At 43.8% G+C, this 144,179-nt stretch overlaps 8 protein-coding genes across 8 annotated transcripts; 3 read left to right on the top strand and 5 right to left on the bottom strand.

Annotated features, from left to right (window-relative positions):
* Positions 1–1,229: 1,229 nt before the first annotated feature.
* On the bottom strand, positions 1,230–5,205 carry LOC128709684 (lysozyme-like). Its single transcript, XM_053804694.1, has 4 exons — positions 5,121–5,205; positions 1,591–1,776; positions 1,451–1,524; positions 1,230–1,388 (listed from the first exon to the last, which is right to left on the bottom strand). Exons 1-4 carry the CDS (start codon positions 5,203–5,205, stop codon positions 1,230–1,232), a joined length of 504 nt encoding a protein of 167 aa, XP_053660669.1.
* Positions 5,206–10,981: 5,776 nt separating this feature from the next.
* LOC128709781 (uncharacterized) lies at positions 10,982–26,443 on the bottom strand. Its single transcript, XM_053804799.1, has 14 exons — positions 24,216–26,443; positions 20,291–20,580; positions 17,168–19,006; positions 16,954–17,086; positions 16,352–16,484; positions 16,083–16,224; positions 15,811–16,015; positions 15,606–15,739; positions 15,412–15,542; positions 13,270–14,670; positions 12,401–12,729; positions 11,990–12,331; positions 11,800–11,910; positions 10,982–11,729 (listed from the first exon to the last, which is right to left on the bottom strand). Exons 1-14 carry the CDS (start codon positions 26,441–26,443, stop codon positions 10,982–10,984), a joined length of 8,166 nt encoding a protein of 2,721 aa, XP_053660774.1.
* A 20,373-nt stretch (positions 26,444–46,816) lies between these two features.
* LOC128709782 (uncharacterized) lies at positions 46,817–47,772 on the top strand. The gene is made up of 2 exons (XM_053804800.1): positions 46,817–46,839; positions 46,905–47,772. Exons 1-2 carry the CDS (start codon positions 46,817–46,819, stop codon positions 47,770–47,772), a joined length of 891 nt encoding a protein of 296 aa, XP_053660775.1.
* A 42,739-nt stretch (positions 47,773–90,511) lies between these two features.
* On the bottom strand, positions 90,512–92,811 carry LOC128707442 (vesicular inhibitory amino acid transporter). Its single transcript, XM_053802393.1, has 4 exons — positions 92,586–92,811; positions 92,330–92,504; positions 92,131–92,254; positions 90,512–91,696 (listed from the first exon to the last, which is right to left on the bottom strand). The coding sequence occupies exons 1-4, from the start codon at positions 92,809–92,811 to the stop codon at positions 90,512–90,514; spliced, it is 1,710 nt and encodes a 569-aa protein (XP_053658368.1).
* Positions 92,812–94,667: 1,856 nt separating this feature from the next.
* LOC128718525 (integumentary mucin C.1-like) lies at positions 94,668–95,303 on the top strand. The gene has a single exon (XM_053812148.1). The coding sequence runs from the start codon at positions 94,668–94,670 to the stop codon at positions 95,301–95,303; it is 636 nt and encodes a 211-aa protein (XP_053668123.1).
* Positions 95,304–96,399: 1,096 nt separating this feature from the next.
* Positions 96,400–98,192, bottom strand: LOC128708741 (BSD domain-containing protein 1-A-like). The gene is made up of 5 exons (XM_053803721.1): positions 98,179–98,192; positions 97,949–98,096; positions 97,301–97,779; positions 97,076–97,227; positions 96,400–97,010 (listed from the first exon to the last, which is right to left on the bottom strand). The coding sequence occupies exons 1-5, from the start codon at positions 98,190–98,192 to the stop codon at positions 96,400–96,402; spliced, it is 1,404 nt and encodes a 467-aa protein (XP_053659696.1).
* A 941-nt stretch (positions 98,193–99,133) lies between these two features.
* On the top strand, positions 99,134–100,711 carry LOC128718524 (m7GpppN-mRNA hydrolase). Its single transcript, XM_053812147.1, has 2 exons — positions 99,134–99,400; positions 99,458–100,711. Exons 1-2 carry the CDS (start codon positions 99,134–99,136, stop codon positions 100,709–100,711), a joined length of 1,521 nt encoding a protein of 506 aa, XP_053668122.1.
* An 8,798-nt stretch (positions 100,712–109,509) lies between these two features.
* LOC128708804 (potassium voltage-gated channel subfamily KQT member 4-like) lies at positions 109,510–141,415 on the bottom strand. Its single transcript, XM_053803785.1, has 8 exons — positions 140,289–141,415; positions 133,177–133,394; positions 124,236–124,411; positions 123,840–124,091; positions 123,524–123,772; positions 114,061–114,463; positions 110,262–110,403; positions 109,510–110,104 (listed from the first exon to the last, which is right to left on the bottom strand). Exons 1-8 carry the CDS (start codon positions 141,413–141,415, stop codon positions 109,510–109,512), a joined length of 3,162 nt encoding a protein of 1,053 aa, XP_053659760.1.
* Between the last annotated feature and the right edge of the window lie 2,764 nt (positions 141,416–144,179).

Here is a 144,179-nt window from a genome sequence, read left to right as displayed (position 1 = left end):
CTCGTTCAAAAAGCATGACACGATACGATTTAGTTTACTCTTCCTAACACACACTACTAATCACTCTTCTAACGAGGCGTAACTAACTGTCACAAAACTTCACTCCAAACACACGTAAAGGTTAGAAATAGGCAGATAACAAGTAGCGGTGAGGTTCTCGCCGAACGCGGAGGAAAACACAGGAAAAGCTACCTCCTTACTAAAGAACACAAATCAGAGCATAAATGCAACGGCAGATGGGGACAGAAAGGGCGTAGAAGGTTGAAATGGAATATCCTAAGTAGGTACTAAAAATTTTCATTTAGAAGATCGAAAACTGGGGAAGGATTTGTACTATTAGTTGTTTTTCCACAAGCTTCTTAGCGTGATTAAGAGCAATCCAAATTTACAGTATTATTTGTACTTTAGAGGAACAAAACACATTTCGGTTGCTTCTTCCAAAAGCTTCTTCCAGAAAAACTAGAAAAGAAGAAGGAAAAATGAGCAAAATCCAAGCAGGCGGTCTTATGTCGTTGAAATAAAACCGCCCGAAAGTATGCAATTCGTTCGTTGATATGACTTCTTGCTTTCAAGGTGAAGTGCGTATTGCATACCTTAGGGCGCTCGTTTATCAAAATCTAAGTTAGACCGTATGAAATATTCCTGTTCCGTCTAACAAAACCAAACAATCGATGCATACGCTTATGACGATCTTCACCCAATCCTACGATCGAAAGTTAGTTTTAACTGGTTTGGTATTATTTTGTGCGCATGTACTATGAGTGGGTAAGGACGACGACTGAAGACGATTAGGAGGTTCGTAATTCGTGCAGGCAAGAATCCGCATCAAACGTGCAACAAGAAGCTCGAAAGGAAGGCAAAGGTAGTTTGTTGGTTTTTTAATTCTTGAGGATACGTTATTTTTAAAATAAATTGCGAGTAGTGGTTGCTCCAAAAACGAACAACAAAAAACCTTCCCGTATAACTATTACCGCCAACAGGACAGAACAGAACAAAACTAAAAGGAAAGCCACAATAGCTTTTGACAAATAAAGGTATGTTAAAGTCATAAAAAACAAACTCTCATTCGTTGTTCTTTGCGTTAATTATTGTGTTTTTTTGTTGGGAAAAATCTTCGCTTTTTTTCGATATTATTTATTCAAATCGTCCTGTGCTTGCGATAACAGCGAGGAGCTGCATTGTTTTAAATCTATGTCATAAATAAAAGAAACGGTGAATAGTGGCCATCCCTATTGGCGGGCGGCTCCATACTCGGCGGCCTTACGCTGGATGCATTCGTCGACCTTGGTCTGGTAGACGATCGGCACCTGGTTCTTGCAGTTGTAGCCTCCAAGCTTGTGGATGATCGCGTGATCGAAGCAATCGATCGTACCGTCACCATTACAGTCCTGGTGGGAGTAGCGTCGCACGTTAATGAACACTCTTAGCACTATTGTTTGATCGATCTTACCTGGCCGAACTTTCTCATATATCCCTGGACAGTTCGCGCCGCACAGTACGGTTCGTTGGCACAGTTCGGATAGGCTGCAAAACACACAGTTCAATGAGTATTTGCCCCTAAAAGCCCATCTCTGATCGATTGCTACCTACCATTCTGGGAGTCGGGTGAATCGCCCTGCTGGACGGGCTTGCCGGCATCGGCCCAGTACGCCCAGGTAATGCGGAACATACCGCACACGTCGCCATTGCACCGCAGCGACGCATCGCAACCGGACGATGCCTCACAGATGCAGGACAGGCACACATCCGTCACAGGATTTTCTAGCGCTTCGGGAGCTAACGAGAGGAAATCAAAAAGAGATACAAAGTGAAACGATGAATAAAAAAAAACAACAAAGACATCAACGACCAACCCGGAAATAATAGTTTCCATTCTATTCGTTATTGTCCTCGGACAGAAAATGTGGCCTTCAAGCGGTACGATTTATCGCCGCACAAAGTCACTACGAAAGCTACGTCCCTGTACCGATGATTACATGCATTACCCATCGTCATCAGACCAGGCAAACGGTTGTGCCGATCGCTTATCGCACCCATCGGCAAGTGATTGAGTGTGAGCAGATGGGAAGGTTATGATGCCGATGGTGCCGTAGCTGATTATAAGATGAAACGGTAGGAGTCAATCAATTGAAATCAATCACGGCGTAAGTAGGATTTAGCGGTGCACGGGGTGCAATGAGTTATGTGCCGCTTTCGTGTGATTATTATGTGGTGTTCTACCATCAGCCGGTGCTTAGCTCATTCTCCGATTGGGGAGACCTGGAAGATGCTAACCTGCGCTAAATGGCCACATAATACAGTCGATCAATCTTCTATTGAAGGACTTTTACTATTAATACAATCTTCAAGAGATGTTCTTTTAGCTCTTTACGATAATAATGAACGATATTTTGGTAAAGAAATGGTGAGGAAATATCAGAAATATGTAAAGCCATCCATTTTTTTTGTTGCTTTCGGTTGGATCCAGGACTTCCAGGGTACTAAACACGAATTTCCACGAAGGAATAAACTACTAGGCTACTAAAGATACTACGCCTGCAGGATGTCGCTAAGTTTAAGCACATGTTAACGAGTAATTCTTCTTCATCCAGGAACTAACGATGCCATATTAAGAGATGTTAAACCCTTCTCGAAAGAGCTTGGGTGTCTAAGTATTGAAGAGCATCTGGTGCTAGTGTACTGAATATCTGCTACCTCTATATTTTTTTTTCTGGACATGACTCAAGGGCTTGGTGAGTAGGTCTTACTTTCTTAACCCCTATCGGCAGGGTGCGGAAGTAACTTGGGGTATTTAAATGAATTTCCGAAGAAATTTCTATTCACTCATATTGGAGGACCCTTTATGGCTGATCAGCTCTCACTTAGCTAAGATATATAGAGATCGTATAGAGAGCTTAGAACGTAATTGGGTTTAAACCCTTTGAGACATTTCATGTAAGCTGTTCTACATTCAATTGTTATGATGATTATATGTGAACTATTATGCAATCATCATTGCTTCGGTCCTTCTGGACTGAATGGACTCCACTGCACTCGTACATTCCCTGTTATGATCTCACTCTCACTGGATTGAGACGTTTAGACCATGTACTGAGTGTATTAGCGGCATTTGATACTTCGTCTAAACTATTATATTGAGCTCCTTCGTTTCTGAAGCTCCCCTCGTTTGCCATTGATTGTCCACTTCGGAATAATCTATATCCTACATATATTCCATTTTTTAGACTGCATCTCTAAACGATTTCACAAACTTCCAGCAAGATAACATGACAACGAAGGTTATTCTGTGCGTTTTGGAGGGACCGGATATAAATCAATTATTATGAGTTGATTCCATGCTAGCTAAAACCCGATTCTTGGTGGAATGGGATGAAAATTCATCATTATGAGTTGGTTCCATATTAAAACCATCCAATATATTTCACTGTTAGTATCAACAATTGGTTCATTAACGACGGCTGTAGAGACGAAAGAAACTCTCATGTTTCAAAGTCTCTTTAATATTTTAACAACAACATTAACGACGGCTGATCCTGGTGAAAGTGTGTTGAGCTAACATAATTTCCGGGAAGTATAATGAGAAATTTTAATACAAGCATGATACAATTCAAACGTCCTAGTCCGAAGTGTTTACCTATCGTATCTGCGCATTGCGAAAACCATCAAGACACACGAATCTATAACTAAAATACGAAGCTTGTATACGTATAAATATATTACAAGAATAATGGATTGTTTTGTCCCAACCTAAGATGGTTTCCTTTAATCATGTTCACCTATTCATCACTCACTGGCTATCCGTGGCTTATCAATCAACACAAACCCAAACAGATTCTCTTTACAATAAGATAAATGTTTGATTGATTGGTATCACGATTAAATCACCCAGGTAAGATCCTTCTTCTCGTCTAGGCTTATACTTGTGTCATCCAAATAAAAATCCGAATCAAAAAATAAATTAGCGACCAATGAGTCATCGAAACCAAAAATAGATGACGGTTGCATTGTCTAATAAGAAACCCCGATCTCTTGAAGAATATAATTGGGCGAAGGATAAACACACTCTCCAAAAGCGTTTCAAAAAAACTTAACGACAATACAGTTAACACTTCGTAATAACATACACTTAAAAGTCCGAAAAGCCTCCGGGTCTTTCCTTGACTCCTCGTGTGACCTGTACCCCGTTCGAACCCCCATTTAAAGTCGATAGCCAAACACCGATTAATCATTAACTCGCGTGGCCCCAGGAACCATCAAATCAAACACCGTCCCGTTATGAAACGGACTGCTGTCCATTGCCTCGTGAGAGTTTCAACAGCAAAACAATGAAAAAGTCCTCAAGTCATCTGGGACCGAAATGGACAGAAAGGCAACACCGGAACCGGTTCCAACCGGAGCCCCTGGAGCATTCAGCCACTCAAAAACATCAAGGCCAAGTGTAACCGTCGCGAAACCGTCGCCGTAAACAAATCCGATTAAACCCGTCGTAGGATAGCACACATCAACGAGCTGAAGCTCAACATTGCAGATCGTGTGCGACAATCGCGCAAGAACTGTGCAGAAAAACAAACCGGTTAGCCTGGTCTCAGTCGGATTTCTTTGTTTTCCTTATCGCCCATGATTATGTTATTAAAGTTCTTTTGCCTAGCTGGACGATCGCTCCGCGTGTGCCCTTAATGGGCGATGGGTCAAACGGCGAATCGTTTTGCAATAAATCAAAAGGTTGTTCACAGCGTATGATATCATGTTGAAATTGTTATTACCAGCTTACAACTGCTTGTGAAACAATTATCGCACAGTTATGCAGATTAGTTGTGTGTCCGACCGTGGGCAAGCGTATTACTTTTGCACAACTGCAAAACAAATCATTCTTGATCTCCGTGTGTGACACGGGCGAACATGATTCTCTTCCCATTTAGCACTTGAAACTCGTCAGCGACAACAGCAAATGTTGAGTCACACCTTTGTCGTGTGTGTGTGTTGCGATCGAAAAGATGCAATTGCTGTGCTTCCGCTACGATTTAATCGGAGACTACGATCAGCTTGTCAAGCGCTGTTTGGGAATAAACCTGGCAAAAGGAAGCTTAATATTAACCCATTCCCTAACAATCGCCACTTACCGATGTGAGAAACATCCGCCATTACACTGCCGAAACCGACGGCAATCAAACACAGGCAGACGATCGCGACAGATTTGGGCTCCATTTTCGGTACAGTCAGTCACTAGTCTGCCCACACACAGCACACAGCACGACGCGGATGTGATGCGGCTTAACGCAAAACAAAATGGACCGTCAGAACGCTGGACAACGACCGAAGGATAAGTGGCGTCCGCTTTACACGCGTTGAGCTTACCGACTGAATCGTGTTCGCTGATCGCGAGCGTGTTGTTGATGTTGCGCCTTTAAAGACGGCGCGAGAGCAACCCTATTAAAACCTTGCCCGGCGGTTGATCTTGTGTTTGTGATTTGCATCTCTTCTTGATGTAGCAGTGGGATGTGGGGGGTTCGAAGACGTTGAACACTAATCGTACCTAAGAAGAGCGTTGTTGCTTGAAAGATTAGCGGCTAAGTAGTTTAGAAGTACCCATTGGACTTGATTTATCTAATCCCTAAAGGAAGTAATTGAAAAATAACGAGAGAAATGAGATTAAATCTTTAAAGATTGGATAAAACTGGTCAAACTTTGGTATAATCGTACAAAAGAAAATACATTGAGTATGTCATGGAATTTCAAACGAAGAATTGCAAAGCCAACTTGAAATTCCCCATTACACCGATCAAAATCTACGAAACTTTTCCCAAGGTTTTATTTACAAATTTAACATCATCAAGACCCTAAATTGAGTATTTTTTAAATTAATTATTAATTGAGTATTAAATAAAACGGAACTCTAGAGACTTATCAATGAACACGAAGGCAATGCGAGAAGATTTTAATAATAACGTATATCTTTGGTATCTTTGTTACCGTTCTCTTAATAATTAAAATGATTAGAAGTAAAAATATTACAACTTTCAACTTCCGACAACGAAAAGTATGCTTTCTTGTCTAATTGTTTAAAAACATGAATAAACCTCAAGGATTTGTAGTCTATTATTGAGATCTACTGTAGATCCGGTAGATCTAGTGGAATATTTCTTAACACGCAGTCACTCAGGAAATGCTCTGAAGTTGACCAGAGATGTATCAGAAAGGGAAAAAGTTCTGCAAGGTAGCACAGGTACTCACAGCAACTCAGCTTCGCGTTCTTGCTTTATTGGGAGGAAAATAAAAGTTTTTGATGGACCTTCCCTTAATCCTTATCCTGAAGCTTTTAAGGTTAAGAAATCACCCAAAAAAACTCACTTTTTCTATTATTCTCAATTTTTAATTTCAATTCCTTGATTTGATGCTGTGAAGGTCGCGAAAAACACAGGTCTGACTATAGGCTCCATAACATCATCACCGGTACGGTTAGTGTTGGTAGAATCAAAGCAATCGTTGATGTCGATCGTATCCGTAGAGCATCCCCACAGGCATGACGTCAACCGTATGCGCTGAGGTAAGCCTGCTTCAACCATGCCGTATGTGTTTTGATACGTTGTCCCCGTAGTGGGTTTTTGTGGCGAACACGCATCACGCGATTTTTCTCATTCTCACTGCATTCTTACCGGGGCGGATGGCAGTCGACATTCGATTTATGATCATTTTATTGTAAAAAAAAACAAATGCTTGCTTTGATTGCCTGTGAGTGGGTGGAATGTGTAATTTAAAGCAGAACAGAACCGTTGCCTAAGCAGTGTGTGTCTAACCGTCGAGAAAGCTCATTTGGTATTCGAAATTTCGGAGGGTTTTGAATTTCATTGCGAATGGGTGAAAGCATGAGGATCTGAGAAAAAAATAAACCGTTGTGTCAAGTAGAATGCATCTTTTATGTTTGGAGAAAGAATACATGAATGAAATTTTCATTTCTATTGCAACTATTAATCAATTCCTTGGCACATACAAATATGTTTGAAGATAAAAAATCTCTTGAAGTTCATTAAAATTCCTGTTGGCATAAATCCAACGGGGAATCAATACCGTTCCTGCTCGAACGACTCCGCTAGGTAAATGATCTCTTCCTTCTGTGGGCGTATTAAATTATTGTGTTGCATCCCCGCACGCACTGCAGTTTAATTTCTGAAGCTGTTCATGACCTAGGCCACAGCGCGTGCCATTGACCGAACGTATCGGCTGTTTGTCATTGCCATTAAAGTGCGGGGAAATTCCAAACGACGCTGGAAGACATTAAACTGGTTCGTTGGTAATGAGCAACACGTACAATAGGGGCGATATTCTTGCTCTAAAGTCAGAAGACAGAAATCAATTTCAGAGAGGTATTTTTAACTCAAGTAGACATTTTGGTTGAAATTCGTGTCGAAAAAAAAGTTTAATAGAAAGAAATGTTGTTACAAACTGTGGAAGTAAAAGGTAGACGAAGTAGGTGACCTCAGAATTGTAGGAAGTCCCCGAAGAAAGCAGATGTCAAGAAAGTGTATTGTGATAGGAACGGGGGCTCCGAAAAGCAATACTTTCAAGTTCTCTTTTAACTTTTATCCTAAATGTTAGAGGATACTCTGAGAGTTGATAGTGAAGGTCCAACATAAATGTACCACTGTGTTATCTTCTTGATTGAAAACATTTCGAGCACTTGGTGCTTCTTGGCAAGTATGCAAAATTGGAGAAGATTAGATAAATATTGGAAGTGAGTTCTTCCTCCTTGGATGTATCCTCCCAAATACCCATAATCAACCACATTTAGAAGGCGTTTGACGAAGTGAAGAGCAGGAAATGGACGAGAAATAAAGGTTACAAATCTCCGCTATCTTGGGGCGATGATATCAGTGGCATGATGGCCGGTCTTCACACGATCGGCCTGGACTTAAATCCCATCTGGACTAATCTCTCGTAGCAAGGATTGACTAACCGGTTCCGTGGTAAAATAAGCGTAGTAAGCCAGAAAAAGGCAGACATGCCTAGTAGGTCGTTCCGGCCAAAGAGAGAGAGAGTTATCTCCGCTCATTTTCTAACCGATCATTCGTTATTGCTGAAAAAGTATGTGATCGGAATCAGAATGAGTAAAATTATCCATCATTACACAGACTCTAAAAGTTAAAAAAGAAACCTGTGGGAAATGTCTACTGTATTTGAAACACTCCGCTCCAAAGTTACCGACTCTAAGCTCAATCAAGAACATTCTAACTGGATTATGTTTAAACCAAGTTCCCAGAATGGGCGAACATCATAGCACAAAAACAGTAAATCTAATATAATCTGATTGTTGACATGACGAATGAATGAATGTTTGAATGTTACGTATTTGTAATTTACCATAAATTATGTTAATATTATTGCAAATCAATCATTTTTCTCCATAATTCTTCTAACGATTACAAATAGTTAACAGGAAGTTACGAGAATATTATCGACTTGGTTAAAGCTCCAACCAAAATGATGTCCGGCAAACAGCAAACAGCGTCAGAGGTGTCAAACTACTCGCAGGAAGAAAACTAAATGTTTTTTTTTTAATTTTTGGTAAATGCACTACTTTCGAGCAGTACACAAAAAAATGTAAAAAGAAATGAAAAAAATATGTTTGAAACCAATCAAACAGAAAGCATCCTACAGAACAAGCTTCTTAAGAACTTAATAGGACAAACAAAGGACAGAGCGTCGTCAAATTTTCCCTAATCCGTCATCGTACACTGTACGCAATAAGGTTAGGATTATTATGTAAAATCATAGTTTGAAATAAGTTTTATGCGTGGCTTTATTTTCCGGGATAAGTTCATCAATCGGCGGTCTACAAAAAGGACTGTTAGAGGTTAGAAGACATGCGGTACATGTCAGCTGCACGCATTATCGCTTCCTGTGTTCTTTTTTTCTGTTGCATGGTTTGTTGTTTTACTTAACGTGGTATGACATTTTTTAGTATTTTGATTATTATGATGCATTACTTCGCTTTGGGTTTAGTGAACTTCCTAAAGTTAAACTCAATAGTTGTTATTGTTTTCATCAAGCAGATCGTGAGGGATTTGTATTTTATTTATTAATTTTTCTATTGATGTTGTTTTCTGTTTTGGTAGACAACTGAATGAGTTAATCGCACTAAAAATGGTTTTTGATTTTTTTTTCTGTTGTATTAAACAGCACAACACGCACACACAAATAGTCCGTTTTGTATTTGCATAGCACATTGCCGTGTTTTCTCTTCACTTTTCCTTCCGTTAGCAATTCTATGTACAGTACCAGTTTTCCGCGCGTTTACTGAAGAGACTTTAAGATAGTTTCGAGATCAAGCGATTGCGATGCATTTCCTATGCCCAAGCGTTGTTAAATGCAGTAATTTCCGCAAAGCACACAGCATTGTTCGAGAGAAAATCCAACTCGGTTTTGTTTGGCTTTCGCGGTTAGCCCAATTTACTAGTGGTGACGTTTCTATATAAAAAAAACCCCCACGCTGGAATGTTATAAATGTCCACGATTGATCGTATTGGTTTGTTTAGTAGGCGGAAAAGCTTGATCGATTTTAACAACTTTTTGAGTAGATAGTTGTACAGTTAGTATAAGGGAATACGTGACACAAAACCAAATAACACTCACACATGCACACTGTAATCCGTTAAAGTAAATATACTTTACATTTTGTTTCAGTGTGTTCCGTACCGTTTGTTTAAATATATCCATTAGGCTGAGAATTAATGCACTAATATTGGCTACCAATCGAACTGAAACATAGCAATGGATGTTATTTTATGCGTTGGATTAGTTTTAAGACACAATCAAGCAAACGAAAATTACAAATAATAGCACAATTCTTGCAATATTCTTTCCACTACTTACACTGTTGTAAAGTTTCTCGAAATCTTAGCTAGGATGTAGAGAAAACGTACAATAAATTTGCTCCCCACAGCTAGCAGGGAAAACAAATTTAATCCAAAAAGCAAGGAAAGTGAAAATAATAACAAAAAAAAACCTTCATCATTCTTCATCCAACAAGTGGTAGGAAAAGTTTTGGTACAAAATCGACTACACTGCTATCATTACGCACCTTCACTGTGGCGCATTATTGCTGATTGTTTTATGTATTAGTCTCATCTTGTGTGTTTTTTTCTGGTGGTGGTGGTTGTTAGTTATGAAAACAATTCCTTGCAATATGGTCCATTATAAGAGGGAAAGTTTGTAATTTGTGCGTGAATTGAGGTAAAAAAATCCTGCAAAAGAATCGATTTTATGAACCCTAAATTGTCAAATTTGTTTCAGAAAACATTACAAACACATCAAATACATGAGATGTGCAAGCAAAACAATTCCGTACCGTGATGTTAGAGGCGCATTACGTGACCAAACTCCATCTCTGTGTTCATCACACCATCTCCTTCTTTATTCCAAAAACCTCGATTTTTGTCTTATTATCATGGTCAACTTCACTTTACCGTTCTTCGGAGCACAATAATTACACAAAGTGTTGCCTTTTTTGCCAAAATACAATACAAATAAAATTATGCTTTATATCTAGCATAGCGGTGCACGCGACCGGTGCACAGTCGCGATGCGAGCAGAATCGCCGACGAGTAGCGAAACAATGACTTTGCTACCATTTCAGACCCTTTCTCTATCGCTCTCTATTGCATCGTTTGCCGGGATTAGTTTTACTTTTCGTCTGTTCTGTCCCTCACTTCGCTTAATTTGTAATAGATCCATCCTAGTGTCGTTCCATAAGAGATGCTATCATCTTACATCGCGCAATCCATTCATCCTCAAGTACATTATATGACAGTAATTGCATCCTAACGCTACCTCGCTCATTGTCTTCTAGCCTTGTTCTCCGATTATTTTGCTATTTTTATTTCGAAAACAAGCTCCCGTACCAGATCCTGTGCGTCCAGTCTCGTGAAGGGGCAGGAAAAAAAAACCAGCTGAGTATAAGAACTGTGACTGACAAAACCCGGATCATCTAACCGCCTAGCTTATTCGTGGCCATCACCTTCTGATTGTTGGCGGCAAGCAAGTTTTCCTGCACAATCGTACACGAAACCGGATCGGGCAGTTTGATGTCCGCACCGGTAAGCGAACCAGAACCGTTCGGGCTCTGGGATGACGCATTGGAATACAGCTCACCGCTGCCAGCGGTGTCGGGTACGTCGATCGGCACGGACGCTACTGGTTTTAGCTTAACCGAAGCCATCGCCACAACCGACGGTGGTTTCGCGGCAATGACGGGCTTCTTCAGCTTACCACCCTCGATTGGTTGCTGCTGGCCGCTGATAATGCACTCATTATCGTAGATACCGCTCTGTTGGTACGATGAAATGGCGGCTGCTGACCCGGGATGCATCCCCGGCGCACCCATCAGTGCCGAAGTTTCGTAGGAATGTGTTAGCGACGTCGGTGGAGAACTGTGCGCCAGCATCGGTTGCTTTGGTTGAAGGTTTTGATAGCATTCGCCCATCATCAGCAGTTGGGATTGATCGAACGAATGTTGCTGCTGCTGCTGCTGGGCATACATTTGGGATGTATTGGACGGATGGACGGTGGAGGTGAGTGAGGAGACGGCACCGCCAGCATGTTGCCTTTGCGTCGGGCTTGACGGTGCGCTCGGTTGCTGTGGGAAGAGGTTCGGGTATCGCACGCGAATGGAATCGACGACGTCGAGCAGATTTTTGGCATCCATCGCAAGTACGTGTGCCGCTGACAGCATGCTTCTGTTGGGTGAAAGATAAAACGTGGCGTTTAATATCAAGGTGGTCAACTGAAAATTTGACCCGTACGTACTTCCGATACTCGGCGTCTAGTGTCGTTTCGCTGTACTGCTGCGCTAGCCGCATGGCTGTAACTAGTTCATACATGTCTTTGGATAATACTTTGTGTGCCATCTCTACCTCTCTGCGGACATGACGATATTAAAACATGGATAACGTTAAAATCTGTCCCTCTACGGCACGGGAAAAATAATAATTCTTACTTGTAGCGCTGTGGTGGGAAGCTAGCCGACAGCTGATCGACCGCACCTAGCAGATCGCGCAATTCAAAGCCAACATTTCGCACCAGATTCAAATATTCGGCCGCTTGTGCACGATCCACACCCTGGCTGAGTGCCATGATGGATTTCACCACACTAGTGGTGGCGTTGTACACCATATCGTTCGTACGATCGAGTGGCATCGTTTTGGTCGGTTCCACCTTTTTCACCGCAAACTTCTCATCACTCGACTGTGGCGTCGTGCAGCGTTCCATGGAGGAGCTCTTCGATTTGATCATGCCACCTCCGCCACCACCACCGCTACCGGATCCGGGTGTATGAGGTCTAGATGAAAAAGAACACAAAAAATAAATAAGTATCTCCAAATTCCAATCGTAATACGACATTAATTACCTCGAGTCACTCGTGTTTGGTGTGGTGGGATAATGGTCGCCCAAGCTTTGCGGTCCGGACATTGTGTTTTGGGGTGAAAAGTGTGGACTTTGCTGCGAATGATAGCTTCCCGAGAGCGACGAACCGCCCCCATTGATAGGCGGTGTGTTGCCCTCCACCAGTGGTCCGGCCGTCTGTTGTTCGAGCGACATGCTGGCGGTATTGGCCGTAATCAAACTCAACCGCTTCTTGAGATTGTTCTCCTCCTGCTGTAACCATTTGGAATCGATTTCACTTTCCTGCTGCTGTTTGCGCAGTTTCTCCTCCAGCTGTTGTTGTGTTTCCTGCAACTAGAAACAATGCGTGTTAGACATGATTTGAAGGTGCGTGTCTAGGTACAAAACGCAACTTTATCTACTGTCTAAAAACCAAAACATACTGATACGAAACAAATCTAATAAGTAAAATAAAAACAAATGCTAACCACATGCTAATAAGATTGAAACCGAAAATAAAACACATCATGGATCAAAAAATTGTAAGAATGGGACCAAAGAATGGAGAGAGAGAAAAAAAGAATTACAAAACAATATGATAGCACTAGCTACCATCGAAAACCACACAACACAAAGAAACAGAAAACGCTATGAGTTAATATAAATTAGAACAAACTCAACGAAAAAGACAACATTGGGACATATAACAAAAAAAAAACGCACGGAAATGAGAGGATGATGGAGAAAGCATTACGAGGTTCCAAAGTAAAAATAAAATCCAATGATTAAAAACCACAAAAGAAACGAAACAGAATATGTTTAGCAATATTTGCCACATTTGTCATTCCACAAGTAAGATTGACAAACGGAGAAAAATAATCAATGCCTAGACACCTGGGCTGGTTGCTGTTGCTGCTGCTGCTGGTGTTCGATCATTTGTTGATGTTGCTGCTGCTGTTGTTGTACCGATTGTGCCAATGATGGTGCCAGTTGCTGTACCGTTTGTGCTTGTACCGGTTGCACCTGATGGGCCTGTACCGGTTGGCTGTGGGAGATCTTCATCGGTATCTGAACCTGCTGGGAGGAAGCAATCCCTATGATCGGTCCAATGCCTGCACCGCCCGGTTGGACCTGCGATTGCTGCATGTACATTTGCTGATGCATTCCAACATTGCCACCGGTCGAACCACCCCAGATAGCTCGTTGCGGAGTGCCTTGCAATTGTTGTTGCTGCTGATTTGCTGCTGCCTGTTGCTGCTTGCTGGCCGAACTGTATGGTGGCGGAAGCGCAAAATTAGCACCAGCGGCTGCGGGTACCCCAGGCGAAACGGCCAACGAACTCGGTGGTAGCATCCCCTTTTCGACACTCTTTTTCAGCGCGATTGAGGCGCAAGACTTCACATTCACTCCACCGAAGTCATAGATTTCTTCCTGGAACGGTTCCTGCTCTTTCGGGGCAGCCGCTACCGGGCTGCGATAGTTCTGGAAGGGCATATTGCGCTCCAGACTACCAACTGCCGATCCCGAACGGGTTAGCAGGATGTGCTGGTTGCGCTCCAGACTTCCACCCTTGTAGGCAATCTTACTGTTTAGCATGTCGTTCACTATCGCCGCCGATTGGTTACGCTCCAGGCTGCCACCCTTCATCGTGTTGAGAAAGATCGACTGGGACGGTGACTGTGGATTGCGCTCGAGACTACCCATACGATTCATGAAGCCACCCGCACCATTGCCGCCAGGTCCCGAGGCATTCACCATTTGGGCACCGCGTTCCAAGCTGGATGAGCGTACACCATGGCCAACGCCCGGATAAAGATCCGATTGGTTGCCACCGCTGTACTGTCTCGTGAGTGAGTTGGAACGCATCGCTTTTACGGTGCTACCGTACTCCATGCTCATCTGGCGCGTTCGCTCCAGCGAGTTGATGCGTGCCGCATACGCGGACACTATGTTTTGTCCAACGTTTCGCTCGAGACTGCGCGACTTTGCGCCGCCGGGTTGATCTTCCTGCTGTGGTGATTTGATGAACGATGGCTGCGGGTATCCTTGAGCACCAGTGGGCGGGATAGTCTGCACCGGAGCGGCACTGTACGCGATATAGTTGCCGGCCACTTGCTGTGGCTGAGATTGTTGCATGACGTATTGTTGCTGCTGTTGCTGTTGATGTTGCTGATGTTGATAGTATTCAGCGGCGAGTGCCTGTTGCTGTTGCTGCTGGGCATGATACTGTTGATAGGTCACGATCGAATTACCCTGCGGGTAGTACGGTTGTTGCGTTTGGTGTTGCTGTTGCTGCTGTTGAGCGTTTGAATGCATGAAATTATTGTTCATCAGTTGAGGGTTTAGGTTTGCCTGCAGGGAACCACCACCGGTGGCTTTGTTTTGCTGGATGGCTTTGTAGGTCGGTTCGATCGAGTGGGTTTGCTGGGTGAGTGCGTTGATGATTTCGCACGGTACGGGATACCCAACCCCGGACGCACCCGGATGGGTCTGATGAATGGAACCGGCGGCGGGTGGGTTTGCATGAGTGGACGAGAGACCGGCGGTGGAAAGCATTTGGGAACCGGACTGGGGGATGGGATTGTGGGCGTGGGCGAAGGATGAGCTTTGCGACATGGAATGAATGATGTTGTTATTAGCGGACAGCACAAGAATATCTTGGGGATTTTTATAGCGTTCCAGCGTGTCTGTGTTCTTTGGTTGATGCATCTCGATGGTGCTACCACCACCATCCGCACAGCCGGATGCGTCACCACCACCACCACCACCGCCGTACGGGTTTTGGTTGCATTCTTCAAACGCGCCACCCGGTTGCTGCTGCTGTGGCGGCAACGATTCCGTTGCCCCATCAGTAGCAGCGGCTGCAGCGGTGGCGGTTGCTTCGTCGATGGTGGGATCTAGCTTATGCAATTCGGTCACGGGTAGGGGAACGGTTTTCAACGGTAGGTTAGCGACAGCGCTCTCTTTGGCAATTTGGTTATCAGTATTATTTGGTGGTGCGTTAGGATCTAAGTCTACGGCTAGTGTGTTAAATACCGAGGCCGGTGTCGTGTACGAAGATGGATTGATGCCCCGCTGCTCATTTTCGCGCATCAGTGCTGCCAGCACGGTCGGATCGCGGGCAACGATGTATGTCTGGGGTGCACCCGGCACAAGGGGACCGTCGCCTGCAAATAATGAAAGTATGTTTAATGATTGTTATAACTAAATCCTCTAACGCATCAACACACCTCCCATTGTAGGTCCTCGGGCAGGCTTTGGTGGTGCCATATCGTCTCCAGCACCCCAGGACATCGCTGCTACACGCCGATTCTCCCGACGCATCGTTTCACAATCGCTATGTCGTTCTTCCATCAGAATCTCACTGCAAAAATTGCAATACGAAAAATTTAACGTACACGCAAATTACTCGTTAGTTTATGTCCAGTTACTCACTAGAGTGTTTCCTTGACGCTTTTAAAGTTGGGCCTCTTGAGCGGTTCCAGTGACCAGCACTGTGACATCAGCGAATAGAGCCGCGGAGGACAGTTCGGTGGCAGGGGAAGACGTTCACCGTTCTCCAACTTGCCGATAACATCACAATTCTTAACACCTTGGAATGGTTTAATGCCAAGCATGAGTATTTCCCACGTGCAAACCCCTGTAAGAGATGAAGCTGCATTTTAAAACAGGTTCCGAATAGAATTTACCGACCACACGATACTTACCAAACATCCATACATCGCTAGCGGTTGTAAAACGGCGGAAGTTGATCGATTCCGGTGCCATCCACTTGATCGGAAGCATACCTTTGGTGGAAGTGTAGTACGATTGATCTTCAACCCATCTTGAGAGTCCAAAATCGGCAAGCTGCAAATAATCATAGCAACCATTAACACAATTTCCTTGAATTGTTTCATTTTGGTTTGAGGTTTCAGGCAGATACATCCAAATTTCGTTGTATTCCAAATTTTTAAGTGCAACTAAAGAAACTAACCTTTATACAAGTTGGAGAGCTGACCAGAACGTTGCGAGCGGCGATATCACGGTGTACGAACTTCTTCGACTCCAGATAACTAAGCGCTGTCGACAGTTGGTAGGAGTAGAGCAACAGTGTACCAAGCTTAAGTCTGTAAACGGAACACCCGAACAAATTAGTACATCACAATGGCCCGTCGGTATTATCCTGAAGATAGCTGTTGTTTTTATGTGGAAAAACTGATTGCGGGACAACATTCGATCGGCAATTCTACGTTCAAAACGACAAGAACCTCTAAACCAGAACCACTGGAAGTTTGCGTTTGGGGATATGGAGAACAGTTTGAACACTTGACGGGACTGCGTGGAAACACATTTTTACGCAGTCGAATAAACCATGAACCACTGCCAGTGGCTGGTCAAAAGATGCGATATCGCATACACCAAGCCGGACCGGTTGGGTTTATGAACGCACCGATTCCTACTTCGAAACTTCCAAAGGAACTGCCTTCTAAGGCTTCGAACGCGAGTGAAAAAACATTACCGAAAGAAGGCTCAAAGACAAAGAAAGGCAAAAAGGAGTAGAGAAAGTGCATTAATTTGGACGAACAATCTACTCACTTGGGACCATTCTTCTTCAAATACGCTCGCAGTTCCCCGTGGCGGGCCAATTCCATGACGATCCAAATCGGTGGACCACTGGATATACCGATAAGCTTGATGATGTGTGGATGCTCGAACTTCTTCATAATGTCTAAAATATATTTAAAAAAATAGTAAAATACATCAGCTTGTCAGTAACTATATATTCCTTGGGAATGTTTCTTTGACTTACATGCTTCTTGCAGGAACTTCTCGGACGTAGTCGTGTCTGCGTCCGGTTTGCACGTCTTTACTGCCACCTGGATGATACCAGTCTTCTGGGCGTCCGCATTACCATTATCCATCACCATCTGAGAGTACTCGTCGAACTCGGACGTCAGCGATTGGTTTAGCTTGCTAACTAAAGTGGACTTGTTCGGCAACCGGCAGGTACCGATGTGCACATCACCGAATTGACCCACGCCGATTATCTCGTTGAGCGTTATTTGCGACCGATCGAGCTCGTAATCGCGTGCGGCCGGTGTGGAGTAGTCACCTTCCTCATCACACATGCCCAGCTCCGCATAATCCTCGTTGAGAGTGGGTTTTGGTTGCTGCTGCTGGCCGCCTCCTTGCACACTCGAAGTGCTCATATCCGATTGCTCGTTATTGCCACCATTGAGACGATCGGCACTGGACGATCGCGAACCGTGCCTGTCGCAGGAAGATGACTGCGATTCTGTGAGACTTTTCTTGAGCTGACTCTTTTCCAGCGAATTGGTCGCACTGTTGCTGGTTGGTGGTGTGGCAGAGCCTGCCCCACCTACCTTCGGTACAACGGTACGATCCCACAGACTGTTATCGTTATTGTTAAATAATCTACAGTAACCATCGACTAGATCGGCTATACTTTCGGAAGTCTTAATGCCATCACATGTGATCGCCAGATCCTCGCTGTTGCCGCTGACACGGATTCGTAGCTGAGTTTTGATATCCCCGCATGCGCATTGGCTGCCCGTGGAACTAGAGGAGGAACCTTTCTTGCTGTCCTTCTTGCCTTTGTCACCATCACTGGTAGACGAGTTACTTCCGCAGGAGCTCGTTAGATCCGGCTGATCCTTACCCTTCGCACCCTTAGCACTACCCGAGAGCCCTTGGTGATCACTTTTGGTGAGTGACGTCGGCAGAATGCTGGTAGTGATGCGCTCGATGCTCTCGAAATCGGTCACCTTTGTCGGTGGTGCCTGCGGGTTGACCGAGTACGAGATACCGACGTGTGGTCCGATGATGAGATCGACACGGATGTTCCAGCTGCTGCTCAGCTGCACGTTGAACTGTTCCTGGTCGAAGGTGTACTGTGTGCGTAGGAGATCGAAAAACTTGAGCATGTACTCCATCTCGCTGTAGCTGTACACCTTCTTGTAGCCAGCCTGGATTTGCTTTTTCAGATTCTTCTGTTTAATGGTATCTATCACAGATTTCGGTATGAAGTTGCCGAAGCCCATCTCCTTCTCGATGTAGTCGAGATGCTGCTTCCGGTCGTTCGAGGTATGGTTAGTGTCTTTGTAGTAGTGCCGTATGCCGAGGCAGCACAGCTGTACCGCGATCTCCGGATCAATGTTCGGCACGTTCGACTGGATGTAGTCCTGCTTGACCTGATCGAAATAGAAGTGACACGTGGTGCGATCACGCTCATACAGCTCCTTCAGGTTTTTCGGTATGTAGCGGACGCGCAGTTCCGCCTTCCACACGCTGTTCGCATGACCGACCGCACCACTCGTCTTCTGCTGCATGCGCTTGGCGATCGTGCTTTTGTCCACGTTCGGGCAGTCGGCATTGCTGCACGACGGGTTGAAGATGTGGGCCATCACCTGCGACATCGACGTGTCCGGTGGCATCCATAGGACCTCTTTGGTAAGCATGTGGCGCAGCCGAAGCGCATAGCTTTGCGGGTTTGGTTTTTGGCCGGGCGACAACCATCCGACGATGATGTTGATAATTTGCCGCACATCCGATGCTTCGTCGAAGCGAATCATCCGGAAGCCATGGTTCGGCAGGTAAACGTGCAGCGTTTGCGTGTCCCCAGTTTGTGCTATAAAAAGACCAAGAAAACGAAAGAATTAATAATCGTTCGACGGGCACGACAATCGGCTACGCCGTGACATACAAATAGCGTACACAACAAGCGAAATCGGAATCAGCAGGAAAACAACGTTGTGTTTGCTGTTTTGCTGTCCGCCTTGTTCGATGCAACTTGAGAATGAAAAATGAACTCTGCATCCCTCTGCCACTGGGTGGTGAATGGTTGGCACTGGAAGCTAGTCGTATTGGGCAGACTGCGCAGTGAGGGTAACTTTACTCTCGCATGAAATATGCAATGCGTCTGCATCAGTCCGCTACCTGCAGACTTGCAAAAGATCAGGCCTGCCCGTAAGATTAATTACCTCGACAAGCGCTCGGTCCACGGTGGGCAATGACAACGCTGCATGCAAGATGCAATAGCGAAGCGGCGGGAAACCTAGGGGAGCCACCTGGCTCCCGTCGATCTTGTCGAAGTGACCCCGCACCGGCCATATGATGCATGAGGTGTGTATGCACGAGAGCTGAACCTTGGACAACAGGGCGCATTAACTTTTGCGAACGAAACAAATTAGCCGTCGGTGGGTTTATCTAATGTTTATCGCAGGCTCCGGCACCACCACAAACCAGAGCAATGGAAGAGGATGAAGAAAAAAAAATGGCACGCACTTAATTACGCTTCCTCTCAAGCTCGAAGCTGGTGGAACCTGTACTATACCTACCACAGGCTTCGTAACCGAGCGTGAAAACACTTGTCACAGGTGTTGTTAATGAAAGTTTTCACTGCGATAGATGATAAAGGTGGATAAGCAGGTAACTATTTAATACGTTTCGGTCTTGTTTTAAGTGCTTCCTTCAATATAAATGCCATGGATTATTATAATCATCGAGCAGTGGGGCTCGAAGATATTAATTGTTTGTGCGTAAACGTATTTGAAAGGGTGTGGCAGATGCTTGTTGCCCACCGTTTAACATATTATCGATTAATTGTTTAATTAACCAGTGTCTCATTGGCAAACCTTGAAGCTTTAGACAATCGTATGATTTTGCAACTTTTTGATATGAATTAATTCTTCTTTGCAACAAAGCAATGTTTTGGCTTCTCTATGTTGAAAGTAAAGCCTCTTTAGTCATAACAAATTATGCAATTATGAAGCAGCATTATGCGTTTCCAGGTCTAAGCCTATTATTCTAGGAATTCCTCTTCGATGGGGACATGCACTGCGAACTAATCCACGCCAATTTGCAATCATTTTCGGATCCCATGTGCGACGACTTCCCATTATCCAATACTTACTCGTCTGTCGGGATGGGCTGAAGTGTGGCGAATGGCCACGGGGAACGTTCAGATCGACCATGTTGTGATGATGTTGATGTTGTCCGGTCGCACCGGGTACGGCCGCGTTCGCCGAACTGCGGAGACGTGAGTTGCGTTTGAAGTCGGACGCACCGGCGCTAGACGTGCGCCAATGCTGCAGCGGGCTTTTGGCAGTGTTGTTGTAGGAGTACCGCGATGGCGAGGCGTGTGGACTACCGTGCCCCCGGTGATACGGGGGCTCGCCTAAACCGTTTCCAGAGCCATCGTAGCTGTGTTGAGAGAAAGAAAGAAAAAAAAGCGTGAAAAGAAAGAGAATAGAGATGTTAGGCACTCATTATGTAGATAAATCTGTCAAAATTTCTAATATCCCGTAGAGCGGATAATTATAATCCATCTAATCGGACACGCTGGAAACGATCAGAACATTAAACTTTGCTTGGAGAAGCGAACGAGAAAAAAACTTCCTGCCTCGGACAGCCAATTTATAGTGCAACGGGGGCAATATACGAGTTTTGCACGATAAGAAAAACAGGCACGGGTCGTCGCACACACACACACACCGGAGAGCACAAGGTTAACATAGTGCAATATCACCTCTCCCACGCTTACGCACTCATGTTCCGCGTTGCCGCGCGCTGCAAAGCTTCCAGCGCGGGTTCCAATCTGCCAAAAAGGGAATATTTTACCGCGGCCACCAATAAAAGTCGTACCATTGATTGGACACTAATTGCCGTTTTTTTTTTTTTTGCAGGGTGCGAATCAACGATCGCTATACAAAAGGTTCCATTTTTGGCCGTTACGTGTCGGTCCCGGTGCCGAATGATCGGTATACACAGCCCAAAAGCGTGTGATCAAATTTCACACCACGACGCGCGAGTCACTTAAAGTAGTGCCGTGGAGGTTCATTTCGCGACGTTAAGCTTTCGATTAAGAAAGAAAAAAAAAACGGCTAATCAGCGATACCGGGGAATATCAGTTCCAGGCGTAAATTTACTCACTGTTGGGAAGGGAATGGCAGGCATTGCGAGTCGCCAACAGGACGTTTTGTGTAAGGGGTCCCACACCCCCTTTTCGGAGGCGGATAAACGGTCCCCGTGCCCAGAGAATGTCATAAATATTAATTAATCGAACCACTGCGATCACCGATCAGCACCAATAAATCTATCTCCGTGCGAAACGGTCCAGGTGGTCAGCAATAATGCCAATACGCGGATACCTTTCCACCATGCGGTTTCAAATTTATCAACCGTGCATCGAAATGCAGCATGGACATGGAAATAACTGCTAGTGCATCTTACCGTTGCACCGTCGGTTGCGTGGATTGGGGTCGAAATAACAAACACTTGGCCACCGGGGTGGGGCAAGTACGATCTACATTGTTTGGAGTTCCCGGGGCAGCACTCCCGGCGGAGGATATCAGGAAACATGTCTCACACGGAGGAGGGGGTGTCATATTTCTATTGCGATGTTTATTATTTGCCACGGTGGTAAAGCCAACGTGTTTACTTGGTAAGCATACTCGTTGTGCCACATTCTAAAAATTCCCGAATTTCTCGTTGCATCATGGGGTGGCATTGGAAAAAGATTAATTGCCATTGATAAGCACAGACCGGGGAGACTGCAGTGTGACCACTGGAATGAAATGGCAGTTGGATGCAACGCGGGAACATTCCATTCGACTGTCGATTTGTCAATTCGTGGCCCTGTCAGGTGTAGTGTGTCTTGTGCACCTCGCCGGGAAATTTGACTCTGTTGGTACTTGTGCAGACGAAAAGGTACTCTGACAAGGTACTCATTATCACCAGCACCCCAAACAGGAATTCCATACTATGACGATCGTTTTCAGACGTTGTATTGCCTTCTAAGCACGGTTTGCCACACACAGTGTCATCTTCCCATGAATTCGACACTACGCTTCGGTAACACCGCGATGCGTCAATGTATCTTCCCGACCACACTGCACACACCGTGGACAAGTGACACCTGGCAGGATTTGGCACCCGAACGTCGGTTGACAGCGAAACGGAAATTGGGCGAACCCACGGATCGTACAACATGCATGCAAAGCAAGCAGATCTTGATTAGCTCCATATTTTGCAACACCGGTCCGGCAGGTTCGTGGGCCACCGTGGGCCACCTAAACGGGTCCACCAGCGTATCAACCACATGCACGCGGCAATATGACGACCAAACGGGAGACACGGCTATTGGTCTACGGACTTCTAGAGGGTCGATCTGGCGCTCGGCTGGCCGCTCGGTAGTAGCCACTCTTGCATGTTTGCCCGCACGAGCGAGTCTTCTTTCGCTAGTTTGGCGGTTTTTTATTTCATACTCCGGTGGTTTTGTTGTTGATTCTTACCACCTTGCACACGGACCCGTGGGAAGGGCCTCGAAATGGTGTCACCTTTGGTAGGGTCTCCAAAACCCCGTGGCTGGATCAATTCAATTTGGCGTGTTGGCGGGTTGCAATCTGTTTTTTGCTTGCAAGCTCCTTGACGGTGCTCCACGCTCCGTACCTGTCCTTTTCAATCGTGATCAGACAGCAGACCAACGAGTAGGTGAACCTGTGCCGGATCCAAATCGCATGGAGGGAGTACCGTCGCAGTGTGCAACGAACGATCTACGGTTGATGGCATGTGAAGGCTTTCTGCATGCCAAAAACCGTACGTTCGAAAGCGTTCCACAATTAATAAACAGATTTGGAACTAGCGCCCGCATCGTTCACTGATAGCTGTTGTGTAAAATGGATTGCAAATGTGTTCATGTTTGATGGTGAAAATATACTCCCCATCGATATACTTTATATTGAACACATTAGATCGTAGTAAATTATCGGATAAGACCAGAAACGATGCTCAAACTATGTATTGCATTGTAGTTCCGTCAGCAGCTGATAGCTGACGCCCATGACTCTGCCCACTACGGACTTTCTCGCATGATCCACCCAAGCTCCAAGTACGATCCTATTTTTCTGCCGCCAACGCGCTACTCAATAACCTGTGGGATTATTATTATCATCCTCAACACGATGTCACGATCAAGCGGAGTAAACGATCTCCCACAGTAAAACGCACAAATCGACCATAGTCCCAAATTGCAATAAAGTAATCAACAAACGGAGCGATGCAACATTAAGTGTTGACCCATTTCAAAGGGTTTCCGCGGTAAGAAATGCTATTTAAGACGCATCGCGCCGAGGTTCGTTTCAAAGCGCGTTTTGAGATTACCCAGCTAGAAAGCAGAGGAGAATCAACTCACTCTCGATCAGTTGATCTGGGTTTGAAGTTGAAAATTGATTTCTACCATCTGGCCACACGATACGCCGACGACACGAGCTCACGAATAAAGCTGTCAAAGTGCGACGAGTGAGCCGCAGGGAAGGGCCCCCTTTGTATAGCGTGACTTGTACGCTTGCAACCCCGAGGCATAAGATGATGCTACTGATGCAGTTCTACCATTCGACACAGACAGTGCGTACACGGTTATAGATGTCAACCCGGCTTGGTGTGATGAAAATGATGTCTCCCGTTTCTTTTTTCACGAAAAAGAATGACATCCAAAATAATCCGCCCGGACACTCGGGTGTCTAGTGGACATAAAAAAATGAGGCAATATATTGTTCCGTTGCAAAGTTGGGCAAGTGGACAGACAGAAGTTTGATGATGAAAGCGCAAGCGAACACGGCGCTGTGGTGGTGCCTGAGGGGGAGTTATATAAAGAGCACCAAAGTCCCGAGGGGAATTGAAGAAACATCGAAAGTCCATAAAGTTTGGAGCAGTGAAAACATTCATTTTCTTCCGCAAGAAGAATATTTATGTCAACCTCGTATACTAATTTCATAATGGCCCCATTTTCATTCCCTCACCATTCCATCAGACACTCTCCGCTTCTTCCAACTCTTTACCTTTTGCGATACACCCAGGTATTGACCACGTCCGGGGTGTTTGAGCGCCTGAGCACGCCCCGGAAGGAGGAGGATTTTTTGCGCAGGAAGTTACCGCCATTGGGCGCACCCCCGGACGAAACCGCCAGAGACGACGAGGAATTCGAGGAACCAGAATTTCCATTCGATGGGCAAGATATTGGAGGTTTGCTGGTGTTGTTGCCGTTGCTGTGGTGGTGATGGTGGGTAGACTTGAGCAGGGCAGCCGCTAGGCGACGTTGTAGCATCCGCTGACTGGAGGTGCTACCCATGGAGGAAGCGGTTGTGGAGGAAGAAAGTGACCCCGAACCCGATAGCGGCACCGAGGAGGAACTTGAACTGGACATCACGGCGGCCGACAGCCGGGCAGAAAGGTTGTCGCTGGTACTGTCGAAAATGTTTTCAAAGTTCTTTCCCAGCTCCATCATCCGTCCGAGACTGCCTAGATCGCCGGTGCTCCAGTACAGCGTGCGATGGTGGTGCTGAAGATGCTGCACGAAGCCGTCACTTTTCCAATTCTGTCGTGACACCAAATCAGGTTCACTCGCCGTACGGCGACGCACCGATCCGGTGGCCCGAGCGCAACCGTGCCGTTCGTAGCCAACATTTGTCATTCCAGCCTCACAGTCGTACCGGGCCATACGTTTGAGGTACTCAAATTTCATCTTGTTACCGGTGGACCGAGCATTGCTACTCGTCGCACTACCGAGGATGACATCCGCCCAGTGAGCTCTTCCAAGTGGGACTTCCGTGTTCTTGAAATGAGCACATTCGTGCGTAGGTCGGAATCGTTTGCGGCGCACCGAAAGGTTAAGACTGCGGCGATGCTGAAGAAAGCGTTGGAATAGATTCGCTGTCCGCTGTTGCAGCTGTTTCTTCCCTCGACCTGCGCTGCTGCCACCCGCACTAGCGGGCAGCTGGACCAGGCTCAGCGGCGGACGGTGCTTTGGAATGGTGCCGCCGTTCGGTTCGGAGCATTCCCTCAGGATGAGGGGTGCCGGCAGCTCCACACTCGACGATGTCGCACCGCTTGAAGAGGACGACAGGGAGGAGTTGAATGATGACAACTTTTCGTCGCTTTTCATCGGGAAACCCCCAGCGGTTGGTGACGGTGCGATGTCCGTCCCAGACGGACGCTTGATTGGCGCAACAGTGCCGTGCGATGAGCGCTTGTGCTGGGCCACGGGAGGTGTTTTGGTGTCTATTTTAAGCATCTCTGTCCTATTGCGACGGTACTGCTGCTGCTGTAGCTGCTGCCGGTCGATCTGGTCGGCGTTGATGTCGTACCGCATTAACACCGGATAATATTCAGAGTTATCGACAATGATGATCGATTTGTTACCTCCTCCTTGATGATGCAACACCGGTTGGTCGGCACCTTTGCCCTGCACGTCCGCTGCCTCATCGGCCATCATCAGTCGCGTTTCGTCTGTACTGAGTGGGCGCTTCAACAGTATCGGTTCGAGCGCGTTCGAATCTACGAGCAGCACCGCCCGATGGTTGTCACCATTGAAGGCGGATGTGTCGCTGGAAAATGTCTTCCGGTCGCCACCGGAATGCCTTCGATTGTTGAAGTAAAACTCGTGAAAATCTTTCGCTTCCGCATCGGGTCGCTGCTCCCGGCCACGCTTGTAAATCTCCTCTTCTAGCTTGCGGATCATGTTGAGATCTAACCGTTGGCCATTGGTTGCGGACGGTGTTACCTTCGTATCACCGCCGTCCACTGTAGATTCACCGTACGATATGAGGTTGGACGAAGAATGGGGAACATCGTTCGTAACGGACACATTGCTCCGTGAGCATTTATGAGTGTTTTCGGTGCAATTCGAGGAACTTCCGCCACCTGTTGCACCATTCGACGAACCGAGAGACTGTTTGAAGAAGCTCAAGAAACTTGAGGGCCTTGACCAAATCCGGTTCCGATTGCACTTGATGCGATTCTTATCCAAATCAATCACACGATTACGCATCACTACACCACCGACCGGCCCTACTTCCGCGTCGGAGGGTGTCGATCGCTTGACACCATTTTCACCGATGCTTTGACCCATGATGGATGAATTGTGGGGCAGTATTCTGGGCACTTTTGGTGTCTCTCCCGCACTAATGCTTGACTCCCTCGAGCGAGCGAGATTATGATGCTGAAGATGTTGTTGGTGCAGTGCCATACGATTGCTGAACACTGTCCCGCTGGTATCCCGGGAACTCATGGTGGCATGGACTGTTCACAACGCGACATACATAACATGCAAGACCAGATATCACAGAGCGTTTCTTATTATTTAGCACTTTCACTATTAATCAACGCTTCGCGGCGAGAACACTTCAAACTTAAGTTTGCCTGTTTGCTATCGTTTTGTTGGCGGCGAGCCCTCACTTCACGCGTCGGGTTTTGTGGGCGATGATTTAATCCTCACTGCCAACTGAAATACGTGGAGCCCACACTGTAATGTGTGCACACACTGCTTATGATTAATGGACGGCCGGACGGAAGCACATGAAATGATGAAATGACGTCTTGTTGATCAAGTACCGGTAGACTGGTGAAATCATACGTCGAAAAAGATTTTGTTTTCAAAATGACACACGAGTGTTGAATTCCAAACTGCGTATATTCACTTTCCAGAGGAACTTGAGTCACTATTTTGTGTTTTAGAAAGTATTAGCATAACAGCTATTATTCAGGTGTTCACTAGCTCAGTTCAGTCAGTTTCAACAGGAGATTCTTTTAAATATTCAGGAACTCAGTAGGTTATTCCGGATTGCTGGACATCAATAATTGAGTATAGTCCTCAAACACTGGTTTCACTATAAAAATACGCGCCTCACACACTCTCGATGGATATAAATCTCATTTTCAAAATACTCGTCCTTTAACAGTTTTGTAAATTCCGAAATTACTCCGAAGATACGAGGGAAGATCAACTCCTCTCGCGGAAGGTGACTAGATGGAACTGGCAGTATATCTGTCGCTTTACCGCCAAGGTGTTGAAGACACCCACGCAAAACCATTTTTTGCCATTCAAACATGATCGAACAGGATTCGAGGTACGCCAAACAATTTAACGACCATGCTGCGGTAGCGTAAAATAAACTCCGGCGTACGTCTTGGAACACTCGAAAACAGCTAATTCCACTCTGTCACACAGGCCACCCGACCGATTATGGTAAAACGCCCCTGCCATTGCTGTGGGATGAATACAGCTCGATATGTCGAAACCGAACCAGCATCGAAACACAATAGAATGGAAATATATATTCTAGGTTATGCTTCGGGTCTCGCCATGATTAATGCGCTAAACACAGTGCACAGCAATGGTAGTGGGACTACACCGTTCATTGAGTAGTTTGTTGAATGGAAACAATTCTCCATTACGCTGACGGTACTTGAGTGCTGGTTCCCAGTAACCAGGCTAGTCTTTGCGTCATAAACTGGAGCAGATCTGGCTGTCACCATATTGCAACAAACCCCCTCTTCCAGGTGCTCCGAAGCGTTCCATAACCTGATCTCAAATTAGTTTTTAATTTAATGCATAATTTTGCTACATTAGCTCATTACTTGTGCTGCATGCCGCCAAGAGGCAAGAAGTTGCGTAGAGCTGTGTTGCACCAATAAAAAAGGCACATTAAAGGCCCTGCAGCAAAATGATCTAAACGAACGGTTTGCAGCTGGAGTTCCGAAGCAATAGTCAGGAATGTTACATATTTGCCATTAAGTCATTCTGTCTCTCGCTTGGCCACAGAGCGGTAAGCATCACCTGAACGTAAGGCGGTGAGGATGATACGGGTTGGTAAATATTTGCCTTCATCTTGAGCGGGAGCTTACGCTACTTGAGCCGGTCAATGTGCACCGCCGCGATGCGGTCAAGAAGGAACATGTACGCCGATGAAGCGATATTAAGTTGCTTCTAAAAAAGAATAATAAAACCAAAAATCAATCACATGGCCGATCTCGAGCCATACGTCTATTAATAAAGTAAACTGACGAGAGGGCTACCATAACCTTTTACCATATGCAACCATTCGGGATGGATTCCAGGTTTTTGCGGTGCCATTTCAGTGCGCAATGTTTTATTGTAACATTTCCATTGCCGTCAGATCTTTGTTCGCGTAGACTTCAAAATCTAGCGATTCCTTCAACGAATGAAAAGTTTCTTTGGGCTAAAATCTGTACGATTTTGACTCCCTTTTCAGGTCACTAATTATAAACTAGTCGCTTCAAACTTTGTTGCGGATATTATTTTGCTCCAACCATCCCCTTGAAATGAATAACGAGAAAAGATTACACTGGTGGCAAATTAACAAGTTTTGTAACGTCCGAATGACAAACGGGGAAGGAGTCGAAGAAAACAAATTCAATAATTATGATTGATCTACTTAGGTTTCCTTAACGCGCGCCCGAAGGAACAACCGCCCATTGCCACAACGCGGCTCGCAAAACTTATGTTTGCCAACTACACACACACGGCCCTGGGTGTGGTGAGTCGCTTTCCAAGTTTCGCGTGTCCGAAACATTCGGCACCTCGTACGGCCTCATCCAGGCGACCAGTTGCCTCACAAAAAGAATAAAAATTCCGCCAATCTCAAAAAAAAGCTTACGTCAAAAGTGGGCATCGCAAGAAACTGGTTCTCCGTGTGGTTCCTGCGGAGAGCAGGAAAAAGGCAATCAAAATTACTCATAACCTTCCCGCCGCCCGGTTGCGATGCCATGGTTCGACGGATGACATGAGTTCAACCGTGCTGACCAAGATGACCGTCTCGTCGAAATGACAGGTTTTCACTCCCCTCCCGTGATAAGTCCGGTGCCAACAAGTTCGCCTATCGAACCCCGCACGAACATGTTTCGGGGCCGGATCAGTTGGCAAGCTTTACCCCGTTTGAGTGTGTTGATTTGATACGATGCATAAAATTACTAGTCAAATCAAATCTTTCTAACGTTCCTATCGACAAGAATTGTTATTCGTTCGAGATTACATTAGAATATGCTCAAGTCATCGCTGTTGGTACGCTAGAACTCCACAGTTTCTTTGTGTCATTTAAAATGCCTCGCTCTCGTTGCATTGACCGCGGTCATATTTGTTGTATAGACAATCGTTCTTTATGTATGTGCCGTACACCAACAACGTTTATGTAGCTGCAAACAATACTATTTTGCGTTACCCTTTGACAAAGTCACGTCAAAGACAACATGGGCGATTCGGCATTTAACATGCTGTCGCTTATCAGCTTCAAAGCCAAAGCGACAAGGAATGACAACAACTACAAACCTTCCACAGGTTGAGTGTGGAAACAAACGGCAGACCTCCCGGTTTGGAATCTATTCCCTACTTTGCAGGGTGGCGATAGGTCTTATTGTCCGGGTTCCGTGACCTTTCCTTATCATTCCTGCCCGACCCTAGACGCTGTTTAAAACAAACCCTCCACAGTTGGTTGCAATTAGTCGTAGTAAAAAAAAGGCTATTAAAATGCCAGCAACATGTTCAACATGAAGAATGCTGTCCGCTTGCAGCGGAGTTAAAACTGATAGGGAATCCTCTAACTCAACCGTCAACAAAGAAAGTGATCGAAAATCTTCTATCCTTTCCGGTTTACTTGTATTGCAGATACACCCGATCGATACCATGGCATTGTCGATTGCTGCTCTAGGTCACAATGGTGTAATGCAGTCGGAACAGCAACAGTGGAACAACAAAGTGTAAGACCGACCTTGTGCTCGTTTGTGGTTCCTTCGCTCAGGAACAGGTTGTGCGGAATGTTTTGGTGCGCCGTAGTACCACGCGCACGTCAGGGACCTTGCCACACCAACCGTTCGTCGGCGATATCCTTATTTACGATACATTTTAATAACGGTAAGTGGAAAGTGCAGTTAAGTAGATTCCATTAAGGATTATTCAAATATTGATAAACCCAACGGCCAGACGAGAAACATCGCTCAGCCGGTGCACGGGTGCAATGGGTCCGGGTAGGTAGACATCTACCATGCCAATGCGGTGTGTGTAATAAGGAAGAAATAAAGTTATTACCAGCGTTGAGATTACAAAGATTTGCATGTTCAGTCCATATGGAACGAAAATAGCATGACATTTTTTGTGAATGAAATAATCAAAAGAGGGTTGATACAACCGCTTCATTGCCCATGCTCACGTACGAACATCTTCCAACATTGTGGCCAATCATCTCGCAAGTATTACACACGTCGAGAGTTCAAGGAAAGGTTCAAACTTTCGTGCAAATGTACAAAATCACATCACGGTATTCGATTAGCTTGGAATTAAGCCCGACCACCCGTGGCAAAGCAAGACCGACACATTCCTGTGTCGGCAGGATCTAACGCAGATCCCAGCCCAGCATCGGCTAGTTGCTGATTGTACTGCTCGAAGAGCCGCACATTCGGTACTACACAGACGAATCAACTATCTTCCGCAGCTAGATGAGCTCCGACAAGCAAAATGGCTCACTGAACCTGCCCGTCGCCCGTTTACGGAACGTCGAATTGATAATAGCTCCACAAACGTTTTGGGGTGGCCTTCGGGGTTGAAGTTGTCACATTTGACACATTTGGACAGTTAAAACGGCCCACACAATCGGGCAGCGCGTTCGACACAATCGTGGGCTATACTACGGTTGTCCGATGGGTCTGCCGAATGGGATGGGGAGGATGTGTAGGGGGGCCACACTTTCTCGGAGGCGTCCACCGGAAGGTTACTGCAACAAAATGGGTGTCTTTTGGCAAAAGCCAACAGCAACAGCACCGCGTTCAAGCTGTGCCGGACCGAGAACAAGTCACACACGAGGTGATCCACACAATTTTCGCTTTCCTCCGACGCATCGCAACGAAAGTGGGTACTAAATCTGTTTTTGGGAAGGAATGCACCATTTTCCTGCTGAAAGTTTATCGGGCCGTAAATTTTCATTACCAGCGCACAACTGATTTGGGCGAGCGATCGCGTCTCGCTGTCTCGTGCGGTGAATATCGGTGTGGTGCCCTAGCTGACATGCATGCACGCGCCCCATGTTTGGGATGGGGTGCTCTTATTTCGTGCGCGGCTGTGCTTGCATGGAGTAGCTCGTGCTTGTCGTTATTATAATGGTGTCGGATTACGGTGATCTTGTGTCAGTTCTAGGAGATTACGCTATTCGGAGTGTATTTTTTTCGGGGGGGGGGGATTGATTTGTAAACGATTAAAAATGACACCAACACACCGAAGGACACAATACTGCAGGGGAGGAACTTCAAGGAGTGCAACAACTTGAGCTTTGGCAATGAGGAACTCAATAAGGATATGACATCTTGCCCAATTTTATGGCATTTTTTCCATATTTTTATAGCTCTGTTTACAGAATCTTTTATTTTTAATCACAGAACAATATTTCGAACGGTATGGAAACGAATCGATGAATTGTGAATCCAACTCTTGTATTGGCACGATCGAAAAACAGAAAGTCATTAAAGATCACATGTAGTAACAAAATGTATAAATACCATGAAGACCTTTTTTTATTATCCATCCAAAATTTAGACGATGAAACGTTTAGAGTTTTAACAGGAAACTCTTTAATTCAATCAAGTACGAAGGAAATAAATTACCAATAGCAAAACATGGAATTTTGCTCACAAATACGTACAAATTAAACACAAACAAACTATTATTCTTATTTCAACGCGGGCCATTCAAAATGTGCCGGCGCGAAATGAGAAAAACGCAAATAATTCTGCAATCGCTCATCACCCGGCTTTGGCTCCGTTCTTTCCGGCCTCCCAGGCGGGTTAACATCCCAGCAACGATGCTCATTTAGGACGCACCCCCGGTTGCAAAATAACAATTTGACAGATGGGTTAAGCAGTTTATAAACACGCCACCATTCACTACACTTCGCCTTGTACATCCACGGGCTCGCCTTCACAACGATCGATTCAATATTACTATGTTGCGATTATGTTTGCAATCTCGGCGTGATCGTTTTCGGGTGTGCGTGTGATTTGAAGCGCACCAAATTTAAAACACGATCCACATTGCGCCAGTCCTAATGGGGGAGGGGGAGGGGGGGAGGGGGGTTCTGCGGTTTTATTTTTTGCACAGTCGAGTTTTGCTGCACGACTTCAGGTTTTCGCAAGTAAGGGACGATCTGCTACATCACAGTTCCAGCTTTCAGTTTAAATAAATGCCTCACGATCGTTTTGGAGTTGATGATCCCAACGAAACTTAAGCTGAAGAACCAGAAGAACTTTGGGTCTTACAAATAGGGTTCTTCAACGATGGTCTACTCTTCACAAAACATGGCCAAATTGATTCTGGCTATTTAAATTCAAGCAGCAAGTGGCGTGCTCACGATTTTGCTAAATACTGTGCCGTGCCGTACCAGTTAGACAGACGGGAGTCTTTACCACGCGGCTTACACTCCCAGATTAAGGTGAGCTTACTGCTCACTACTCGCACAGGGCACTACGAGAGCTTACTGACAAAAGCACCAACCAACCAGGGCGCACAATATGCGAATACGTAATAAATCAAAATTAATTGACACCAGCCACACTTTTTTCTGCTTCTTCTGGATATCAACTACGACGACAACCAGACCTGAGAAAACTGAGACTGAGAAGTGGTCCGCAGGGAACGAAGGTGCTACGGATCTGGAGAGTGGCAATAAAGCCACCAGCAGCAGCAGTAGGCCAATGGGTTACCACCAACACGACGCCATAGCAGCAGTTGCGAAATTCTGCAAAAATATCGTGAGAGATCCGTTGATCACTTTCAGATATTTCAGATTCGAAGGACGATAACATTAATCCAATCGACTGCTTACAGATCTGCGGGGCTACTGTGGCACCCGAGCAAGGCATGGCAAATGTGCGCCGTTAGCTGTTGAGCTCAGAATCTGCATCACTTTCATCTGCTAAGGCGGGGCCAGCCCGTGGAACTTCCGCAGTGATCGATCGGCTTTTGGGGTCATTGAGCCAAGCCTCCACACATCTTACAAACAGGGAGCAAGACCAGCAAAACCAGAGCTGGTAGGAAGAAAGCTACCCACCGGCACGATGTGGCGGCAGTGCGATTAATCTTGGCACGCACGCGACAACAAGCGCTCAAGTGGAACATGGGCCTGGTGGTGCGCGGGGCCTGTGTGATCTTTCCTCGACATGTTTTGATGCAAGGCGGCATCCATCTCTTTCCCCGTGTGGATATCGCACAATCGTCGTGATTCTCTACGCAGTTACAGAAGCCAGTCGCCGCAGACTGTTTGCTGTGGGCATCGCGCCACTTGGTGGTGATTTTTCCGATCTTCCCGTCTGATAGTGGTGAGACCAGGCGCCGAAGTGTTTGGGACTTGGGAATCGCAAACCCATCGCTGAGGTGCGTGTGTGTGTTGGTTGGCATATGTGAAGTTGTTGAAGACCACGGGTTACACGAGTTACTCCGCGCACGGGAGTACTATAATTAGATGCACTACTCCACCCAGCGGCGACATCTTCGGACGAGTGTTGCACCATCAGGGAATATCCCGAAGCGTCGTGTCGACGATCGTGACATCTTGCGAACCAACTTTCGTTTTCAAATCATACACCGATAGGTGGTTGGCACATTTCTGCGGATTCTTTCATAAAATGTGTCTTTTCTCGCTGAAGAACTGAGTAGAACTGAGCTAGCAAGGAAACACACCGGGAAGGAGACGTTCAGCAGCATTCTTACACAAAACGTGACACACTCAAACAATTTGTTCACAGCACAAGATTCCGTTTTGTTACTGGTGGCACGGTTGACGTAACTGCACCATTACTGCACGCCCAGTCACAACCTACACAACAGTGACACTAGTCTGCGGCACGCTGGCCGTAACACCCGTGGCGATTGGGTCACACAGGCACAAGGCCTCTACGTAGTTGATAAGATGCAGCAGGCGCCAGTAACGTTGCAGCCAGTACCGAAAAATGGCGATACTGCTTCATCGAAGCAGTGCGTGCCGCTTCGCCCACTGATAACGACACGTTACCCACCAGGTGAACGATAACCGTACGAAGCTTCACGCACTCAAACGCGACACTATCTGCTGCAGCGTGCAATAACAAAGCAAGCGGACTTGCTGTTGTAACGCACTTCCTTCTCCGTATCGCGAGGAAAGTTATCCCGAGCTGCTCGATCGTTGGTATGTGGGCTACGATTTTTTTTGTGTGTGCAGCAGTAAAAGAAACAACACAAACGCGAAACCCAACGCAAACAAAACGAGTCGCGAATAAAGAGCACGCCAGAGCGCCCGGTCGGTCCGATCCGCTGCAGTCCGCGTCTTGGCTCGATCTGTCAACGGTGATCACAACAAAAGTGCACGCACAATTCTCCGGGCTCCGGTGTGCCGTGTGCTGTTCTCTCGCTCTTGGTGAGGGGGGGATCGGGCGTTCGCTCTTTCCTGCAAACTCTCCCGCGAGCGTAGCTCGGTGGAGCACAAATCGCACTGCATCTTCAAGCGATAAAACCACCAACCAAAGGTAGGTGATGTTTGGTTTGTTGCGGCAGTTCGCTCGTAAGAGCTGCTGAGCGAACGAAACTGGCCACTCTCCGAATGAGCTAAACGAACCCGGCTTAGCAGACAGCCTCTCTCTTACTTGGCTGGGGGATGGATTAAAGTGCTTCTTTCTTGAGTAAATAAATGGTTTGTGGGTTGGCTGAAAAGTGTGTGAGCTAAAACTTCAAACACATTCAGATCGTTGCCTGGGAGGGCATTTTTTCCACCTAAGATTACAACAAAATGAGAGAAAAAATAGTTAAAACAAAGCTTAAAAAAATATATAAATTCAAACCCCAAAACACAGCAAATGAGATAATTTACAGTAGCACAGTTCATCACAATAAAATGAGAAAAGACATTTGTTTTCTTGTTGGGCATTTTTTTTTCAAATTTCCCAAAGAAGCAAGGAAAAAAACGAAGCCACCAAAAATTGCACGATTAGCAGATTGAGCTAGTGACATTTTAAAACAAATAACGGGCAAACCATCGGGCAGTTTTGTTTGCGCGGCCGGCACTATATTTATCCCCGCCGACAAATGTGTGCATGGGACGTGGAAAATTGTCACTTACCGCACCATCCTACTGGCAAAAGTCCGAAAACCGAACGATAATGAACACGTCCGTGGCGAAAATAAATAAACGCACCATAAACTGGGCTGGCACAGGAAGTGTCGTGAAGACGCAGATTAAATTGGATCCCCGGATTGTAGCGCAGCATGAATGAATGGCACACCCGAGTAAAAACCGTTGTAAATGGACGTGGACATTTCTTTGCAATAATATTTTGAATACGGAATGGTTGAGTTTACCGTCCCGTGATGGCCAGTTACGGTGGACGGTGGTGAGTGTTTAATTAGTTTCCATTCCATTGTCGGAAACGACAAATATGAAGGTTTGCCCAATGTTTTTAATTAAAATTCAAACTTAACAACTCCCCGAACGGAAATTGGATAATGCGTGTCGTATTAAGGTTTTAAAATTCAGGTTAATTCTTGTCGGATATCAACGAACAACGGAGGAATATTCTATAGCTCATTTGCATTACTGGCCGGATATAGGCGCCCGTTGATTGTGGAAAGAGCCCATGAGCTAAAACGTAACGGATACGCAAATATCTCAAATTTGGAGCACAACTTGATACAACTGAAACCTTCAACAACTTGCTTTCATTCGAAGGAGTAGCGTAAGATCGAGTATTGATACAAATTTCATGTTTGCCAACGCAGGCGAAAGCATATTGCTAACCTATATTTTAAAAAGGCAACATTTTAAAACATGCTACGGTATATGTCTAGACATTGCTGCACAATATTGTAAACATAAAAAAAGGAAAACTTGTAAACATTGGCAACAAAAGCCATGGCATTGATTCGTGCAAACCAGCACCCGCCCGTCTCCCAGACACCGGAAGAGATGCACTTGCGTAGACTGCCGTGGCTCCTGTTCGCTCCACACAAACTGCACTCTTGCCATCGTGAGCGTGAGCGTTGGCGATGTGCATTGACCCCTTATCATAAATTATCATAAACGAGTGAGGAGCGTTGTAAACTTGCCCACTGGCCGTCACCAGTGAGCGGTGTTAATTTGAGTTTATATCCACGTAACGGACCTTTCGACAGACACCCACCGGTTTGTGGGACCGACGCAACATACGGTCTCCGAAGGATGCTCTTGCCAGTTGGAAGTAAGCCGGTAAGAGCCCAACAAGTCCCAACCAATGAAAGCAAAATATACCCCATTACACAAAGCATCACGCACATCATTGAACGCGTAAACTCGATGAAGCGGTCTGGTTCTAGCGCGACGAGAAGGAAAAACTGTTTCCTTTCCGCCAAGGGTACAGTCTCTTTTGGCAGCGTAAAATGTTGCTGCCCACGCGTGGTAAATGGAACGAGACTTTGCGTCCGCCACAAATTATGTTGACCGTCAAGGTAAGCGGCCAGCATCATCCATGCACGGTTCGGTCTTTGGGTGAATATTTTAATGGGGATGCCGGATGCAAGGGTGTCCGCTTGGTTTGGGCATTCGTCGGGTGTTTTAAACACAACCTCATAAACAGACTAAAAACCAAAGAATAAAGATAATTCAGACTGTTATACCATTTCCTAACAGCTTTTTAGTGTTTGTTTCTCTCTGTAAAGAAAAGCATCTAAAGCTTTAAAAGCTCAATTATTTAATCGTTCCCCCTCTTTTTGATAATGAACGAAAAATACTAAAAATTATGTCCGATGAAACATGAACCCCATACTGAACAGCAATCAAACAATCATCAACTGCAAGTGCTCCGTATCATGTTGCCGTCAGCCGTTTAGAACTTTCAGAACTTTCCGCCAGAGTGCGCCCTCGGCCCCTCTACATTCATTAGCGAGCCAGTCGGGAACCGATCTTTTATGGGTTTCTTTGGTGCAAGCTTCAAGTGTCCAAACCGAAAAAAACCTGGCTGATGATGGGCGTTGATTATGCGCTGATGGGGGAATGATGCATTGGTTTGCATCTCAGATGCCCTTTTCGGTTTGCCTTACCGGTTGGCGCCGTATGTGCTCGGCTTCGGTTCCGTTCCGAACGGGTGTATCGTTACTTTTATGAATTGAAATAAAACAAGCGGTCCGATGATTGGAGCAAGATTGCGGCACTTGTGGCTTTGTGGTGTGTTGTATGAGCGGTGGATTGTACCATTCGCAAACGTTGTAACAACCTCTTTTCGCTTTCTTTATTCTTTCGCAGATGCAGGAGTAAATTGTGAGTGGCTTGGTAGAACCTCAAGACGGGTCGGTCAAATGATCGGTCATCAAGATGCGAGTTCTTAATTAGAGACAGTCACCGACGATATGCGATCATGGGAAAGACAAAGAGTTTTAAAAACTAATGCCAAAGTTTCGTATAAAATGCACTTTAAAGGTGAAAACTTACGCATCCTTTATGTGTAAGACGATCATCGTTTGATGATTAGAACAGAACTGAGTGCATTCCAAATGAACTTACCTGTAAAGATAGGAAAAATAGAACAATAAATATATTAAATTCAACTTATTAATGAGCTACAGTAGATTTTGTAATGATAAGTTAAAAATTGCGATCGTCTTAATGTAGGGTTTTTGTACTCATTAAACACTAACGAGACGTGGGCCTTTTAGCATGACATGCAAACGAGCGTCATTTGCTTGCTTCTGATAAAAAAATAGCACGATGTAATGCAACACTAGGTTCATTTGTCGCATGTCCGATGATATGGGAAACCTTCTCCATTATCGATGAAATCAGATGCAGCGGGCAAAGATTTAGAGCAGAGCGATACACATTGCCCAGGAGGCCTTAAGGGGGCCCGCCTCGGAGTGGTATTGAATAACGTGACATATACAAGTGGATTGAAAGTAATTTAATGCGACATGCAGTGCGTCAAATGTAACGAGAGAACTCGCACAATACCAAGGTTACGAACGTATTTTGCAGAAAATGAGTACGCTTTCCACGTTAATCAAGTGTCCGATTTTATGTGCGCAATGCATAATGCGCAGTGAAAGGAAAATCACACACCCATCGGGAAATTGAGTGCGGCTTGGAGCCCGATGCAGATTTGCTCACTTTCACCAACGGCAGTATAACATTGCGTGATAAGTGATATAGAAAGAAGCACATAAAATGCATCATTTCCCAACACCACGGCTTAAGCAGCTCCTTGCTCCCGATGCTAGAGATGATGCCGCACCACAAAAACAACACAACCAACAGCTCAGAATGCTACGTGCTGATGCGGAAACCTTGAGATTGGTGCTGTGCATTCGAAAGTCTATTGCCACGGCATTCCCTTGCACGTGCAGCTAGTACACTTTGGCGCGGCTCTGTTTGAAACCGTTTCCGGTAGTGGCATGGTTAGTTAATTCTTGCACCGCACAGCGGACCAGCTGGCGCCGCCGAGAGTACTTTTACTGTGCATGCTGCAATTCTATTTCTTGCGAATTAAATCACCGTGTCTGCCAGATGCGCTACTGCGATGTGGCACGCAGTAAGTGCAACAAAAGGAAAAATCGCATCGGGGAGAAAACCGATCGAACGATGATAATCCGCGAAGTTATGTGCTTCTTTTGCACACTGCAGTGAGAGCTGGCAAGGCAGATGATGAAAGACGCAATGGTGGAAATTAAATGCAAACTTAGCGCAGAAAAATGTAACAAAACGAATAGTTTGAAAGCGGCTTAAGTTCGCACCAGAAGCCAACGCTCGGCGAAGAGTTGCATCGTGTGTCGGAAGGTGATTATAATTTGTTAAGATGCAACTCCACGACGCTGCACATTTGTACAGATTCACAGCCGTTTCGACGGCCGTGCGGATGCTAAGTGGGGAGAAAATAAGATTGACACGTTCCCGATAGGACGGTAAGGGAATACACTACTTTATTGCTGGAGAAGCGATCAAAGACCACTGCCAAAGGAGAGAATTGATTGTAAAGCATCGTAAAGAGCAGGATTGAAGCCACTACAAATATGAAGAACTAGTTGGCGAAGATTCGTGATTTATTATGTCACTCATAACTCTTCGACAAAAGTCGCTCGACGGCTGCTCCAATTTATTTATATTTTTATTAAATTTTATATATTTATAACTTTTCTGTAAAACTTGTTGGAAAGAGAGGCCGAAACACTCCAAAAATAATGAAGAAAAAGTTCGTCAATAAACGGTTCGATGGCCCAATAAAGGTAAATTAGACTTTGAACAGGGAGAGGCCACCAGAAGTACATCGTAAAGCCAACGCACAACCCACAGCTTCAGAACTTCGCAGTACACACTGCGCCCAATGCATCGTTGACATGAGCTGCAGTTCGAACTTGGCCGAAAGAAGTACAAGGTGTTCCGTATTCAAAGTGCACAAACTGCACACATTTTCGATAGAAACATCAAATGAGTGTGTGTGCGAGATAGAAATAAAACCAGGGCTTACACATTCATCTTGCCAGCTCCAATGTCCTCGCACGCGCGTCCTGTCGATGAAGTGAAGTGAAGCAAAAATAATAAAAAAAAAAGTGAAAAGCGTTATAATGTGGGCAGGTACTTTGCCTTTAGTCGAACCGGTACTTTGACGCCTCCTCACTTGCAACAAAGCAAACAGCGATTTTATGCAAATGGTACGCGCGACTTCGTGGGCTCGATTTTATGAGGTATCGGGGTGTTTTAGCGTTGGGCTCTAAGCCAGGGCTCAAAGCCCGGTGATGATGGTGTAGCTGCAGTGTGTGTATGTCGTCTGGTGCAGTGCTGCACCGGATGGATTCGTGGTTAAGCAATGTTTCGTGCTCTTTTTTCTACACTGTCTACACGCTGCTAGTACGATCTGCGTTGCGAAAGAATGTTCGCACCTTTCGCGATTCAGTTTATGCGAAGTTAAATGTGCCAATCGTACACTGCTTCTGGGCTATACGGTTTTATGGGAACTGTTTTGAATGTACGATCATTTGAATCAAACGAATCGTTGCAGGTGATGTTGTTGGCACAAACAGAAGTCATGCACTTTTTTATCGATGCCGTCGATTAAACTTCAGTTTTGGTACTGCAACTTCAAACTGTAATTAAATAATGAGAAGTTATGCTGCAATTCTGTATTTGGCTAACATTCAGCTTCAAATGAATTCTCAACAGATATGCTTTTAAATGCTAGTTTGCAAATATACACACTGAACGGTACTTAACTGATTTACCTGTACAGCCACAAGCAATTAAGCAAAGGTGACCTGATCATTAGGGCTTGATTAATTGTTGGCTGGTCCGAGGTAAAACAGCATATTACAAGAAATTATGGAACGCAAACATCCACCCCCTTCTAATGGTATCACAACGATCACACAGTCGGGTACGACTACGGCTAAATTGTGAATTGTGGAACGAAATAATATACACTCTGCCACCCCTCCTACACCAGAGCATGCATGCAAATTGCATTGATACAACATTATTTAGGTGAGTTTAAATTTTGCAACCCACATTTCAACCGATCAACACAAATACCATTCAAATGGGCACGGAAATGTTCCAAACCTCGGGGGGGAATCCAATCCACATTTCACATCGTTCCAAACCGAACGGCTCCTGCTGCCAACGCTGCTGGCGTATCTGTTATCTTTCGCGAGCAATCAAAATAAACCAACTGCAGGTCCGTCGTGCCCATTGCTAACCTTTCAAACTTACGACATTTACGACTGTTTCAATTCCACATTCTACTGCAGCGCAGATCGATATGCAGCAGCTGCCGCTACGGTTTCGTTACATTGCTGCGTAGAACGGTCGGATATCGGGATGTCCGTCGAATCTGGTTTTATATCACCAATAGGTAATCGACGCATTGCTATCCACTATTGCAGGGAAATCGTTGCGAGACCAGCCTGCATGCGGTTTTATTGCTCGGCAAAACGATCTTAAAGACGCCCAAGGGTGTGCGAAATAGTAAATAAAAAATAAATAAATTATTATGTACAGCTGAAGTTCACACTAACTTGGCTGGATAGTTTCATCCATAACAACCAATAACTCCACATCAACTTCAAGTGGTCACTTAAATAAGTCTCTGACTGTAGTCAATACCAAATCCAGACTTACTGTGGTAATGAGTTCTAAATTATTAAGCATAGCTATTAATCTAAAGATAAAGCTAAAACAGCTCCGATATATTGAAATCAACTAAGATCAGTTAGTATGGAAGTATCCCTTTGGAAATAAGATTCCAAGACGGATAATCAATAAAAGCTAGGTATTTTTTGGAGTTATTTACGAATTGAACAACGCCGCATAAGAAGTTCTTTCAAAAATTACATAAATTGCATACTCGGATGCAACTAACTAAGACACTGTGTCGATGACATTGGTACACAAAAGCTACAAAGAGCATTTTTCCCCACAAGAAAGCATAGTGACTAAGAAGAAATATCATAAATTCGACCTTTCAGTGTGTGCTAATGGATGCAGATCAGTTTAACAACTCTCTCTCTCTCTGTGTCTCCCAGTGCGCTACTTTGTTGCATCTTGTCCCATTAGCTTAGCGAATCCAGTCTACAACAATGTCAGAATGTTTCGCTTATTTCCCATGACTCAGTCGGCCGCCGAGTCGGCAAACTGTCTGGTAATTTGTAACCGGTGGTTGACCAAGCGTGACATTGTTTTTTTTTTTTTTTTTGGTTTTGTTTCCTCTTGCTTTCATGGGTTGCGTTTTTCACCGAAAGGAAAAATAAAATGTACAACGTTCTCCCTGCCTCCCTCATCCAGCCAGCTCAATTAGCGTGTTCAACATCTCAGAAAATAATAATGATGCATTTTTTTCATTAATTTGTCCTCCAGTGGGCCACCCGAAATTAGTATGCAATTATGTCATTCATACTCGCTGCTTCGGGAGAATGGAAATAAATACTGGCGGTGTCTGTGGACATGAGATGGAGTCCACCCGGTGCTTCAAAAATCTCACAAACGCACACACATCATGAGTCGCAGATTTGTATTCATGGCCGTAATATAGCGCGATACGTTTCAAGATACGGGTGCAGGGGAATACAGGATTGGAATGCAATTCACTCGTACGGCAGGCACAAGAATCATAACTAGCGTCGGGAGCGAAAATACAAATGAAAACAAACACGGGCACACAGTACCGTAAAAAGGTTCGCAAACATCACAAACACCCAAGATATTCAAGTGGTTGGACCCTATGCACCCTTTTGCTGTAGCTCACACCAATGCTTTAAAACAAAACATTCAAAGCTCACAGTGAAGAATAAAAAATCCGTAACACCAGCATGCTTCGCCAAAGGTTAAACATTTGAGCTTTGTTTTATGTTGGTTATTTTATAGACTCCAACTGGAAAGCTTACGTCCATTAACAGCGTTCTTGAGCAGCATTGATTGTCCCATAAAACCAACGACTGTAAACGCATGTTAATTTCGAGACCACCAAAGCTGAAACAAAATAGAAAGGTATTTAGTGGAAGCAAAAAGAAAAAAAAACTGGTCCTTTATGAGTTATAAACAAAAAGCTATTTACACTCGTGGGATAAAATCTTGATCTGGATTGTACGCTGCGAGTAAGTGTCATTAGACCGTTTATCGAGATTTGATTGATTGAAGATTTCATCTGTCGCTCTAACGCACGATCACGGTTGATGCATATCCCACCACTGCGGTCCGCTTCGGCAACTTCGCGTTAGGTCAACAATCATGCTTGTAAACAACATTCTATCTTTCATTGCCCACGGATCGCCCCCGTACCAACAAAACCGAAGGTTTAAAAATAAAACCCCCCCGTTTATGCCGCATTCTCCAGCATATGCTCTTGATCCGATCTGCAGTTGATTGGAACACGATTGCATTAATTAATTAAACCGGCGAGGTTCAACGCAGCTGAAGTTGCCTCTCCATCGGCAGCTGGTGGGGGATGATGGTCTATCAAGATTTTTGCATGTTGATTAGAGCTGCGCCTCGGTTATTTAGTATAATTTTATGCTTAACCTGACACCAAGTGTGGACACCTTAGATTACCTCAGGGTTTTATTAAACGCCATACTCTGTTGGCTTCCGTTTTCAATTCCAGTGTGATTTTGTATCACATACTGTGTGTCTTATCAAGCAATGAATTATTTATAATTAAACGTTATCAACTTTTTATGGAAAAAAAATTATAATTAAAATAAATATTCAAGTACGATAAATTCTGGGATATTAAAGCAATTGTCGACTATAAATATATTATCAGCACTAAATTTAGTATCAATGCCATCTTAAGATTTCATGGTAGAATATATGAAAACGACGATCACAGCCATTTGCAATCGTTTAATAAATAACAAGATTACGTAGGGATAAAACCAGAAAACATTTATCATATTTAAGCCGTTTCATGTCAATTCACTTAAACATTTTGTTAAACACAAGTTATTAAGAAACCCTCAAAACAAATGAAAGTTGTTGCGAATGCACAAAATGTACAAAAATGTATGTAGAGTTTATAGCACACTAAAATCGTATGTTACAATTATCAGATTCACACGTTAATCATTGCAAAATTATTAATCTTCACATCCGACATGCCCTGGAGCAACGGTCCACCGATATCTTCACCTACTGCGGAAGTATGGGGCGAGCGAAAAGAGATTCAACCATAAAAAATGTTCATCCCTTCCGGTGTGTGATGTCATGCTGCTTACATCGTTGGCCAGTAGCCGCAGCCCGTTTGGCTACTCGCTACTCGCGTACAGTGTTGCACCGTCCGATTGTGTGTGTGCGTGTGGAATGAATTATACGACAGTGTCAAAGCTTAATCAAGCGTAATAGCTTTTCACGGCAGGCAGTAACACACCAACCATCGTTCCGTCCATATGGGGCACCGGGCGTTTAGAAACAGTAGGAATCGGCAAATGGGAAGGAGGGAATGGGAGAGGGTTTCCATTTCCTGGAGCACTTGTGCCAGAATCGGAGGCCAAAGAACAGCAGCACGGCTCTGGTTTGGAGCGAAATGGGCATCCATGGGATCCGATGGAGGACGAAACTTCTGCGATGCACTGCATGCAAACTATCGCAACCGTCGTCGACCGACTATGCTGCCGGGGCCAGAACGTGCTCGATGATGATGCACCGGCATGATGCCCCGCCGGTAGGAACGCGACCACACGAGAATAAATTAAACGAGTTTATTATTAACTGTCACCAGCTAACCATTGCTGAAGCCTAGGGTTGGTGGATTCTGCTGGCTGCGGGATTGGTTCCGACGCACGCAAACGTTTGCGAAGCGGCTGGGACCGGCCTTCGTCCTTCTTCCGTGTGCTGCAAATCTCTATTTTCACTGCAATAGCGCTCTGTCTGCCAGCTTCAGACCGGCGCGATATTCACTTGAGATGGGCGGGGGGCAAACATATATAAACATCAGGCCATTCTCTATCGTACGCTGTGCGACCCTCTGCCGTGCGGTGAGGTGATAATTGGAATAATAATTGCATTTTATGCGCCCAATGTCCCTGCGGGCGATGGCTCGAATATCAGCTTTTTTTTTTTCTTTCGCAACATATGAGCAGCGAACATGAAAACAATGCAAAGGATGATTCATCGCTTTAACTGAGCTTAAACTAACACGAGATCAAGCCATAACCACTCTTTGAATTATGTTAATGTAATCAGTTATACAAAACAACGCTTTATAGCAATTGCTTAAACTTAAAGTTGAGCCGGCAAGACCGATCGATCCTTAAAAGTTTAGAACTCCCATAAAACAACGGCCCTCGTAGCATGGTGAAAGTTTCCGAAAGGCACGTGCCGTTTTGAGCGCCTCCAAAAACTACTCACACACTGCCGCCAAAGGACAGAACACTCCGCCACTTTTGCCAAACGAATTAGGCTAATCGATTGTTCAACTGCGCCGTGTAAGAGGCAATTGACTTCAATTAAGATACAAATGCTGTTTTACGATCGACTTCTTGCACCGCGTTTTGCAAGACCCGTGCCAGAAGGCAAAGTGCAACCACGATGGGGCGCGATTGATGATAAACCCTTTCAAGACGTGTTTGCCAAACGGTGGCCAGGGAAAGTGCAGTAATGGCAACAAAGCGCAGTGTTTACGGTGCAGATAGCATGCAAATAATGGTAAACCGGGGAGTGTTGAGCTACAGCAACAGGTCGGGGGCTGGGCTGTTTGCTAGGGAAGTTTAAATGCTATGCGGTAGCTATTAAGCGGCAAAACGTAAGCCATTATAGCAAGCATTAGTTTATCCAAAGGCAATAAAGATCGATACAAATTTGCGTACTTATTTGCTAAAGCTATAAATATGCAAGACACTCCAAGTTCCTACATGTATGCCATGTAATGAAATTAAAACTATCGTTAAAAACCACGATATTTGATACCTTACGCCAGCTCCATGACGAGTAGGAACCGATCAATCACAGAATAAAACATAATTCGTTTACACATGTTACGGTACTCGGTTTCCTATTTTGACAAGCAGCGCACCTCATCATGCCAGGCGCTCCACAAAAAGGCAGACAAACAATGTCAAACATGACAGCCTCGCGTCGGCACAGCTATGCGTCATCGGTTACCCAAGACCGCACCGCCACGGCTCTACCCAGACCGCACGATGCAGCCAGAAATCCTCCGAGATTGAGACGTCGATTTGCGTATTCCGCTATTGCCACACAAACGTTTCGTTGCACCAATGCAAACGCCATCCAACAGCATCGTTCCAACCGTCATTGGACTTTACTTCCGCCATCCAATCCTACCCCTCCTCCAGTGTATCTAAACCGAACCCCCACCGGGCAGCATATCGGCACTTTCCAAACGGTCTGTGTGCCGTTCTTGACTTTTACAAGTACCTCGGGCCACTCCGCGTATTCTCCGTTCCGCCAGATGCATGACGGTCATTCCAGCGCCGTGTCTAATTTCAATTTAAATTCAATCACGGATTTCGCTCCGCTGCATGCTGTAGTCCGAGTTGATTCCTCTATCTGGGCAACGGAGATAGATTGACCGTTCTATTTCTGTTCAGTAACGTCGTTTAAATGAAACCAGAAACACTTGACGAAGGTTGCATTTTTTTACTGTAGTTTTAAAACTTTAAAACATATTTGAAAAAAAAAGCAGTGAAAAGGAACATACAAAAAATATAATTACTTAAGCCAGTCGCTTTTGCTCCAAGAACCAATCAAGAACAAAGTCATTTGTAATCACAAAAGACCTTCCAGATTGCGATCTGTGAAATATTACAACAAGGGCTTAGCTTGCAAGGCGGAACACAAGATTACAAGGTTGCGTTGATCATAACTGCCTAAATCTTTGCACGCACTTGCTAGTTGCCACACATTGCAAATAGCAAGCAGTCCCTGGACCGCTAGTGATATCTAGGCCCTTTATCTTTCTCCAACTAATTGAGGACATCTTTTCCGCCGGCTTGATGCGCTCCACATTCGCCGTCATTCGGAATGTTTTGTATAAATACTCTACTCTACTGTGAATCAGTCTAATCCGTAGCACCGGAGTGGTCAGTTTGGATGCGGCTTTATCGCCTGACAGAGCAACAGTGTTCAGTTGATACTGGTAGTGAAAGGATTAGTTAAAACGAAAGATGTCCAGAAAAATCGTGCTGTGGTGGGTTTTAGCGAAAAGGTGTACTCTGCCATCGGGGTAGTGATGTTTGCTCTCTTTTTGTGCAGTTTTTTAGTGGCATTTGCGCTCGGGTGCACCACCGGCCGAAAGCTGGAGTGCAGTGAGCATCGGGAAACGGAATGCGAAATCTCCAACTTTACCATTGTGGAATCGATGGATTTGTCCGAGTTTGAGTTTCCCGATCATCCGCATCTTGCATTCGGCACATACCCGCACTCGGACGACTCGACGTACGTTGTCACTATCGGCAAGGAGCTGGCGGATCGTCTGCAGTCCACGGAAAAACTTGAAATGCAAAACGTCTCCCTTCAGACGATGGTGCTCTGGACGAATCTACGCTCGTTGGATGCGTCCCACAACTACTTCTTCGAGATGATCGTTGAGCCGGGCCAGAACTATCAGCTGCGCGAGCTGAACCTCAGCTACAATCGTTTCCAGTCGATCGAGTTCGTGCAAGCCCTGCCCGCGCTGCGCACGCTCGATCTCCGGCATAACTATCTGGAGTCGCTTAGCTTCTCGTTGTTTGACATGGCCACCGAGCTGTGGAAGCTGAACCTGGCTAACAACCGCATCCAGACCATCTCGACCGATGGGTCACTGCATCTGCCCCGCCTTTCGACCCTGCTGCTGCACGACAACCTACTGAGCGTCCTGGACGCTAGCGAATGGCGGTTCAGCATGCTACAGGAGTTGAACGTGGCGCGCAACCGATTGCGCTATCTGAGCATGTGCGAGGTGAACCATTCGTTCCCGCATCTGCAAACACTGTACATGGACGAGAACCGTTGGGAGTGTGGACACCTGAACGCCACCACCCGCCAGCTTCACCAGCTCGGGGTAAAGCCGATGGCGTATTACGACACAGAGGACCAAGAACATTGCAACAAATCTATCGACGAAATCTGTTGCTATTAAGGAACGAATAGCCGAACGTCTGTTTGCCTTCACCAAATGCACTGTTACACGCTGTACCCCTCTTGTCACTCAAAGCATTAATAAATTGTCCGACACTTGATGGACTGTTCGTCCAATCCGTTCGATGCATCTCGGTACATGATTTATTGCACATCGTCATAACGCTATCGCTTACTTCGCTTCTGATGGGTAGCGCAAGAGCATCAATCTCTTTATCAGGATCTCTCGAGCAACTGAGAGGTCAAATGCAGTGACGGAAGGAATTTCTTTGTTTATTGGTTTGGTAGGTGTAGTCATGGAACTTCTTGTCCTCAAATGCAGCATGTATTTGAAAAAAAAAAACAACGTGTACCTTCGCCTACATTAACCAAAGAGCAACGCTAGGTGCAGCACGATAACCTTGCACTTCTGCACGTCTAACATGGAAATTTACTAGCAGAAAAAAAACAACAGAAAACCTTCACCACGTAAGAACAAGTACAAGCAACGAGACAGTCATCACGATCTTAACTGGAGACATCGTGTAGGAACAAATTAGTTCAAGGACCAGATATTTCCATCCGTTTGATTTGCCAAGAACCATTCAGTTTATATCCTCATGATGTTTTCTATTTGTACGATTGATAAGAATTATAATATAATCTGATTTGGTTCCTTTCAACTTCAACCTAAGAAGCATTCCGTTAGTGGAGAACTTGGTGCATGGATGGAATTTGTGAAGATCTTCCCATTCTACACATTCCACAGACATCAGAGGATTTTTTTCTATACTGCCCAGCAACCACACATGGTAAACAGAATCTTTACGACTCCGTGTGAAGTTGTCATCTGTCATAAATTGTTTTGTTGTTTTACTTTACATCTCCACACGATCTCCGAAACGTGAACCGGGTGCGCAAGTATGTGTAAATGAAACATCCGGCTCGAAAGTGCTTTTCTCGTATCATAAAGCAACTCAATTCCAGCATCGTCCGTCATATGACGAAGTCGCCACAGAAGGAACGCCACACTCGCATAAAGAAATATGCAAATTCGATCGATTTCTGCTCACCATGCGCATTATTTCTGTACGGGTGCAACTTTGAATGGTCGTTTTGTTTTTTTGCACACAAATGGTTCCATTCGTCTAGCGTGAATAACTAAGTAGAAATGTAGCTTGTTTGAAATTTAATAGCATGAACCTATTTTCCACCCAAACGATACAGTCTAACGCGAAGGAACGTCGACATTCTAAACATTTTACTCATTTATTATTAATGTAGTGTTTATTGCTAAATTTTGTAGCCATTTTTAAAACAAAAAATCACCATTAAAGGAATCACGAAGTTTAATGAATCGCATTTAATATATCATCAATTTATTATTTAAATTTTAAACCGTAGGCGTATTTATCCATCACGAGGAAAACTGCCTTTTGCTTGGCAAGATAGAAATTCTAATTTACACTTAACAAACGAATGGTTTTTGGTACGGGCACAGCATTCCATTCGTGAACACCTGCATACATTACTCGCAAACGTCCATTCCGTATTTGTAAGAGGCTTAACCGTAGACGTAATTGCCAAATTATGGTAAACCACAGCCTTTCCCGCGCTTAACACGCGGGTTTCGCGAAATATTTGTTGGATACTGGGAGCTGTGACTCACGCCGTAAAGAATATGGTTATTTTATGCAACACTAGCATTTTGGTTACCGGGTTCGGAGACTCATAAGTATCACTGAATGTTTCAAAGAGCTTGACTAAGTGTACACTACCAGCTGCCCGAAGATCAAGCTAATGATCTGGAAATTATAGATTGCAATCGCAGGAACGTAGCGTAATGCGTTGTGGGTCAAGCCCATGAGATACTCAAGGCTTGCGGCAACGCCCCAACACGGAGCAGACACCCCAACGCGTGGAAAGCTACAGGGCACTTGAAAGTAGTGCATATGATCGAACATTATCTGGTAGCATAGCTCGCCGTTTTTAATGTTATCGATCATAAGCTGTCGCATTGTTTTCGTTGTTCACCGAAAGGCGTTGAAATATGCTCAGTGGTTCTTTATCGAGTAATCTACTACGCAATATACTTTGCATGCATCAGTTTGAACACGAGTTTATGAGCAGTAGAAATGCAATTTAATAACATTACGAGAAACACGCATCGTTATCAAAATGTCAAAACACTTTTGAAAAACTGCGCTTTAATTGTTGTGTTTCATCTATGGTTTCTTCATTCCTTCACTTATTCCAATTTCATTTGTACAATTCGAACCACAAACATTATTGTCGGAAATGAAATCAACAAAACCATCTCCATCCAATCCAATTGACATCAACCGACTGATTTTGGTTGTTTAAAGTTCCAAAAACACGTCTACATCGAATAAAATCGCCCAATACTGTCCAACTCCACTTCGCACTCTGTCAACATAAGCAGTAGGTCACATTGTTTTCCCACAACAACGGAAAAAAAAACTGTCCACGCGTAATTCTTTTCTACCCTCGCTGGGCGCTGTAAACGGGGACCTTTCCAAGCTGGGAACGCGAAATCGAAAATATATATCCCCGAAACGGGGAATTGCGTAACGTACGCTTTTTGACCGCCAACCAACCGTTCCATTAGGCATTCTTCTATCGGTGTATTCGGGTCTGCTCAGGAGACGATGGAGCAAACATAAACAAATCTGAGCACCAATAATTCATCCATCTATTTCCAGCATTTACTCCCTCCCATCCCTGTCCGTTGCCCTATTGCGAGTGATTCAATGTTGATGAAAGCATACCATAAAACCGTAAAATAAACCCCATCCGAAAGTTTGCGTTTCCCCTGCTCGAGCAGCGTGCAGTGATAAGATTATGTTTGAAACGGTTCACGCAATGCGATATCAGTCTCTAGACATCCAGTTGCATTGCAAGATCCAACGTAAAGCCGTCTGCTGGAACCTCAAAACGCCCTACAGGCACTCGTTCCAGCGAGACTAACCGTCGCCGTGCTACCAGTTCTGAACGACCGAGATGTTCGGTTGGAACGGTGACCCATAAATCTGAACCGCGTAACGAAAACGAAACTACGTAAAAGCAACCGCACGTAGAATGTCATTTGGCGTTCACAATGGTCCATCGGCGTAAGTTGGGTTAACCTTCGCGCCCGAAACACACTGCGCTTGAACACCCTTTAAAGATCATGATTTATGATATTCGGATGCCAGCAAACCGAAGTTCACTGTAAAGTGCCGTGAAGTCGCGCGGTGGAATCTCTCGCGTAAAAGGGGCTATGTAGCCCGGCCGGTCGTGTCGGGAGACCTTCAACGTGGTAGAGTGGCTTTGTCGAATAAACAGTAAAACAAAAGTCATAATTACATTCTCCTGAGTGCCAGGCGAATGAACCCATCGGTTCTTCTTGGGCCACTTATGCAACGTGCGAGATGGGCTGATGTCAGAGACCGTGGCAGTGTCATAGGCATAGTTGGATCTGATACTGCCAACCCCATATACCAACGGCCGCTCAGTTGTAGCCAAATCATGACTCATCGAATTCGGTAGAGGAACCGTATTTTAACCGGCTGTTTGGATGCTTTACTTGCATCAAAGCGCACAGGCAGAAGATGTAGGCAAATGATAAATGTAGCAGAAAATACCATCAACCACAGAATCCACTGCTCCTGTGGCGCATTATCCCCTAATGCGAGTAGTCCGTAAGGCAGGGTTGGTTGACGATGATGAATAAATAGTGCCACTAAGGGTTATTTAGGATCAACAGACGGAGCGCACACACACACACAGAAACCTGGTCGTGTACTCGCGACTGCACCCTTGCAACGTCACGCTTCATCCACAATACGCGAGATGGCAGCACTGGTGTGAGCGAAAACAGCTGACACGCAATGTCGTAGAACCAAAGCTACCACCAAACCCAACAGTGTTCATCACTTGAAAGATTCCAAGCGCAAGCGACATCGCAGATAAATCGCGGACACAGGCGGGCATACGGCATGCGGAAGGGCAAAACTAATTTATGCGCACGCAGCGCGAGTCGTTAAATTTAATATTGCCCCCAATTTTCGATGCACTTTCCACGGCAGTAGCGCTAGCACCAACAACGGCAGCAGCTGATCAAAGGGAATACACAGTTGGTGTGATGCATTTTCGTGTTAAGCGCAATGACACCCTAAAAGGGTCGTGTTTGAATCTCGCGCAATGGAGTGTATGTGTCAGACTGATGCGGCATGTTCTGAGAATTATGCGACCACCATGCAGGGGATGTGTTCTACAAGGTGAAACATTGTTAAGACATACTTTATTACCTTAAGTCTACTGACATTAATTTGAACCCTGTATGTTACTAGGTATGAATCAATTAATTTTCATGATAGTGATAGTGCAGTTTCTAAAACAAAAACGACAGAAAATTGTAATTCAAGAATAGTTATGATTTTTTTCGTGACCATTGAACGGAGTTATGCTCTAAAATCCAACAGTTGTACAATTCGAAAGCACCATACACTTACTACATATATTACCATCGAGATTGAGTGCACCGTTCCGGGGGCATTCGGAATGCATTTTTAAATTTCCTATCTACAGTCAGGTCAACAAACACTCTCAACAGCCTGAAACTTCCATTAACTAGCCTCAATTTTCCCGGGTGCTCCAGCACTTCTTCCACATTCCAACCCGATTCTGTGGTAAAATTACACGCCCAGCTGACGTGCACCGAAACACCAATAGATGTGGACGGTCTAGATTGCCTGAAACACCTTCTGGAATTGGTAAATGTGTGTAGCGCTAGTCACAGCAGGGCCTTGGGATGTGTGTATGTGTTCCATTTCGATTACGTGTTTCGTATACTTGGCCGGTGAATTTATGATCTTTCCTGCCTTAAACATAACACCCGCAATGGAACCCTTACGGTGAAGATTTCACTTTGAATAGAACGAGAACGCAACCAAGCTGTACGAGTTGCACAACAACGGTGACCAGCAAAGCTGCTGGTGTTTGGCCCGGCTTGACACGTGATGGCGCAACTTGCAGTACATGTGATGAGGCAAAAAAGAGATATTAGATTTCCTATCAAGTGACTCGTTGGATACTGGCGGAAATGTTTCTCCCTTTGGATGGCTTTGGGCTTTTCAACGTGCCTCACGTTTTACTGTGTACTGCACTGGCTATGGAAGGACCAGCAAAGTTCATATCAAAGCGGTACGACACCTGACAGCATCGGTATGAACTTTCTGGTGCATCTGATGTCTTGCAAGCACACTACCAACGTTCAACCAGAATGGTATTCCCAATAAAACCAGGTCATTCAACATCACTTTTAAGAGTTTATGCTGATTCGCAATCTTGTGTCCAGAGTTTCTGGACCAACACTGCCAACAGTTTCAATCGGTTTCCTATGCGGACGTCTGCATCGTATAAAAACCTGGACACAATCTTTGTTCTCCTCGATAAAACATCCATGATGGTGTGCAAAGTTTATAATTGTTTGCATACGACGATAAGTAATATCAACTCCAGTTTGGTGGTGCAGTTCTTAAAATAATCATAATATTATTACTTCATTTAGTACTCTCTGATGTGTTTTCGCTGACTTCGTCTACTTCGCGCAACGTACAGCAAATCGTTGACAGTAATTAGTATGTACAATAAGCTACTTACAAGCAAACCAAGAACTACCACAGAAAAAAAGCCATCTGAGTCAAAATTTATCGCACAGTTTATTTTCTCAACAAAACCTCAACCACTGCTTCCGTGGCAGGGAGAACTCATGGTCCCGAGATCCCATTTGGTTTGTCGGTCGGCTCTGATAATGCACACAAACCAGTACCCAGTCACCGCACAAAAATGCAATCCACACAAACATTAAACTTTCCAGTCCCGTTTATTGCACCGTCCCGGAAAGATGAGACGAGAACGGGCCAAACATTGGGTTGCGTCGTTTTTTTTTATCTTCTTGCTCCCGTTCCACATATCTCTCGTCGTGCAGCATTGCTGCCCAAGTGTTCTCGCTATGCTCGTTGGCAGTGCAGTAAAATCAAACAACCACTGTTCACGGTGGAAACACTCTCCGGCACGCACAGTGAAGCATAAAACTCAAACTGCCGAAAGCATAATCAGCTCGGACGCTCTCCAAAATAACAAAAAAACGGCATCATTCGAACAGAACGTAACACAACCAACCAGACCAGGGGCCTTCGAAATCGAAAGTAAACAAACGGAGCACGGACAACGAGCAGGAGAAAAGAGAAACAAGAAACTACCAATTCACGGACTCACGGAGTCGCAAACGAGCCACAGGGCTAAAGGGTCTATGGTATGGTGCTATCTAGAGACCAGAGAGCGAACCATACTTTTCCGGGATGTGTTACGGGTGTTGCTGGGTGTATGATTTTTTCGTTGTTCTCCTTGTTCTTTGTCCAGTGGGATTCAACCAGCAGAGCAGATGTTTTATATCAAATTAACCAATTAACCAGCGGCTATGCGCCGAAAATGCTGTTCCAACTCACTGTGTTGCGTAATGGTTGCTCACAGTGAGCCCCTACGAGCCCTTAAAAAATTATTCTTTTGCCGTCGCTGAACCGATCAAAAAAAAAAAAAAATACTCGGCATGAAGTGAATGAGCTGCAGTGTCAAAATGAAACGATTAGAGCAATTTTGTTTTGTATCGGGCCCCGGGGTTTATATCCGAGAGAATAAAATAATACTAAAATATGGCATGAAATGGCAGATAAATTAAAATTAAATAAAACATTTCACTAACTTTATTTAAAACTGAAACCTTGAAAAGTTGGGTGGAATATTCAGTTTATAGTTAAAATATCAATTGTTGCAATAGTACACAAAAAGCAAAAGAAATCGTTTTTAATCACATAAATATCAAAAGAAACATACTTATGCTCGGTCAGTACTTGTTTGCATGAAGTTTGCAAGGCAAACATGTGACTAATACATTCAAAATCAAAAATAAAACCCACAGCACCGGCTAAAGTTCCATGTGAAATATGCTTAAAAATAGATCCACACACAATGCCTGCGGTCCCAGCCGGGTTGCATCTTTAAAACTCGGCGCGTTTTAGGGTCCGCAACCGGCAGGATGAATCATTGATTGGCTTGCAATCCTTTCCACCGCAAAAAAAAAACCAAAAGAACGAGAATGGATGTCGATCATAATCGATACTTTGCTGCACTTCTGGGAAAAACATCGAGTGGGAAGCGATCATGATTAGTTTTTGTGTGGAAGGAAACTCTCCTTCCCTGACCGCGCGCTGGATGCAAAAGCGTACCGAGATGAACTCTGCCAAACATCTCTCTGGATGTGGTGCAATAGGAAGGCCCCAAAGATTTCGACTCTCACTCTTTCACTCTGCACAGTTGCACACACACACAGTGCTGGGGGTAAGGACTGGATTTTTCAAAGCAGTTATTAATAGCGTTTCGAAGAATCATGTTTATCACCTCCACCGCCGAATGTATGCTGCATCGGGTTTTCCCTTGTTCGGTACGGTTAGGACGTTGTCTAGTGAACCACACGCCATGTGTGTTGTTTGGGTCGGCTGCAACCAGGGGAAGCGCACGAAACGAGTTTGGTTTGCCAGCCATCATCGGTTTGCTTACTTTACAGTCATTGGCACAACACTACTAACCTCAATTTTAACTTCAACCTGCTGTACCAGCTAGTCGATAGCGTGTATCGATGCAAATCCAATCCAGGCAGTGTCGTGAGGTTTTTCAGACATAAACACGAACCAGCCAAACCGGAGAAGCGTGGGCAAAATTTTAGAGGCCATTGAGATGGCCAACAGAACCCGAATCGATTGTAGTCGTTCAAATTGGCGGGTGTATGTGTTTACATGGAGAACAAATCATTACCACCGATCGATCAGATCAAGCCACTGATGTAATTTATGATTAGATCAAAGAAACAAACAGCTTTCTTGGGCCAAGCCAAGTCTTCTTTTGTCTGAAGGTCTTAATAAGAAATATTCTATGTCTTAAAACATATACAATCTGAATAATTCCCCTAGTGAGAAAATCCATTATCAAGATATTATGATAAATTTTGTTTTACAACAAACCCAACGATTTTTTTCCAACCCAAGAGCATCTTATCATCTCCTTTCTATCAGCGTTACCAAGTAGGAAACATTATCTTTTCTGTGCATATTTTACCCCGACAATCAAAACATGCGAAACACCGAACCTCCGTGTCGAATTCCTTTCTAATGGCCCAAAATCTAACATTCCCATATGGGTGGATCTGATCACGCAAAAGAAACAAACAAACGGCGCCGTCCGTTTTGTTTGACAGATAATATATCTTTTCCCTTCGCTTCAGCAACGTTAGCATCTTCAGCTGCTGCCGGTTTAACCCTGAGCACAGGCGTGCAAGAAATTCCAACATCGCCAAACATTCGTACATATGGCTGAAATGTTTAATCAGAAGATTTGTCGTGCTCTTTACAACAAAACAAACAATGCGAGACAGATCTTTAAGGTCCGAGGTGCGTGGCGCGAGGATGTACGTCATACGAAACATGGGAAGATGTTAAATGCCTTAACAAAACGGAGGTAATAAACAAACCATAAGGATTTTTCTGCAGTATGCTTCACAATTTCCGAAAGGCTATCTCTGGACAGTCCCAAACCGAAAACATTCATCATTGATTCACTAGTGGCACTATGTCACAGTAAAGTTCAAGTGTTTGAAGACAGAAATATTATCGGACACACGTATAAACATTCTGTATAGATGATGCTATCCTAGTGTCTTTTTTTTCTATTCTGGCTATTCTTCTTCCAACGTTGAAACGTCTTAGGACATCCCATCAGAAGACTAACCGGAACGTGAAGACTAGCTTTACAATAATGCAATCGGGCATTTGCTGACTGTTTCTATGATCAGCTTGAATTATTAAACCGGGGAAAATTGTGAAAGATCCGAAAGGCACGAACATCTCATTTTAGCTGTTATGCTACTGACTCTTATTTGAAAAATATATTATTCATTGCCTACATAAAGATGGAACACAATTATTCTATCTTTGCGAAACAAAACAACAGTCTAGCAGCGATAGAGCAATGCTTCCAGAGCAACCGTAAGATAAAATAATTTAAAACATATCTCGTAAGATATTATGCCAAAGCAAAGCTGACGTGGATTGCTTCAAAGCGTCTTATGAACTCTGAAACGTCATAACATCATGAACCATTTGTTCCCAAATAAAATTTCCTACAGACTAAGGCATGTTTCAAACGTAAATATGAAGCTTGAACAGGAACAGATCTATTTGATTTGTATAAGAAACCTTCGTGAAGATTTCCTGCCCCGATTATATAGAATGATAATCTCATTTTCAACCTGTTTTGTTTAACATGTTCCGTAATAAAAAGCACGACGAATAAAACACACTTCTCATGATCGATCTAGAACGAGCACTGAGCAATTAAGGACTATGTACGTGAAAAGAGTATTGCCGGATATGGGAAATTGTAGTTTCAAACTTTAATAGTTTTGAGTAACTTTAATGCCGTAAAACTTACGGATACCTAAGAATAATGAAAGAGAATCATTTTCTAACAAAAGGAATGTTTATATTAATAAACGACTATAATTTCCTCAATCATGCATGGAATTGCTCATCTTGCTGAATTGATTGTATTGTAATTGATATTGTTTCAGAACACTTCATCGTTTAGAATCGCTTGTTCCTTTTTAATGTAGTTTACTAGCCTATGCTGCTTGATAAATCACAAATTTTCCTACTTCTAATGCAATTTTGTTTCAAATAAAATCACCTGCAAAATATATCAATAAAACAATCGATACGAACCATCTATCCTTCTCTAAAAACGAATTAAAATCCCACACCCTGTAACGTGGCACACATGGGCACAATGTGGGTGATAAAAAAAATCCCTAGCATTGTAAACAACCTTCACTTGTCTCGTAACATCGATGCCCACGATCGATTGTAGCAGCGGTAGTACCAAATGTCATGAAATAGTGATCGAATTAAAACACACCTCAACACACTGGGAAACATAAATTCACCGTCCGTATGTTACATCTGGGGTCTATGGGGTCTCAACAAATCTTCAGCCCTAATGCCGGACACGCTGCCCCTGTCGGTCATCCCACGTCCATCAACGGCGGTTGGGCGTACAGTTGATTTAAGCTTGAAGGGTTATGGGAAAATAAAATCAACCGTTTGCCGACATTACCGCGTAACGGAAATAAATAACCAACATATTCTAGCCCATGTGATTAGGTTTGACATTTTATGAGCTGAGGTCTTAAGCGATCGATATACTTTCCACCCAACGAACGAACGAAGAATCATGGAACCTCCCCAGTGCGAGTTGGTGTAACATCACTTACCTAAAATGAAACAAAATATACGATTAGAAGTTTTGAAAATAGCACTCAATTTATGTGTATATTTTTATCTTCAACGTGTCAAACCATGGCATTAGTGTAAAGTTAAATTCCATCCACTACTTACGTTGTGTCCAGGTACTGGAAGTACTGATAGACCGGCTTCCGGTAGAGAAATCCTTCCGCTTTTTCCACCATCATAATATTCTTGCATAGAACTTAAAGCAGTAAACCTTCGATCGGATCTCTTTTCGGGTTTAACCAGATCCTCAACCTGAGGACGCACTGGATCTACGATTATTTCGTTTTTTTTTCAACCTTTCTTTCACACAGCAATTTGCTTTCACTTCCACTTTAATGATCTGCTGGTTTCCGTACGCTTTTTTTACGGTCGTTATGATGTGCTTTTACACGCTGTCATAAATCAAGCATTTCCAATGAGACCCATCCTTCGAAGATAAAGGCAGCACGTGAAATCGTCGCTAAACTTTTTTTTAACACCACGCAACACGCTCTGATTATTTTCACCGTCTTGTGAAGCTCTAAATTGCACTCCGTAAATCATTCGCTCATTTATGAGGAAAACAGCGTTTTTTTACGACCGTTTTGCGCTGTTCGTGAAGCTTCTCACCCTGGGACAAAAGAATTAGCGGTAACGAAGGGCTGCACAGCACAACTTTGCTTTGATTTTAGACGATATGAAAACTTTTCTACTGCTCCGGAAGCAAATTTCAAATGCTGATTTTGTTTACTCGATTCTTTTTGGTCATTTATCACAGCTTTAACCAAGAGTACGACGGTAAATTGCATGCACTCCCCGTAAGGCACCGATATGTTTTATTTGCTTCTTATATGCAACGGTTGCTTCTGTCGATCACTGAACAATCTATTACTGAAATAGAATGACGCATGTTTATCTGAAATAAAATATAAATATTGCTTAGCATGGTTCAATTTTGTGAGTCAATGGATCCTTCGATTCGTTTGTAATCCTTTTATAACGCAACTTTAAAAACAATTTGCGTGGATATAAGACACGCAGACCGTAGATTATTTTATTTCAGGATGTTGTAGATAGGAAAAAAACTTCATAATGATTTATTTTAATTTATTTAGTTATGCACATAAAAACCGAGCACTGGTCACAATGAAAATAATGTCAATGCAGATGCTTTAAATTCTAAACAATTTCAATGCGTCTTCAAACCATCGCGTACTTCACCCAACCGTCATTCGTCCATATGCCTATGGGTTGGTGAAAGTGACTTCTGTCAAATTATTTATGACCATAAACAAAAGCCAATTTTCTCTCAACCGAACAGCACACGCGCGCTACAGTGCATAGCGCAGTGAGCATAGAGCCGAAGATCATCGTTGGACACGCGATGTGCCGAAAATAAACACACGACCGTTTCCATGCATGATGCCTCGACTTGTCATCGTAACGCACATCAAGATGAGGCAACGGAACGGATGGGACTCGCGTAACGGATACGCTGTGTCCTTTGTGGTGGGTTGTGAATAAGATCTACTTGAGAACAGCAGGGATCCTCATCCGTTTTACGACAATCTTTAGTGGGAACGAACATTACAGGACCCTGCTTGTAAACAAAATAATTACCGCACGTCTGGTTTTGTGGCTGCAATTACTGCTTAAACTTGTGTTATGGTTTTGCTTTTGCCTTGTGCTCCGAAATTCAAGGAGTTTACTTGTGTTTCTTCTGTTTCGTTTATATGTCAATAGGACGCTGAAGATACAGAAGGTTGGTGGAACATGCTTTTGTCTACGGATGCTTTCAGTGAGGGGAAATGTAAAGGAAAAGTAAGCAAGAGAATATCCATTCACGAGTGAAATCCGCTGTATTCCTCTAGATAAGTAACTAGAAAGTTCGAGAAGACTTACAATATATACTCCACTAGTTTTAAACCTTTCCTCCAAAACCGTTGTAACAATCTATCGATTGTTGAAAACACTTCCTGACTGCAAACGATGTTTCATAGCTGTTTCTTTTCGCCAATAACAACCGTCATAAGGAACTAAACGTCAAAGCATGAAAGAGCTCCTTTTAAAAAGCAAACCTCATTATTTTCCTCCAAATATGGCTGCAGTGGTGTTCAAGCAACCCGAAAACCTGCCCAGTTAGCAGTTCCATGAACTATGCTCAAGGATAACTGATGATGATAAAAAGAAACAACAAGAATATAATAACATGCACAAGCAACATCGATCAGCGTGCCCGATGATCGTAGGATCAATTTGAACGAAATTCGGGGCGGACACAATCATCGGTACACTGTTTAACACCTTCCTTCTTCGACTACACCACAGTTGAAATGCACATCACACAATACGCGCCAACTGCGTAAGACAATTCTCATGTTCCGGCTCGTGTGTGGAACATCAAAACAACATCATTTATCATGACGCGGCGATTATGGCGCCGTTTTTTTTTTTTCTTTTTGCACATCACAGTTGGGAGGGTGCTGCCCAGATGTCTAGGGAAAATACTCCGCCACGGCTTAGTGCGACGAGAGTTAGTAACACATTAACCAGCAATTGTCGCTCGTTTGGAAGGGAGGGTGGTGTTGCTGTATTGCACGCGGTAACCCCGGGCCCATCAGAACTTCCTGGAGTTCCTAATTTGGAAAGGTGTTTCAAAGCGTTGTTAATAATAGCGTGCATGCAGCACGGCTTGGGCAGCAGCAAGCCGGCTCGTCTGAATCATGAGTTACGTACTGGGTGCTGGACAGCGTTGAACAACACATTTCATACATCTTAAGAACATTCGGCAGACACCGGTGATCATTAGCATATACCGTCCCGTCGTTTCCATTTATGGCACTGGGGACTCGGTGCTGGATTAGTTCCAGAACCGGACTGCTAGACACGCTCGTCGTCCAGGAAACGTAACGGCACACACACACACACACAGGAGGATCTGTTGATCATAAATCGATAGATCAATACTCAATTGACGTTGCATGAAGAGTTCCAATTGCAACCGATGCTTTTCATCCTGAAAGCTGTCTAGCAAACCTGCAACCATGATGTTTGACGGCCAGATTATTAACTGCATGTTAATAACGATCGTGCAATGTGAGATGTGGTGTAATGGCATAGACTCATAGAAATCGTGGCTCCAGCGCAAAAGTTCCTGGGCGACGAAATGTCTGTCACGCCTAGATTCTAAGTGTTTTTCAAGGTGCGAGCGGAGTCACGGTTTTGGCGTCGGTAACTTCCGTTTACCACTCCGGGTCTAGGGTCTTTGGTTGTTTACAACGCTTTTTATCCCATTTATGGCATCGCCGTAATTCCGCAACAGCTATGGGAAGTGTGGAATGGACTAAACAATCACCGTCATTCATGCATCTGACTCGGACACTCGGGCTTAATGGCATTTCATAGGCAACATTTACGAAACTTAACTAATCTTAGCGTCATTACGATTCCGGCATTCCTCCTCTCAAGCACCAGCCTCAGAGGCCTCAAAGATTGTTCGAAGTGTTTAATAATCTAATTCATTTCCATTTGATATATCGTGCTAACCTATCGCAACATACCCATTTGGAAGCTTATCATCTGAAAAAACGCGCTACGGAGTCAATGAAAACACAAAAGGTTGGACACTTTCCCCCGAATCACCCGCATGCTGATATATCAACCATCGCAACTGATGTGTGCCGCGGCTGCGCTTTGTTGGTGTGTTGCTTAATTGACACAAATTGCTCATTTTCCCATCAGTTCCGCCGCTGGCTACAGGACATAAGTTTTCTAATCGTTGACGACATCAGCAGCGGCTATGGTAGAGGGAGGACACCAATGACTGAATGCCGAACTTAAGTGAACCGAATCTCTAATGCTACCAACATATTAACGGTGATATCTTTCTGTTAGCTCGCCGGTTCTTCGCAATGTATCCAACGGCTAGAAATTATGAGCCCAAATTTGTGTTGATGACTGTCCGCTATCGGTTGAATGCACTAAAATGGCTGCAACATAAATTTCACAGGGCGAGGTCTCCAAAGTCACGATGATGATGACACTTGAAATTTGACTGTGGGGGGACTTACGACGCAGACAGCCATATGGAAGAAGTCACTCCAAGCTCCAACATTCTACGTCCAATTTTGTCGTTCCCTTTCAAGTCGAAAGTAAGGAAAGGTCTGTGCAACATGTGCACCCATCCGACCATTCCGTCCTACTTCGGTGGTCGTAACCACATCGACAGCAGCCGTTTGAAGCCCCCGCAGGTCAAAGCGATCGGGCCGCTGTGTTGTGTTGCATTTCAATCACGATAATTACCTCCGCCTTTAGCTCCGGTCGGAGTATTTAGTGACGGTTTAGACATTACCGCCAAAGACCCGAACGGATGAAATTAGAAAATCAATCGCGGTTCCGGTCACCGGTGGCGGTGGGTTTCGATCGCAGCAATTGATTCGCCCCTTTCGGACGCTCCGGGCCTGCATGGCATAATTGATTTTTAAACAAACGTAATAATGATATGCAAATAGAGAAAACCCGTTTACTGTGCCCCACTGTACACCGCTCGCCGGTGTGAACTGCAGGTGTGTGCCCTATCGGCTAAATTACATCAGAAGCCGCTCCACAGTCCACAGCACCACAGTTTAAGAGTATAAAAAATAATGCTAGCTATAGCTGTAAACCGTTGGGCTCACACGGAACAGCGGTACCAAGAGCTCCTTATAAATGCGAAAGGCACGGCACAGCGCAGTAGCATAAATTCTCTTGGAGTGTTTGCCATAATTCATTGATAAAAGTAGTACGGTGTATTTTCGACCCGAGTAGCTTTCTACCGAAGCTTTTTAAAAGGGTCGAATAAATAATAAAACTCCGTTCCTGTTAAGCTCGGTTCGTATGCATCTCCAAAATAATATGTAAAAAAGGATAATATTGTAAGTATTCTTTGTATTCCTTTGTGTCATTAAGACCAGACAAGCTCAATAAATACAAATTAACACCGTAAAAAGCTCAAATCACATGCTCAAACACAAGTTTGCATTTTGCAGTGCATTGCCATTACCAAGACTTATTGCTTGCACTTTTATCCACGCTCGACCAACGCCGCAAGCTATAATAAATGGGAGAACTAAGACAAATCCTTGTCCATTAGCCGTTGGAATATTATTCACAGCACTGTTGGTACAAGCAATTATAAACGTATAATACTACATTATTCAGCGAAGGATTCGTTTGCCTTCATGTTTATCTTTGGTAAATCCCTTTGGGTACGTCTTCTAGCAAGGGGTGGACTTTGCGCTGCATCATCTATCAAAGGAATGGAAGACCTTCCTTCCATCACGGAAGGTACTCCTGCGCCGTGGCTCTGCTGTGTGAAGGATTCTAATTCTGTACCACCGATATTGTTTCTCCACTGTTTCATCTGTCTTCTTGCTGTCATTCGAACTGGCCACCGGAACCATTAGGTAGCCATTCATTTCCACTCCACCGGGGGCAGACGGAATGTGCCAGTAAATGTATGCCCAAATGGTGTTTTGTTTCTGGACGCAAAGTTGTTAATTTACTATTGCCCACAAGATTTACTATATCATCGGTCCTGCTTGGTTCTGGTGTCGGGAGTTCCCAGGGACTTGGCAACTTACACCGTGTCTGCTGTATACGGGCAAGCAAACGTTACCGGACGTGCCACCACGCTGCGTTGTATTGCAATTTATTAACTACCATTGACAATAAAATTAAAAACTCATAATATCCGTTTCGGCGGGAGGCTTGCATCGGGGTTCCGGAGTTCTCGTTGCATTTCTCAATGCTGTTTGCCGAGGGTGCAACGCACTCTTGCTACAACGTGCACCACAAGCAAGAGAGAAAGAACGACACAAAGGAACCGGTGGGAAACTATGTATGCCGATTTGGGCATGCTATATACCGTCTATTTTTAATGGTCAGGTAGGTTGGTCAGCCGACCACCGGACGCATTTTTCCGGTTTCCGTTTCGTTGCGAAATGTTGTACGTACGAATTTATTTTAAAGCTAGACGATAACTCTATCCGTGGAATAAATTTCGCCCGAAGAAAAGCTTAAGTGACACGACTAATGAAATGGTTCAGATAGGGAAATGGATAAATTTCAACAGACTTCGTCACATGATAAGATATAAATTCAAATCAAGTCATGCGAACTGTCACCGGAACAGTGAAACAGAAATATTACTTTATGAAAGTATTAACGCATTGTCCCATAAAATACATCGTAATTAAAATTGTTCTTTATCCTCGGTAGGTGCAGCTTGTGGAACTTTGTTTTGCATAATGTATAGCACATGTTCGTAATGGCACATTGCGCACCAAGACACATGTGCAAGAACATGTTGCATATAATTAACTATTATTACGAACATCAAGCATCCGTTGACCGCTGTCATCCTAAATTTCCATCTTAATGAACATCCCTCAGTCCCACAGGCTGATGACAATTGAACTGCTGTTTGCCATTACACGAACTGTATCACAGTTGGGTAGACAACCGCATCACGCACCGTCCGTTTATCATCGATCAAGCGATCGTTGATAAAGTCGCACTGCTAGCGCTTGCATCTGTCTTTAAACCGTGCTGCCTCGCACACCACACGTTGCTGTAATGTATGGGAACGGGAGCCTTACATGAATGGGCAGATGCAACTCTTGGGTTCCTGCAATGCACCCGAAGACCTCCGCGTTTGCAGTAGATTTTCGGCCCAGTGGCGGTAAAATTTACTTTTCACACCCGGCCGGTTATTGAACCGTGCGCCGTCAACGATGAGATCGCTCGTTTCTACTAGTGCACGGGTGCATGCACATAGGGGGAGGCGGAGGAAAACAAACGAGCACTGCACATACGTACACGTTGCCGTTGGTGCCCGAAAGAAAATGTTTAGCATGTGTCAACGAGATCTACGCAACGGAAATTATAGCGGCGTGAGAAAGTAGGGCGTCGATTGGAGCGTCACGTGTTATTACTTCTAGCAGGAGGGCTTAAAAACTTACACTTTTTCCGGGGGGAGCCAAACAGAAAGCAATTTGATGTAGAAGAAAGTGAAATGAATGACTGTTTTAGATGACACTTCCATTCGATAATTCACTCCGTTGAAGTGAACAACACTCTCAAAGCGGGCAATAAAGTTGAAAGTAAATTATCATTACACCTTCACCCAGCATGATTCAATTACGGGCCGCATTAATGCAGCAACCGCAGAGCAAGTAGATAGCAGAGTAAAATACCAATCGCGAACTCGGTGTCCGCAAACCGTGTATCATGTTTCATTCATAAATTGAGCTTCATGCGAAACACATGTCACATGCAACTGTCAGCTGACAAATGCATACATCCTGTCACCATGTGGGCCACGCATCGCGTACATACGTACGTACGCACATAATGCCGGTTTTTTTGTACCTTTTCTCTCGCACCACATCATCATCGCGATCGCTGCACGCACTTCGCGTGTCCGCAAGCATAAACCGGGCCACGTAAAGCGCAACCGATGCGTCATGTCGATTATTGGTTACGGTCAAAATTGTTAACGCCGTCCAATACCGTGGTGCTCGCTTCCTTGCGAACAGCGATCTACACGGGCCCCACCAACAAGTAATGATTGCCATATTTGGAGTTGAAGTTGATACGTTTGATTGATTAATTCGTGTGCTAGTCCACGTGCGGCCACATCGGGCACTTCCTTCGAGCTTGCCCTGTCAACCCCGGGCCAGCCGGACAAGACAGGTTTTAAGCAGTAGATACGAAATAAGAAAGAGATACTAAAAGACGAAAGAAACACACTGGGTCCATTATCATCCACGACACATCAGCTCCATCTCGTAAGCTCACCGGAAATCTGTTTGTGGATCGCTTTGGGTTGGTCACCTTCGTTGGAGGTCGATAATATACAGGCGCAAAACTGTTCGCTTCGGATGGTTTCAACTCGTTAGAATCTGTAACGTCAATCGATACTCAATAAATCAACACCAATCCGGACCGCGGGGGAAGGGTGATGCAACAGCTCTGAAAAGCTAATCGACAGCCAAACATCATCGAGGGGCAAATAAAAATGTTGTTTTAAAGAAGCACCTACGAAAAACGCTTCATTATTGCCAAGAGCACGCTGTTTAGTTTTGCGTTTCGTAGATGAAATGACAAAAAAAAAACCTTTCCTTAATAAGCTGTCCTTGACGGCTTGAAAATTATATATCATTAATCTATTAAAAAATATTCAAATTGAGGAACTTTGAATGTTGAATAAAAGGACCACACAAGGAAGTTTTTATGAGCTTTGCTTCTTCAACTTGGCACGTTCCAATTCAACCCAACAGTGTATAGTAAAACTTTCTTCCTAGAACTCTGGACTTCATTTTCGCAATCACATTTACTAACATCTCTTCATCCAACCCAACCGTGTATGTCATCAGCATAAATATGACGGCGAAATTAAGCTCCCCATTGTTCTATCGCACGCTGTGTCTTTATTCGCAACGGTTTATTCGCGATCTACCTTTGTCGACACGGGCAGGAAGTTGCTCAAGTCCGCACGAGACTTCCTTTCCGTTCGGCGCATATTTGCGTAACTCCTTCCATAGTGAGTTTGGGGCGAAAAGGGAAAAGAACAGTTGGGGGCATATGTCGCGCCGACACCACAAACGACCGGGACACACTTTTCTTTCGACATGCATTTTAAAATTCAAACCGATCAAACTAATAGCCGCCGGACGGCCAAAACACATTGTATGCCGGTGGCCACACAGTTGAATTTGCTGGTTGTTAGACGATGATGGACTGGAGATACAAACCGGAATGAAGACAAAACATAAACGGAAGTGGTCAGAGGCCCTGTGGTTATCAACGGGCACAGGGTGCCCTTGTGTGATTGGGTATCGAGCGATGGGGTGTTGCGTTAACGATTGTATTTCCTTCTCAGCATATTCTACATTCGACACGTGCGCAACAAACTGCACAACAAAGGTTCGATCATGTATGCAAATTTTATACGCATAATATTTTTGGTCTGTTAAATTATGCATGAGTCCTTCCTTGCCAACCTTCTACAGTCTCCACTAACTTCGGTCTTAACCGTTGAAAGGTGCAAACACCAATGTGTGGTCCAAAATTGAGGCCTCAACGGTTTAAAAAAAATGGAAATATAAATTAAAAAATTAACAAAGCTTAAGGTGTGAAAACATAAATAGATTTTTAATCAGTATGTGAGTAAAAGCTAATGATTTGTTATAAAAACAACTGGAATTTTGAGCCATCATTTGGATAGCTTCATAGAAAACGGTTGTTAGTGAAGCATTCAGGAAAGACACGGGTATAATTGGACAAGTTGCAAATATTTAAACATCGTTCAGAATCACCAACACCTACTTTATTGACAACCGTTTACCGGGAGGTACCTTCAGCGCTATTATTTTCTATGCCATTCAACTGCACCGTAAGAAGATTATAACCAAACGCACCACCCGCGTCCCACGCAACAAACTGGTCGAATCCCTACCGGTCGGGATTCGACACGTATGGGCAGCTGCAAAGCTCTCGCGCCGCTTATTTTCAATTTGTACCTAACATAAGGGAAGAGGTTGCATCGCCTCAGGCACATTCTTCGCCGATGCCGACATTTACTGCAGTACCATAAACACCAGACATTTATCATCAATTATTGCTCACCGACGGCACCGCAGCACACTGAGAAATCGCAAAGAAACTGAACGAAAATATGCTGCATCTTTAAGGGTCGATTCAATTTATGTGAATATTTTGAAAAAAATATCAGGATTTTAAAGTAACGTTCCAGTCTAATATATGCGCATTATTGCGAATTCGCCGTAAATATACTTGCGACTTGTTGGCGATAATTGGCAACTTCGTGCGGGCCTCCAGAGCTGAATCACACTGTGTCCTATTAGTGGACACCAACATCATCAAGCGCGATTGCTCATGGAAAGCAATTAAAACTCGTAACCACCACAAAATTTCATCAATTGAGAATTTTATGGACATCATACCGAGCCGTGTGAATTTACAGCCCATTTGTTAACACTGTACTTGGCTCAAGCAGTGAAAATTTCTTAATTAAATACGAAATGTACCTACGGAAACGAATATCATCAACACTTTTTCCGGTTTTCACCAGCAAACAGCCAATATTTGTACACCACTACGACTGGTATTTAACCTATCACATCAGCAGGTAGCGCATCTGGAACGGAATCCATTCACAAACGCATCACGGAGCTGAAAACTAATACCGCCACCGCCACTTGTTGCAAACCGTCGGTGCGCAAAAGCTAAGCATTGAACCTCAGAAACGATGCGAGATAAAGCATTACGCAGTGTAGTAGTAGCTTCATCGTAAACCGGCAAGCTGACAAGGTTCTGGACTGCCATTTCATTCACCAGAGCGCACCCGATAAGGTGTCAAATATCAGCAAACTCAAACCAAACCAGAAGGGCAATTGAGGAGAAAGGGAAGCACCAATGAAAGCGTCGTACACGTATCTTGTTGCAGCACCGTTCCAGACTCACTAGCGGGCAAAGCAAGGAAGTAGTCGGTAGTTTCGATACATAAACATACGGTCGCTTAAGGATATCGGTTTACCACGACCGGCAGCGCTTACTTTCTAGTTTGTCAAGACTGGAAGCCTAAGTCGGTGAGCGCTGTGAGTATCGTTACGAGCAGCTAGTGCACAGATCATGGGTTCTTTACGGTCTTAGTATCGGTTTACTGACACTCAAACTCCGCATTGAAACATTGCTTTGCATCTGTGTAGAAAACCTAACATCGTCATTACCACTCGGTTGCGATACACTCAACACAGCCACCCGGACGCTGCTAACGACTGGACCCGGTGACTCATTGGGATTGAACTTTTCACGCATGGTTGCACCTTCGGTTGTTTTGTGCTAAATTCATCTCCTCTGCTCCGTTGGTCCGTTTGAAATAGCGTTCCAGTCACGGAAGATGGTCGCCATGTCAGGGCGACGAAGGGATCAAATTTCTTTTTAATGACTCCCTCGTCGAACTTTATTACCGCCGAGTAGTGGTAGGATAGCACAATATTAGTTTTAATATGTTATCGAAAATGGATGCCCATACCGGGGGGTTGTGCTGTTATAGCAATATTACCAATGGCAAGAACAAATTCAACTACTGAAACCCACAGCGGGTTTCAGTATGAGAAATAAAGGCGTGTACAATACTGCGCAGGCTTTTTGTTTTAGACATACACTCCCTTCAAGCGCAATATCGATCAAACCTTTGTGTCGTATGTATGGCAATACACTCGTGTTTTCAAAATATTTTCTAGCACACAGCCGCACCTTAATAAATAGCTGGTGATGTGTGGCAGTGCATTTTACAGAGCAAAAGAAAAGGGATGGAAATAGAGTTATTAAAATTTGATGTATAACCTTTTTATCTAATATGCCAATACTTTTCAAACTCAACAGATTGTCTAAAGTCCAAGTTCAACTCAAACGTTTGTGGCGTAATCCTTCCACTCGTTAGCCAAATTTTCCGTTCCAAATCCTCATTTCTCGGAAACGCAAACTCAAAAGCGTCACTGATAAAGTCATTTATTTGGATTTTACGGATTAAATGACAGTGCCAAACTCGTCCACGCGAACCGAGTGGCTGGGAAGATGTTGCGCTTCATTATGTTTGGTATTAGGAAGGAGCTTAAGAGCCGAACAATTCATGCAAAATGAGTTTAGCAGATCAGAAAAGGAAAGGCTAAGTAAACCGGGCAAATTAAACCCACAGTGGTTGGCGACGTGCAAGTTCTTTTCCACCCCTCAAGCGAATTAGCGAATTATTCGAGGTTATGTGTATATATCTACATGTTTGGTTTAAGTGAAAGGCGCTGTCTTAGCATTTTACATGATGAACAAAATGTTATGATCACATTAATTCAAAGGGGAAGTTTCGCCAGACCGAACAATACCAGAACCATTCCCTACAGAGCCTACATTTTATCTGCTGTTTCCTCTCGGAAGCTATAAAACTTGAGTTACGTTAATGTTTGCTTTACTACTACTGTTTCGCCTGAACTCAACAGGCAAATACTGGATTCCCATGGTGAGAGCTCCAACAGAAAACTTTGCGTGGTAAGGCGGCATAAATCTATCGCTCCCCAGCACTGTTTGTCCTCGGAAGGAATCTATTCGTTCTGAAGCAGGATTTGGATGGGAAATGCGAATCGTTACAGTTTCCCGCTGAGAGAGCCGCTTATTTGAGCAGTGCCATTTGACCGGCTAGCCAGAAGTGTTAGCGACCAATCAGCGTTACACCTGACTGTTTTTGAAGATGCCATGTTGTAGATATTCGACGTTCTAGCCGCACCTGCCACAGTCAAAAGGTTAAATATTCCAACACTGTTGATCCTTATCGGAAACCATAACCAGAAATGTAAAAATTTTGTTCTGAGACGCTTATCATCCAAAAATGGACGTTCTGATTACGAAGGAGAAAAATCCAAGAAATCCTCGTTACGTTACCAAACACATCGGCGATGCATATTCATGAAGGACGGGATGTTTTACATAACGCTAAAGATTGACCCCTACAGTCGACCGTCGACTGGAAAGCGAGAAGCAAATAAAATGATACCACAGGAAGTAAATAATCGACAAAGATAAAAAAGTGACACACAATAACAGGCAAGGTATAAAAAAAAACAACTCAAATGCATAAGCCTGCATAAAAACCCCAGCACTTACTTACCGTGGTAAGTAATCCCGCCATGATTGCGTCAATTCATGACCCTGACCCCTTTGGTGCGGGTCCAAAAACCCTTCGCCCGAAAAAGGGATTGTCCTGAAGGGCACAGAACCGCGCTGAAGGAGCATGAAATATGTTTATGTTGACGCAAGAATGGGCACGAAATGGCACGAGACAATGCCGTGCCATTCATAAGCCTGCGAATGCCCACGCAACGGTTGGCATTCGGTTCTGTGTTCTGGAGTTACTGCCAAACGATGCCAAAACTGTTATCCAATCTGCATGAGTTTCGCTGAAACAAATGGAGAGCCAGCTTACGCAACAACGAAAACTGTGTTAGGTCATGCAACTCTTTCGTAGACTGAAAACATGTACAAGAGTGAGAGATCTGTCATGATTTCTTAATCCATTAAGAAGTTGTTGATTGATCGAAGCAAAAGCTGCATAAATTAATGAGTTTAAAAAAATCCAAAATATTTAAAGTAATTTCAACATTAATTGAAAATTTGTTAAAATTCAAGATGACACAACCGAAGCAGACTAAACCTGTTTTGAGGCGTCTTTTGCAAAATGTCATGAAGATATCTTAGTCACACGGAAAAAAAGTAAACGACTGCCAACAACCTGACTCAGACTTCCAGCTGATTACAGTAATTTAATGCTCGCTTGCGGCCCTGAACGAGGTCCGACCTTTCCCTTCGCACCCCTGCTTACCCTTTGCCTCCTGTCAATCAGCCAATCAATCTGTGGCGGCCACCGGCAGTTCACTGACTTTCAGCAATTGCTGACGGAACGGAACATTAGCTCGTCGTGTAGCTGTCAATCGAACAGGCTGTCGTCGAAAGCGCTTTTAGAATCCGGTGCGCTAAACGATTAAATCGCTTGACACTGTCTCGTCACCATAGAACGGTTCGATTCGTCTTGTCGAACGGGAGCACTACAGTGAGAGAGTAGCAGTGGTTCGTTGATTTTTGGTACACACAACAAACACGAAGCAATCGTCTATGTATGCTCACAAAGGAACCAATAGATGATGACACGTGTACCTGATTGCGTTAGAAGACCGCACTACATAACTCTGGCCCTTTCTTTTCGAGGTTATGTGTATATATTTTGCGCCAATCCAAAACTTTACAGCTGTCACACCAAACAAAACCGGCCTACAGATGCAGCTGATGAAACAGCGACCAGCGACCACTGTATCTTTTGCGTAAAACAGGCCAACGCTGATAAGACTCGTTTCGTCGCCATTGCCCATTCGTCATCATCCCTGAACTATGGCGGGGAATGGGAGTTGGGTTCGATGGACCAAAAACAACATGCAGAGACTGTGAAGTGTCCCTTGCCTTTTTTCCCGATGCTCTAATCTGCGGTGGGTCCGTATGTGATAAGTACGCACGCGGAAAATGTCATGCAATAAACAATACGCTTTCTTCTGAAGTGTGGCCTGAGATAATGTTCTAAAGTGGATTGACTTGAGATGTTAATCGATTCTACAAGACGAAGGATTGTGGCTTTGATTCGTGAGTTAAGTGGTAAGTTATGACTAACGTTTGCATAACAATCAAGCACAATAATATAAATTCGCTAAGTGAAGTACAGCAACTCATAAATCACTGCACGCCAAACAAGGAAGCGTTTATAAACGTAGCTCCTGTTTAGATTGCATGTGCTATCAGCTGTATTCTAACAAATGGAATACTTTCTAGGATCTTTATGTTGCAATCTGGAAGAGATGAAGGAGATGCTACCCAATTGAAGTCGTAGATTTATTAGAGCATTTTAAAACCAGATTGAATGCACAGATGATCTCCTCGTTAGGAATTCTTGGAATTCTACCCTGTTTTATAAAGGACCCAGTTATGTTATACAGGACAGGCCTGGTTGGAATACTCTTCAAGTCTATTCCTTGTAGGTTGGCTATTGGCAACGTTTAGGCCAGCGTTTCTGACATGACCATGTACTAATGTACTCGAGTAATCGACAATAAATTCACTGAAAGCAATCCTTAGTCCTTGTTATTTCGTAAGTTTTGGACCTCAGGAAAGGAGTTTAACATCTCTGAAACTGCACATTAAATGAGTTGAGTTTCCTTTGAGACTTTAACCACGAATAGAACCAGCCAAGACGTGGAATACTAATAACATAAATCCATTTTAATACAATTTAATGGAGTTCACACTGGGGCGGATCCTAAAGTTTACGACTACTACCGAGCAGAAGATTGCAACTTCGCGCCGAATGTGGAATAAGAAATGAGCGATACATACATAAATTCATTATCCAACCTGCAGATGTCCGTACGCGGGCTACCACAATCAGCAAACCGGCAACGGAATCGTGACATTTTGCAAAAATCGATCGATTTCTGCGCAGGGTTTCATTTTTCATTCTTCCAAGAACCGCCATGCGGCCATGTCTCACGTTTCAACCGTCTCCGCGCTCGCACCTTTTCTCATCCCCGTCTCGTGAATGGAGCGTCTCTCCATACTCCAAAAAGCCCATAATTCACTTTCAATCGCGACACATCTTTGCACCACCTTTTGCATTTCAAGTGACCGGAACGAAACAGTGTCCCGGTAATGCAGTTTCTTATCATTTATGCAACTCCCGATTCCAACTCACACGCGGCCTTCACACGCCGTCCCTTTGGTGCAGTGGAGCAGGGGTTTTGGTTGCATGTATGAATGAATTTACGATTTCGGAACACGGACTCCCAATCAGTCGTCGTTTAAATTACCGATTACCGATGCCGAGCAGAAGGACGATGTTTTACAAAGAATAGGAAAAAAAAATCAAGATAATACAGAGATCTACAATTTATCGATCAATTGCGAAGGTTGCAGAAGATTCGTAGAGTCGCATAATCCGCACAGCAAAACCTGTTCCAGCAGTGGAGAGACTGGGAATGTTTGGTGACGTTGGCGATATTTGCATTCGTTCATCAGATTGGCATCTGTGTCACGTTACCGTTGGGATGAATCATACTGACCAATGCAACGATCTTATGACAAGCGATGTTGATTCACTTTGGGAAAGTCTGAGGCCGGTGGATTATAACATGGAAAGTTTGCGGTGTATTGCAATGAAGCGGTTTCGAAGCTCATGCTCAGCTCATGGTGGATTAAATTTCCTTTCTAAACCACACACTCTCAACCAAACGAAAATGGGAAAGTGATCTTCTTCAAACGTCATCATTCGTGTAGCTACAAAACCACAAACATAGAGCCGGCCGTGCACTGCGGTTAGACAATTTAGCTCCAATTAGTGGCATCATGTTAGGACCTCAAGCTTGTGGTAACAACACCCAAGTGTGATGCAAAAGCAGAAACACGGTGCAAATGCACCAATGCGTTGCTGTACTGCCCTTGAAGTATTGAAGAAACATGGCTGATAACATAATTGCGATGGATTAACCTTCCGCAAGTCAATCAAAAGCAACACTACGTTGCTTTTGTTATATCAGCATTAATTACCATGGAGAGAGAGAAGAGCAACACAAAAAAAAGCTTTGCTTTCTTTTTTACCATTTCCAGTCGCCCGAAAGAATTTGCTATGTTTTGTTTTATTTAAAGTTCAATTTACGTCTTGGTAGACACGCTACGATAACGCGGCACGAACAACTTTACATTCTTGCCTCCTTTATTATCGTCATAACCGTTCGTTCGCCATAATAATCAGTTATTTTACGCGACGGGGAACATATTTTGTGGTAAATTCTTTCCGTCCTTGTTTTCCATTTTGCAACCCTTGTTTCCCACAAAAGCCCGCGGGATACAATTCTAGCAGGGGTTGGAAGGATTTTCTGCTGGCGGTACGCATTTTATCTTGCTTTTTTTTACACAAGCTTTACACATTCGGCCGCTCTGTCTTTGTCTCATTCCGCACTATGAAGATCACTATTCGCGTGTAATTTGTGTAGGGGCAACAACAAAAAAACTAAAAGCGAGCGCATACGTTGCTTCAGGCTGATTAATTAAATGAGCTAAAGAGTTACAGATCTCACACCATCTCGCCACTGTCAAAGTAACGAGGCAGGCAGATAATCACAGCAATTGCACGACGCAAAAGCAAAACATTGCCAGCAAACACAGATTGACGATTGAAGGACGGCGATATTTTTTTTTTTTCTACTGTACACGTCCCATTATGCCGGATGTCCCCTTGACAAGCTAATGTCCAGCATAAGAAAGCGATAAGAAGCGTGATGGGATAAATCGCTGACCGGTCCCGAACGGAGCATATGGAGCGGGGGGTTTCACGCCACACGAGCACCCATTCTGCGCTGCTCGGGCGCAAAAAGCTGGCAAAAACCAATGGAAAGATTTCTAGCGTGGCCGGACTGGAAGGCGCCAGTACCAAATATGATAAGTAAGCGCTAAGCGAGTACTGCTAAGCGATTAAAATGTAAAAAATAAAACAAAACAAAAACTAGTCATCAGTTCTAGCGCAATGATGTGAGAAAACAAAAATAAACGGATGACTTTATTCTAGGAATAGGAACGATAACTGACGTTAGATGTATAAGCGCTTAAAAAACATGATTTACTTAAACCTATGCTGCAATAAGTGAAAGAAGTGAACATTAAATAAAGATTCTAAAAGGTGTATCTTCCTCCTATCGACAGTCTATCACCTTCCGCACGCGCAAGACGAGATTGAACGATTGAATGCAAATTGTGCATTCAACCGTTGCACCCAAATGTATGTCACCATCCCTCTAGGAACCACCTACCTAACGGGGGTTATTTTTTTGTTGTTGTTGTGCACAACTTTTTATAACTTAATTTATAGAACAAATTATCAGCGGCTCACCATCGCTCACCAATGCAAAAGGAGGCAACTGGCCCGAAGCGAACGTGAAACACTTCATTGCCTATTCCACGCACCGTAAACCGTCCAGACCTGGTTTGCCGTTATCGTCGATCAAACCTGAACCCAGACACGGCAAAAAAAGCGGACCGTTGACAAACGAGCGTTAACATGATTTATGCATGTGTGTGTGTGTGTGTGTGCATCTTAGGGGGTGAAAAGCGCAATGAAAAGCAGATCACAGAGGGTGTTAAGGGATGTTTTGTTCTTGTGCCCTTAGGTGACCAGGTTTCAACTACTTTAAGAGTTGTTCCGATGTTCCGGGTGCGATAATGCTCAAAGGTAATCCACGCATTTATATTCTGCAGGCTAGTTTCTTCCCACTTTCTAGGGGCCTGTTTTCTAGAGCGCAAAGATGAGCTAAAAATAACTTTATCGATAAAACGAGTACTGCCAGCAAAATCTCTTTAGTTCGGGCCGTATGCCTGCAGGGGTTTCGAGAAGAAATAGTATAACTGGAACCATTGCTGGACTTTTCTAATTTAAATGGAATATATACAGGCAGATCTTTCTACCTTTTGCGAGCTCTTGGTAAGATGAGTAGATCTGCTTTCCGACATAACGGATGTGCCGGTTGAGTAAGCTTTGTACAGGATTAAATTTATATTGAACAAGGAGAATGATGGAAGAATTCTAGAACTATCACAACATATTCCAGCTCAACTTGAAAAGAATCCAAAAATGACTCCAATTTTATCACTTAAACTCAAATCCCATGTAAGATTATGTTAACCCCGATTTAAACCTCGATGTAATGTGGAGAAAACGGAAGTTCCTTTATGAAAAGCTGAAGAGTTGAACATTAAATGATCATAGGAAATAATTAAAGGTGCTTTTCTATTTCAACTTGCAATTTGCTCATTGATCTGTGCAGATACACTCAGAGCAAAACGAAAACTCACCAGACAAGAAAAGATCAATCAATTATGGAGAGCATGATGCAAACATTGTCTATAAAACAAAAGGCCCAGCAACAATCTGCCGATGACAGAAACGTGTCCGGACATTAACTCCAACCAGAAGAAAGAAAATACAGAAAAATGAAATTCCACTTCGAAAGACACATCTGTTCCATAAATGTAACTTGTTCCGGACATTGGTACGCCTGTACGACCGTTGCAAAAGATAACAACCGTTGATAAGCAGTAATAAATGTAACATGTGTCTTGATGACTCTTTATTATTTCTAGAAATTATCTAAAATATGCAAATGTCAAACCTTTCATAACGAAAGCCAACCAAATGAACGGACTAACTCCCATTGCCGCGTTGAATGGTTGAGTTGCGTCCTGGTAAAAGGTTCCTTGCGCTATTAACCTTACCGGTTAAGACAAAGCATTCGAACGATTTCGGTCCCTTGTCTCGATCATGAAAAACAAGCTTTTACGTTATAATGCACAACCACCCCACGGGTCCGCACTAGATGAGCTTTTTTATGCTTCGCTTCCTTCCATTCTAGGCACACCATCTGCTGTTCCGGGTGTCCTTCGTGGATTATTTTATCGCGCAAACACATATTGAACCCGGTCGTTCTAGAGGTTCCCGAGTTGTGGAGCACCAAACCATTTCACCGTGCGGTTGAGCGACGAAAACAAAACAACAACCTAAACCATCGACCGGGTCCAGTATCGGTGTGGATCAGAGTTCGGGATTCGAAATGGATGTCCGATCCGTAAGAAAAACATCGTCAAGTAAAAACACAAGAAAAAAAAAACGACACAAACTAAAAACCATTGGATGGAGATCGCGATATACCGTCAAGCGAGATATCGAAAACGATGACAACGTTCAATTAACAGTAATTGGATATCGTTCGCACGATAATCATCCGAATGCGTTTTTTCCCCCGGCTCGCAGGAACGGTCGGTGGTCGGTGGACTTTACAAACGGGTTGCAAAGCATTAAAAAAAAAAAAACAATCTCACACCATTCGGCAACGCTTCTGTCCGTTGCATACGCGCTCTCTCAGCAGCAGCGACAAGTTTCGGTGTAGATAATCCGTCCGTAACTAAAAGGATAAAAACTCGTCTCGTTTGGGGAGCTGAGCGGAACGGAAAACCGATTCGTAACAGTGGAAGGATTATTTTGGTTAAGAAGCTAAATCAACGGACTGCCCAATATCGTCGGGATATCGATACCTTGTGATGTATAAATCTTGTTCCTCTTTTAAAACCTGAGGAAGTCTTGGATTATTCAGGTGATGCGTGTACGAAGGAATAGTCCCTAGTAGATTTAATACCGGTCTTTGACGTTTGAAGACCTGGACCAATATCGTTAAACCTCTGGAACGATCCAGTGAATGGCTGAATAAACTCCAACTACTATTCAGCAAAAGGATATCAAGCTTCCGAATGACTTCCAATCGCTTTACATCAGACGAACATTGTGATGAAGTAACAACAGGCGCTCCTTACACAATCGTTTCTTATAAAATACATTTAAATGCTCGCACTGTGCGATATGAATCGGCCGTTCGTAGCAGCCAAAAATGGAAACTCAAATTATCACTTCCACTTACAGCTTCCGGCCATAAATAATAACCATTTCCTGGCGCGCTCCGAACACCGCACAAAGTCGACTTTTGGCACCGAAAGAAAAAAAGAAACAACGCACGGAAAAGGAAATAAGACAACGCCTTTACACACCGCACGGCGAGGAAACCTTTCTCGGATTGGAGCTCCCATATTATTTTTCAATCAACAGCAACCATCATTATTGAACGATTATCTACTCTGGCTTCCTTTGCCAGCTTCTTCGGATAACAGCTTTGGCCAAGCGGACGGTGTATTGGTGGAATGGAAGAAGAACCAGTGCCCGAAATGGGCTTCTTAATTTCCGTTCTCGTCCATCTAATCGCTACTGATGGTCTTGATGGGGAGTGGACCGTGCGCCGTGCTGCTCTCCATGTTGCATCCAAGTGCGGGTGCGCCCAAATGCGTCTAAATGCTGCATATGTTTCGCCTCTCACCCCGACCGTCAAACCGTCACCCCTGACCGGATTGGTTTCGACTTGATAAAAAAAACGACCCAAACCCGGCTCGACTGATGGTCGAACCTTCTAACCGATGGATCGAATTTCGCACTGGGACGGGCGCCACAGCTAAACAAAAACGGACTGAATCGGATCCTTTTTCCACGCCATCACTTCCTGCTTCACGACAACAACAAAACGTAATCCAGAATTATCAAACCAGCACGACACGCCTTAAGCTGGCTGGTGTTAAGGTTCCCGCAGCCAACGGGCAAAGCTATAGGAAACACCCCACATGCCCAACCTGCCCGAGTGCCGTTTCACTTAATTTGATTAGTCGTCTATCGTATTTCTTTCCGTACCACAAATCAACGCTATCCCGTGCTGTTCGTGATGCTACGACAAAGCGATGCACCCCAAAAATGCATCCATTGAATTGAATAAGAAAATGCGAGTACCACAGGTCTTTGATCGTCCCTGGGTGTAATCATGAACGAACAGAACATTTCCACCCTTAAATCACAGCCAAACATTGAGGAATGAAACACGTACCAGCACAAATTCGCACGACAAACGCATGGAAAATACTAATCCAATTTTCCTGCAGTTGCACGCAGACCCGCAATGCATCGGGGGGGAGGGGGGGGGGGGGGAGGCCCCGTTTCGGTACCTACTGCATGTCGTGAATCGACAACCTGGTAAAGATGGCCGCGTCCTGATGGTTGGTGCATCTTCCGCGAGCTACGTGGTTAATTAAATTGAACCCAAAACGTTGCTGCCAGAGTGCTGGAACCCATCATGTTTGGCCCAGTTTTTCCCCCCTCCAACATGATGATTAGCAATAATTGTGTGAGATGGGAAATGTTGTGGGAAATCTTAACCGGACCGGCAGCCAGCAGTCCGGAATGTGAGAACGGTTCGACAGAAACATCTTTATTCCAGCTCGTGTATCATAAATTAAGCTAGCTCTGTTAGCTGCAAGCTCGCAAGGGGATAATACTCCAGTTTCTAACAAGTATCCACCAGTAAGAGAAAAAAAAGGCATTATTAAACACATTGTATCCGGCAATGGTTCATTTTAGTATTCAAGAAAACCCAGCTCAACACTGAAGGCATCACACTGATCCAAGATTATTGCCGGCTGGGAACTTACTTAAGTAGCGTCAGTTTCTTTTCTTCTTCACATTTCATTGTTTCTTAATGTAAGCTACTTTAGTACGGAAACAAAGACAAATATCAAAAATTGTATCAGTTTATGACACAGGCTAGGAATATTTAGCATAACATCTTTATTTCCAGCTGATGCCAAAGCACCATTTTTCACTACCATTTGTTTTACAGTTACGCAAGGATTACAAACGAACTTTTCCGAATTTAAACCGTCTTTACCTGCATTTGTTTTGCCACTTTCGCCCTTTCTTATCGGTGCAGAAAGCTGCAGAGTTACGCAGTACTAGTGTATCCGCTCGTTTCACTCCACTCCAATGGACAGCAATTATTATTCGTTGAATCGGTGATGCATAAATCTCCACCCGTACCGGCAGATACGTCGTCGACCGGATTGCACTTCGTGCTTGCGGGTTGAAAAATGACACTCCCGCGTGACAATTTGACTACAAAACGGGCACCAAAAAACTGCCCAACCGCACGTCACAAAGCACAGCGAAAATTGGGCACCCGCTTACTCGCCCCCAAAAATTGCTCCACTGGGGACTCACACAAACAAAACTGCTGACGAATTGGCGAAACCTTTTGTATTTGTGTAACGATTAACGATTTGATAATTCGTTGGGCATTGCACACTGAACACAACAACAAACTTTACCCGTAGCGATTGTATTCCGCACACTGGCCACCGAATGGGCTTTTCCTGCTGTATGGGGTGGAAATCACTCCTTCATTCGGCAAAAAAAGAAATCGGGAAGATTTCAGGCTTTCGGGGCATAAACCAAAAGGATCAAAGGATGACGCACGTGCCACTTTTTCGCGTATCAAAAAGCGTACCCAGAAATAAAAAAAAAACCTTCGCGCACGTTGTTTCGGGCCGGAAAAACCTGACGACACGGGACCGGGAAAATGCAACCCCTGCACTACGACGAAATGGAAAACACACGCGCACAGTGGGAACGCGTTTTTTTCTTCTTCTTCTTTTTCTGCTTTTCGTCGTCTAGAACGTCGTCACAAATCCCGAACCGCACACGCACGCCCGCACGTGTGCCCGAAATGCTGATTGTAACTTGTGTTCACTTGATCGCAGCTCACGTTGCACTATAACGGCCCGTTCGACTGCGCCACGGTGGAACCCGCCGCACAAACGTTCCTGGCGCGAGCGAACACGCAGAGCTCTCAGAGCGAGTGGTGCGAGGCCTTGCAATCGACCCTGGCGTTTGTAAATGCGGTGCCCGTTCACTCGTGTTTATGTTTTCCAGCAGCTCGCTCACACACGTTCCCTGGTTGGTCGCTGTGGCCAAAACGTTCGTCCATTGCCCCGGTGACTTCCCTCGAAGGGGCGTGTGTGTGTGTGTGTTGCTGGCTCGGCATACGGGATGAATCTATGCTCGCGGTCACGGTCGACCCGGAGCGGGAGAGAGTGAACGAAACTCGAACCGCCTATGGGATGGTGAGTTCTGTTATGCTTCTTGCTTTTGGGCTGCATGAACCAGCCGCATCAAATAGCGGCCGGTGTTTTTCAGTGCTCGCTCTCTCCCTCGCTCTCAATGTCTGCTGACTCTTTTGAGTGCAGCTTGGTATGATCTTTCGACTGCGGAGAGTATGCGATGGTAAACATAAAACTGCTAGCAAGGATCATCCTTTTTCCGGTTCAAATTCTTTGGTAGAATTAGTCATTCGAGATACAAGTTATGCAAAAGGCCTCAAACTTGCTTCTATTCGTCCGAAAAACGTTAAGTATTTTGTAAAGTAAAGAATCCTCCTTACCGGCATAACAACCTCATGAGGTCTAGGCCTTCCAATTTTGGCTTTCTTTGACTTTTTTCCCCGTAACTTTCTAAGTTTTAGGCACAATAAAAAAAAACCTCCACATTGAAGCTCCTCAAAATCACAGAACTACGACGAAGCAAAAACACACGCAATGCAGTGTGTTTCTTCTCGTTTGTTATGCTTCTCATGTCTGGGCGATGCAGAACTTTACAAACCAACATATCTCACCAACGTATGCTCTCCGGAGTTAAGTTTTCGCCACTGAAAAAAAAAAAACAATGATGATCTTGAAGAGTTATCCCACCTGACAGATGGGTTACTAGAGAACATTGAGGAACAGAGAGACAAACCGAGAAAGAAAAAGTTCGAAGGACCACCACACAAGGATTCAGGAAAAGATGTATGCGGTACGATGTCAACAAGAATAACGAACAAGGTTTTAAAACAAAGAAGTAACTAACATTGGTTGGGAACCTTCACCAATTGCGAAAAAAACACGCATAAATAATAAAGGCCTCTCTGTCGTCTAAAATTGCCTCTGAAGTAGACAAACGTGTGGCGCATGCAGCCAAGAAGAATATTCCTCTAATAGAGCCGGACTATACCCCATTCAATTAGATTCCGACACACGAGGTTATTAGACGGAAGACAATTTAACAACCATGGCCCGACTAACATCCTTTGACACCCAAACGACGATTGCCTCGTTGAAGGCTGGGCGGAACATTTCCTCAACCATCTGCAATGGAGCGAACAGGGGATGAAAAAAAAAACAAGTCTATCCACCTTCAAGAGAAATGCACACACACCGGTGGACAGGTTAGGATGAATCTGTCAAAACAGGAAAAACAAACCGTAACAACTCGTCAGCTCTCCGCCGGTCGCTCACCGGCACTGGCCCGGTTTTGCACACCCGTCTTCTAACATCCCAGCAAGGGGAGCGCTTGGAAAATGTGGAGTAAAAATAGTCCATCGCCGTGGTGTGCTAGGTCAATGCACAACAAACCCTATTGCCAACTCACTGCAATGCAACCGGTATAAGGTTTGGCTTTGGTTCGGAATCGTCATCACCGCCAGTGCTCTCGAACGTGTGCGCCAGATTAGCTAGAGTGCGTCCACATGCCGGAAAGTGACTTGGTCGTACCGAAACGTCAGAGATGACGCAGATGCTTCGAGACGGCATAATGCTCCACTGTGTTCTCTTTCCCCTTTCGAGTGAAGGGCAGGTGACGATGAGTCATGGGGGTATGCACTCTTACTTGTTAGTTGCATTATTCGGAGGTCAGCAGCGGGAGAGTGTCATGCATCTCCAAAGGGTTCACAACAGATGGAAAGCTTGGTTGGCGACGCATCAAACAATAAATTGCCATCTAAAGGTGCTGACTAATGATGCTGCTGCATAGGATATGGACAATAGTGCACTTGGATGGACTCTGGGGCGGTCCGATGGTGTATTGGATCTTCACACGACAGGACCGATCCAAAATCCCATCCGTACGCAGGACTGGACTATCCAGCGACGGAAAAATAAAATCACGGAACGCCCAAGAAGAAAAGGACTTGGAACTTTGGCTGGGACATAAGGATTATAGACAACCTCATCAAAGACAAATTGCTTAAATTATATGTATTATATTATGGTATTGAGGAGATATTTCATAATTTCATACAAAAAGACATTCAATGATCTTGTGCGACCCATGTACGTTAAGTAAATATTACCATTAAACGTATTACATCCATTCCAATCTATTTAAATTCACCCCAATCCCAAACATGTGACTATTAATCTTCTAGGAACGTTCGCTTCCAAAGGCTTGGTGAATGGCGAGTCAAACAAACACAATTCTTTAACGCAATCCCTGAACATCCCCTAACCGAGACACCGAAACTGCACCCTATCGACACCGAAAGCACACACCCCCTTTGACGTGCCTTCCATTGTATGCAGCTTTATGCATTCGATCGATTGACCCCGCCACTTGCCAAAAACACGGGGATAAAACTCTGGAAGCATATTGCACATGACGCTTCCACGTCCAAACATCCCACATACGCCGCATATCTTTCGCTCTCACGCACTGCAACCCGAATGGGGGAAACATATAAGAGGGATCTGAAGCGTTCCCTGCCGTTCGGGTTCACAAGTTGCTGCTAAAACCGAAGGACAGCCTTGGCATTTACGCAAAACAAAATGCAATAAAAGACGGCACGGTGACGGCAGCATAGGGTTTAATAAATAAATGGATTCTGTCCCACCTCGTGTGGACATCCGGTGCAGACGTACGGTGTTACTCACAAACGCAGCTAGTGGGAAAACTTAATAATAACGTACACTCGGGGCTTATAACCCATACGGCTCAAGCTAATACAATTGTGCGTTATGAACCACAGAAATGGCTGGGAAAGTTTATTAAATTCTTCATTGTTCACTGCTTTAATGGTGGCATCCTTTTCCCATAGCTTTAAGAAGCGTAAGAAATTGTTACTAAAACTAAATTATTATTGTTGGCAATGGAAAGAATCAAATCAACATCAAATTAGTCTACAGTAATGCCATGGTTTGAGAATAATTTAGGGACACTAACAAAAGAGCTCGTCTACTTACCGTAGCGTTCCTTGTGACTATTCGCTATCAGCTTTTATGCGCAACGAACGAGGCACAGAAATGGACCTGCAAAAATAACAAAAAGGAAAGGAAACAAAAAAGTTTACTTTAACATGCAGGATACACGGTGATCGGCGATGATAAGAACGCCTTTCTTTCAGATTGCATTGGTTCATAAATGCAGCGGGCACGACGACGCCCGGTCAACGAATTGCCTTCATACGCTCACAGTCAGTTTGCGCCGTCTAGCGAATAAAATTCCAATACCATTATCTTGTCACTAGCAACCTATTGGTTGATAGTGGGTACGAAGACAACCGGATGTCTTTCCGGTAGAATCTGTGTGCGAGTGCGACCAGCTTATTACCCTATTGGCGGAGTTCCATTGAAGGTTCGCATGGGAAACAAAACACAAAAAAGAAATGTCGAAGACCAATCACGCGCTGCTGTGTCACAAAGAGCATTACATTTCCCATCAGTTTCCAAGGCAAAGACCCGTTTCCAGCAGCGCATAAATCACGTTTACGATCAGGAGATTACAATACCATTAGATGTGGATTAATGTTATCCTAAAATCTCGTTTGATGTGATAAAAAAATATCTTTCGTCCTAACCGTCCTAACCCCCCGCATCCTTGCAAACTTTAAGCTTTATTTACCTACAATTTGCACCAACCTAACCTTTCTGGCACCATTAATGGATCATCCAAGAGAGACACTATTCATCATTGCATTGACAGTGGTCTTCATTAGCATCGCGCGATGCAGCCACTCACGTTTGTCATACTAATCAATTATTGGATTCTTTTTTTTTCTCTGTGCTTCTATCATTTCGCTGTTGCTGGTCCTTTTGCCTTATGCATTTTGCGACGGTTAATGCCTGTTTGTTTGTAGCTCTCATTTGGACGTGTTAATGCATAAATGCAAATATGAAACGTGTCGATCGCTCATACATTTTTCGCTTGTGTAGGAATGATCCTTCTTACGACTATTGCAATCGTATGAAAACACAACAACTATCAATACCCTTTCGTTATAAAATTCTAATAGCTTACTCGGCTAATTATTCCTTTTTTCTACCAATTTTCTCGACTTTTAAGAATAATAAAAGGAGTTGTACTACACACATCATTTTTCACACGCTCCAATACAGTGGACCCGTTTTATAGCTTCCTGCACTAATCTTATCGCACATGTACGCCTTCCTCTTCTTCGTGAGACCGCAATTAATAAGCAGCAGTGCCGGGCCGGAGACTGGGCGAATTAAATATGCAAATATGTGGACGTGCCGCACGGTTCACGGTGGCAAAAGTGCGTGGGTGCAATAGAAACTATCTATCCACCTTGTACGGTGGATGATGGTGCGTACGCTCCAAAAGCCAATGGCCTCTGAAGCGTCCATAAAGACGCACTTCATAAAAACGGCACACGATAACCCAACAGCACCGGTATGCCGTTTGTGATGCAGTAAAACTTAACGATCTATGGAAATGTGCCCAGCAACATTTGTTATTATGCTTTGATCGGTTTTACATCCGATAATTTCTTAAAAATAATCTTAAACCCTTCGCGAAATGAACAATAAAACGAGCTTAGTAAAGCAATGTAGATTTGTTAATCATTTCAATTTTAACACACTTGTATTGAATGAGAGATAACGTATCGACGTTAAAGTGAGCAATTGATCTGTACCGAAATGGAACCATTTTTATATAAAATTATTAACCTTACAGCATTTATATCATTGCATAAGTATGCTGAATTACAAACTGTAGCAATTACATTAAAGATGCTCGCTTTGGTCACTTCGTACGAATGGAACGGTACCGAAAGTGCTGACGAGCGTAATTCTAACCAACGTTCTGTAGGGCTTTCTCTTGCTGCCGTATCAAAAACCCATCGTGAAGGAAAACAATTAGGTCAGCAAAATGTTTCACATAGAAAACAGACTGGCAAAGGCAGATAAAAAACCGAATCCAACTGTCTCTGGCTTAAGATGTAAGCTGTCACCACGTAGTGCAATGTTTTTTTTTTTCCTCTTTTGCGCAAGCCTTGATACGGTTTTGTGCACTCGCAGCAGGATGTTTCATTTTCACGGTCAACCCACCGATGAAGGTGTGTAACGGGGCTGGTATGAGCATGAACCAATTACCCAGCATTTAACCAGTACCAAGCAGGAGCAACAAAAAAAATGGAAACCTTCCAACACATTCCTTTCTGTCTGCAGAGAGCCTGCTGTGACAGCATCCTTCCCGGAATATTGGTCCTTAATTCAAGCATATAAAGCAAATCTTCTCTCCTGCTAGTCTCTTTCGCTCTCGGAATCGTCCTTTCTTTTATCCTGTTGTGAAATTATGCTCTCCCGAGCCGCAACTGTCACCCTTTGGTCGTGGTTCTCTTTGTACCGAGCAAAAGGGAAACGCTTCGCCACTGTCAGACGGAAAAAAGGAGATCTGCGCGTTGTTATCTTTGCGAAAATTTTCGGGGTGGATGCTGGATGGTTTCCTCCATGTTCCATTCACCAACTCTCCGGTCGTGTGCTTATGCCCTTCCTGTTTTCGCTCACCGTAAAAGCGACAGGAAGGGAACAAGAACATGGTGCAACCAATATCCTGTTCCATCGATCGCTAACGGCGTACAGAATGGAGGCTGTTTTTTTCGATTTTTGCATTTTACACAAGCTTGTAGGTGCGGCTTCTCCCTGCAGGTTCTGCGATTGCGGAAATAGGAAGCATCCGGAGTGTACTAAAATAAACAATGATTTGATTCAACTCAATGGGCAATTGGTAAATGGCCTCAGGGACGAGAACCAATTGAAGTGGCATAACGCACCTTACTCGATGACTGGCCAGACGGCGGTTGCCGCACAGAACTCTCAGCACCGTGTTAATCGGCTTGATGACGATCTGTTCGAGGTGCAAATTGGCGTAGGAATTCGGTATACTACGGCTGTACGGTGGCACTGCGCATTAAATAAAGATTTCAGAGCTCTAACCTATCGAAGCAAAACCACACACTGCACACAGGAAAACACTAAGCAAATATACGGCACGTACACCGTATGATTCGGAACGGAACGAATTTTATCTTGTTATCTTTTTGCAACACACCACTGACTTTCCCAATGCTGCTGCTCCAACACCTTGCACACACTACACACCTTGCGCTGCACGGTAAAGCCACCAGAAAGAAAGCGCGACCGTTTGTGGAAAAAGCTTTCCCCGGAGGTCGTCTTTTACACACCCGCACAGATCCCGATTGCAACACACTGCCTAGCACCAGAAAACAATGCACCTGTTAGTAGACGGCCCTTAAATTTGTTGATTTTAAACCACTCCGCAAACAAAACACGGCAACGGCAGAGCGCTTTGGCGAACAAACCTTTCCTAAAGGTTCTCTCTACGCACGACACTTCATACACAGACGCAGCTTTGACTTCCTTTTTTTTGCATTTGTTTATTGAGCACAGTTTTGACAGCTTTCCACAACCATTCCGAGTAATCGTGGGACGCAACTAATCGTTTTAAACTTTACACACCATCTTTTTCACTCAATTTGGGTTAAATGAAACGAGATGAATTGTATATTATTGAGTAAAACTAATATAAACCACCGTACTGTGCTGCTGCTGTATGCTGTACGGTTTTGTTTACGTTTCGTTACGTCACACGGAACGTCAAAATTATGTTTCAGGGTTCGTCACTCCCTTTTGTTCCATGAAAACCTATTTTCATAATGGTTTTGAAATTATTGAAACAATTTTATAAATGGTTATTTTGATGTTAAACTCTACACGTGTACAATTAAAAGTAGCAATCTGATTCAATTCAATCTCATTCTAAATATACTGTATAGCCTAAATAATTAGTCCAAGGCATACGAGCCCTGCTTTCCCCTCCGAATTTGTGCAGCAGGCAAGAAACGTCAAACGCCATCAAGCAAAGTCAATTCAAGATTGAAGCGTAAATTCACAAAAATGTAAGTAAAAACACCTTTAAATTCTTTATCGAAACGATTACAGAATGTTTGTTAAAAGCCATTGTGCGTTTTACGTTTTTGGATCATTTAATTCAGTTATAAAAAGCTTCTGTTTCAAAATAAATCTTTCTAAGTGGTATTTCCACCCATCGGTCTCGCTCGTTTTTTACAGTATCAGTCAAATCAACACACAGATTTAGCAAATAGTTGATGAAAAACAAATTTTACATTGGTTTACAAGCGCTAAGAACTTTTAATGTTAATTTTACTTGTTTGGTCATATGTCATTAGAATTGTAGCAGACGACCTAGCTCAAAAAGTCCATTTAGGTCATCATAAAAGACCCAGATTGAGATACAGTAATGGCGTTAACTTGTCTGCCAGAAAGGCCAGATTACGAGGACTCCTGCAGCAAGTCAAGATCGCGATGCGGTTGTAGCACAGGATAAGTGAGTAAGTAAGTCACTTTTGCTATTCAAGTACAATACATAACACAATAATATGGGAAACACGTTTAAGGTTGAATTTAAAGTTAAATAACTGTTATTTATTCGGACACCTATAATGTTGCTCTTAAATACATTAATTTGCAATAAGTACAATAGAGATTATTGTATAGTGGAACATTCAATACTTGGAACAAAGCCATAAAACAACTAAACACTTTTTCTTCTAATGCATTTGCCGTATGTATGCACTCCGTTAACTACGAGTAGAATAAAATCACTGCCCCCTTGCAGACTGATCGTCCCGCTGTAACGATTATTGTACTTGTGATTGACACAATTCGTGTGACCAGGCAGCAAATAAGTGATCTCCTTGCTGGCAAGACATAAAACAAACGCCGTTACAACAAACAATTTCAGCAAAACAATGCAGCAATACTAACATTTGTCCGATGGCGCGCCCTTTGGAAGACATTTTCATTGGACACACGGGGGTAAATAGATTAAAGTACGTTACAATTACTTCACATGCTAATATGCTGTTTTGGAAGACGTTGGTATAGCGTTCACGTGTTGTATAGGAGTATATCATTCTTACTAGCCGTGTACTGATGCATTGTATAATATGTTGACCATTGTAACATAACGATTATCCCCGGCCTTTTCTGGAAGATAGTTTTAATTCTTGCAGTTGAAATTTAAAACTGCAAAACACTCAATTTGGAATTTTGTATAGCAGTTAAGCTTCGGTTGCAATGCTGGAAGAAGTAAATACACCGTATCTGCCAATTCCGGATTGCGTCAGTGCCTCGCTGGCTTATTGTCGTTAGCACTATATAATTGATTCGATTGAAATATTCACTACCGGATGTAGGACGAGCGGGTCACACACGCTGTTTCAACTTCAATTTGCACCGCAGTTCGTGCGGCTACATTGCTCGAACGTAACAGAACCTTACCGGCAATATTATCCACGTTCGCGTTTAAATCTACTATTAACTTAGCTTTTGCTTACTTCATTAATATCCTAGCAGATATCGTTACGCTTCGCTCACTAGCTTAAATATGTTGTGCTGTTGGGTTGTTCTTGTTACTTCTGTATAATATTTGTGTTCCAATTTTGTGACCTCTTTTTATGTATATCTATATATATGTGTGTATATGTCTGGAAGACTGTGACTGTTTTGCATTCTTTTACGATGCATTTCTGCATACTTTTCAACGTCCCACATCCCACGCCCACCGGTGGATCTTTGCTATTTTTGTGTATATTTGCTTGCTAAGTTGTCAATACCGCTAACAATGTGTACTAGTTTGTTATTAGTTGCAGTTTCATCTTAACTCGTTTCTATCGCTTCTCGCTTACAGTAAAGGAAGACATTGATTAACGATTCAGTTTGCTTTGCCTAGCCATGATGAGAGAGAGCTGGTGAGCTATTCAATGTGCCTCAATATGTGCCCGATATGTTCAAATTATTGGATGTCGATTTGGAGGAATCGGTACAAGTTCACGTCTGACCCGGGCTGTCCACGCCCAAGACTCGCTGCTCGCCAATCCAATGTTGCTGCTGTTTTAAACTCTGATATCTTGTCACATCCGCGCATCGCCCATCGTCGCAAGCCCGATAGTGTGTAACTTTTGCGTACTAACCAACCAACGCATTCGTCCAACGTAACACCTGGACACGTTTGCCATGGTCTAATGAAAAAGGAGTGAAACGGTTTTAACAACGGTTCGTGTGAGATAAATGGCAGATGAGTGGAAGTGTAATTTGTAATGGGTATGCACTCTGTACAAACATCTTCATGGGAAGCGCTCCACTGAAGCCGGGGCTTTGCGCTGCTTAGAACGGCAAACCGATCTCGAAGGCGTGGATTAAAGCCGTGCCCGAATCGTAGATGCCAACCACACAAAACAGCACACCGAGAAAGATGATGAAGTAGTTGTAGGCGCGCTGCTTCTGATCCAGCAGGTGGCCCTTCAGCTTCAGATGGAAGTAACAGGGCCAGATAAAGCTTAACATCGTACCCGTGAAGCTCCCGATGAAACCCATCAGGATGGAAAAGTGTGGTATGAAGATGGCCATCATGATCGTGCCGAGAATGACGGCCAAACGCCATGCCAGGCCCCAAACTTTCAGCTCCCCATCCAGCTCCCAGACGACCGGAAAGATGGTCTTCGGTTTGCCACGGAAGAACGCACGCTCGAGCAGCTCGCAGGCGGCAAAGAACGGCAACGGGTAGCTGAGGATCGCCTTGATGACCAGACAAAAGTTCACCAGACCTTTGAACCCGGGCGAGTGCAGATTGTTCGTGATGACCTGCTGCGTATCGTTCTGGAACGTCAGGAAGCAGATGTACCCGAACAGGGCCTTAAATGCGGCCGCCGCTATATGCGACCAGTCGAGCATCCAGTTGAACTTGGACCGATCCTCCATGTTGCCCTCGAGCGTGGGCAGGAAGATTTGCGACGTGTAGGAGAAGACAATAACACCAAGTGAGATTGGAAAGTTCTCAAAGTCCATTCGCCACTTGACCTTACTCCAGCCCCAGTCGCCGATCTCCAGCAGGCAGTAGCCGACGATGATCGCGTTGATCAGCAGGTGGGCCATGGTGCACCAGAACGACAGCAGCGACACGTGATGCAGCGACTTGAGGAACGCGAGCGGCAGCAGAAAGATGCCGCACAGCATCATCCACGACCGCGTGTCTAATGCACCGTCCGGGAAGGAACCGGCCATCAGATCGCCGCACACGACCACGTACAGGATGCACGTCATGAGCAGCTCGATGATCTGCGCTATGCTGACGACCCGGGCACCGATCTTCTTGCCGAAGCACACCTTCGCGATCGACACGTAGCTGTCCCGGACCCGTACCGGTTCGCCGGTTTGCGGATCCGGCTCGTACAGACACTGGACGAGAATCTTGCCGGTGTAGCAGCAAATGTGAGCTATGCCAACCATCGCGATGATCGCCCAGTAGCCGCCCCGCAGGACCGCAAATGGTAGCGACACGATGAACATTCCCTGGAATAATTTAAACAAGTTCTCCGTTAACAATCTGCTAGGGATGCGATGTTCTGCCGGAAGTACCCAACAGGATTCTAAGACAGCGAATTAGACGAGAGGAAGATGATGCGGCAGATACAACGGAGGCATGCCGAATTTCGCAAGGAATCGTGTCTTTGGGGATTTAGATCAGGGCCTTGCATAGTATACTTACCACGACCGTATATTGTCTAGAACAATTGGTTGTACGTTTAGATACAAATGAAAATATTGATTATACGTGCAATTATGGAGATGATAAAATTGATAGAAACTCAAGGTAAAGAGATGTCTAGAAATGAAATGACAAGATGTCTAACGTCGAGCATATGCAGTGACATAGCTCTCCTCAACGAAATGCATCCAGGGGATATCCCACATGTAACGGACATCTGTCTGCATTTAGACATTACCTGAATTGCATTGGTCACGTTCCAAGCGGCCTGATACTCGTTGATCTTAGCTCCACCTGGGGCTTCACCTTCGCAACCTCCGGCGAACGTACTGTCCGAACCAAAAGACTGCACACTGCCCTGTCTGTTGGAAGAGAATACGATACGGGACATCATTAACATTCTGCCTGCCTCAGAACTCTCTCCTCCGATCGCATACCTCGGAGGGTAGCCGCCCGCTTGGTACCCATTTTCGAAATCACCCTGATTGAAACCCGTCTCCTGGTACTGGTTAGTACCGGGTTGTTCCGTTCCATCCTCCTGATAGTATGCCTTCGGATTCGTGAACGGATTCAAAGGATTCATCTCCGTTGTTCCACCAGTGTCACCCGCGGCTAAGGACAATATAAGAGGAGCTCTGCATGAAGATGTGTCCTCGCAAGTGGACGTCCACGAAACCACCGCCAGGTACTTACCGTCCTGTTCGGCGAAATGAACATTCTGTGGCCTTGGGGGGACTTGCGGTGGCGATCGCATGCCACTTGCACCGGGTGCACCACCAAAGCTCTCTCCGGCCGGTTCTTCGTAGCCGTTCTGTTTCTGCTTGGCCGGAATCGTTTGACGGGCTGTTTGCAGTGCCACATTGAGCATGTTTTTCACCGGCGGCAGCGGCACTGAGCGCAGATTGTTCAGGAACGCCATGATGCAGTTTTCGGTTTAACAATGAACAATATTCAACTACACACACACACACAAAGCACTGTTTGAATAACACTGGAGCTGGCCGGTGTATTGGAAGACTTTTCAGTGATTTTGTAAAACTTGGATCAACTCAATTACATCAATGTTTGTTCATTATTAAACCTGAAAAAATAGGAAAAGAAAAGCGACTAAATTTAATTCGTTCGTTGGCAACATTCGCTTGGCGCTTAAAGATAAACCTCGTGGTACCCGGAGAGCGTACCGCGAACACGGATGCTCAATCGAGACGAGAGCAAAATCACGCTGGAAGCAGTTATTGATTTTTTTACATCACCCAACCCTCGCTAACTTCACATTTCTCTCCTGGCACAGAATTGCGACTGAAGATGAAAGGAAGTGGACCGAACGGCCGCGTGGGGTACATCATGTGGTGTGAAAATTAATCACGAAAAGACACTTTTTTCCTTGGGAAATTAAGTACAATCGCGGATCGATATGAAAGAACGCAACGGTTTGGTGGACATTTTCAACCTCTGCTCATACGTAACCACTGCCCAGTACCTGCAAAGGGTTCCTACCATCCAGAGCACCTACCACATCCCAGTTGGCGGTCCTGATGAAGGGGTTCTGCGAAAAAATCCTGGCAGGATTATCCTTAATCCCCACGCACGGGTTCGCACTGGTGGAAAAACGGGCACTCGGGCGGGTTTCACTGGTTTTCGCTTTCGGGGTGATTTCTTGGGCGCACTACTCTCACTACCTCACGCAACCGATCAGTGTGCCATTTTGGTGGAAAGTGAAGACATTTGCTCCACCGAGGGCGCTTCGAACCAAAAAGATGCTCACGGTGCCGTTTTTAGCCTGCGAGCGAGAGATGGAAAGAGAAAGCACAGGCGTAAGGATATGGCTGAGATGAGAGTGAAGAGAGTGGAGTCGTGAGAGTGGTGCAAGGATTCAACCGAAGGATACTAGATGGGGGAGGTGTACCTACCGTGACAGATAAACATTGGAGTGTCCTGTTTCGAAAGGGAGAAGTCTTCACACTGGCGACTCGAATTTGGTCATCAAAAGATGAAGAATTGAGAGTTGATATGATGAAGGATAATGTTTGAATTGTCCGTTTGCTATGGTTACTTGGATGCAGTTGATAAATAAACCTATGGAGGAGTCATTACAATGATTTTTTGGCTATTCTGTCTAGCCTAGAATTCCTCGTCTATAATTAGTCTATACGGCGAAAAGAAACTGACAATTTATAAGAGTTCCAAGAGTTGACCTCTTGATGTTCTGAACTCATTTTGAACGCAATGAATTAAATTAAAACTCGTCAATAACCTAAAAAAATCGTTCTACTGAAGGCTTCAGAAATTGTCTTTCCCGCGCAAATCTATTTGAGAATAGAATTTTAATTACTCTCCATGTCGGACCTTCTTTTCTACTCAACAAGATTGTTTGTTTCTTCGGAAGATTTAACAACAAATAAAGTAATTCATGTCTCAATGAAATATGCTACGAGGTTGTCTACGCCTCCCCAAGGTTGTATGTGGCAGCATGGATGGGTGGGGAATTTGAAAACAAACTTCCACGGAGCGCAACCGGTTTGACCGGTCCAACTGTTTATTTGAGGTTCTTTTGAAATATGAAGAGTTCAACGAGACACTCTAATTAGCAAACAAAATGCTCGTCACTTTATACATATATAAGCCCGGCGTGGTTCGTCGACTCGAGATCAGATGATCAGTGATTGTGCCTAGTTATCGTTGCATCTCAGTGCGGTGCGTAGCAAAATGAATCGTCTAATTCTGGTGACATTTTTGGTTGTGTGCGTCTGTAGTTACATCTCCACCGTTGATGGGATGCCTGCACGCCGCAAACAGCAGTCCAGCTCTTCCGAAGAGTCCGGTGAAGTGAAACCGAAGAGTATGGATCGAGAAATGGGGCAGAACGGTCCGGGAAAACGCCAAAAGGGCCAATCATCCGGGCAAAGTGGAGAGATGAAAATGAGACGTCCTCGTCCACCTCCAAGGCGAAGGAAGAATAAGAACAAGAACAGGAACCAAATGTCCTCTACGTCTACGACATCTACCTCCACTACAACGGCTTTACCTACTACCAGTTCTTCTACCATTGCATCACCTCGTTCGGTACCGACGACATCTACCTCCACTACAACGGCTTTACCAACTACCAGCTCCACTACGGCATCACCTCGATCGGGATCGACGACAACTACCTCCACAACAACGGTTTTACCAACTACCAGTGCTTCTACCACGGCATCACCTTCATCCACTACAACTCCGTTAACTTCAACCAATCCGACCGCTACGACTACCGGATCTAGTGTTACTCCGACCTCGTCGACTACCACTTCGACCGTTTCCAGTACAACGACGAGCGCGACTACTAAACCCGCCACCAGTTCTACGGCGAGTTCTTCCACTACCACCGCACGTCCGTCGCCTCCAACACGTTCGCGGCGTGATCAATAGGCGGCGTTAGTCTCCGCTGCAATAAGCACACAATAAATTGGTAATAAAATATGATTCACTTTATTAATCGTTTAATGTGACTCGAACGATCGAAACATTGCGCACACACTGCCATCGTTGTTTTGCTTTCTTCGAGGTTATACAGTCACACGGTTTTATCAGAATGTCCATGCAAATTTGTCGAAGTAGCGGGATTAGTTACACTAAAACTAAACACAAAAACAGAACTGTACGATCGTTTAACTAGATGCTAGTGATAGTAGAATTTCTATTCCCGTCCGTCCGTTCACCGTGGACAGCTAGGGCTAGGGTTTCCCCCTGCCGGGGGGAAAACGCACCGGATTGGCAGGGGTTTTCCGAAATGCTTGGTTTGCTTACTTGTTCGCCACGGCCCAAGCAAGCAAAAGGAACGAAATGCTACCCTAGCGAGATGATTTTACAGAAACAGTTTTTTAAGAATACACAAAGTACACACGTACATAATTGTCTAGATAGATAGAGTTGTATATAAAAATAAACAATTCATTCCTTTTACTAAACTGCAACTAACGTTCCTTCAGTTAGGGAACTACCAGCTCTTCCCTGGAAAACTCCACTATTTTCGGTGTCTGTACTCATTCTACGCTCAGGGCGTATAGAACATTACACTTGCACAACAACAAAAAAAAACACGAGGAGTAGGCTTAACTAATAGGCTAACAATATAAACTAATAAAATATTACAAACGTTGCACGTTTGGAGCGTTCCTTCTCTTTTGCCAACTCTTGGGTCTAGTCGGGCACATTCTTACCTTGGCTGTAAGCACGCTTGCACAGACCCCTATATGGCCATATTGGGGCGTCAATTGGGAATCGTAATCATACGGAATGGATGGGTCCGTTGTATATAAAAAAAAACCCCATCCGCCAGTTATTCCAACGTTCAGCTTCTACTGCAGCATTCAAGGACATCACAATCAATCATAATTAGCATCGAACCGTAATTGGGAGCGAGAGAGGTCTTGCATTGAGGTCAATAAGCCGGAAACTAGGGTAAACGTAAGGACGACCAATCGGCGCACTCGGACAACTCGCGGCGCAGATCGATCGGTTCGCCTCATTCCAGCTCGAACTCCTTCTCCCAGCTTTCGTCCGAGTTGGAGGATGACGCTTCCGCCTCCTTCGAGAAGTGGTTCTTGTCCATCTTGAGCTGATCCTTCTTTTTGCCACCGGTTTGCTGTTGTGCGCCCTTCTTACCCGTCTGCTGTTGTTGTTGTTGTTGCTGGTTTTTGTTATTTACATTCTTACCAGCGTTGCTGTTCGACCCCTTACCGCCCGGTTGCTGCTGCGAACCGGATTTGTTTGGCTGCTGTGTGTTTGCCTTTTGGTTGCTCAACGCTTTCGATTCCTTCTTTGCAGCTGCCACCGTGGACGTGGATTTGCCTTTAGGACCTTCAGCTGTTGCTTGGGCGGATGCTTTCGGTGTTTTTTGCGGTGTGCCTTCGATGTCCGATTGAACTAGTAAGGATTCGTCAACGATGTCGAGTTTGCCGACACTGGTCGTGAGGGTTTTTTCACGTTCCCGTATCTCCTGCTCGTACTCTTCCAGCAATCGGGCCTGTTCTTCCTCCGATAGTTCAATGTTCGTTGCGTCGAATTCGGGCACTTCCGTCCAAGCAAGATCATCCGAGATTGGGTACGAAGGCGTTTCGGCGTCCGGTTCGGTTGCTGGGAGACGGAAGGTCAGGTTATGCTTTGGAAGAAAAACGTCCGCTATTCTCATCTCCACTTACCTTCTTCGATCGTTCGTCTAGGTTGATCGGTTTGTACGATCGCTTTGTTTGGTGCACACGTTTCCGTAGAGTTGAGCGCAGCTTTCGCTTTCCGCTCGGCCAATTCCGCATTCGCAATCGCATCCTCGAGCAAGGCTTTTTTAAAGAGATATCTGCAATTGTTGTATGAGTATGATGAAATGCTGCTATCAGGATTCTATTACTAGTACGGATGCGAGTAATTACCGTTTCCAGAAATTCATGTGAGCAACTTTGGCAGGCACCAGTGTGACGTATTTCTCGTTCAGTATCGTACTGCTAGCGAGATGCTTCGCTAGCCGTGGCTCAGTAAACTGTTCCTGCTCGACAACCTCCATCCAGCGCTTGTACTTTTCCCGCAGCTCATCGGCCGGTTCCTCCAGATACGTATCGTTGTTTGCCTGCATCTCGGCCAGATGCTTGTAGAAACCGGTCAGCGTGAGCGTACCGTCGGCCGTTATCAGTACGGCTTCGGTTTCTTCGTCCTCCTCGAGCGACGGCACCAGTGCCTCGGTGACCTGGCCCAGGAAGCTGCTGAAACTTTTCTTCATCACACCGACGGCCGAATCCGGTTCGCCCAGACTAAGCGAACGACCGAGTGCTTCGGTAGCGCTCGATGCTTCCGTCTTAACGACCGTCGTTAGTTCTGTCAAATCATTTTTAACCGCCTCCAGAACCGATGCAGACTGGAAGGACGCAAAACAGCAAAAAATTTCATGATTAGAGTTTGATTCATTCCCAATGAACGTTGATAAACAAAGTGCATTTTCTATCGACATCACTTTTTTTGCACAGCTGTTTATGAGTTGAATAAAAGCATACCATCGTCATACAACCAATACATTCACTCGTTACCTTTGTACGTGCCGTGTCTATCCACGAGCCCCACCAACTGGACGAGCTGGCCGATGCAGTGCTTCCCGTTGGACTTGTCGGTGCATCTACGGTCCTGCCTTTAGACGGACTGGTCGGTGCATCTGTGGAGACCGATTCATCACTGGGACTAATATGCGAGAAAAAGATAGTTATCAATCGAAAAAATCTAAAAAAAACCCAAAGTTGCAAGTTCCCACCCTGTTACTAACCTTTTATCTGCCATATCGACACACACACAGTGTTCAGTGTGTCTCGCTATACGTCGTTGTGTTATTATTTACGTACAGAAGGGACGCAATCGCAAAGAAGCAGCAGGGGGTGGGGGAAGGTGTTAGGAACTAGAGCAACAGGAATGTGTGGCACACTACTAGGAGGCTCTTCAACCGTTTGGCAGTAAGGGAGAGACAGGCAGGTTCGAAAGTGAACGACCTCTAAAAAAACAAAAATCAATGGCCAGCAAGCAGGGAATTGATTTTCACACACCAAATCCCCAGTCTGTGTTTGCCACCTATGTACGCAAGCACTTTTTTCCACTCCGATATGCGTCGTGTTTATGGGTCGGGAGTTAGAGATCTAGCACAAATATAGGCCGACACTGGTGCTTCTGCTGCAACCGATGGTTTGGTTTGGCATTTTGTCCGATCGCGTACGGCTGATCAGACACCTTGGGAGCTTGGGCGCAACGGGTCCTTGTGCGGGAAATAAGCTCCCAAAAGTGTGTTTCACAATTTTGTAAATAAAGAGCACGTATGCCAGTGGAAAATCAGAACCAGTTTCTACGCACAACAAAGCGACTGACAGTGCTGGAGGTGCAATGAGGTAATCACGTCGGTCATCTTCATTGACAGCGATGATTGGTCACAGGTCTGTCGCTTGCGAATTTGCCGCATACGATGTAGTGGTCACAGCACTTCCGACAGAAATCCGATCCGGTTGAGGTTTTCCTTGGGTTAAAATAGAGGTGCCAAAACTAGTCCAAAATTTAGTTTTCTGTTGATATTTTCTAAACAGCTGAAAAAAAGCATCAACTGTGTCCTCTACTGTAGCTGTCATTCCATCTGCTGACTGCGAAGCAAACAATAACACAGCAGAAGTAGGCAGAAACGCTAAAGGTCTAGAAAATACAACTTTTCTTACGAGTTCTACACTCGAACGCAGGATTTAATGGCCACAAACAGTCCGGTAAGCGTGATACCGCCCGGAACAGCATCGGGCCAGAAGGGCAAACAGAATGGATCGCTCATTATGGATCGCGACATAATGGACGATCTGGCCAGCCGGTTCATCATCAACGTGCCAGAGGAGGAGCGCAAAAATTTGATTCGCATCTGCTTCCAAATGGAACTGGCGCATTGGTTTTATCTGGATTTTTACTGTGCGGAAAGTAAGCACAAGTGTGGCATCAAGCAGTTTGCGCAGCAAATGTTTAAGGTAAGTCGGGGGTGTTTTTATAGCGACGGATGCTTATGTTTATGTGTTGTTCCGCAGCACGTTCCATTTCTGCAACCGCACTGGCCTAATGTGGACACTGTACTGGAGGACTGGAAGCAGTACAAGCTGACCGTACCGACTTACGGTGCGATATTGCTTTCGGAAGATATGAAGCATGTGCTGCTGGTGCAATCGTTCTGGGCGAAATCATCCTGGGGGTTTCCCAAAGGAAAGATCAACGAAAACGAGGAACCGGCTAACTGTGCCATCCGCGAGGTGTACGAAGAGACGGGTTACGACATTAGCAAGCTGATCGTACCAACTGAGTACATTGACGTAATCATCAACTATCAGTTTACCCGCCTGTACCTTGTGCCGGGAGTACCGTTAACGACCGTGTTCATGCCGAAAACGCGCAACGAAATCAAATGCTGCGAATGGTTTCCGGTTGATGTGCTGCCAGTAACAAAGCACGACAATATCGTGAAGGGCAACCACAACCTGTCCGGGAATTCATTTTTTATGATTTTACCATTCGTGAAGCGATTGAAAAAGTGGCTTGAATCGTACCACACGGGAAAGGGTGGAAAGGGCGCAATTGGCAAAGGATCGGTCAATGTACTGGCGAACAATTCGCCCGTGTTTGGACGCGAATCAGCGGGCAAGCAGAAAATGAACAATCACCAACAAACGCAACAGGGCCAGAAGCAGCGACAGCGGCACAAATCGATGGGAGAGTTAGAGCAACAGCCACAGCTGCAACTATGGCAACCGGGTGGTTCGAAAGGAAAAGGCAACATTGGTACACCGAAGGCACATCAGCAGTTTGATAACAGCAGTGCAAATCGTTCCCAGCAGCAACAGCAAAAACAAACGATCCGCGACGATCCTAACCGAACGCAGCGAGCGACCAGTGTGGTGAACGACACATACAAAGACTTTCTGGCTGGTGTTGCGGATGAATCGTCCGCGGTGAAACCTACCGGACATCAGCTTAATCAAAGCAACAAGAATGAAACCAAGAGTGAGTCAACCACGTCGCAATCAGCGGCGAATGCAAACGGGAGCCGGTCGGAACGTGTGGCCAAGAGTCAGACGAAGCGAAAACTGTTTGCCAACGATACGGCCCCCGAAAAGCCGACGGAAGTACAACAGGCCGAAAGCGAAGAGGAGGACATGGATGAATTTATAGATTATTTGATACGGGAATCAAAATACGATCAGTTACGCAATATCTATCAATGGAAAACCTTTCAGCTATCACATTCCCCTTTCTTTTTCCAAATGTTAAAAACTGCGAATAGGAAGTAACTGATTTTTGACACTTGACGGAATGGTTAGTAATAACGATAAAATATTGTACAAAGCAGGCGAACGATTCCCTCAAGGAACATGCAAGGATTGCGAATAAAAGCGGCTTCGAATACTTTGCACCAAACGAAAGTAGGCCGACGAGAGAAAAAAATCAAAACGCATCAATCCTCTATTCAGTGTTTACGCGTTACGTGGTTTGGAGATTTTATTGATTTTCGTTTTATTTAAGGAGGATATAGTTAAAAACTTGTAGCCCACATTACATATTACTTTCGTGTTGGTTTGTTTGTATTTTTGCTTTGTTTTGTTTTTCTGCATTCACTTTATTTGCTATCGTTTGCTTGTAAGCGATTAGGCGCGAAATTTAATACTATCGCTTCTGTTCCTTTCCTCCTTCTCGCTGCCGCTGTGTGTGTGTGTGTATTGTGTAGTAGATGTGTTTGGTTTGTGTGAATCTTCCTCGTCCTCTTTCTTCTCTTTAGCAATAGAAACCCGTGTAAGTCGTTCACATTCTCCTTCGCCGAGAAATCCAGGCGCAGTAGCGATAAAGGTTAAAAACGCTTGTCTCTTGCACTCCGCGCAAATCCCTAATGGTTTTCAACTGTCTATGTACACTCGGCAATACGATACTTCTATACTTCACTATTCTATCGGAGATAGGCGATAAAAACAAACAAATATGTCGAATGTAATAAATAGAGCTGACTTAGTGTGTTTTACTTCTGCCCCCTAATGTCTCTACGCGTGTCATTAGAATTTGGGTTGTTACTTTCGGTAGTTTAAGTTACAAGTCGGCTACTATTACTTGCTTATCCCATTCAAATCGAGCGAAGCAGCGTAGAACGAAGGCTTACTTTAGAAATCCGTGTCCCCCGGATGCTCCCATGTCTTTTTAGATGTTTTTTGGTTTCGCTTCTTCACGCTTTTCTTATTTAGTTTTAGTGTCATTCCATGTGATGGAAAAAAACGATGCTAGTTGTTTGTAACATACGCATTTATCGTTACACCGTTCTTACGTCTACAGTGTTTTGCTATCAATAAAGCTATCCTTATAGCTTAAACGAGTGATGATTGTACGCTTGAGAAAGAGAATGAGAAGAAGAGCAAAAATGAAAACGGCTTATGTACCTTCCGGCTTCTGTTCGCTTTCTTACTTGACCCTTTGTTAATGTCTCTCTAAACTACTGCTACGCACTAAGTTTGACTATTTGTGTTTTGTTTTTTACTCACTTTTTAACTATGGACAAAAACGTTCGCATACCATAATTTATAAACTTCCGTTTTCTTTTACGAACAGATGCGTTCTTCAACATTATCTTTAACTAAACTCCCGCCCCGAATATTGATTAGGCTCTAGTAGGAACCGGTTGACAGCTGAGAACTGAAAAGTTACCAAACCATACGGTAGCTTTCTAATTGAAACACCGAGCAAAAGTCCTTTTTTCTGGCTAAAGTAATGAAAGAACATAATTTTTATTACAAATCCACGATTATGCACTCGACCGTGGTGTACCTCGCTTATATCACTTGCATTCGTCTCGTGTTTTTTTCTCTTCTTCTTCAGTATGCTAAAGCTTTCCCCCAGTAAAGATTTCCCCGTGGATAATTTTCCGCTTTCGATAGATAGGCCCCTACGGTATAAGTGTGTGTGTGTGTTTTTTTTTTATTGTAGTTGAAAGTCTTACGTGTGTAGTTGTGCCGTGGCTGCGTGTTTGAAGATATGTGCATGTGTATGTGTGTCTATGAAACGTGTGTGCGTGTGGCATGTTTGGTTAGTAATTGTGCACTATTCGACCCGCCACAAATACGCTTTCGTTTCGCTACTAGCTTAAAATAGTCTACCTCACACTACCAAATTGTAACGAATGTGTTGAATTTATTTTTTTTTATCTTTTAAGATGAAAATTTTATTTTTCGGTTTTCCCCAGATTTTTTATTCTTTCTCTCTTTCGCTGCTGTTCCTATTTTGTCCGCTTAACAAGTTCGTTAAATATTCCAATGTTTAACAATGTTTAAAAGATTTTGCTTTTAATCTGTACAGTTTGTGTGGGGTTTTTTGTTAGTTTTGTTTTATAAATGAGCGGATAAGAGGGCTTTTTTTTTGGATAGTTGGACTCATTTCCCAGTCGCTAGAGATAAAATAGCTGTTTTTTTGGTTTGATGCAGGGTTTCCAGTTGAGGTGGTAAAGTTGCAGCCATATCTTAATTTATTCAAGTTTAGATAGAAAATGCAGTGGTACATGTGGAATCATTCCACCTTGCTTGAGCTTTTATCAGGTAAAATTGATTTTGTACAAAGCTCTCTGAATTTAAACACTTGCAAAGCCTACTGTCTTGACAGATCTCTCTGCTAGCTGTACAGAATCTTTCTCAATCAGAACAAGCTCCAGAATTAGGAAAGGAATTCCACATCTACATCTAATTAATCCATGACAACTTGAAATGAATCCAGAAATGGCTCCAACCATACCACGTCAATTTGAAAACCTTGTAGATGTAATAGCTTGTATAAAGATGTCCAGAGGTTTGGAGATCAAGTGGCAAAATTCTAGCCATATCTGAATTCTGTTAAAGTTGCACTAGAATGTTTCGAGTCGGTTCTGTGATCCTTCTCAATTTCTAGAACTTTTGCAAATTGAATTAGATTTCTTTTCAAAGCTGTCTATGTGTCACGGAAGAATGTTTCCACAAATTGGAAAAAATTCCACTTGTACCTCAACACATCCTAATTCAACTTGCACAACGATAAATGTTTCCAACTTTGCCACTTGAACTCGAAAACCCTGTAAAGGGTACTATCGGTATCTGCTCAGTGGTTCACTGTTTTGCGGTTAGTTTAAATAGGTATTTGCTTTAAAGTTGCATGTTTGCAGAGGTTTTCGTCAGTACACGGGTTTGGTTCATTCGTAGCTCGATAGATTAAGAGAAACCATTGGTTTTTTTTCTTGTTATGTTAATTCTACTAAGAGAGTGTTTATTTGCTTGTTTCATTCTTATCAGATCGTTCTCTTATCTTTTCTTTTTTGTTTAATTCACGTATCACCAATGTTGCGGGAAGAAATGTTTATCCTTTCGCGCTGTACTAAAGATATGTAGATTCTATGCAGTTGTTCCGTTTGCGAGTGTGTGTGTGTGTGTGTGTGTGGTACTGTAGAATGTTATAAGATTTAGAAAGGGAGGCTTACAGTTTTCGGTTCCAGTTAGAGAGGATACGAAGTTAAGACGTAAAATATGTCGAGTTCAGTTCCATACGGCCTATTGATACACCTATTGGTAGAGAATGGTCCTTGTGCTTAAAGCCATGGGTTCGAGTCTTGGGTCAGGTTTAGGTGTGGACTGCTCGAGCTGGCTCGAGCGGGGGCAAATTTCTTAACAAATATCAGCATTTAACTGTTACTTGGTTGTAATAACTTGGCCATTGTTTGCTTCGTTATTTCTACAAGAATGATCATCAAATGATCCTCGGTACGGAATTACAGGAATTAGTGACTAACTCACTGGTAAATCGAATCAAAACAAGGAAAACTAACGAACATGTCGATCGGTTTTGTTAGGGGAAAGGTAGGGGAGTTGAAGTTTTAAACTTGTTCTACTGATTTTCTTTTTTTCCGCCCCCGGTACATTCCTCGATTGTTTTCTCGTAACGCAATCTTGTTCAATGGGTTTCGTTTACCTTCTATTTAAAGAAATATGCTCAGTAAAAGCCACATTTTCTTTTTTGTGTCCTCTTTCATCCCTTTAGACGTAATGGGGTTTGTTACCTTTTTGTTTGTTTGTTTTTTTTGTGTTTATTCGTTTCGATACTTTCTTTAATTAGTTTTGTTTTAATGATTTTCGTAGAGGCAAACAGGTTTGGACCCTTCAGCGTCATTATCAGCATTTATGCAAGAGTGTTTATCTAAAAGTTTTCTTCATTAGTTGTTTGTAAGTGTGTTCTTTTTTCCACCACTCATTCACCATCATACACTCTGAGTTGATATATATATATATTTACAGGAGGCGTTTGTTCGAATTGGTCTTTTGTATTTGTGGGACGCGAAAACGAAAGATATTTTCTTTTTGCTACTCTTCTACTATGTGCTGGTCGCAAATGCGAGAGAATTATTGTTTTTTTTAAAGGGTATATACACTATCGCCTTGCCACTCTTGTGGTGGAGTTGTTAAGAGTTTAATGTTTTACTTTACTTTCTATTATCGCTATAGTAGCAAGCTACCAATGCAGTGAAACGCCGTTCATCCGTTATCTGGGAGTGCCACTTAACCGGGTGTCGGATTATTCGGGCTGCTCGGAAATGAAATTTATTAAGTTATTATTAGTTATTAATAAATTGCTAAAATCTACCTCAAAATAAAATATAATTGTGCACTTAATTGAAAGAAAGTAATAAAGCTATTAATTTGTTCATTTCAAACGAACGTTTTCGTTCATTCATCCGTTCATCCAGACATTTAACGAATGCTTGAAACGATCAGATCCATTACACACTGTACACGTGTAACTCACGTGTGATGAATCACAATGTGATTTTATATTACTTTAGAACACAAAATTAAAGCAGTCAAATTAAAGGCTGGCAGAGCAAATCGAGTTGACCAGCTTTCTTCCTCAGACTGCTCCATTTGCTCGTGAGCTCAAGGACGCTGACTCAGAATGTATCAGTCAATAAAAGTGTTGTGGTTTTAAGTATCGAAAATAAATTTAAGATCTAAGTAAAGACTTTTGATTCAATCTCTACATTACTCCAGAATTGCCCGGTAAATAAATGATTAATTAAAAGTAGACTAACATGGCAGGATTTTTTAACACGTAATGTGTTACACGTAATGTTTCATTGCGCTAGTTCGACGTAGCCTACTAAGCAGGAAAGCAGGATCGCCTGGTTTGTCTTCAATGAGCAAGTTATATTTCCTGATGGACCTTGTCCCGACGGGAGACAACCATGCAATTTAAGAGAACGGCCCATTTTTTATGTCGAAATCGGGGCAAAACAAACGTTTGGGTTTACCTTTCATATTTTATCGTTGTTCTATAATAGGTTTTATTTATTTTTTACATTTATCACGTTGTTATATTCACAAAAAAAAAGAAATAATAATTGAAATCAAAATGTACCGTGCGTCATAGCTCAATTGTTCCAAAATGAACACTCCATAGCTAGTTAGATTGGAGCGAATGAAAAGAGGCTTTTTTCTTCCGTTTTACCCAAAAATCTACTCAGCATTATACTAAGATCCGTGCTGTCCGCTTATCCGGCTAGTGTTCATCCCCAATCATCTCGGATAAACAGTGTTTCACCGTGTTTAGCTTCTCTTCTGCTGCTATATACTGCACTGAGACAAACAACCTCACTAAACTACTCGTTTTTCTTTTCTTTTAATTCGATCGAGAGAGATGGAGAGAGCATTGCTAATATTCATTATCGATTTTGTGTTTCTTTGCGAATACGCACTTTCTCATGGGCTGTACAAATGTTGCGCTTGTAATTGTTTGTTTGTTTCCTTTTTTTATTTATTTTGTGTGTTTTAGTGTTCTGTTGAGTGTACTAAGATACCTCTTACTCTTCCTTTTTTTTGTTTTTCGTCACAATAATCACAGTAAGAACGGTTTAACGGTTTTAATGTACCTTTTTTTTTATTTGACTCACTATTACTATTACTTTCTTTTGATCTATGCAAAACTTACTTAGGTGCATTATTCGACTTTTGTATTGATTTAAATCTGTGAGTGGTTGTTGCTGTGCAGAATACGCAAGTTTTAATAATAGCTTAAACGTGTTTGTTTTTAAATTATTATTTTTATATACTTTTATCACTTTCAGTAGAACTCGGTTTTTTTTTCCTCTTTCTTCAATATTTACTGAGTGTTGCTGAGTTGGTTTGTTCTGCTTTTTTATCATACAATTATTTGCACAGTTCGCACCTAGCTTATTGTAGCTTAGTGTAGAGCGACTTTGAATTGAATTTAACAAACTTCTTACATCTTTACACATCTTTTTGCATGTGTGTGTGCTTTTTCCCCTCCCCATTAGATAATCGATAGAACGAGACGAACATAATGCAAACATTCAAAATGAACTAAAACCGAGACACCAACGCCGTACGGCTATTATGCGATCAGTTTGTTAAAAGTTATTTACAACATTGGAGATTGGAGTTACTTGTTTTTAAAAACCTTTTCATGTTTTCGAGACCAATTTCGACCATCACGAGTACTAAAAATGTCGATGTTGTGTTTGTTTTATTTATCTAATGTGTGTGTGTGTGTGTGTGTGTGTGTGTGTGTGTGTGTGTGTGTGTGTGTGTGTGTGTGTGTGTGTGTGTATAATGTGTAATCTATTTACACCTGTTTGGCATATAAAAAGTACTACAAGAACAAAAGTATTCCAAGCGGCTAGTGATGGTTCGGGGTTACTCAGCGACCTTCAGACATTGGAGTTGGAGAGGTTCAAAACTGTGGTTTAAACGTTTTGCTGTACATATTTACCTTGCTTGATGGTTTGTGTGTGTGTGTGTTTTTTTTTTCTTATGTCTCGGTTCGTGATAACGTACTGTTGCTGCTGATCTACACCACACTTTCCGAACCATTCGGCCACGTGCACTCGAAGTTTTGTGCGCATTTTGACGTTTGTTATTCAATGTTTCGTCGGATGTTTTGCATTAAGTGTTCAGCTTAAGTGTCAGGCATTCAGGTTAAGACTAGAGTTGTTTCGTTGCGCGCGTGGTCATGTGATTGTAAGCGAAGCATATTAAATATGTTCCAGATGCGCGCTGCATGAGTGTTTATGGAAGGAGGATATTTTAAAAGGCACGAAACGGATGTAAAACGTGAGTTAGAAAATAAAAATTACAGCAAAACAAGATCAAGATCACACAATCTTTCGCAGCACGGTTGTGCCAAAAACAGGTAAAAATGAAACAAATCTACAAGAAGAGAAAAAATCCTGCACCACATTTCTACCATGTTGAATGCTGAAGCGTACGCCCAAGGATGACCGCAAGAATATGAAAACTTTTTTGCATATTTCTGTAACAGGTACAAAAACAGATTCCACATTCTAATGGACATCCCTGACCGGGGGTTTGTTTTTTTTTGTTGTGTCTTTGTTGTCGCATCGAATCGGAAAGCTTTTAGCTTAGTAAAACACGCACATAATTTCTAACGTAATTTGTATGCACTTATAACAACAATTCACTCGTGGTAAGCTGCCAAACAAATTAACAAAATTAAAAAAAAACAGAGAGGAAAAGAGATAGAGCAACTAACAGGAAACAAAACGGTGCTGCAGATAGAAACTCCTGCCCGACTTCCCACCAAAACTAGTTTCGAGGCATTTGAGTTGCGTTAGTTATTGCTTACTATTCTTCCTTTTCTTCTTATTCTTCTTCTTCTTCGTTTTTATTTTTTTGCGGCCTTGCTTCTGTGTATTTATGGTTTGCTTATACGCGTTTAGCATGTTACCAACCACCTTACTGCAACAGTGTCGCATTCCTTTCTCTTTCCGGATTCATTTTTACACACCCATATTGCGTGTGTTTCAAAGTGCATTCGCCGCGTTGTGTTGGTATACTCCGAGCGATAATTAGTGAACAGGTAAACGGTGCCATATCGGTACCAGTTCATCATCTAATCAAATGCTACACATGCAAACATTTAAAGAAAAACAAGGCGCAAAACAAACGATGGTGATAACGATCAGTTCTAAAAAAACAAGATTGTGGAAAAGTAATGAAAACAAATGTTAAGAGATTGAAACCAAAACACATATCCATCAAATATGTGACGCACTTCCGCTCTTTCTCTCAAGTAATTAGGGCAAGTGCTTGCGGGATCGACCACTACTCACAGCACAGTACCACCTATACACGTTGCCGAGCTGGATACCGGGCTCAAATTTACACAGCTTCCGCCAGCGAAACTCACTATCACAGTCTCATGTCCTCTTAAGATTACGGTTTTTTTTGGTAGACGGGCTCACCCATTTGCGGCCCGATAGAAACAGTTTTGCTACAGCGTTCGTATGCGTTAGTGTGAGTGTGCCATGCATGCGTGCGTGGGTTGTGTAGATAGGATCAACCTAGCACGGCTTCGCTTGTACTAAAACGAAACATTTTTAGTACATCCATGGTTAGCAACCATGTGTTCTTTGCGTCTCTAGTGTTCTTTTCGATGGTTCGTTCTTTTGTTTCTCCTTGTTTTAGTGTTCCAGATGAAATCGCTTTCAAGTTGTTTGTCTTATATGTTTTAAACTTCACTTTTATAAATATCCCCCCCTAGGTGAAGTGTGAATTTTTCTCCTTTCTTTTGGAGGCTTTTGTGAAAATATGTGTGTGTCTTTGTGTATTTTTTTTTAAAAATATATAAAACTGTTCGCATTATTTCGCAGCAGTATGCGGTTTGGAAGAGGTGCGTATATAGCCTTGGGTGCAATATAGCAAGGATCAGCAGGTCCTTTTTTGCTTATTTCAGGAGAGCTTGTTTCCGTTCGTTCACTTTCGGCTTAACCATTGTTTGGGAGGATCGTTTGAAAAGAGTTGCCGTCAATATTGTGCATTATTTCCTTAAGATATCTCCATGGCTGATGTAGCCGTCCCACCTTCACACACTGTGCCTGGTTGCTGTGGTCCATTAAATTGCCTGCTCCTTATGCGTATTGTTTTGAACACAATTGTTCCCTTCATGTTTCGTACACCTGGTACCCTTCCTTCCTGCCCGACACTCTGCCTCCTTCCCATGCTCGCACCCGGCCCTACACTCCAGGAGCTCAGAGCGTGAGTGAACGAGCTTAGATTAAATATTACACATCGTCCTCGAGGCTTTTCATGGCGAGCGAGGGTGAGGAAGCTAGCGACGGGGCAGCAGGCAACTGGAGCGGTGAGATTTGCTGCTGTTGGTGCTGTTGCTGCTGCTGCTGATGCTGCACGATCGCACCGAGCGTGGCGGGCGAGTGTAGCGGATGGATACCGGCCGACATCGGCGGTGGCATCGGGTGCGGCTGGTGCAGCGGATGCGCCTGGTACGGTTGCATCGGCGGTAATATCATCTTCTGCTGCATCGTCATCGAGTTGATGGCGTGCGTTAATTGATCCAATTTCTTGTCCATCACAGATAGTTGCTGCTCGACGCGGTACAGTCGGGCACCGACCGTCATCGGCTTGATGTTGCCGACCCGATCGATACCGGCCAGATAGCTGCCCGGTTTGCCGAGCGTTTGGTCCAGCCGGCGCTGCAGCTCCTTGATGCGCACCATCATGTTCAGGTGGCCCTGCGAGTACTGCTCGATCACGTCCCGCACGTCGTACGGTTTGCGCGCCTGCTGAAACTTACGCCGCGCGACAAAGTATTTGATCTTCCGGATCGCACGTATCGCATTCCGGTGCGCTTCCGTCAGTCTGGCCAGGGGAAAGAGAACGAACATAACGAACATACACATTACATTAGCTCATTAGCACACAGATCGGGCCAGTTAATGCGTGAACGTGATTCTTTTCTTCTAGCGCTACAGGCGTGTTGATTGTTTCCTCCCTGTTTCGTGCGCATGCTACTTACTGCGTGACACGGGCCGGTTCCGGTTCGTCGTCCGGTTCCGGTTCGGCTTCAACCTCATCGCTTGGTGCTTCCGTGACGGAACTGTTTTGGCTAACGAACACACCCCTGTTCGGATCGTTTCGACGCGTCCGCAGCGGAGTGCCTGAAAGGAAGCAGGGAAATTCATTTTATTGCTATCGTTTTAATTGCTCGTCACACGAATAGCACTGCCAGATTATTACAGTGTGTAACATAACTATGTAGTTATTTGGTTTTTCAAACGATACAATTTGTTGTTATGAGCAGATATTCCACATAAAAATTCTTATTTTATCATTAAAATGAATGATGATTCCGCTTGATGAATGGAAAGCCTTACATTTGGTATATAATATTATAAAAATATATTGGGCTTAGCATGAAATTTCTTAGTGTTTTACAGTGTCCATATGTTTTGGTGAGATTTCTGTCATTAACAATATTTTCATCATAACTCGCAAACCCGTTTGATTTCTGCTGTTTACTGCAAAAAATTTGTATAGTAAAATTCTCTAAATATTCACAGCCAATTGACACTAAAATGAAATATTCAGTACACTGCATATCATTCTCTACACGGGTGGGATCAGAAAGATGATCGTATATTACGAGTTGTTTTCGAGTTGTCAAATCATAAGTGGGGAATGGAATCGAAACCAGTTAATTCGTTTCATTATAGAAAATGAAATCATTCAACTATCCCGAATTCATTAGTAATTACCGTACCGAAAAAAAATGTACCCGGCCGTACAGTTGTGTAACAAGGAGTTAATTGCCTCCTGGCGCAAACACATTTTTTTGTTAAATATTTTATATTTTTATTGCAAATTTCATAACTTTATTTCCTATTGTATTACTTCTATCGTTTATTTAACATTTTCTTTTATTCTTAAAAAAATAACTAGTAATCGGTCATGTATTTGGTAGTGGCGCCGGTCCTGCAAAACAACAAGGGACAAAATCCTATTCCAAACGGTTCCCCGTAACAAGGACTGACTATCTGGCTATGTGGAGTCCCATGACAATGTTCTAGCCAAAGAAGTCTAGTGACGTTACAGTTTTGTGTACCGACTGTAACAGCTATCTTCAAATTAAATATTGCATGAAAAATATTCCTTAAAAAAATAATATGACATTCGGTCGGTAATGAATACTGTTTCGACTTCATTTCGACTTACATAAAAAGGCATTTCAACTAGTTGACTACCTAGTCACTTTTTGTTAATAAAGTATTATATCCTGAATTTACATTATAAATTACTTATAAAACCAAACCACCTGCACGTTTCACCATTATACATGCCACGTACAAACACAGCAGAAGCAAATAAAGGGCAAGCATAGATAAAAACATGTCAGGCAATGAAAATTCCCCACTTTAATAGTTCGAATCACGCTCGTCCGTGTTTGCGTGTCACCGGTACGATTGCAATTTGCTGTGTTGTAAAAAATGTGCTGGTTTTACGGTAAAAAAACTCAGTTATTATACGTGGTTTGTATATGTATAGTTCTCCGTTTTTTGTGATTTTTTCACTTCTTTACGGAATACTGTTAGTGTTATCGTACTGTTGAGTTGCATGATCACGAATGCTAGTGTCAACGAGAGCGTCGGCCAGTTGTGGGAAGGTAAATAAATGGCTGTTTGTTTGAGCGTTCGTGCGTATGTGTAATTAGAAAAGAGATAGTTTTTTTCCGTTTGCTTCTGAATACTGTTCTATAAGTAGTATCATTTGCAAGGGTAAGTACCATAATTTCTATTCCAAAGGGGCATATTTTAAGGGATGAGCGAAAGTTGAATGAACTCATGGTTTTTCGTTTCAATATTTAGCAGGAGTTGTATCCTTTTTCCGACTGCTTCTCTGTTTTTATTTACGCTCGTTTGTAATACTTGTGCTCATACGCACGGTCTAATGGAGACGCCCAGTTATTTGTTGTTCCATGTACTAATGGAGACGCCCAGTTATTTTGTTAAAGTTTTTAGTACTCCAGTACTAAATGCAGTAACGCACAAAAAAAAATAGCATAATTCACGTGTCTTTTTGAAGAATAAAATAAAAACAAAACAAAAAGAATATTTTACAGCCTCATTCAAATGTTTTAAAAATGCTACAAAATGAATAAATTATATTATATTAAAGTTGTTTTGCGGTTAAGAATTATTATTTCTAGCTAGACACAAAAAAACAACCAAGCATCAACCAATTTTCCGCAGCACGATAGTTCCACGTTTTCCCCCGTTCGTACCAAAAATTCTCTTCACGAACAAAGGCATAATTCTGTGTACTGCATTTGTCTTCATTTTCCAATTCGAAAATGATTGTAGAGGCAGGGCAGGAACGAAACGGTACCGCTACTAGAACCACACAATACCATTCCCAATTCGGTGGAACTTGCAATCGAAAATGATTCCCATTCCGGTGTGTACGAAGTTGGTTAGGAACGAAATTGACCAATTAATTAAGTGCTCCAGTGGAAATGGAAGTGGGTTCGGGCATTTTGTCGGCTGGCACAGTGAACGGCAAGGTTCATCATTCATCGTACGGCTGTTAACACCTTTATTACATATGCTAGCCGAACACGGACGGAACGTTCTAATTTTCTGTTATGCTCCGATCGTGGAATTTATCGATGATTACTTCCGACACAAAACCTGCCCTGAAAGAATGTGCCACATTGGTATGGCCGATAAATTGTGGGGTTGGCAGAACGTGAGCGCAAAGGGTAGAAGGGAAAATATGTTTCCTACCCAACGCATCCTCCATTTTACGTGGAGATGCGAAACGAATTCGGGTCATATTTTGTGCTGTCTGGGTAACAACAGTGAAAACATTTTATCGACACGATCAAACGGTGAAATGGATGTTTTTTTTTCGGAACGGGTTGATATCGTTGATATTTATAGGAGATTCTTTTGTTTTTTTTTTGTTGTTGCATACCCTTTTTTTGGTACGATAGAGGTTTGAATTGTTGACAATGGCGTTTTGTGGCAAGGAATGTTATTGAAAAATATTTTTTTAATCAATAAATTTCCTGCTGGAATCAAGCGACAGGTTGATGCAATGCAATGTAAGCATAAAAAGGGACTTGTTATTTATAACCCGTTTGTGGAGTGGAGTTAAAATGGTTTGAAAATTTAACACCACGCAGATAAAATTGCTCAAGGGAATTCAATGGAATTGCCTTTAAAAGGCAAAATAAAAGAAATATTTTAGCAAGGTAAAATAAATTCACTGACGCTTAATATTACAGTAAAGTGCGTAGCATAATTCTATGGACATTAGTGCCTCGAGATTTAAAGAGATTGTTAAAATGGATATTTAATTATATGTTACAGTGCGTTACATAACTATAAGGCTGCGTTGTTTTAGGGACGCTAAATCAAAGTGAACAAATAATTTATTTGATTCTTGAGGGAGACATGTAAATTTTGCTAATGTTTATTTTGTTAAGTACTGTATTACATAAAAAATACGATATTTCCTGACAGAACCTTGACAACGGCACTGATTCTCAGCCATTTTTAAAAAGAAGTTGAACATATATCAGATTATTAGAGACGTAGTAGAGCCACTAACAATTATTAGACGAATTATACATTTACTGTACAAATTTACTAAAATAAAAAGATACCTCGTTCGTGGTCGTTTAGTTAAATAAAGTTACTTGCAATATGGTAAAAAAATATAAAAAAAATTACTCTATTTAAATTCATAGACCATTGTGTTCATACCCATATAGTTATGTTATGCACTGTACGATTTAAAATCAAGCTGAAACATACCTGCTGATCGTGGTTCTTCCATGTAGAATACAACGTCACCGTCGGATTCACTTTTCGTCAGATCTCCCGTCGCGCCACCACCGGAAGTCGCTCCACCCGGCGTGTTGGGCGTTCCCAGCTGTCCTCCCTCCTGTGTGCCACCGACGGCCGTTTGAGCGTGTGCCGTCCCCTGGCTGCCGCCAGCCCCTCCAACCCCACCACTACCACCAGCCGCGGAAGCACAACTCGCACCGGAAGCATTGGCACCTGCCGTCGTCGACGTTGCACCAGCCGGCGTGGGGCCCGTCCCCGGCCCGAGGCCGGCACTGAGCGGTGGTTTCATCTGGGGTGCCTCCATGCGGTTCCGGGATTTGCGCCGTTTCAGCACCGATGCACCACGTCGCGCCACCTGCACCATTAGGGTCTGAACCCGAATGTTTCGTATAAAGGACAACGAACAACGAACACATTGATACACACCGAGGAGCGCACGGACAACATTCGGTTTTGGAAGCAAGCTAGCAGCAAGGAAGGGAAGGATGTGCCGGGTGTGTGGAAGGGGCGGTAAGGGTGTAGAGGAAAGTGGAGGGTAGGGGGGGGGGGGGGGGGGGGGTTAGGAGTTTGACAATGGTAGGATCTACTAGTGCTTGGAAGCTTGGGATGGGACATTGTGCGATCAAGCAGATTCATTCCTAGGGTGGAAATGTTATGGTTCTTATGGGTTTAGTAAGCATTTCAAGGGGGTTTATTTGATGCATAATCAAATCCTTTTAACTAATCGAACAAAAAAGTATTCTTTAGCGTTACCATTTCCTTGATTAAACTTAGTTTAATAAACAAAAAAATTCATATTCAAATAAGGAAAAGTTTTGTGAAAACTTTTGATTAATGCCATCGTATCATCGCTCTTGTCATCGTTTGCCATTTGTCAGTGTTATCAGGTTCTGCCCTGCAAGACAACTGCTATCACTAGAACCAAAATTAACATACGTTCTGGCCTGTCATGAAACAAACTTCTGTACAAACAATGTCATCTGACAGCAGTGGATAGACAAATATGTGTACCGATTTGCCAAAGGTCACCTAACAAATGATTCTTCGACAGTATAACAAGCAACCGCCAACCGTTTGTCTTGGGAAATGTTAAGGAAACATTCAAACGCTACCAAGAACTGGCAATGGGAATTAATCTTTAATGGTTCCATTTTGCTGCCAGACACGGGAATGATCTTGGCAAGATAAAAAATAAACACACACAGCACCGCTTGCGCCTTGAGTGCGTTCCCACATATTGAATTGGATTACAATTGGATTATCTGCCCTGGGATGATACACTCTGCCCTGCTGCCTTGCTGTCTCCGTCCCCGTATCGATTTACGTGTGTGAATGGCACTTGTCTTTTTCGACTTCCGGTACCGTCAACGACCATCGAAACAAATCAATCAACGGACCGGTATCGGTAACAATTGATATATCATCACCGATATCCGATGATAAAGTGCTATGCGGTGCGGTGGCAACAGGAAACATTCCACCCGGCAACATGCCACGTGCGAGGAATTGGGAAGCATTGTCTTAATCGAGAACGAAAGTTATTAGCTTTAAGGTGGCGTCTTTGTGGGACAGACATTTGTACTGCATTATTCGTTTGGATTTATCATGCATGAGGTGAAGGTTTCATGTGGAGCCATTCTTTTTGGAAGTGTCATGAATTTTTAAACTCTGTAATACAAGTTTGTATACCGCTGTGCGATATATTCATCCTCACATACATTAGTGTTAGGTCCGCAAATAAGTTATGGTCGTTTTGGCAATATCAATTTCCAAAAATCCAAAATGTGGAAATGCTGCCGCGGAGACATTTAGAAAATATACTGTCACATTTGCTGTTGGTTTTTGTATTCTGTTTATGTTAAGATGAAGCTCTAAACCACATTGAATAACTCTGAATCTATATTGTGAAGATTATTGGAAACTTCGTAAATTTACTTCAAAGACTAATGAATCTTTAAAGATTAATTCCGCTTCAAAAAGAAATGAATGACTTAATCTTTATTATGATGATACTTTTAAACCTTTTGAGAGTTGGGCGATGAATTGAATGACTCTTCGAAGAAGCACCACACTCGTGATGATTCCACACATCTAATATGACTTTCTTCAATGATTTAAACACCTTTAGAGCTCGATTAATCAGTTGAAATACATTAAGCTTGCACTTCAATCGAATCTTTTGAGAGTCGACTGATGATCTGAATTCACTGAATGTGAACTTTCAAACAAACTTTCCATATGATTCATCTCAAACGATTCATTAGACAAAACACACCAAAATAAACTTGCTTCAAAACTAGAAGTACTTCCTAGAGCCTTTTGTTTTGTTTGATTTTGATGTTTTTGTTTGATGATGATGTTAGATGTTTTGAAAGTTAACGACAAAAATTATTCGAGATTCGTTGACATATTCGGAAGAACTTTTGCGCGACGGTACAATGTTATTGTTGGCAACGCGGTTGCTATGGATTTTACAGAAGCTGCGTTGCTATTCGCAGTGCACTTTGCTAGCAACAGTGTTGCCAGCAACATAATTCAACGATTGTTCAACAGTTCTGCCGAACATGTCAACGCCATCTTCTGTACAATTCAATAGCTTGCCGAACAAATCAATTGAATGTCCGAACAAAACAACATCTCGCTAAATTTGTAAAATTAATCCCCGTAAACCCTGTAAGCCAGAAGGTTGACAAAAGGCATAAGGAGCCATGAGCAATATGTTGAGTGATTTTTTCATATAAATTTACCATAAACAGAGCAAATCCTACAAAAAACGGTCGTAACTTTATTAAACACCTCGGTGCAGTATTACACTGAAATTGTTATGGCATGAAGAAATAAGTAAAACAACATCTTTTCACAAGCGTCGTGAACAGAACTAACGGAAATAATGTGGAGAACGATCCCTCCCGCAGCAAACGCAACACAATTGTTGCATCACCGTGCAATGGAAGATATTTGTCCGTGTTGGTGGAGATGGAATTTCCACGCAAGCAAAACATGGTTTTGCACAAACTTTTCTCTTCTTGGAAGCTGATGCTAGAATTCCAAAGGTCCATCCAACCACCAGCGGACCAAGTTTCGGAGCGAAATCTCGTCCTCAAACGGAACCTGAGTAAAAAGAAACCTTGAAACTGGAAACGCCGTTTTCGGTGTGCAGTGAGAGTGGAAGGACGTCGGATGAAACAACAACCCTACACGCAACAAGTTTCCACTGTGGCAGAGACAGAAAACGGCTTTCCCAAGGGGGTCCGAAACCGAAGTCTTCACACAAAAGAAGACGAGAATGTAATGTCGGGGGGTAAAACAAATTCCACGCTAAATGGAGTATTCTAAACGAACAAGCAACACTATTTTGTCCTTCTGCATTATGCTGTGTGTAGCATGGTAACACCATTGTCTTGTGTTGTGTCTCTGCAAGAATACGTTAGCACTAAGCCTGAGAAAACTTTCCATGATTTTCCATCGACTGATATCAGTATGGTAGGGCGTACAGAAAGAATTAGATGATATGGATTGATTGTATTGTACAAAAGGAATCAAGCAGGGATTGAAAGAAAGAAAGGAAAACTCCCTTTTATGTCTACTTTTCCACACTTTGCCAACACCTGAGTTTTCCCTTTGTCCGGTTCACAGTCCTTCCTCGCCCTACGACGCTAGGACGAAAGACGAAAATGGCTGTAATAATTCGTCAGCCGGAAAAGGGGGCTAATGTGTCTGTGTGGTGGAGTTTTGGGGGTGAAAAAACTTTTCCCACATTTTCACCGTCACTCGTCTACCCTTTCCGACCACCAACTGCAGGAAAAGTGAGAGTTTTTCTTTCAATTTTCCAACCCCAACGATCGCCCTGCTGTACGAACATCCGAACGAATTTGTCTACCCGGCGTTGTTGTCAGCCGTCGCCGCGGGATTCTCCGGCGGTGGGAAAATGTGTTTACGCCTTGGGGGGACGCCATTTCCCGGGAAAACTCACCCACACACGCAACCCTCAACCATTCTGGCACGAATCCTTCTCAATATCACACCGGAAGTTTTTCATCATCATCATCATCATCATCGCCATCACCACCTAAAAAGGAAAAGAACATCACAAGCCATTTTCTATGCCACGCGGTTGTTTTGTGTGTTACCACCGTTTCCCAGCGGCTTCTTCAGCGCCAGCACGATGTTTTCCTTTGAGTTTTCCTTTGGCGTCTGCTCTTGGTGAAGGGAGAGGGGGGGGAGGGTGAGTTTTTCCAGGTTTTTCCCCCCGTTTTACAGTACAGTTTTCCTGCTTTTCAAATTATCAGTTCGTTCGCTTCGGGCGATCGAAAATGAAGTCAAGATTTTGATTCTTTTCAAAAGCAGGTGTGCGCCGAACCCAACCGGCATAGCACATTTCAAAGGCAATAAACATCGAGCGGTAAAATAGAAGCACAAGCGCGGAAAGGGTAACCAAATTTAGAGCCGCACACAGATGTGATGAAAACAGCAAACATGTTCCGACACCGACAGCATCACCTGTGGGTAGGTTTTGTTCATTTCCGGAACGATCGTTGGATCTGTAGCGCACACGGCGTGAGACGCTTTTCGCTGTTGCCTATTACTCCGTGGACCCTTTTATGAGCTCTATTATATGTGCCATTTTGTGCGCCATTCAAGATGGTGTGTTTATGTGTAAATTGATGTGAGGGTTGTGTGAGCACCTTGCAGCGTGTGTGATTATCATTCGATCAACCCATTCAGCCATGGGACGCAATTGAAGACGAATCACGTTTTCCTAACCACAAATGTGTTTAAGGGGCTCGCAATCGTGTACAGTGGGTAGGAAAAATGTTTGTCTAAGTAAATATACGAATAAAAAAGACCTACCAGGTGTATCATCTTTATCACTTCTTGAGAATGAATGTGAATCTACATCTTTCTAGAGAGTGAACTAATTCAAGGTTCCAAAGAATGAAATTTATAACTCTTTGCGTTTTAACTCATTCACAAAGAATTGAACCATTCAAAATAATTAAGAATTAACTCTTCACGGTGACCTTCAACTCACAAGTGGAATCAAGAGTTAACTCGCAATTTAATTCTTCATGGTGATCTTCAACTCACGATTTATATCGTGAGTTAACTCTGATATGAGTTAAGATCTTGTAAGACTTATGACTCTATTGTATGAGATATAAATCGTGAGTTAAATGTCGCCGTGTAGGATTAAGTCACGAGATAACGCTTGTTTGAGTTAACCAAAGATTTAAATCGTGAGCTGAAGTTAAGAGTGAAATTCCAAGGTAACTCACTATTTAAATTATGGGATGAAGACCGCAGCATATGAGTATATGTGCTTCCTGTCTGAGTTAAATAATCAACCCTACATAAACTTTATTTACTTACTGTTAATATGGAAACGTACACTGGTACTATTGAAAGTATTGCTTTGATTCATTCCACAAGAGTAGCTTCGGTTTCCAGGAAAGATGTACAAGGAAATTGGTGTAATTCTTCAATACTTCGAATGAAAGACATCGTCTCTAGAAGCATGTGATGAAAGAACGGATCAGCATCACACACACACCAGGAGGAACTTCCCAGAGAACGCCGTCGTGAAACCCATCGAGGATGGGTCGTCTCCATCCCCGTCGCCTAATCAAACATAAACATTCTGCAAAATGCAGCAGCAAAAAGATAACACAAATCGCAGATGATGATTTGATCCAGTGCCTTTTACGACCCTCCCTGGCGGCATCCATTCAACCGAGACTAGCAACAAGATTATTATCCACTCCGCCATCCTTCTGATCTGATCGTGATGAATGAAACCGAACATGAGTGTTGGCATGTTATCCATGTTGAGGCTACCGGTTGAAATGAGCTTGCGATGGGTAAAAGTATGCTGCGGCGAGAGCATAAAACACAGCTCCACCGACCATCAGACTACAGTCGTTTTAAGTCGAGTTTGTGGGGTCTAATTTTCATCAAACATTGTTTATGCGCTGGAAAGCGGAGTCGGAAAGATATTGCAATGCATTGCGATTGGTACAAAACTACAAAACGGAGTGAATTTTCGTACATGTAGTTGGTTGGTGCTGTAGTAACCCTAGCTCAAGCAGCCATTCCCGGGAAAATGGCGCGGTAGAAATGGGTTGCGATTGTACTCGAGCGCATAGTTTCGCCATGCGGGCATTTGCTGGAGGGGAAATACCAAAATGGAAATGAATTCGTCCGTACGCTTGAATAAATCATCCGATTTAAACATGCTTGCGAAGCGAAGGATGCATATTTCGCTGTGATCGTGAAGAGCAGCTATGTTCGTTGAAATGGCACAAATTTATGATAAAATGGAGGAAACTATCGCGGATTTTCCGGATGGTTGTATTGTTTGCAATTGACTGTATATAATTTTGCATCCTGAAATAGCAATGATGCAAATGTCGTTTTTTTAACACAAAATGTTAATTTCAAATTTTATTTTTAAACATATTTAAAATGTAAGAGAAAGGATATTTTATCAGGCTACCCATTTCCAAACCGATCCCGAATGCATCTCGAAGGATCAATTGGTAAAGGTAAACATCAGTAGCATGCATCAACTTCAGTCAAATTAGATTAACGAATTAAAACAACAACAACCCACGAATCGGCTGCAGGCAAAGGGAGAGTTAAGGCCTTTAAAACAAAAGATGCTCGATGCCCCGGCAATGCGTGTAGATGTAAGGGGTAGCCCGCGGGGTATCGCGTTTCCAAAATGGCTTCATCTAATCAGATGCTTTCATCATCAAAGCACTTTCGCAAAAATAAAATCAATCTACCAAAGAAATCGAATGAATAAGAAAACACCAAAATCGATCCATTTACTTGTTTCGCTTTAGCATCTCTCATTTCGACCTCGCTTTCTCGTCGATAAAAATATGTTTTAAACGGAATCGGAAAAGCGCAATACGAAGAAAATCGAAGCACCCGCGAGGACGCGCAGCGGAGATGAGATGATTTGCCCTTCGTTTTCTGCAAACAATGAAACAACCATTATTCTAATTCAATCCCCCATGCGCTGAAGCCCTCGAGTGACGTACCGCGTAAAACAAAGAAAAGTAACAGGTTTTGCAAATGGAAAGAAGAACAAAGAAACAAAGCGAAATGCATTCCGAGATGGAAAACCCGCTGGCAAAAGGGGTGGAAATCAACATGGCGGGCCGGGATACGGGAGGCAATTTATGTGTTGCCAGCTCGCAGCATGCTTCTGTTCCACGCTGCACCGTCTATCTCTTTCGCCCGTTGGACTGATCCCACCGCTAATGGTATTGCCAGTCGTCGGAACACCGGAAAACCGTTTGCCATGTTTATATCGAATATTGTGATTTGAATAATTCATCACTGCAAGTGGAATGTGCGGCGCGCGCAAATGGAGTCAAAATAGAAAGCAGAGAACGCAAAACAAAAACAACCGCACGATCCCTTTTTGCTCGACCCCCAGCTCCCATCAGCCGGTGTGGGTGAAACCGAAACAGTGGTGGCTTTTAGGCTGCGTAAGTGCAAACAACCCCAAATGTAGGCTGCGTACCGTAGCGACGTATTTCTTTTTCCCCCGTGGTTGGCCAGTAGGCCGTGGAAAAACGCGCATGCAAAACCATGACAATAAAAGCACAGCATCGAAACCACTTCGCAAAGCTGTCAAAATTTAAATTTGATCACAAAACTGTTTTGTTTCGGTTGTGTTGCCTGTTTTTTTTTTATCTTTGCTCGTTCCATTTGTTTGCTTCTTGTTTGCCAATTTGCTTCTGATGAAGTGAGCTGTAGAAAGAGAGGGGGGGAGTGGGGCCGGAGTTGGGTTGAAGGATGGATCCGTCCGTTTGTTTGATTGAGAGTTTGTGTTTGATTGATTGATTGGTTTATGCGTTGCCTTCTGCTTTACGATTCGCGCTGGCTGCCCATTTTCCCTCTACAACCTTTTTTTTTTGCTGCAAAAGGGACGTCTGTAAGGGACGGTACCACACCAAAACGTACCGATGCGGGAGCAATGGTAAAACAATATAGCTCGCGGTTCGAAGTCACTTTTCCTGGAACTCTCTCATTTGCGTAGAATGGATCTTTGATCAGCATTCTGACTGCTGCAGTCGCTGTAATCAGATACGTCAAACGGCGAATGGCGTAACAGCGCTTAGAACGATGGGCGACCACGGACGGGTAATTTATTTGTCCGCGTGGGAACGAGAAAAGATTGATTCGAGCAGCGTGGGAATGGCCCGTGACGAAAGCAACGTTGTGTGCAGTGTGCGATGCACAAGGATGACGCCACGGCATCACCGTTACTGAGCAATGCAAAATAATTGGATTGCGCTACACGAATCGGCATTGTTAGTCGGCAGAAAATAAATGACTGTGGCGCATTAGATTATATTTACCGTGTGCAAATGAACACCCACTCCAGAGCGCATTAAACGTTAGTAATATTAACCGCTGGCAAGTAATATTAACAGTCTTGATGTTGAGGGCTTAACCGTATTGAGCTTTAAAGTCTCAAGTAGTTGGTTTGCCTTGCATTTAGCGTATTTCTAGGCTGGTTTTATAACAAAGCATTTGATTAATGGCTAAAACCCCCCTTCGATGGAACAGGATACAGGCTTTTACAGGCTGTTACAGACTTACGCTACGGCAAAAGCAGTCAAAGCACAACTTCCATCCGACAATGTGCAGTCAACTACAACCGACTAATTAAACGCAATCAGTATCAACATCGAACACTAACACGAAACATTCAACAAACTGAACAACGGGCAAGCATTGGGGTACATTCCTGTACTACGAAGCCATTTTAGCCAACATCTATACAGTGATGGTTGTGCTAGCGATAGAACGAAACACTTAACACATTTACTAGGGATGGTTTTTATCGGGGATGGAAAGGATTGTTTAGCATGTTTTTCTTTTTTAAATCAAGTTCCTATTGTGAGTGCTCTGATTGCTTTTGTGATGTAAGGATCCTTAAGCGTTTCATTACAACAATGTGCCCACTATTGAGGTTTTTAATATTTCAAATAATAAATCAAAGAAACGAATTGCTACCAAAGTAGCGATTCTTAATCGGTTACTTCACTCACAAAGAGTGGAAAATAACAATAATGGGAACAAATTGATTGAAATGTCTAAGTTGAAAAGAAGTTGTCTCAATAAAAGCTTGAAGCAGTTTGATAATTAAAAACGGAAAAATGTGTCGAAATAAATTATAAAAACATTAAGAATTCATTGAGTTCTTAAAAAAGGAAATTAAATTCCTTAATTCATCACCAGCAAAAGGAATAAAACGAGGGAACTGAAACACTCACAAAAAAAAAAAAAAAGAAAACCCGTGATTGCAGAAATTCAGGCAAACGCAAAATCCACACAGAACCACCCTAAAGGTATGCAATCGTATATGCAAAAGATGCCAGGAAAGTACCACCAAAACATACAAACGTACACCGCTAAACATCGCACTCACTTTGCCCAACTGCGAGGGAAGGGCTGTGCTGCTGTTGCCGTTGTTGTTGCCGTTGTCGTTCGACTTGACGTAGATCTGCCAGGTGGCGTCACTGTGGAAGCTCTTGTCGGCGGCATAGCAGCGCCAGAGGCACTGGATCAGCATGGCGGCGGCCGGTATCTGCCGGTTGAAGTGCTTTTGGCGCTGCTTCTGTTGTACTTTTAAGGCGAATCCGGAACCCAGGATACCCTGCGGGGAAGCGAAACGCGCGTGTAGGCGAGGCGTTCAGGGCGCGTGATCGTTGTGCGTTACTTACGGCCGGCAGTGCGAAGAACGAGATTGCGAACACACTAAAGCAGGAGGCTACGATCTTGCCCATCCAGGTCTGCGGTACCGTGTCACCGTACCCGATCGTCGTGACGGTGATGACGCCCCACCAGAGCGCATCGGCATAGCTGGCAAAGTCCGCCTTACCGTCCGGTCCGAGCACATCCTTCTCGGCGAGATACACGAAGTACGAGCTGAAGATAAGCCCCAGGAACCCGATGTACAGTGTGGTAATCAGCTCCTAGGAAAGGATTTGTGGAATGTAGTGCTCTCTGCCATACTCACCGGAGATATGCATAGCCCAATCGAGTACGGAATGGGGAATCCGTACCTCGATGGGCAGATTTATTTTGATTTCTTGTGTGGCTTTTGTGCCCCGGCTTACCTGCCGATGGATAAACACGACCGAACCGAGCAGTCTCCAGGTGCCACCCTGCCGGTCCACGTGCAGCATGCGAAGAATCTGTAGGAAGCGGATGCCTCGGATGGCACTCGTTGCAAACACCTGACCATTTGAGCCGACGGACAGCACAACCATAGACGCTACGACTACAATAAGATCTGCAACAAACAAGAGTCCAATGTACGCCGTATGAGTAATGTGTTATTGTGTTTGTGCGCTGGTAACTATAACTCCCCACTCCTAGAAGCGAGCGAAAGTGTGTGTTAAATATGATGTGAAAAAGTTGCCCTCAATTCAAACAGTTTTTTTTTTTCTTCGATGTTGACGTAAATCCCTGAAGATATTACCGGTACGCTATGGGAACGAACGAACGTAACCTAATCTCAAGCCGAACTCCGTAGCTGATAGATAAAGTTTTGATGAGATAGAACAAAACCATTCGTCCCAAAAACTAGAAACATTTGGTAACTTTTTTGTGTCTTTTTTTATTTTTTGGATGAAAAGTTACATTATACACAATGATGACTTCATGCTCGTTGGGAGTGTCGTCCAAATGTTTCCGTTTCTCGCTAGCGAAAATCCCCGTCCCTGGTTTACCATACGCATTTACATAAACCTTTGCGAAACTTGCATTGCCCACGACTGAGTGTGCTCGGTGTGCCCAAACTCACACACCCGACTAGCACTCCAAAGGTGCAAGGTTCTTCCCGTTCAGTTTCTACTCCGATACCCCCACACAGCTCGACAGATGGCGACAGGCATCATCTTCGGTAGACACTGACAAATGGATGCTTTCAATTTCCTAGCCAACCGGATGGATGGAGGACACCGCAGGACAAAGCATACTTCCCGGAGCAGCAACGAATAGAAGCACTAGTTTCCCGACGTCACCATCAATTGTACATCTTGCCTCCAAACAATGGACTCGTGCCATCCAGGGATGACAAATGGCGTCGTTCTAACCGGGAAGGAGTAGCGTTACGTGCGGTGTTGAGCGTCGTTCTGAACTTTAGCGTGGAGAATGAATTTGTTCTATAAATTTGCTGACGCGCACGCGGTTTTCATTTGTTAAATTTATTTAATAAAACAGAACATAACGTGTCAATCATTGCTCCGATGACGCACATTTGTTTTTGGGGGGGGAAACTGGGCGTAATGAAATATTGGAGCAAATTGATCTTATCTTCTTTAAAAACGCTCTTTTGCTCGGGGGTTTATCTGTATGAAATGTGTTTGGAAAACAAAAAGAAGGCTCTGCGTGGATGATGACTATTTTTCGGTCCTCTAAAGAACACCTTTCGATCTTATCGTTGTCCATTAGTACGAATATGATGCGTCATCAAAAATGTTATAGCCAAAGCATTCCAACCCAATGGCGGCTGCAGGAACGGTTGCAGTAAATTTGTCCATTGCGATAACAGCTTGTCGGGTGCAATTGAATGGTGTCCGATCTAAACCCAATCCCAACGATGCCGTGGAAAATGTAATCATCATAAAATTGGTCCCCGGTTTTCCGTCCGGCATCCAGCACTGCAGTCTCAGCCGTTGTGTAACAGCTCGGTTAGCGATTTCAATTATCCGTTTTCCAGCGTAATGGCCCGGGCCCGTGTTACCCAAACAGGGGACAAGTTTTTGAAAATTGTTTTAAATTAATCGACGAGATACGTGCCCAAAACGGGTGGGACACTCATTCGAAGCCAGCCCGGGGTTGAAAAATGAAAAACGGTAAACCATCCACTGGACACTAATCGATGGCAATTCTTGGGAAAGATTTCTGGCTGTGAACAGACAAAACTTTTAACCGCACAATGCGCTAGAAGATTTTGGTTTTCATCGGGGAAACCTTTCATCGGGGAATTCATTCTGCAAAAAAAAAAAGATGACCAGCGTGGCACGATTACCGAGCAGACTGATAATGTGGGACTGATGTCGCTTAAATTAGAGTCACGCAAATTCCCGCCAAATGGGAACGGGAAAATGGCGATTTTTTCTCCTCCTCGGGGTGGAAAACACGCACGACATCACCATAAAATGGTGTTGTTTTATTCGTTTTTCTTTGTGTTCGTGTGTGCCACCGTTGTTGGTCGGTTTTGTGATGCTTATTTCATGTTTTTGATTGCACGCAGCTTGGCCGTTGGTGGTCACCTATTTGACAAGTCATAGTTTGCTCTAGCTTCCCAACCAGCCGCGACTCGACCCGCGGCGGCCTAATTTTGCGTCGTTTCCATTTATTCTCGTTTAATTCTCTCTTTGACAGGCGTACATTGCTTATCGTTCGTGCGGTTTGCACGTTTTGGCCGCAAATTAGCTTCCGGCATCCGGGGCCCTGACTGACGGATCGGGTCGCACGGAGCTGGAGCCACGAGGAAGAAAATCGTAATGAATAAATAAAACTAGGCAGTAAATGGCGACAATTTTACGGAATGTCATCATCGGCACACCTGGAAATGTGTCACGGCGGTAGCACGGTTTGGCACGATTTTCGCTTTTGATTGTGTTCACCCGAAACAAAGGCAACGCGTAAAATATCGGACTACAAGCGAGGATGGGGAATATGATGGAGACGCCTGGTTGCTCGTGATATGAAACTGGCTGCGTACGTTCTCGGTGCCCAAAATCACTTAAAACCGATAAAACTTTTCCACCGATAAAACCACCCTTGACCTATTTTTAATTTCTTCAGTAGCTACAAACACCTGCTACCGCTATAAACGGTGCACGAGATGGTATGGGGAAAAAGAGGGTTTAGTGCCCTCTTTGGATCGTTTCCCAAGGCGTGGAGTTAAACACACCCAACCATCAACAGCTTATCTGTGGTTTTATTTTATTTGCCGTACTTCCGTAACAAACCATTCCGTGAAGGTAAATTGGCCGTATCTGTTTTATGCCATTCCCACCTTCATCGCTCGGTCAACAGAGAACCACCCCGGAGGCCAAAATAGAAATGAAGCTGATTGACAAATATTTACTCTTTAATTGTGTCGCTTGCCTGAAACGGGGCAGATGGTTCCTATAAACTTTACCTTCCGGTAAGAAAATAGTGATGGTTGCTGTAAAAATTGGACTACGGCGTCCCTTACATCCGGCAAACATCATTACCGGGAGGGCCTTTAGTCTTTGTCTGATTGGCGACTCACCAGTGTTGATGGTGACAACTGCTGCTGTAAAGTAAATATTAGCCTATCAACGCCACTGTTACGTTTGCACGGGATAAATGTTCTTACGTTCAATTTTAGTAATCTTACGCTGTTTCTCTTAAACCAGCACACTACCTAATGTCGGAAAGGAAAAGGATACAATAAATCAGACTTGTTGGTTTTTGTTATTGGAGTCTATAGATTGAATAATTACGGTTTAGATGCTGCAAGCGTTCTATATTAATTAGCATGACAAAAACCTTTAAGATTAGAATAATTTCTTTCTAAGCATTAAACTAAACAAAGCATTTTTCTAAGCTTTCCAATGCCAATGCAACGAATGTTTCAGAATTGTAAACATAGTTTCTATAACGTTGAGTTTTAAGTGATAATTTTGTCTATTTAAAGGTCTATATAGGCCCTACTGGGTAGGAGTCTTTTAAACCACTCACGTTCGACTACCAATCTAATATAATGACTTTTCTGACGCACAAATAAACGCCATCCTCTGTCTATATGGACGACCTTGAAGGACTTTACGGGCTGAGTCGTCCGGTATCATTCTTATTACATGACCAATCCGGAGCCTGACTAGTCTAATCCACTGTACTACAGTGAATTCGTCGTACAACTCATAGAATTTGTCATAGTGATTACTCCAGCATTGCCATTTCCTAGGCATAGATCCCCGTGGCAGCTAAGAACCCTGAGCGAACTGTGTTTAAGTTGGCGTACATCCACACCTTTGATTTCGAAAAAGTTATGCGCAAAATATGCGCAAAAAAAAATAGTTTTGTGGCCGGAAAATGGCAGAATAAACAAATGCACTCCATTCTCGTCGTGCGCGTATTAAACTGCCCTTCAAAAACTGTACTTTACCATTCGGAAAATCCACCATAAATTCATCCAATTATTTTAACAATTGTACTGCACTATCATCTTTTTTTAAACAACATTCAATTACTGCCAAAATATTTGCCATAGTCAAACCTTTTTTCTCCTGGAAAATAACATATCAGATGCATACATGCATCCAAACGCTGATGACGGACTGCAGTGCAATAATTTGGTGCAGTAAAACTTTTATGAAACGACGTGCACAAACGTTCACTAGCATTGGGCGCACTGCATGCACTTGTACTCGATCATCACCGGGTCCGGGCGTATATAGTGGCGTCATTTTACGGAGGCCATAATTTTAAAAGTAAACTTCTCAAATGTGTGCACCAAACGTTCGGTTCCAAAGAGCAAATAATCCGCATTCGCTTAATGTCGTTGCACGTTTCAAACGGATGCTGTTTTAACTGCACTCACCCTGACATCTCATGCAGTGGATGGACGTGATACGGTGGATACGGTAGAACAATTCTCACTTTAATTAGAAAGATGACGTTTCTGGGTAATGGAGGCACGAAATGTTAGACGAACAGAGCCCTGCACTGCATATCTTTTTTATGGTTGAATGTATGGAAGGTTTCCCTTGGAAAAAAATATGTACAGTAACGAAAGTAACCTTAGAAAGCATCAGAAATTCACTATAATGCAACCAAACTAGCACATGATTCATGGTGCTTCATGGTATACAATTTATATGAAGGGCAAACATAAACTCCCAACCGTTGCTGTGCCTCGATGAGTTAAATTCGATTGCTTTTTATTCCCATTATTGTACTTTCCCACAATGAAACCTTACACAGTACGCTACCCTTGAAAACGTTTCGGCAGCATGCAACCGACGCTTAAATTGGTACAATATTAAAGCGTTACGACAAAAAGAAAACCCACCAACCCAAATCAAACGCCTGAACCCAAAAGGAACAAATTGCGTCCAGTAAAGAGAACAAAAAGGAAACAATTGTACGCGCAAAGTAAGAAACTGTAACGAAACAAAAAAATAACGCCGCCGTGGAACGTGCCAGCAGAATAAAGCGTAAAAATAAAGAGAAGAAAGGAACAACGAACCGCGACATAACCGAGCAAGTGAAGTGAACAAAGAAGACAAAAAAAATCCCCTCGATTGAAACAAAGACTCCAGTGAGAATGGAGATGAAGAAAAAAAAAACTGAAACTGAAACGGAACAAACGGGCCGGACAAAAATCTCAACCAGCCGAGACTTTTTACGGTTTTGCTTGTTAAAACTCTCAGCTGTTGCTTTGTTTACGTAAGTGAAGGGCCGGGACGGGATCAAACCGAGCACGATAAGGGGACGGGGAGTTTGTGAGTACTGTGTAGACTTTTGGGGCTCATTTTCCCTTTTTACACGCCCCTTGGGATTGTTTTTCACGATGGCACGACGAATGCCGGCACGGGCGCTGAACGCCGCATGAAATTCCCTTTCAATTTGATTCTGATTTCTGGCACGGTTTGCCTTTTGCGGTTGTGGCGGTGGCACTTGTTGCATGGTGAACTCTCGCTGTGCCAACCAACGCTCGGTATTAAAACATGTACCCATGCTGCCCACCGTAGATTGTGGGCAAAAGTTTTCAATTAAATTAACACCGACAAACAGAGAAATATGCAAAATTGAATGTTTTTATGTATTTTGCTGTTGATCTAATTTCGAAATGTGATAAGCTCAAATGAAACAATGGTTTGGAGAGGCAAAATACGCTCTTTGATGTTAATGAGTTCCGGCTCTGCCAATAGTTTGACGGTAAAGAGTTTATCTTAAGAAATTTAAGAATTCTTTTGAACATTAGCTTGTTTAATACGTTATCGGGAAAATAAAGATTCCTCCATTCCTCTTTTGTTATGTCTCTAATACTGTAACAAGCAAGGTTGAAGATCTCATCTCTGTTTTGGTATATTTCTTATAATCTGTTCTGATCTGATCTATTATTTTCTGTTCTAATTCCCGAAGTTTGGGCACAATATTTCTCCTTTCCTTTCCTTTCCGGTACAAGATTTATACAGAAAATATATATATAATAATCACTTGCTATATCTATCAATATTAATCATTAATCATTGCTTCTTTTTTCTGACAATGTCCATGTTTTAATTAACACAACAACCTAGGATGAGAGATCAGTCACTTGACCTTTTTTTCTCTTGACTTGATAATGTACTTTTTTCACTATAATCGCTTTCCGGCCATGGCCTGCTGCACGAGTCCTCTAAACCGTTCAGGGGCGAGGGCTTCGTCTGCCAATCCATTATCCCGGCTCTTCTGGTGGACAAATCAACGACATCACTTCATATCAATTTGGGCCTACCACACCTCCTTAAAGAACTTTACTGGCTAGGTTGTCCGGTTTCATTCTTATGACATGGCTAGCCCACCGGAGAATTCGCCATACAGTTCATAGAGAGCTCGTTATTGTGGTGGCTCCTCTATTGTCATTCCACACATACGGGGCCAAAAAACCTTCTCAACATCCTCCTCAGTTTTGGACAAAATTCATACCTCAAAGGGGTACGTAAGTCAGTACGCGACGGCGACTGATACTACCTCTGAAATAGCAGTGCGAATGAAGTTTTACTGCACATGAACAAGTACAACGATGATCTCTGGATCACAGTTGGTAATTACTATTGTTTTTTTTCCTTCTAGAATCACTACTTCTTTCCTTACCTCAGGATGTCTGCCAATCATACTCCAACACGGGGGGGTTTTCGAGGAGAGATACTGGTTTGAGTTCCAAAACATACTAAACTCTTGATCGCCGTCCTTAGACATTCAGAAATTTACGAAACCGAGCATTACTTATTATGCTCCTAAGGAATCAAATGTGTCCTAAAAATTAATTCCTTTCTCTGGAATTAATTGTCATTATGTACCTACTTCCTTCATAAAGCGGCAAACTTCATAACCCAGGACCTATCAATTAAGATATTTCGCAAGTGCCAACAATAACCATTAGCATTTAAACTCCCTTTTTTCATTCTTTGCAACGTTCCCCTGGGTACGGTAGTTCTTCAATTAATTCTTCACTCAATTTCATCACAATCGTAACCGGCCCTATCCACCAATAATATTGCTTCAAATCCTTTTCCTGTTTTATTTTCCTTCTCAACCCGAGCAAATTGAACGCAAGAAGGAAGTCTCATAATAAATCCGTACGAAAGGACGAATTAGCAAGCCAAACCGAGGATCCCGTGCCAAAAGTCCGTTTTCGAACAATCAAGCGCTACGCCACCACCGTTATCATCCTTGGCGGGATTATGAGAAATGAAAAGAACAAAAAGGTAACATTACCATTCATATTTTTCGTACCGCGGCGCCAGAGAGTGTGCACGGGGGTGTGCTTTCTTTTTTACGGGTTATGTGACCCTGGGGAAAAAGCACAATGCAGCAAACGGGGGAGTAGAACTTTTCAGCAACTCAAATTGAAATGCTAATGAGAGCGAGTTTCTTCGACAGAGTCAGTTCGGGTGTGAGGAAGCTCCAAACGAAGCAATCGCTCCCACGAAAAGGATGACCTCTGGCACTGGTTTTTTTTTTTGGGGACCTTTTTGCCACACATTCTTCGGTCAAAATTCTTCATTAAGTGCAGTGGAACATATGCTTTGGTTGGAAATCGGTGTAGAGTTTGTATGGATGGTCTAGTTCGACTGGGGCGCTCTTAGACAACCTCTTCGAACGTACACCGGCAACAATACCGGCCGGGTAAATCTTCTTCGACCTAGTCTTGGTGCAATCGCTCATGAATAATTCATGAGATTAGTCCGCTTCTTGCTGGAAGGAGTAGGCCAGAACTCACCACAGACAACCGACTGTGCCACCGATGGCCACATCTGTCGTACTTATTATTGTCCCTTGGCTAGCTGGACTAGGATCGTTCGGTAGAAAAGGTCAAACCACCGGAACGTTCCATGTTTCAGTGTTCATGAAAAGGTGCCACATTCTCATTCAAAGCCTCCTGGCGTTACCCCCTAGCACGAGAACTCTCCGGTTCCGGTTTGGTCAGCTTTGGGGCGCTGTCGCCGGTAATGGTAATGAAAGAAAGAAAGAAAAAACTCCACTGCTAACGCCTATGCCCATCCGGGAGCGAGTGTGAGTGATTTCCTACCACAGAACGGTGTGGTTAAATGATGAGCAAACCCATTTATACCTCGGTGTATCGCCTCGGTTTCTACACTGAACTGAGCAATTATTTATGCACAACCTGCGGCGTACCCCTTAAATTGCCACTCATTTATTAGCCATCGGTGGTGTAGCCTGGCACAGGCGAAGGGACATTAGCACCTGCTCGGGATTTAAGAACTAGGCACGGTGAGCTAACAGCCAAATTATTCCATTTACCGTCGAATGGGGAGGTCTCCTTGGCCCTCGGAAGAACCTCTCAGTCGCACCTTGTCGCAAAGAACGTAAAACCGCCGTAAAACAAGAACCGGAACAGAGAGTGGAAGAATGCAGGAACGAAAAGATCATGGTCGGAATTAATCGACAAACCCGAAAGGGGGAAAAGGCAATGGGATGAGGTGAAAATAAAGCGAAAATAAAGAAAAAGTATCGCCACACTAAAAACACTCCAGCTACGACGTACGTTGAACACTTTCACCTTGAGGGTGCTCCCGCCGTGAAGATTTCCTAAGAAGTGTCCACTCACGTGGCGGCGGTTAAATATGTACGAGATGTATGCATTTGAAATCGAAGTGTCGTGTTTTAATTTAGTTTCTAATGAATTTGAAATTAGTGGCCAAGCGACGATGGAACATTCGTGAGCGCACCGAAGCATACGCTGGATAATTGCACTTCCAAAGACCACCGAATGGGGATTTCTGCTTGGTGACAGTGAGGTGCGCCTGGCAATGGGGGGGGGGGGGGGGGGAGAAAACTTACCTATAATACAGATAGGTTTGCGGATGAAGCGTAACCGGCCACAAAAGCCCATGTACTTCGAACGGCAACCGGCGGACCACAGCCGGACCAGGTACTCGACACCGAAGAATACCACCAGACATATCTCCATCCAGAATAAGGTCTCGTTCGCGAACTTACTATACTCGTCTATCGTCGATAATACGCTAAATATCAGACACACTAAAACAAGCAGAAATCTGCAAAAAGAAAGAAAAAAGCAAAATGGTGTTAATCGCATACAAGATGGACGCCACTCGCAATCAATTCTCGCAAGAATTCTCTGTAAATTACGATGCACTCTAATCATCATAAAAGCGACTAAATACTTATCTCCCGCTTTCCGTGGGTTGAGTATCCTGAAAAGATACCGGTTAGTGTTCTGGTTTTGCGTTTCGCAAAGATACACGGGAAAGGTCACTCCATTCTGACCCCGTAAATTCGGTTCTCTTAATGAAGCAATATCATGTAGCAATAATTTAACAATCCAATTTTCAATGTCACCATTTACCCATTCTTTTATGCTTTCCCGTGAAAAGTCGGGTTTGAAACATTAAACAATGGTTGGTGATACTTTCCCTGCCTTTCCATGATAATTGTGTCCCGCATTCGTGCGCGACCCAGTGACTACCTCGACAGCGGATTGGTTACGCGCGTAGGGCAAAGTGCACGAAATGGGAAGAATGGTTTTATGACGGCCGGGCACCACCCGTGCCGAGTGGCGGCAAAAATAAAGCAGTTCTTCATCATCTTTATGGCACGGTTCACGGTGCCCGCTGCATCGGAAAGTGCGCACCACAAAACTGTCACAAATCGACGACGTTCTGACGCGCAGCGCGCGTTTTACGACCGCTGCCATTTGGTCGCACGCTCAGCAGATTCGTCGCTCTTGCGAAACGATCGCACAGTTTAATGGTGCTTTGTTTGAAATCTTAAAGCGCACCAAGGCGTTTGCCGCGGTATGGGAAAAGCATATTTTATCTGTTTTCCGTACTGCTGCTGGTGCTGCCCTTTTCCATAGTTTCCGCGCGAAACCAGCCCCCGGGAACCCCCGGTGTACGATGTACGGTTTGCACGGAAGCGGAATGTATAATGTGCCTGAAAATAGAATTTCAATCATATTTCACTCGCTTCATAAACACGTCCTCCGGAGCATGGCCGAGACGGTGGCGACCAACGCTGCTAAATGTCATTGTGACCCTCCCCCCTTCTCCTTTTTTTCCGGTACTTTGCGCACTTGTTCGCCTTTTTCCCTAGCAATAGTCAGCTGATTTCCCCGAACGATTACAGCCTGCCGTCAGTCAGACCGTGGGTAGCGTGTGGTAGCGCTGATCCTTAAAAAGGATTTGTCGTATGTTGTTTTCCAGCCGGAAAACAAAGAAAGACAATGGCAACGGGAGGGGGTGTTCGGTAGTGAATATTATCCTCTTGAAAACAGAAGATTTAAGACGCAGCGGGAACTCTCCAATGCGAAAACCAATTTTCACGTGAGAAAAGAACGACCCGCCTAAAGCGCGGCAGCGCGATAACGGAACTTGAACGCTTAACTCCTGGCCGGATATGCGGGGCAAATTGTCTTGCTGGCTTTTTCCCTAATCATAAGCTGGCATTTTCCAACGACGTCTAGGGCAAGTGCTTTTCGTGCCAGTTTTGGCCCCCCCATTGTCCCGGAGGGGGAGATACATACATAAAACCAGCCTTGCCGATGGTCCCGTTTTACACGGTCGCGTGATACCGGTCGGGTACGGTTGAAAGTCAAGCATTACCCGCTGTCAACTCTCTCGGTCTACCGGCCGCCAGCTGACGGCCGGGTGATGACTCGCCCCTGACAGACCGATGATACCGTTGGAGCAACAGGCCAGCAGACTTTTGTTGCTGCCGTCACATCATGCGAAGCCTGACGTTTGCTGTCATGAAACTAAAGCCTGGTACCGAATTTAAGACCAAAGAGATACGGGCAAGTGGTTATATTGTGTTGTTTAATGCAGAAACCCCATCAGGGTGGTTTGTTTCCGGCGAATACTGGTGTGCCTGCAGACGGAAAGCCGTTCTTCATGTTTGCTGGTGTGGTAAGTAACAGGAATTTTAAGCAAAATAACGTATGCATTAGAAATGATGAACCAACTGTGGAACTGTGGATGGCACGGTGAAGCTAAAGATCCAAAAAGATGTATGCAGGAGATAAAATTTTCTTTCAGTCTAAGGTTAAGACGGAACATTAGCAAGAAATGACGAAATTGTTAAGTGTAAGCATGCGTTAGTATTGAATTGATGCGGGCTTGGCGATTTGTCTACAAAATTATTGGAATTGATCCATCGTTTGGAATTTATTTTTCGTCGATCACATCTAATCGACATTCAGAGGTTTGGCAGTCTTCGAAAACACTTTGACGAGTCATACCAAACGATCATATCTTTCTCCTATATTTTACTTCTTTATGTAGGTGGCAGCATCTGTAATCATATTTTAAATTTGCACAAGGACTGGTTTCTACAACACACTAAGGGAGTCTTGAACAGCTTACTTTCTTGGCATTAGAAGTCAAATAGACAGTGCCTTTGTGATCCACTGTGAAGAAGAATTTCGTCAGCTCTTAAGACTTTGAAATCGTTATTCGTTTTATATAAGTCTCGTCACCAGTAATTGCATCTCGAATTTCTAGGCAGTACTCATACCTCCGATGAGATGAATCCGGGAGTAATATTTTTTTCCAGATAATTCTTCAATATTTGATCGCCAGTTCGAACCTAGGAAAGGCTGAATTTGCCCTCCATTTTTATCTTTAATTTCTACTGCACTTTAAGATCATGCTAGATCTAAACTTCTGATCGATGCCAGGGCCTTTCTCCAAAAGTGAGAAGATTCCATAAATGTCAAATCGGCTATGTCCGAAGGACACGTAGCATATCTCGATATAAAATTACATCTCTACAGAATGAAAACTGCAGTGAAGTGTATTGTAAAGAGTTGCAATTCCCAACGATGTTGGACCTGGAGCTTGGGTTTTTAAAAAACTGAACCTTAGCTTATGATCGACGACCTTTCTGCAGTAGTAGTAGTCAAAGCAGAAGTAGAAGGAGTATCTCACGATATAAAATTACTTCACTCCGGAGTTAACTGCGCAGTGCATACAAAGCATAGAAAATAGTTGCCTGAGTAACAGCCAATATGAGCCGTTGCGAGTTAATTGATAACATTATCAAGTTTTGTCTGCGAAGCTATAAAACAACCAAACACAGCTAAACTTGACTGCAGAACTTGACTGTTGGAATTTTTTGCGAAAAAAAAGTCGAAAAATCAGTCAGTTTGCGAATGTAATGTGAGTTTTCTAAACCATTGGTTGAAAAACATAACGAATTGCATTTCATTAAAAAAAAACTAAGCTTAAATGAAAAATGTTAACTTCATATTACGAGAAGCTGCCAACGAAGGGTCCAACACGCTGTTAAAACACACATTTGCACCGGCCAGCAATAATTCATCAAGGTGCCAATTCAGACGATTAATTAATCGATTTTCATGGCGCAGCCAAATGCGTTTCCGTACGCCATCCAGGCGAAATGTGTGAATTGTCATTTAATTGATAAAAGCAAACCCACTCCCCGGGCGTACGCCCAGTGATTGAAGGTTTATCTACTGATCGGACAGCACGATGAAAGCGGATTGCAAATGACGTTTTAATTTCGTTTAATATTTTAATTGCTAGATGAAACGTTGCGCCAACGAAATCGATTGACCTCATTGATGTGTGAAATGTTGCGTTTTCACCTGTGCATTTTTAAGAGATGTTATTCTTTTTTTTAATTTTTAATTTGACCGTAAATGTACAATGCCACGGATGAATATTGGAATGAATTGCCATTCTTCGAATCCAGAAAGTTTAATGGATGCGAACAATTTTGGTCCCCGTTTGTAAAAAAAAGTATTATGCGCTTTTAGCATGAAAAAAGCTTCCTATTAAGTGCTGTGATCCTTTCCGATTTACTTAAGCTACAAGAAAAAAAGTACACATAGTGAAAGATTAACATTACCAATTGCACTAAGCGAGCGGGTGCACCCCATCCGCGGTGCACTACAGGCGGTAAGCTTGCCTTACGTAGTACGCCGAAACTTACCCAACGGAGGATCCACCGGGATGGATGCACATTAATTTTAGATTAATGTAATGGAACGGCTTGGTCCGGATCTCGTGTCGAATCGAATCAACGGTACGGCGAACCGGGTTCGCGCATCCCGTCCCATCGACGTTTGGATCCGTTACGAAAGATAAGAAAACCCGGTACCGAGCTTAAAGGAATTTGCAAACGAACTGGTAACGTAACGTAGTTAGCTACCGAACGGCAGAGCAAGCGATGCCTGCGCAAGGAGTAACGAGAAACGCGGATCGCATCCGGTTTGGATAAAATCTTCTCCTTACTTTGAATGATGTGCCCGCACGTTCAGCGGCGGTACACAACAGTGTATCGGTGCTGAGGAGTGTGCGTGTGTGTAGGTCAAAAATATTTCAACAAATTTAGCATAAAACATTCCACACAAAAATTGCAAACCCTAAAGCCTTATGATTGTTTGACGTTTGTTGCAAAAAAAATTGCAAATAGTACGATATAATATTTCAAACAATATAAACCCTTTTCACTTTGCTGCAAGAATCCCGTTGTGGCATTTTTCCAATCTGTGCTGTGAAACGCGAGCGTTTATCTTCCTCACCGGAGAAGGTAAGCGAACACGCCGGGGTTAAAATGCCGGGTGAAATCAAGCGCGAATTTCCCAGAAGATCTCAGATCGATGCGAGGTTGAAAAAATTCCTTCACTATCGAATTTAAGCCACTTGCTCGGATGTGCTATTGAAACATTTACCCTGCTCTTCGCAAGCAGCTCACAGCACTCGCCCACTCGTCCTGCTTATCTCCAGCAACGGTAAAAGATTGCCGAGAGATTACCGACGAGTGATTTGTTCATGCCTTGTATCTATCTTTTCAAATCAATCGATAGATATTCAGGACCAGCGATGGATTGTCTGATACACTGAATGGTGTTTTGATGGAAGCCGCCCCAAAGGCACCGGTGGATTTTTGGAAAGTGGTAATGAGTTACCAAGCCGATGAGAAAATCGAAGCCAACATGCTGGGAAAGTTTTGCATAAGATAAGCTGAAGCAATTGGCAAGCCATAGCTTGGGATTCTTAAGTTAAGGCTTCTAGAAGCCATATTACATCATTTTCGACTTCCTTTTGTCTACGATGTTGTAGGCATTGAACACATTTTCATCAGACATTGTAGTCCTGACGAAAGATCACTTCGAGAAGTGGCGAGATTTACAAACAATTTGTTGTACTAAGATTTAAGCCTATTGTTTCAGGGAACCAGTGATTGCTCAATAAAATAAACTCATAACCATGCGGAACAGCATATTGTTGATGTGGTCCTCAAAGTGCCTATTTTCCCGAGGTAACGTTTTGTAAATCCGTGTTCAAATATTTCTCAAATATAAGATCAGATATCAGACCAATTGTCTAGGCAATTCGCTACATTACCTGCATAGTGCATAATAAGAATAGCGAATTGACTCCTGTTTTTGTTTAACAGGCTAAATATTGGTCTACTTTCAGTGAAAAATCGGTTTTTCTATCATAAGTTCTCAGCAGCTCTGCTTTGTACAAGTTCTTAGAGCATCTTAGCGTATATTTTACTTTAATTCTATATCTTTACATGTATGTACTTCAGCTTGATAACATTTTAAAGACCTCTTTTCCTTCGTATGTAGAAAAAACCCTTACTACTGTGAATATCTTATCATTCACAACGTATCTCTCTAATCCCTACCATGTGCACAGTCAAGCGTAGGATCATTATAATTCTCTACGAGAACAATCCTACCACATGCGGTGACTTCCTGCCAAGGTTCTAGATGACGTTCACTTGCTCCTTGCTGCCAAGACAGTTAACTCACTCTCGCCTCAAGACGCCAGCGCTGCGTCTGCCCGTGGTTTGCGTTCATTTCCGAATGCAATTAAAAATGCATTCACTGTCAGTAGCATCCCAGCCGGGGTACCGCACGCAGTTTTCGGGAGGGGAAAACTTTTCCCCCTATTGCACGGCAGATAACAAGCAACTGCCATTAATTAATGCGACATGTATGAGACAGGGCAAACAAAACACGACAACCATCAACCCCGCCCTGACAAACATCGAACACCAAAGCTCGCTGAAAATAGAACCCGACGGAAAGTTTGTGGTTATGGTTTTGCATGACAAGCTACCATATACATGAAAGCTTGATTATCGCACAAGATTAGGCGCTGTTCTGCATTTTACTCATCAAACCAACTTAAACAAAAATATCAAAGCCCTGTTTATAAATAATACCCCGCTTTAACCTCCAACTCGATAAAGAATTCATACCGATCCGCCTTACCACAACATTTGGCTTTGTTCACACACTTGGCGAGCTTAGCACGGCAACCACAATTATATTGTTACGTGGTTTATTAATTAAACCACAAGTGCTGTAAATTATGGGCGCCTTCGGCTCACCTTAGACAAGTGAAATAACTTCAACCGCCCGATATAATTTAATCGCTCAAGGGTGAATCTTCACTGGCAATTTACTTTGTAGCGGAGGAAGCGTCGAACTTTGTTGCACGGATTTATGAGAAGGTGGCGCTACAATGTAGCCAAATGTAGGCCGGGAGTGCAGCGGAAGGCTAGTTTTTCTACGACAGGTAATAAATTATACTTGTGCAGTGTTAGTGCAGCAAAAAGCCATTTTCTTTGGAGCGTCCACATGGGAACTTGTTAAAGAAAATTTAGCAAGTACGGAGTAAAAAAGTAAAATAATTGAAGTATGTTATTCAAGACTATTCTTTTGTATTGGTACAATCAATAATTGAACATTAGTATGAAAGTACAGTAGAACGCTGATTATTCAGGTGCCATTTGATATCTGTCAACTGTCCAGTCTCGAGATAAGCACGGATAATCGGCGTATAAACTGTGTAAAGCTGCTGTCTCTGTATTAGTGTAATTATTCAAAATAAATTATTTGAAAAATAACGACATTCAAGCATCTATTCTTTGCTGTACAACATACTTACACTGAGAAGTGATATACAAAACACAGCCAACCGCCAGGATGCTCGAGAAAGACGTAGAACCGCTCCTGTACGGTTTTACCGCGCCGATGATGGAAAACGTATTTGGCCTTGAACGCTTGGTCGATCGGTAGCGCTATCGGGTAGTACGGATTGGGCACGCCCAAATTTTTCCCCGTACCGCTCGGTGCTCCCCCGCCCGCCTCACCACCACCACCTCCACCGCCCGCCCCACCATGATGATGCAGTCCCATGGAGACGCCCGGTAGCTCATTCACATCGTCATCCATATCGACATCGTCATCATCATCATCATCGTCGACCACGATATTGCCCTGGCTCGCACTAACCCCATCCAGTATATCGTTCGATCGGGACCGCGATCGGCTGCGGTTTTTGCGCCGCATCGGTGTCGGTACCCGCTTGTGGTGCGGCTCGAAGGCACGCGCCGGCTTTCCCGGCCGAAAGCGGCGCAGGAATTTAAGGGCACGCGGGGAAGAGGAGGAACATGAGATGCCCGGATGGAGCGGTGCCTTATGCGGATCGCCAGCATTCAGCTCAGTCGTTTCGATGGCCGACTCCACATCGTCCACCAGATCATCCTCGGAGCCCTGCAGCGCCCGGTAGCTGATCATGCCACCGCCGCCACCGGTCGCGCACGGGCTTGGCGTTTGCGTCTGGGTCGAACCGCCGCCCATCGTTATCCCGTTGCTGCCCGCGCTCGGACTGGCCGATATGGCCGACCGGCTACCGGCCAGCAGGTTCGTCGTCTCCTTTACCGGTGACTTGAGCACGCTCAGCACGAGATCGTCGTGGGCGGGACCGGCCGCCTGCCGCAGCTGCTGGTCGTCCACCGCGAACGAACCGAGCCCGCGGGCGATCATGATCGGTGGCAGTGCCACGGTGGCACCGCTGAACTGATGTATATTCCCGTAGGAGTAGTGGCGCTTGCCGAGTTGCTGATGTTGCTGGTGCTGCAGCTGTTGATGCTGCTGCTGCTGCTGCTGCTGCTGCTGCGCTTTCGCTTCCTGCTGCTGCAGCCGTAGATTGCGTGACTGCCGGTAAAGATTCTCCTGCTCGCCTCTGTTCATTGTTATCGTGGTGGTTGCACTCAGCACGACCGACAACATTTGGCGGTATCGTTCTGCGGGAACGCCGGTTGCGGGTTGCTAGCCGCGAATCGGCCCATCGATCGTTGCACCCCAATCCGACATGGCTCGCGATCGCTCACGAACGTTCCGGCGACAGCCGATGGCCACAAACTAACCGCAGCCACGTATCGTGCCGTCGGAAAACCCTGCCCTTCCCGAATGTCTGTACAGCGTTCCACGTGAGTTCGGTTTCAACTGCTTCAGCTTCCTGTTGCACTACGGTTGCAGCTAATGGCACTGTCAACATTATTCCGAACGGGCAGGAAAATGCACACTATTTACAGGCTCATTTCACGCACTGGTCGTACACGTTCGCCCACCAGGTGGTGTTACGTTGCAATTACACCAACACCCCCCAAAAACGAACTCGAATGATGTACGCGCCGGTTCTGTGATGGGGGATAAATTCTACACTCAAACAACCTCTCTCCTACACTGTCACACGTTACGCAAGCCTTTTTCCCTAGCGATTCACTGCGGTAAAACCGATCGATGATGCTTCGAATGGTACCGTGGGCGGAAGATTTGTGCTTCGTAAGATTAACCCGACCGTATTCCATCCACTACTGCGCTGCCATTCATTCCATTTTCTTAATTCGCTTTCACTCGCTTCCACGAAACTGCCGTGTGTGCATTGGCGACCGTTTCAGCACATCTTCCCCGATGATGCGATGTCTCATCGATGTAGGATGTTCCTCTATTTTTCGTACTTTAGTTTCCCTTTTCGCTTCAAGCCGCAGCTTCCCCACACACGAACGGGTCGAATTCTTTCTCTCCGCTCACTCGGGAATCAAATTAATGACTCACTTTTGCCTTTTTGTGCGGTCTTGCGTTTCTTTCCTTTGCCAGAACCTGCGATCGAGTTGAAGATAATTAGAAAAAAGTGTTAATCTACTTAAATTTTCCCACATCCCCAGTTTGCTATTATTCGGGTTGACACACTCTGGCACACCATTAAGCCACTCATTCGACTCTGTTTTTTTTTTTTGCTGTTACGAAAACCCTTTTACGAAGCTGGGAACTTTACCCTTCGTAGTGGTTTAACTAATTCGAAGATTTTTAGCACGTCGAACGCGAAGAATCGTGTTACCGATGGGCGGATGGAACATTACAAGTATTCTGTTTGACAGTTTCACTATAATTATGGTACAATCTTGACACTATCTTCAATGGAATGGATAATTTAGAGCAAAAAGGAAAATAACTATGTGTTGCCCTTTTGTGTTGAAACGGGCAAACAGTGTTACAGTGCGTAACATAACTATAAGAATGATTGTTTCAATTCAATAGGATGTTAAAGAGATGGAGACCAAACTTTTGTTTCACGAAGTTATTATTGTAGAGTTATTAAATAAAGGTTTTTCTTAATGTTTATGTATATTAGTACACGCTAAACCTTTTTGCACCATGTTAATAATTGGAAAAATAGTTTTACGGGCAAATATATTTATATTTCATGATAAATATTTGTTACGAAAATACCACTTTTAGATAACAAATTCACACATAAAGGGCATTTGGGGTCCATCGAATGGATCATGTAGCATGGACGAACCCAGAATGAAATTCCCTTGCGGAACTTATGAAATTACTAAGGTTAATGAAAACAGTTTCTGCTGCAAGAAATGAATCTAATCCTCAATCCACCAAAGACTTTCAGGAGGTGTTGAAAACATGGGATGGATATTTTATCTTGCAGCTGAGACAACGACAAACATAATTGATCATTCGACTATATCGGAAATAAATCTGGTGCAATAAAGAATAATAAAAAATCAGAATGGACTTTGAATAAACATTATTTTGATGGTAAGATTGTTTACCTTACGAAATAACTTGAATAGATAGCGAGTTTTTTTTTGTATAACGAATTAATCTTCGAAACGAATTTAATTTTTTATAAGAGTGAAGACACCTTGGCTAATTTATGTACTTGATTGATATGAACAATTTTAGACTCATTTTTACCTTCCAGTTCAAAATTCTACCTTCTTCTCGATTTCTAAGTTCAATCCATTCAGGTAAATCGTATTTTTTATCTAAGTCTTTAACATTTTTTTCTTTTTCTACCAATTGTCAGACAACTGCATAGTTATGTTACGCACTGTTTACCTTCTTATATTCAAAACTAGTGATACATGCAGTTCTATACGTAAAAAGGTTGATGGTGTGTTTGTTAAATACAAAACAAAATAGAAACAGTTAACCAACCCGTGTCTCTCCAAATCTTCATTGATGATTTGCAAACATTCGAACATATTTAGCTTTCGGTTAAATTTGCGAATGATTGAGTTGAGAACTTTTTCGCCCGGTACTGTTACGCCGGGTTGATTGATCGTCTGCTCTAAAGAGCCACCCGGTCACGTGGGTGGGCGTCCCGTCCATTCAGCCATTCGGTCAAACAGGGGGTGAAATTTTACTGTTTCCTCACATTTCACTCTCAATTAGATCCTAACCGGACTCGCACCGGTGTGTCCCAGGTGATTTATGTTCGCGCTGGTTGAGGATGATGTTGCAGAAGTTGGTGTGGCAAACGTGTAAGCAATGCGCATTTCTTCGATTGGTAGCAACGGTCAGCGCTAGAGCCAGCCAGCTGCTGGTTGCGCTGGCTACCCCAATCCATAATACATTACGCGTTTCTCGATTCACCACGGCAACGGCAGCACGTGAAGCCGTGAAAAATCGAACGTAAACAGTTGATAGCCGTAAATCATGAAAAATTACCATTATCCGTGATCGCGTG

This window comes from Anopheles marshallii, chromosome 2, assembly GCF_943734725.1.
Source record: "Anopheles marshallii chromosome 2, idAnoMarsDA_429_01, whole genome shotgun sequence".
Classification (NCBI taxonomy): domain Eukaryota; kingdom Metazoa; phylum Arthropoda; class Insecta; order Diptera; family Culicidae; genus Anopheles; species Anopheles marshallii.
The sequence above is the reverse complement of the archived record's forward strand: the minus strand, read 5'-3'. Positions and strand labels throughout refer to the sequence as shown.

What these genes read in the sequence shown, in the direction of transcription:
- LOC128709684 (XM_053804694.1), bottom strand. Translation starts at nt 5,205, where the DNA reads ATGGAGCCCAAATCTGTCGCGATCGTCTGCCTGTGTTTGATTGCCGTC. An exon ending in TTCACCCGACTCCCAGAATG is followed by an intron (nt 1,525 to 1,590) that starts GTAGGTAGCAAT and finishes TGTGTTTTGCAG; the next exon opens with CCTATCCGAACTGTGCCAAC. An exon ending in ATATGAGAAAGTTCGGCCAG is followed by an intron (nt 1,389 to 1,450) that starts GTAAGATCGATC and finishes TACTCCCACCAG; the next exon opens with GACTGTAATGGTGACGGTAC.
- LOC128709781 (XM_053804799.1), bottom strand. Translation starts at nt 26,443, where the DNA reads ATGAGTTCCCGGGATACCAGCGGGACAGTGTTCAGCAATCGTATGGCA. An exon ending in AGCAACAGCAACCAGCCCAG is followed by an intron (nt 12,730 to 13,269) that starts GTGTCTAGGCAT and finishes CATTGTTTCTAG; the next exon opens with TTGCAGGAAACACAACAACA. An exon ending in CTAGACGCCGAGTATCGGAA is followed by an intron (nt 11,730 to 11,799) that starts GTACGTACGGGT and finishes TTCACCCAACAG; the next exon opens with AAGCATGCTGTCAGCGGCAC.
- LOC128709782 (XM_053804800.1), top strand. Translation starts at nt 46,817, where the DNA reads ATGTCCAGAAAAATCGTGCTGTG. An exon ending in TCCAGAAAAATCGTGCTGTG is followed by an intron (nt 46,840 to 46,904) that starts GTGGGTTTTAGC and finishes CTTTTTGTGCAG; the next exon opens with TTTTTTAGTGGCATTTGCGC.
- LOC128707442 (XM_053802393.1), bottom strand. Translation starts at nt 92,811, where the DNA reads ATGGCGTTCCTGAACAATCTGCGCTCAGTGCCGCTGCCGCCGGTGAAA. An exon ending in GCGGGCGGCTACCCTCCGAG is followed by an intron (nt 92,255 to 92,329) that starts GTATGCGATCGG and finishes CTCTTCCAACAG; the next exon opens with ACAGGGCAGTGTGCAGTCTT. An exon ending in ACGTGACCAATGCAATTCAG is followed by an intron (nt 91,697 to 92,130) that starts GTAATGTCTAAA and finishes AAATTATTCCAG; the next exon opens with GGAATGTTCATCGTGTCGCT.
- LOC128718525 (XM_053812148.1), top strand. Translation starts at nt 94,668, where the DNA reads ATGCCTGCACGCCGCAAACAGCAGTCCAGCTCTTCCGAAGAGTCCGGT.
- LOC128708741 (XM_053803721.1), bottom strand. An exon ending in TAGACACGGCACGTACAAAG is followed by an intron (nt 97,780 to 97,948) that starts GTAACGAGTGAA and finishes GCGTCCTTCCAG; the next exon opens with TCTGCATCGGTTCTGGAGGC. An exon ending in TAGACGAACGATCGAAGAAG is followed by an intron (nt 97,011 to 97,075) that starts GTAAGTGGAGAT and finishes TCCGTCTCCCAG; the next exon opens with CAACCGAACCGGACGCCGAA.
- LOC128718524 (XM_053812147.1), top strand. Translation starts at nt 99,134, where the DNA reads ATGGCCACAAACAGTCCGGTAAGCGTGATACCGCCCGGAACAGCATCG. An exon ending in TTGCGCAGCAAATGTTTAAG is followed by an intron (nt 99,401 to 99,457) that starts GTAAGTCGGGGG and finishes GTTGTTCCGCAG; the next exon opens with CACGTTCCATTTCTGCAACC.
- LOC128708804 (XM_053803785.1), bottom strand. Translation starts at nt 141,415, where the DNA reads ATGTTGTCGGTCGTGCTGAGTGCAACCACCACGATAACAATGAACAGA. An exon ending in CGTTCTTCGCACTGCCGGCC is followed by an intron (nt 123,773 to 123,839) that starts GTAAGTAACGCA and finishes GCTTCCCCGCAG; the next exon opens with GGTATCCTGGGTTCCGGATT. An exon ending in GAACCGGCCCGTGTCACGCA is followed by an intron (nt 110,105 to 110,261) that starts GTAAGTAGCATG and finishes TCCCCTGGCCAG; the next exon opens with ACTGACGGAAGCGCACCGGA.